Source organism: Argentina anserina, chromosome 6, assembly GCF_933775445.1.
Source record: "Argentina anserina chromosome 6, drPotAnse1.1, whole genome shotgun sequence".
Classification (NCBI taxonomy): Eukaryota; Viridiplantae; Streptophyta; class Magnoliopsida; order Rosales; family Rosaceae; genus Argentina; species Argentina anserina.
Window position 1 is genome coordinate 16337663 of NC_065877.1, and position 143151 is coordinate 16480813.

Here is a 143151-nt window from a genome sequence, read left to right on the forward strand (position 1 = left end):
ATTTAAAAGGTCTAATATTCAAGTTTTATAATGATAATCGTTTAAATATTTATATAAATAATATAAAATTATATATTTAACGGGCAAGCCCATAAATTTATCGTGTTTCGGCTGTGCCGGGCTCAAAATGGGCTTGAACCGGGCTCAGTCCATGAGCTAATAAATCTCGACCCGACCATTACAATAATGGGCTCAGACCAGGTTGGGCCACTAACAGGCTCGGACTGTGCTGAATTAATTTTTAACAGGCCGGGCCCATGACGGGCTCGAGTTTTTCGGCCCATTTGCCACCTCTATTTGTATGTAATCATTTTTCAGTACACTTATTACTACTCAGAGTAACAAAAAGTAAGGTGAATCCCACTTTTAGTGTTTAGTAGTAAAAAAAACGGTAAATCCGAAAACTAACTGGAAAAATGAGAAGAGTTAACTGGTTTATATTGATCAATCATCCATTATGTTCATCAAAGTTTCAATTGGATTCAAGCCTCGAATGACAGAAAGTTTTAAATCTGTGAACTAAACTCAAGATGCACTAGACAAAGAATTAAAGAGTAACAAGTACCGTATGCTCAGATTAATTTACCTTTAATCCTTATTTCATTTGGTTTAGGGAATGAATATTACTATCTAATTCATACGAACTTGTCTATTTTTAAAATCAGCCCAACCTAGTTATTTAGCATAAGACATTTCCTTCATATATTCTCTTTATAATGTTGCGAGTTTAATTCAACAAGAGTAAATTGTTGATATTACATTAGTGGATACTTTGGTGATTGATCAGTTCGATTACTCGACATCAATATTTAACCATGTAAGCATCGTAAGTAGTATAAAGCAAGAGAGTATCGTTCAGAAACCGGGGATCCAACCAGGGCATAGAATCACAAATATTTAACAACGAATTCATAAAGATATAAAAAGATTTTGATATAGGTTCAGATTGAAAGTTAAAAACAGAAAATAAAACCTTAACTAATATATACATGTGATCAACCAACCAACACACAATACACAACCAAAACAATTCATACAAAACTAACGTAATTCAGATTCTAGTCCTCCATTAAGAGTCATGCCGAGACACTATCATGAATGACTAAGGTTGGATCATGCAATTAGGGTCCTAAGCAGTAACCTAAATACATAGATATTTAACACATTCGATTCTTGCCAAGCGGTTCTAATCGAAATTTAACATGCTTATCGTACCATGCAACTTCAAAGCCACGCATATTGAATTCATTAAGCATGTCACCTACTTAACCAACAATCATGCAATTCCGAAAATCACATAGAAAAGATAACATGTTCATAGCATAAGTCTTTAATCCAACAACCTAAATATCATGCTACAAGCGTATACATGACACATAGATACTTTCGACATCATTCAAGAATAGATCACGGCATAAACTAAAATCATAGAACTAAAAACCTAAAATCGCAACTTTATATAAATTGAATCAAGTAACTATCTCATAGACAAAATCGAAACAAGTTTACAATGACCAAAACACATACACAACCAAGAACAAGAAAAACCAAAAACTGAAATAAACATAGAGATAATCATGGTTACACTTTATCAATCAAGCAATCTCACAAAGTATAGCCGTGGCTTTCTAAGGGGATGGAATTTCTTCACAAGCGTACTTCGAAGCTAAAGATTGGTGGAGAATGGTGGAATCGGTTTTAGGATTTCTTGGAAGGGTGGGTATGAAATTTGGTAGAGCTTTGGCTTGTATGTGCACAAGGTTGATGATGATGGAATGGTGAGGCCGTGCCTCTATATATAGGAGTCACAAACATAGCTTTGTCGTCCCTTGTAGGAGATATAATTGGATTGGGAAACTGAAATCTTCTTTGATATGGACTTTGATTCATGTACTCCAAATCCAACTTGATGTAGGAAACCAAATCCAATAGGGAAATATATAGGGGTTGCATGGCATCTCTCCTTCTTCAACTAGGAATGGCTAGGTTGGCCTCTTCTTCTTCTTCTTCAACGCGGACATGATTTCCTTGTCTCACTAGGAATGCATCACGGCATCACTACTCCTTGGCCAAATAGGATTTGTCTTTGCTGAAAAGAATTCGACGATTAAGGAATATGAAAGAATGTAAATAGGAAAGTAGAGTCCTAGTCGAGTAAGGATTCCTAGCTCAATAAGGATTTCTAACACTTAGCACAATTTCATCATCAAATAACTAAAAATCTGCATAGCTATACTAAACCATACAATTGACAAATACGAACCTAAAACGACTAAATAAGAAGTAACAAAGAATAAGAATAGGACATATATACATCAAGAACGTCAAACTTAGTGCTCCTATCAGTGATCATGTGCCTCAGTTCTACAAATGTTCAATCGAGACCAATTGATTTGATCGGTATATATAACTATACATATAGTAAAAGTTTCATCGAATTTCAGACTCATTTGACCATCAGTTTTTCAGGTCAACTGAAAACATGCATAATTAAAAAACGATAACCCTTTGACCAAAGTTGTCCAAAGTTATTTTTATTGATTCGACCGTACACACTCGCTCATGAATATTATCTGGTTATGTACATGTTTACCTCATTCGGCTATCGTCCCCCAATGATGGGTCTAGTAGGTCTACCCATAGGGAGTGTTAATAGGGTTTTTGGTTGACTCGAGTTACGAACGGTTAAATGAGGTCGAAATTCCACAAATTTTTCTACCACGTGCGTTAAAAAATGTACAAATCATATCGTATGGTATCGATTGAGCACAAGCCATTTTCTTCATATAGTCTCTTAGTAATGTTGCAAGATTAATTCAACAAGAATAAAATGTTATACATTAATGGACACTTTGGTGATCGCGTACCTAAACTCTATGAATGTTCAATCGAGACTGGCCGATATGATCGGTATATATAACTATGGTTCATCTAATTTCGAGCTCGTTTGACCATCCATTTCTCGGGTCAATCGAAAATCACATGTATTTACAAAACAGTGACTCTTTGAATGGAGCCATCTGAATTTTTTTTATTCGACCGCACACACTCACTCGTGAATATTATACAGTCAAGGACATGTAAACCTCATTCGTCCATCACCTCCCGGATAAGGGTCTACTCATAAGGAATATTAATAGCATTTTCGGTTGACTTGAATTACGAATGATCAAATGAGATTGAAATTTCACAAAAATTCTACAAGGTGCGTAAATAAATGTCCTGATCATATCGTATGGTGTCAATTGAGAAGAAGATATTTCCTTCATATAGTTTCTTATTAATGTTGCAAGTTAAATTCAACTAAAGTAAAATGTTATACTACATTAGTGAACACTTTGGTAATCCCATACCTGAGCTCTACAAATGTTCAATCGAAACTAGCCGATATAATCAATATATATAACTATGCACGTAATAAAAATTTAATCTAATTTCGAGCTCGTTTGACCATCTGTTTCTCGGGTCAACCGAAAACACATATATTTACAAAACGGTTACCTTTTGACCGGAGCCTTCTGAAATTCCTTTTTTGGATTTGACCGCACACCCTTGTCCAGTAATATTACGTGGTTGTGAACATGTAAACCCCATTCGACCATCGGCCCCCGGTGACAAGTCTACCCATAGGGAATATTATTAGCATTATAAGTTGATTGGACAAACCGACGGTTAAACAAGCTCGAAATTTGATAGTTTTTTTACCATATGCATAATTATATGTAACGATCACATCATGTGGTGTCGATTGAGCACAAGGCGTGTTCTCCATGTAATCGCTTCATAATGTTACAAGTGTAACTCAAGTGTAGTATAAAGGTTGTGTTATATTAGTGTCAACTTCGGCGATCAACAACCTATGTAGTGAATATAACCGATCGACGCTGGGCGATGTGATCTCTATATTTATTAGGTTACCCAATCAAAATTTTGTTAATTTTGGACATTGTTTGACTGTAAGTTTCACAAGTAAACAAAAGAAATGCGTGTTTTTACTAAACGCAAACCCTTTGACCAGAGTTGTTTAAGGTGCAACTCATATTTCAATTATGGGATGAATTTCATGATCGAACATGAATGAAATTAGAATGGAGAACATATATACACAAAACTAAAATTTATTTTTTATTACATATTGTTATAGTAAATATTAGAATAAGTGATCTCACTATGTAATTATTGTAATAAATACTTCAAATGAGCTCCGGAATTTAGAGTCACTAGGTGAGTTCCTAGAAAGTATGTATATATTCAGTTTATGGTTAACCTTCACAAGTTTGAGTGAAGGAAATTGAAATAAAAGAAAATATAACAGTAACATCGTAGCAAATGCACCCTTGATGATGCACACACTTTGAGTTCAAAAATCATAACTCAATCCCAAAAAATCCTTTTCAAATGATTCCAACTCCAAGATGATATATGGAACATCTACACACTTGAGTTTTTTTTAAACCCTATACGCTAAACCTTTTTATGTGATTTCAAGACTAGAATGGTACATTGGTACTAGTTAGCTTGGTCGTGCTCCACTGCGGCTTTGTAATCGCACTAAACATTCTCTCTATATATATCTAATACTAAAATGAAAACTACATCAAAAACTCTTATAAGTAAATTTTATAGAGGTCAGTCATTTATAAGTAGGTCAATATATATTAATAAACATATTTGCATCACATGAAGAGCTTGTTCACTGTTCTATAGCCCTTATTAAAAACAGTGATCTTCTATGGCTTCCAGTTATTATCACATCACCTAAGATGTATACATCTAAACCGTCAAGACCAATTAACTGATATACAACAACCTAAAATACAGCCCTTAACCACAGAAAGAATTGTTTCCATTACAAATCTCATCCACCAATCCTCTCTAAAAAATTCCAAGAAATGCTGCAAAACAACAGACAAAACCAGCTTAGAAATTATTGACAAAGTACAAAAAATAAATGAAAAAGTCATCCAGCAGTAGCATTTACATAAACGCCTACTGAATGATCATTGTGCGAACCACAAGGCTCTAACTTGAACATTTCCTTTTTCCATATCAAACTAAAAGTACAACCAAGCAGAATAGTCAAGGGACCGTTGCAAATCAGTTGAAATATTTTACCTCAGGAATACACAAGTTAATGACAGATTTCACATGAATCTTTCCTTGTAGTCCATGAACGTTGGCCACATGATTAACAGTAACGAATCCTGACTCCGCTCAGCAGTCTCGACAATCTCATCAGTGGCTGAAGTGGCAACACAGAAAATCAAATTAGCCTACTGGCAATTTACACAAACAATTAATCATTCATATATCAATATACTTGTTCACCTAAAGTAATTCCACCAATACAGTTTATTAGGAAACAATATTTACACAATCGATATCATTGAAACTAAAGTAGTGAGCTTCCACACAACATCAAGGATCATGACTTTTCTTACATGCTCTTCTAACATCTAAGGTATATAAGATATGTTTTAGTAAATAATAAACTTGCATTCTCGAAACAATTCAAATTAGGTACAATAAGTTATAAAATATTTGCTACCAACTCATTTAAAATCATGGTGCTTTAACCAAATAGACAAAAAACGATGGAAGTCATCCTCTCCACAATTTTGATCATAAACACAGAAAATGAAGATATCTCCCACCCATAAGCACTCAAAATCATACTGCTTTACCAAGAAACTGCACTGGAAAGCTAAGTAACAAAAGCGAGGAATATAAACAGCTAGTTCATGAAGATACCATACCTCATCAACAAATCAATACTTGTTTGTAGTCCGAATAGAAAATTTGGCATCCTTCTCGGAAAGTATGATACCATCCCAGAGAGAGATCTGTTAAAAAAAACATTAAATTTAAGCTACTCTAAAATAAATTAGGATATATTATAAAGGAAACAGAACCAATAAAGGCGAAAGGATAGAGGTAGGTATACACATCTTCTTCCATAAGTCAAAAGCACATGTGGATCACCATCCACAGCTTACCTGATTCACTGCGTTCTTTGGGGTCACATATTCAGCAGCTAGAAAAACAAAAACCTACCACAGATTGCAAGAGAACAAGAAAGGGATCAGCTTCAGATTTATTGACACAACTACATGACTTCAACGGAGTGTAAAATCAGAACAGAGAGTGCATTGACCTATTAGTGATTTCAACACTCAGTGACAGTAGATACTTCAATTTCATTGCAACAACACACAAGATAACAGCGACAGCTTCATGAAATTAAATGAAACTAATTACTGTAGTCTTGTTTTCCTAGTCGTGTGTATGATAGTATCTATTACTTTTCATGATTATCATGGATTCAATAAAAACATTGTACCACCTATTTCTACTTGGAGCATATGCATCGAACCATGAAAAGAAGAACAAAATCGAACTAACATTGAGAACCACTTCTGTACCCAAGACGATTTGAAGCACACACATTAATCATATGATTTTCTGTTTACATCGATATTGTGGTAAAGGAATGTTCAAAACATGAATAGTACTTTAGATACTGTTATTATGAAAATCACATATGGAAGTCCAACATCCCTGAAACAATGATCAGAGTGTGGTTAGAACTTATCTCTCAACCCTGTGATTAGAAGTTCAGCTTCCTAAAAACATTAAGTCACAAAGTCCTGCTCATAAAACACTGGAACCTTCCCACCCAATTATAAAATCTTCAATGTTATAAAACTATTGGGATACTGGGTCTGTGATTGATAATATATGAGATTAAAAGGCCACAAAATGGAACCATTTATTTGCTATTGGATTTATGTTTGAACCAAAATCATTTATGTAGTCTGCTCAAAGGCAAAAGAACTGACCATGATCAGCTATGCTTATATACATGTATAATAGATAAGTTAGAAACTGTAATATATATATATATATATATATATATATCTTCATGATGAGGGTTTGTGTATGGATGCCTACAGACTAAAGCTGCATTTCCTTGGTTCATCTGTATCTTGATTTAAAACATTACCGAACTGATCTAGCATACATTAACAGTTGCTACTTGACAAATTTGGGTTCTAGTCATTCAGTGCCAAGTGGGATAGCAGAAGTAGCTAGTAGCTACCACACTCTATCATGCTTCTCATAAATTCTAGTGTCAGGATCTTGGTTATTACACCAAGTAAATGTACATCCAGAAGCAGGTAAAGAAATTAGACGGTTACAGTTCAGAAACCATTGGAAATTAAGCATAAATTAAGAAGTCATTCTAACACCTCCAAACATTAATTGATAATACAGTTAAAATCGCCGATAATAAGCATTAGCAGGCTTAAATCTAGATAACTATTGCCAGAGATGTAGCTGTTGGTTTTTATGTGCATGCATGTAAAGAAAAGTAGCATAAAACGATTATCTGTTATGAAACAGTGAAAGAAGCTATCATGCTTAAAGATAATATTCACAGTCAATTTGCTACTATTCCAAAAAAGCAACAAGCCTGGAATTAGAATCTCCCGGTGAAATCACAGATTCTGAGGAGTGCAAGGATCGATTAGGTTATCTGGGTTTGGACGAAATGATTCGTACAATCTGGTAATCTTCGATTCTGATGTTGCACGAGCAACTAACTCTTCAAAATCAACTTCGACAAAACGATCAGGATGTAAGAATGGGGTGGGATTTACGTTCTCGATTCCAGTAATACAGCACAAGGTTAAGAATGGGCTAAGAAACAAGATTTGGTGTCCGATTATGAAGGATTGAACTGCAAAATTCGATCAGGGAAAGGTAGGGGGAGAGCTGAGACGGTCGAGTCGGTGGTGGTGTACGTTAATTTTACTCCATTTGTTACCGGCTCCATTCGGCTCAGTGCAGCTTAAGTGAGCCGAGAGATTGGGTTCCAAATAAGCTGGGCCAATACGACAGAAAAGGAAGTTAATTGTCTTGATTTTAAGTTCATTACCGAGTGTGAAACAATTGAACTGCTCGTTGCCCTGCTTCACATGCAGAATATACGTTCTATCTAGCTAATAGCTCTTCATAAGATGGTTATCATATGAAGCATACTTGGTTAATTGTTGCGCTAGATATGAGATAGATGAGTTTTGCTTGGTCTTCTCTGGGTTCTCTCCATAAATTTTATAACTCCTTGGATTCTATTCATATAAAGACCTAATGGATTCACGAGAAATATATTTTAAACAACTGTTTAAACCTCTCCTCGCTCTTGGCTTCCACGCTAGGCCAAATAACTCGGGAGGAAATAAAAGAGAATTTGACCAGAAAACTTTCCTTCCCATTCAGTTGCTGAAAGGATAGAGATAAGCTTTCGAGGTGATATATAATAATCTACATGGGGTGTGACATAAGCGATTAGAAAGACGACCTACGACCCCTAAGTTTAAGTCAGACGTGATGGCTCTCCTTACCAGTGAAGGGAACTGGAAAGCGATGCTATAGTGCTATGGACACTGGACCAATGGAAGTGAACTTCTCTCATTCAGTGTAGATTACCTTAGTTTAGAGGTAGGAGATAACATTGTTTATGAGAGCACAATGATTTGAGATAATAGAAACCCAGGAGGTCTGAAACTGGGATTAATAGTTGGCTTTTTACTGCATTTTGTTCTAGTCATTCCTAGGCCTCTTTTCAACCAAAAAAAAAGGTAAAAAACAAACATTGTCAAATTGACCAATAGATAAAAACCCACAAGTTTTTCAGTTTAAGCAACTCATCAAGTCATCAGGCATAAAGCTGCTCTCTCTGTCAACAACTACAACTACAACTACAACTAACCATCAAGTACATATCTGCCAGCTGTCAGATGAGGAACTGACGACTGACTATGCAAAAACAGCGCTCCAGCCTAGTCTGAATGAAACATTCTCAAATGCAAGCTCCCATGAATTGGTCATTCAATGACAACAAGCCATTATCAGTACTTGAAATTTGGATATACAGAACTGCCTTGTGGCTAATGAGAAGCACTTGACATGAAGGTTAAAACGTGTTGGCTTTACGTTGCTAACTGAGGGATAGTTTTATGCTTTGACGACGTCGTGTATTAGCCTCTATCCTCTTCATGGCCAAAAGAAAATTGTCACTATCTTGTTGCTGGATCATTTAACTCGGTACATAATAAACTCAACTTCAAATGTCAATCTAGGACAGGAAGTTCCACCTTGTCAAAGGAAAAGAAACTCACCCGTCCCTGTTCCACATTACAGAACTTTAAAGGAATACCCCCACATTGTCCCTCAAGGGCGTGAATCTCTGCTCTGGATGGAGGATTTCCCCTAAAGAAGTCAAGCATGTAATTAGATACTATTACAAGAGAGGGAGATACCAAGTCAATTGAGAAAAGATGTTTCCCGTTTATAATCTTTTTTTTCTCATTCTGAACAATTAAACTCTGGTTCTAGAAGTGTATGAGAGTGATCTAAGCTCAAATTAAAACGTCATTTTCCCAAATTTTATCAGGTAATCATTAATTTTCAACCACAATTACTATTGAAAGACCATCAATCCAGCCTCACTGAATTACAATCTCAATTCAAATAGGTTCTCCAAATAACTATGTGTCAGGTGTACATCACATGAAATATCTCCATGAAAACATTCATTACTGAATTGGTGCCAACCCATTCCCAAATGAAGTTTTCTTCAGCAATGACAATAACAGTAGACCTTAGCTCTCTTACAAATGTTAAGAAGGGAAAACAATGTTCTTGGAAGGCCCAGAAAGGGACCTCGAAGCAAATAGCTAAGAAATAAAAGGCAAACAAAAGGGATGATTATCGTATGGAAGTGAAAATGTAAATAATGAACCACCTATTGGACCAAATTATAAATTCCAAATCCATAATTTAAAAATAAAACACTCATGAAATGATCACACATGAGCAAACTTTAGTGTTGGCTACTATTCTACAAAACTTTGCAAAAGAATTGGCTTCATAGGTTTGCATGAAGCTGTGCAGGAGTTAAATTAATTCTCATACTAAAATCAAATAAGAAATTGCAAGAGTGGCTAAAAAAAATGATGTGGATGTTGTTTTCCTGCATAAAAAGACTTAACAATGACTCTACAACTACTACTCTGTATATTGTATAATGCATACAATATTTAAACGACAGGCAGATCCAACATGTGCTATGATGATGATGATGCTTAGTTTCTAATACCAACAAGCGCACACAAAAACAAGTAATTACAAAATGAAATAAATTGAGTTACATTATATCAAGTAACCAGAACACATACCTGGTAAAACAGAGCACAAAGCTTGGATCACCGGGACAAGTCTTCCGGAATTTGCTGTTAGGGAGATACACATTAAAAGCCGGCCAAGCTTCATTAATCTGCATCTCCTTAAACAGGCCAACGACATGCCAGATCTCTTTCGATTCCAGCTTCACCACCTCTTCACTTTCAGGACCACCTTGGGAAGAAATAGAATCACATTGAGTCTTAGCCTTCTTCACAGACCAGGGAATCCCATAGCGCCCAACAATGTAACCAAGAGACTTGAGTTGCCTATAAGCTCGAAACTCCTCCCAACAGCATCCAAACTTGCCACTTGACATCTTGACATACAAATGTTCCAAAGAAAGGTCGGTACGAGTCTCATCTGACACAACCAAAGCCCCAATTTCAACCAAAAACCTTGATACAATTGTGACATGTCAACAACATGAGCAAGAGGAAAAACAAGAGAAAGAATTAAGGAAGTGGGGCGGAGGCTTATTTGACTTACAGAAGTTCAGGAATGGAGTAATAGAGCTTGCCACTGCGAACAATACCGGTAGACTTGGAAAATGTGCCCTTTTGAACTACGACTTGAGCCATGCCCACCTCATCGTTCCAGCATGCCTTGGATACAACTGCCCTGAAACAACCCGCAGCATCAGACTGGGGACCCTTTAATAGTTTCTAGATATGAAGCAAAAATACCAACCTGGGTTGCAATTTGGATGCAGACCCAGAAACATAGTGAGCTTGTTGTTCTTCTTCTTCTTCATCGTCGAAACAATCCGGCGGCTCCATTAAGGGGTAGGAAGGGGCTTCGGATTTCATTGAAAAAGAAGAATGGAATCTGTTTAAGCCAGCGGCAGATCTAATGTCCGAAATATAGGTGAGCGGAAAACAAATTAATCCAGAATTGTTAAAACTCTTGGTAACCGAAAATACAATTTTTCAAAGTGTTTTTTGAGAATTTAAAAGATCTTCTATCTATCTATTAATAAAGCAAGAAATGGGTGGGGAAGTTTCTAGCGCAGAAATCTTCGACAAGGTCGGTATGTATCATACACTGTCTAAAATCACAGGTTGGATCAAGAGGAGGAGGGGATGTTTACGGAGGTATAGAGAGAGAGAGAGAGAGAGAGTTGAGGGAGGAAGAGGAAATGATGAAATCAGTATCAGGAGTGTGCAAATTATAAAAGGTACTTATATTCATACTTAGAGCCTTAAGTACGCTCGAGTCGTTCGTGTTTGGCTCGCTTTTAGCCCGTTCGGTTCGAATTTGTAAAATTAAATGAGCCGAGTTTGAACTTAATATTAAGTCCGACCTTAAAAATGAGCCGAGCTTAAATAATAAATATTTGGTTCGTTTGACTCGTTGAGCTCATGAGTTAGCTCAGACTTGTTAAAAACTCGGCTCGTTAATAAATTTTCACTCATTAACTTTTATAGTATATATAAAGTATGATTTTTATATAAGAAATAATATTAAAAATATAATATTAGTTCGAAAGAACTGAAAACTTCTTTCTAGAATAATTAGTTAAAAACTTTAAGTTTAATAACGAGTTTGATTTGTTATTTTTAGTTTATTACAAATATAATGGGATTTTGTGTGATGCTATGACATTAGATTTTAAATTTTTCTTTTTAATATCTAAATTTTAAAATTTTAATTTTATATGATTCAAGGCCGCTCGATCCGAGTTTGACCTCATCTAATAAAATGAGCCGGCCCAAACTCAGCTCGAGTTTTTTCAAGCCGAGCCGAGGTTGAACATGAAGCACAAAAATCAAATTTTGACCCGACTTGAGCTCGATCGAATGAAAATGAGTCAAACATGAACAACCTAGTATTTAGCTCGGCTCATTTACACACATATTCATACCTCCTAAAATGACACATACACCTCTTTCTTTTTTCATACCAATCTTAACAAAGTCAACACATGAAATGACCCAAAAAAACATTCAACATACATACGACATAGATCTTACAACGAAATTTATTCTCTATGTACCGAGATAGCCTTGATCATTTCAACAAAATTTGTCCAAAAATAATATATCCAGATTCATTCACATTCAATGATTAAGTAAAATTTTATGTCAAATTTAAAGATTATGTAATATGTAGGTATCGACTCTAATGTATTTTTCAAAAGATGATGTGCACACTGTATTGATATTAATTTTTTGGTTTTTAGCTACTGTATACATTGACTTCATTTTTCTGTTCCACTGTAATTATCATTATCAATGATGATTTTGAAACACTTGTAGATAAATATATATTTACTTTAAACAAACAAGTTAGTTATGAATCTAAACAAAACTAAGTACTCATTGAACGAACAAAAACAGTGTGATGGATGTCTAATTAAATGAGGTATAATTAACAATTGTAGAGGTATGGATAGCTTTTTATTGATTTAAATGGACAATGGGCATTTTGGAAACAATTAAGAGGTCTAAATAGTATTTTACTATTTTGTAAAAGCAAATTGGAGGTTCATTGACTAAAGAGGTGTATGTGCCAATTTGTGAGGTATGAATAGAAGCTCTCCAAAATAAATTACAATAATAAAATGATTAAAAAAATATATCGAGGGGACTTGATTGGAGTGTTTGCACCTTAATTGAAAATGAGAGAATTTTAGATTAACAAGAACACAATAGAGCCAGGAGCGCGCAGTACACTAGACTGACTAGAGACTAATTGAGTTGACAAAAGGAGCCCCACCTAAATCACAAATTGAAAATGAGAACAGACAAACATCACGTTAGACTTCCTTCACAAATAACACTCATAAGTCTCCTAACAAAGTATGGTTGAGATTGGTTAATTTTTCTGCCCAGCGGGAAACAAAAATTAGCCGTCCCTAATTATTTTTTGCCCAACGGCTGTTAGGTGCGCTGTGCCTTAGGTCCGCTTCTGGTTTAAGCACAGCAAACACAAACACAAGCACAAACACACTCGTCTTGAATTATTGGAGACAGAAGAACATAGCACAACCCAACTAAATGTCTCGTTTGCCCCCGCCTGTCCTTGTTAATTATAGAATCACGTATCAGCTATCTAGCTTCATTTGCTCCTCCGGTTACCATTTCACATTCTAAAAAGAAACAAATTAATTTTTTGTCAAAGGAAAAGCAAATAGACACCAGAGATAATTTCTTGATCCACTCTAGCTTGATAATAAACTTTTTGATACTTAATAATGCACACACTAACATTCAGTTCAGAAGCGAGAGTCGATTAGGCAACTAGTTACTTGGCCAAAATAAAACAAATAGGAGAGAGCTAGTCTTCTGGAAGTCCTGACTTCACAAGCTTCGGGCGAGTTTTTCATACAGCTCACGTGGCCAATTTCTATTGGAATTATTTGCAATGAAGCTGGCAATCTGCAAAAACCAATTCACTCATCAAAAAGGCAGAACCAAAGACAAACAAGAAAAGCTACAGGTGCTACCCACGCTTATTTAATGGCGCAACGCATCTCCAAACAAAAGGCGTATTCAATAGGAGAGAGTGGAATTAAGGAATGAGAAACCATGGCAACTCAATCAACATTCGGGTCAAGTAATTAAGATGAATAAAACATTGATGGCCAAATGACCAAGCATACACCAGAACTAGAATGACATCATAATCACCCTCAATTTTCACATAGGAACAGCCCAGAATTAGGACCGAAGTTGCTTGATATCTATGGAATATCCCCACTAAATATAATAATATGCTTTAGAGAAGATAAATAAATATTAAAAACAATAAGGGCCAAATACACATAGGATAAGCCAAAAGGCATATGATACAATACAATTTTTAAAGCATACCTTAGCCCTCAAGGCTCGGAGTGATCCATCAGAATCCACCATGTTGTCCAGACAAGTCAGTGCAACTTTCAAAAGGTCCGGAACACAAGCTTGGACATGGGGACTTAAGTTCTTGTACACATCAGTGGTAGTATCTGGTGTTCGGGGATCTAAAGGAAGAAATTGAAGTCTGGCAACCTCCCTCAAAGCATCAACATAATGACCTAGTCTTGCCAACTTATGTATCGAGAGTATGGCCTCGAGTTGTCTTAAAACAGTCTCCTGGGCTAAAACATTCTCCCTCTCCTGAGGACTGCAGGGAACAATCAGACGACTTCATCAGCTAAACTGAGTGTGCATAAAAGAGTGAAAATCTAATACCCAAATTATTTATGAAAGGTAGTGAGAGTCAAGAACACCCAAAAAAGGGAATGTGGATCCTGTGCGAAAATAAGCATGACCATGTAAACATTGCAACATTCTGCAAGGTTATTGACAACATATTGCTAACTCTATTAATATGTCATGGGAAGGTCTACAGCTAACTCAATTATTGACAGGTTTTACTTTTAATCAGAAATAGTCAAATACCGACGTAAACAGAAACATTATTTAAACTTCAAACTGACATCAAGACAAAAGTATGGCCGCGTCAACATACCTTACTTCAGATGAATATTTGTCCATAGCCAATATCTCATTTCCTGAATGAATCAGACCAGCAGTTCGACTCTCACCATCCGCTCTACCACGTGACAAGGCACAAATCGCTTCTGAGAGGCACTTGTTAATGGTATCCAATGCCATTGAAAAAGCCCCTACTCGTTTCTGTATTTCTATTGACTGGATAAAGAGAGGGAACTAGGTTAGAGCAACTATGAGAATAGTTATTTATGACATATACATGAAACATCAGAAGAAAACCAAGTATCAGGTGTTTACAATATCCACTAACTAAGCTTTTCACCAGAAATCTAATTGTGGTTCTTGAAATAATTATAGACATCCCAAGAAAATTTACACTTTTATTGTAATCCTCCCCGAGAAGAAAAACAGGTTTTTATCAATGGGTCCACTTGTTTGCTCAAACAAGAAGTCCAAGTTGGAATCATGGTTAAACTTAAACTCCAAAAGGTCCAAACATAACCATAACACAACCCCAGTATCACTTGCACCTTTAAAGGTACCACAGCCACACTTAATTAGAGTACAGATTCCTTTTCAGACCACTAAACTGCATCTAAGATGGAAAGACTCGATACACTTTCTGAAAAATTTAAAAGCATGGAGGTCAGGGAAAGAAGCATTACTTTTTCATACAACCCAGTTTCCTGACAATGGTGAGCAGCTTCAAGCAGAAATTGCTGTCTTGCTTTTACATCAGTCAAAAATCGTCTCAATTCACCTTCTTCACCAGCACCTCTTGAACCAAGTAAAAGATATACCCCACTATCTCTCAACAACAGCTCTGTAAGTAGTTGCTTAAGCATCAAATTTCTTTGCCTTTGCTGATCCACATTACCTCTTCCAGACCATGACATATGACCACCACCAACTGCAGCAGCAGCCTGTGCATAATATTCTAATGCTATTGATAGATTATCAATTCGTAAATATGCAGATCCATACTGCCTGATGATGCTGGATGCCTCTGCATAAGAGTCCATGACTCCCATCTTTTGTCCAGCTCCAGCTGCTTCGGAGAGGACCCCATGGTCTGCTAATACAATTGATATGTGTGCAGCATCAATGTTATATCCGTCGTCTCCAGATTCTTGGGATAAGTATACAACAGCTGGTATCAACTGGATGCTTAAAAGAAGAATGTATGGATATACCAGCGGGTCCTTTCCATTTTTCGTATAATATGATGGTTCAAATTTATTTAAGTAAGCCTGCAGATCTTCCAATGTGTATGGTACAAAGCTCTCATTCATAACAATGGATGCAGCTCCAACTGGGCAGTCTCTTACAGCTGACAATTTGAACCATAAGAAATCCTCTATAGTGTTAAAAAGAGTTGGCAGATCACGTAACAGGTGGTCGATTTGCCTACGAGAACCAGATATGAGAGCATAAAGTAATAACTTTTTCTTGTCATATGCAGGTCGACCGGCACGATCACCTATTCTAAGAATTTTTTCGCATTCCTCAGATGCTGCAGTTGCAATCTCTGCAGGCACCATACCTCCAGTATTAATCCACTCGGTGAGCTGTCCAAAACTGAAGTAATGACTAAGTCTATTCCATATAAACAACAGTTTAGCATATGGATAACTGGAAGGGAGGGGGGGGGATATTTACCAGAGGAGCAAAGTGGCTTGAGGCACGAGATGTCAACGCAACAGATCTTGCTTCATCATAGTAGCCAGTTCTCATGCAGAAGTAGATCTGCCACACATAGAAGACAGGACTCAGTGAAGATTCCCAGTTCCATGATAATGTACTACTAAAGCAGTCCTTAAGAAGTTTGGGGAGAGACGAGTTATCCAAATACCCAAAACAGAAACATATACGTTTTCCATCTAATAAATGGTGGTATAAAATAACAATATTATCTGATCCAGCATAAATACAAAAAACAATTATAAAATGTAAACGAAATTCAAATATATTAAGAAAGAAATAAAGGAAAAAAAACAAGAAATAACACAGCTATGAATTAAATGAATCGCCCCATTAAGATAGTCTGGCAGCCCAGAAGAACAAAATTTTCTAACAGGTCGTCCATCCCATACAACATTTGCTTTGAAACTTGTAAGATGATTATACATGTAGCTTTATAAATGTAAAGCACTGACCTGCTGCCAAGTGGTATCAACAGGAGGCTGCCTACGTGCATCAATTGCATCAAAGTCTAGAACTCCATAATCTCTTAACCGAATCTGCAAAGAAACAAATTAGATACTAAGGTACAAGATGAAAGATATGCGGATAGCATAACATGTAGCAACAAGCAAGTTCTCAACATTTAAACATGATTACAAACCCGAAGGAAGGCGCGAACTCTTTGTAAATTTCCAACAACCCCTCCTAGGGCAGCCTGCACGGAGATGGAGAGATGACTATTACATTGTGACAAAGAGTAGAACAAAAGTAAAGTAATTTTTGCATATAAATAAACAATTTTAAAAAAAAATCAAAATTAAAAATCTAAGAAAGAGAAACATCTTGATAAGCCAATGAGATAGCATATAGCCATTCTGAAGGTTACTCATTTTAGCAAATTTGATTACGAAAAGGCAATTAACATACAAAACAAACTCTCTACCTGTGCAGGGTGACTTTGAATTGTATCCATGATGTACTTTTCATGCCCCCATTCTAGGTGGCGCCTTGCACCAATAACTAATGACATCCTTTTTGAAACATTTCGTTGAATGTTCATATCTTCATTCAGCAATGTCTGTCAATAGAGTGATAAAGTCAACAGTCGCTCGTCTTATAGATGACAGTCGCCACCTTTTTAATTCATACATTTCATAGATAGAGAGGAGGATTAAAATTACCTGAAGAAGGTGCCATATCTTCTGCATGTTCACTGATTTTCCTCCAGATGAATGAAGGCCTAAACTTTCATATGCACCCTTGAAAGCTGTAGCGGGCTAGGGAAAGTAAAATAAACAGCAATGATTTCATAAGTATATCTTCAATCAGTCTTTAAAGGCACACATTTTCTAAAAGATGCTATTCCCAAAGAAAATACCGCAAAATTGGCCACCAAACAAAAGTTGATGTCATTAGAAACCAGCACATATCTCTACAGTCCTGTGCTGGCAATTAGATACAGAACAATTGTTGAGCGCAGCATATTCTCTTAGAACTTTTTCATTTTTTTTCTTTTTATCATACCCAGAAAAGCTCACAAATAAGGGATCAAAACTGTTCAAATGATGTCAGAACTCTCTCACAACTTTCAAAAGAAAAAAAATTATCTCACCTTAAATGGTAAACCACGCTGCCTCGCATTGTTCAAATTCTTTACAACATCGGCATAGGCAGAGGCTTTTCTTTCAAGGAGGGGCTTGCTGGCTAGGGGTACAAGCTCCATGCTAGATGCACCAGGTGAAACTTGACCAGGGCGACTACCACGGGTGACAGTATGAGTCATATTAGCCCTTGGTAATGTTGAAATCTGACTCAAGCTTTGAAGAAAATCACGCTTTTCCATTTGCCAGTCCTCCTGCCACCAACAATGAAAGTTGAAAATAAAATAAAATCGTAAGCTCAAACTATGAATCTTAACACCCTCATCTCTGAATAATTCTTCCGTGTCTTTTTTTTTTTTACAATAATAAAGGTCACAGACTCACAGGATTAACCATTTGACAACAAAATATAAAATACAAATAAAAAACATGATGAGGGAAGTTGGAAATGCCAATCCAAGGATAGCATTTGATCTTATATAGAAAATGAGAATGGTAGTAAATATATATAGTGAAATTCAGTGATAATTCACAACTGAATACACTAACCTCCAAAACTTTAAACATGTGATCATTGAAGCTTCTGACGTTATCCTTCTGAGCTTCTTGGACAGCTGAGACCATTGCCATTTCATGGACCTACGGAGAGTCAAAAAAAATTATATACAATAAGGTCAATTTACATTACCATCCACAATGAAAAGATACAAGCATGCATCTGAAAATGATGACATCGGTCAAAATGAAGTACATGTACCTGCTGCAAATAGTCTTCAATGCTTGTCGTTTCGGCAGGAAAAACGTCCTCAAATGTTGTCTTTAAACAAAAGGAACAGGGCACAAAAAAAACAAATTAGTGCCAAAGATGAAGAAAGAGTAATGCATCGCAGACTCCAAACAAATATCCCATAAAGATATAGACCCACAAAATAGGGGAAGAGAAAGAAGATGTAAAAGTAAAGCAATTTCTGTTCGAATTTGAACTTGATTGAGTTAATCTAAAAATCAAGAGAAGCGTGATTTACAAGTTACAAGTAAGCTGATATTTTGGAAATATAGTATTAGCGACTTTCTCTGTCGTTATTTCAATTCAGATGATTATACTATATATTTAATTCAATCACACTATTTTTTAAGCAGAACATGACTCAATTAATAAGTTCTTCTATCATAACGTATTTGCTCCTCACAATCATGCGTGAAAGTCACTAATTAACCGTTCCAAGGCTGCACATCAATACAAAAAAAAAAAGATTATAAGCAAAATTACCTTCAGTTCAAAAGACTTTAGGTCCCGAGCAAGCTGCTCCGCGTTCAGACCCTCACGAGCAAGAAGCCTGCAAACGTATTGACATAGAAAAGTGAACTCATATACTTCCTATAGTCAACAGAAACAGTAGTTACAATGTTTAAAACACCTCCAAACCTCAAAGCAATATCAACTTCTAATTCACTACTATGTTAAGTAAAGCAAAATTATCGATTCGACAGTAAAAACTCTGGTACCTGGTGGCAGCAATGGATTGCTGAGGAGCCTCATTTCGAAGAGTCTTGGCTTTGAGCTTCTTCGATAACGTCTCCAACTGATCCAAGTTTCTCTGAGAACAAAAAAAACACCGAAACAAATCACATTGTGAGAATACAAAACGGCCTAATGAAGCAACCGAAGCTACACCAAAGCTAACATAGCCAAAATCCAAACAAACAAACACGAGTTTTCTCATTAGTTTCTGGAAATTTAAAGGCGCGCGGCTCTAAACCGAAACCTAGATAGATTCAATTAAAGAATACCTAAGCTGAACATTCAATTTCCAGAGAGAGAGAGAGAACCTGGAGAGGGGGGAACTGAGCGGAGGGAGCGGCTTGTTCGAGAAGCTTGGTGGAGGAGTGGAGGAGATCGGTCCAGCTACTCATGTTCTGATCCGACGCCATGGCATTTAGCTCTATCCACCGCTCTGAGTCAGAGAGAGAGAACAAGAGAGGTTTAAGAGCTCAAAAGCCCTAATAATACAGACTCAGGCGCCTTTCAATTTTTTAGCTAATTACTTAAATGTCCGCCCGCACTTTTTTAATTACATTTTACCCCTTTAATATTTTGAAGCGTATTATATATGGATTTGTGTAAATTTATTTTAATTGTCGATTTTTTAGAAAATTTATAAAACTCTTTGAAAAATTCACGTATTGTTACAGAATAATGTAATATGCATTGAAATATGGAGAAATATCTTTTTTGATAAATAGATCTTTATATAGGCATTACATCAAATATCTCATAGAATCATGGATTATATAGGTTGTATTTGGTATAACTGGGCTTATTAGAAAAGTTAGCTTATACTTATTTCTGACAATAAGTGGCTAATAAGTAAAGTAGTTGAATGTTTAGTAAACTTACTTTTATAAGCAGCTGTTTATGGCATAAGTCGTGACAATATGTTTGGTAAATCATACTGACTTTTGTTTTTGTTTGTACATTGACCAATCTAGACATGAATAATTTATGACTTTTTTATTTTATTTTTTAAGAAAAGATTTCATGTCTTGTGCTAATACAACATAAAATTCTTTTATCAATAATTTAACATAAAAAATGGTATCAACTAACATTAATAAATAATTTTTGTTCTCCTATAGTAACTTTAATAACAACATACATTTTTCATTGACATCAAGTAACTATTAAAATTATCAATATTTTAAATTCACGAATCTAGTCCAATCAACTGAACTAATTTGTATACATAAGATATTTTCCTATGACAATACAAAAGAAATACAAAAAATTTGTACATTGATCATTAGGTCGATCAATTACATGAACATCCACATCAAGATGATCTCCTTCAGAGTTTTCTTCTTATACTGTTGTTCAACTTTAGTTCAAGCAGCCTACAAAATATAAAACTAATAAAAGTGAATTCAAGCTACACATAAATAATCTTCGAATCTAATAATAAACTGGTTCAGTTTGAACATTATATTCATTTGATTTAAAGTTACCTGTCTTCACACTAGTTTTATCAAGTTCTCTATCAAATTCTCTACAACACATCATAAGATTTTCAAAAACAGGGTTCACCCCATCACTTTTGGCAGTAAGAATGCCAACCTCATGAACTAATTGCACAAGAGTGTCTTTCTGAAACCTTTCTCCATTTTCCTTGAACAAATTCAACCACGCTGTCTTTGAGAATGCCTGCAGATCAACGGGATTCGTTTTGCAATGCAGGAGATAGCAACTGAATAGTTACCTTCCTCCAGTTTTTTGCGAAACCTTTCCTTGATGATAGCAGGGGGTGGAATTCAGTCTACCTTGGTCAAGTGCAGCCAAGTTATGTCCAGTAGCTCACCCTGAAAAGCAAACATGGGTTCACTAGTGAAAACTAATCTAAACAACAACACACAGAACTAATCTAAACTACAAAATATAAAGCTAATAAAATGAAAGTAGTACTACAAAAGATACAAATTTACGGAACCTTGCAAATCTGTAAAATCAATTTACCTTGGCAGAACACAATTCAGGAAAGTCATTGGTAGGACGTCAGGAGATATTGCTAATTAAGTCAAATATGGGCATACAACCCATCCAGATGAGTACTTTGAAAAAAATATTGTGAGTCTGTGTGATCTCATAATACATATATCTACTGTAATATCTGGGCTCATGCTCTCCCACAAGATTCACCTATTCTTCTGCTCATTATGATTTTGTTCTACTCTCAATTTAAATATGGAGATCATGAAAATATCCAGACCAATCCTCATACAACAGTGAAGTAAAAGATTACCAATGAACTCATTATCAAAATATAAACTAGATGAATTATATGGATTGACAGTCCAGTAGGGAGTACACTACCTAAAACTTTGTCATCTGGAATTTACTTCTTTACAGTGATCAGGTTTCTATAAAGAAGTAAAGAACTAATCCAAGTGAATTCAAACTAAAGGAAGAACACAATGAGCGCCTTGATTTTGGTCATAAGTTCAATCTATAATTGGTACAGGTCCTAAAATGACCACATACCACATCGAAATTGATTAGCAAACTGAGAGAGGCTAATCAATGTTTTCAATCTTATATCTGACTAGACAAAAGAGAGCAACAAAAGCATGTGGTTAAAAAGTAGAGTGGTACAAAAAAGACCACAAGAATTCAATTTCATTTTGGCAGAGCTGATTAGTTTGTAGGGAAAGATAAGCAATACCTTGCAACTGATTCTCCCTATAGAATCTAAGGGAGAGGGTCTCGTAAAATGAAGTGCTGATGATCCTTCTGGACTAAGATATCCCTATGAGGAATCACCAAGAACTACGGTTTCAGGTTTAGTCTCAACAGTAAACTTACTGCGAGTTTCCTTCATTTAAAATTAATACATGACACCTGATAAATGCTGAAGAGAGCCAAGTACAGTAGCAAAATACCAGAGTCTAGTACACTAAATTTTAATCAGTAAGCTTGTATGGTTTGAATCAGGAGAGGGAAAATGACCTTTGAAAAATGATACTCTTTAGGTAATGATATTTTAATAAAAAGGTTGCCCTCATTGGATGAACCGCCATCAACTGTAATAGTCAGTGTGTCAGTTGATGAGCGCCTTCCAAGACCAAAGACTTGGATTTTGCTGTGGGAGGCTGAATCCCTTCTAGTTCCAAAGTAAGAAGTTCAAGTTCTTTCTTGCTCAAATCAATATATCAGATTAGACAGTTGTTTGTATCGGCTATGAAGAGTCCTACAGAGGAAAAGAATAGATTAAATTCTTATTGCAAAAAGTACATTGATATCTCAAGTTACCATTTTCCCATGAATGAAAGAGAGAATAGAACATCTACAAAGTTTATAAAATTAGAATTTAATCAGAGTATCCAACAGATGAAGTCAAAAATGACACGAGCAGAATTTCAAGTGGCACACACACACATATATAGACATATATACGTGTGTTTTATATAAGAGAAAAAAAAACTCACCATTCTTTGCTTCAATGATTCCTAATGGTTCTAAAAGCTCAAAGATATAATGTGAAAAATGAAGAGTTGGATTGGGTATGAAGAGTTTAGGCAAGACTCACCCAAAGAAGTAAGGAAAGCATCGTCGAAACCCGCCGGACGAGATGAGCTCGCTGAAAAATCAATGAAGGCATCTCACTACCTCTGATTCAATCTATCTGAAAACAAAGGTGTTTGTATGATCGAAAGGTATGAAAAGGAAGAGGAAGGAGAGACGAGTTCAATGGTGAGGTTGCATGTCGGAGCTCTTGCCGAATCAGCGGCGGTAGAATGAAGAAAATGGTGACAGTGGAGGAGAAGAGAGAGACCGAATGGTTCTCTGTCTCAACGAAGAAGAGAAAAGAAAACGAGGGAGAGAGAGAGAAGGAACGTGAGGAAGAAAAGAAAAAGGACTTGGGCCCGGGTCTTGGGCTCGGGTCAAGTTGAAAAAGGCTGGGCTCCAAAAACAAATACCCAAACAAAAAATTACTTAAAAACAAAATACAACTTTAGAAAATCGTAAAAATAAAACCGAGCGTTGGAAAAATATTCCGAAGACATTTCTGAGCTCATGGCGACGTGTAGTTTAATAACAACGTATTAAATAACTTATTAAACAACGTATTAAACTACATACTCATAATTTAAGCTAAATGTCAATTAATTAATCTTAATGTGTCAGTAATCAAATTAGAAATCTCAGGTCTTACAAAAGCATTCGAAATTGCTCATCCAGCATATTCACGCAAGCAACGTGAACTTAACAGACAAAGTCTTCGCTCAAGAGTAGATACTCCCGTGTTCTCCACACATTCAAAGGTAATTTTTCATTAACGTTCCCGTTTTTGAACGTATAGATATCTTATATCGGGCGCTATTAGTCTTCTTCATGTCTCATTTCTGATCTTTCTTATAACGCCGATGAGAGCAAAGAGGGATATGATTACCTTATTGGTTGATGTTTTTCGTGTTACGGACCTGGGGGAGTCACAATTGTTTTGAAAAGCAAATTAATCGATTTTCGTATGGTCGACTTAGTGCACCGCTATTTTGGGTGCGATCATGAGTATCGTCGTTTGTATCGATTTTTCTTGTGACCATATACGTCACCCCTTCTAATTCCTATTATACTTGAATCTAATTGATTTCGTATTTATTTTTGCAGATGTCATCGCCATCTTGACCGGAATTTGGCCTTCTTGATCTAGAATGCAAGGAATATCACCGCTGGGTTTCCGACATGGAGCTCGCTTTCGAGAGCCGAGGGATCGAAGACATGTTTGCTGACCCTCCTGCTAATTTCCCACCTATGGCCAAGACTCAAGCTCTCATCTTCATGAGACGTCACATCCATGCCACTCTCAAGAGGCAATACTTGAACGTAAAAGATCCTAGAGAATTATGGGACAAACTACGCTTGCGGTACAACAACGTTCATGATAAGCTTCTCCCTGAATTGACCGTTAGATGAGATAACATATGTCTATTGGATTATAAGAGAGTGAATGACTTCAATCAGGATATGTTATGTCTGCAATCCGATCTTGGCACTGTTGGTTTCATCAAGACCGACCTAGATTTTCTCAATAAGACATTAGATATGTTTCCAATCAATTATGAGGTTTAAGCTCATATGTACCGCACTCATATAGAAGAAGGGAAGATCCGTTTTTTTTGCCGACTTAATGTCGCTCTTAGAAAAGAATGAGAGGCATTCTGAGATCCTCCTCAACAATAACAATAGACATGTTGGCACTAAAAAGATTTATACGCCACAGTCTAACTATGGGAAGACTCATAAGCAAAATAATCAATCAAGGAACGCTCCATACCAGCACCAAAACAACAACTCTCGTGGTGGGAGGCAATAAGGCCGTTCTCGGCTCAAGTCCAATACTTGGACTCGAGCTGTCCCTGTCCCAAACCTCAAGGAGGCCGTGTGCCACCTCATGCCTCGACTTCTAGTTATGGCAAGTCTCTATGCTTCAAATGTGGCTCATTCAAGCATTTTAATCGCAATTGACGCGATAGCAAAGAGATGATCAAGGCATACTCCGCCTACAATAAGTTTATACAACCTGAATCGAATCATTGAATGAGGACCCTGATATCGAGACTCACCACATCTCCATGAAGCCTGAGCCCCTTGCTTGCAAATGCTAAGCCTCCGGCCACTACCATGGATACCCCTGACTTTGATTAGTCGCCTTTAGCTTATCCTAGCTTTATGATTTCAGTATTGTTATGACCGACCGTCATTGTTATTTTCATTGACTTTGTAATAGTCTTTTGCCATGTTCAAAATATCGGTATCGTGGGATATATATTGTTTTTTTTAAATGGAGATATCAGATATATCGGGGATTTTGGAAAAAAATATCGTTCCTCTTTCGAAATTATTTATTTATTTATTATTGAATTACATACAAACAAATACAATTATTATTGTTATGCACGTTGGTTAACAAAACTACAATACTCTACCCAAGACATGCGAGCCATATAGTACGAATTGTAATGGTTAACATGATAGTCATATATCTCATTTGAGCTACCAACAGTTTCTCCGAGAAGAGGATAGTAAGGATGAACCCAACTCGATAATTGATCATAAACGTCTCCAAACTGATCATAATTGTAAATATGATGACCAGATTGATAGTTGACTTCATGTGATTCGTTTGACATCCCACTGTGTTCTGTGCCTAAACTGATAGAATCAAAACTTAAGGCAACTGAACTAACATCAGATGAAATACTTTGATCATCAATGGCTCCTCTTGTCCTCCTCCTGCACCTATTTTGCTATTGCGCACCATGACCGCATGGTCTAGATCCATGATTCTCATCTTGGGTAGCATGATCAAAATTACTTTCACAAGTAAACTGCTCAAATCCTCCACCTATATAAGATTTTCCATATTCAAATCTTGTATCTCCACCACCTTGTCGACTTCCACCTCTACCATCACCATTACCACCACCACCACCACCACCATCATCATCACTATCTGAACTATCTGGAGTTGCTACACCGCCCCACACACTAGGATTATCAGAATCATTTCTCATGTCTCTAACTTCATCAGATAATACCTTGTTCACATCAATTCCAAAATTAGTTGCCTTTTCTACGACATGTGGAGGAGGGTTGCCATTTTCATCATCGAGGTATGCAGGCATAATCCAATCATGAAGAGGATCAATGTCATTCTGAAGTGGTTCACTAGCAACATGAAGTAGATAGATATAGTTGTTTTCATTGATCACATTATCCTTTGCTCGTTTATCACATAGTCGTAACTTCATGTTGTAGTAGCAGTATACGAGTTTTTCCAACTTCTGATATGCAAGACGGTTCCTTTGCTTTGTATGAACAAGAGAAAAAGTGCTCCAATTTCTTTTACAAGTAGAAGAGGAAGTCGTTTGTGCTAAAATACGCATGACAATTCTTGATACGTTTGGTGCAGAATACCCCCATTGTGTCCACCAATCAGCTATAAATGAACTATAGTTGGTTACCACGAACTACATCAACTTTCATAAATGATGAAAATTCATATAAACTACAAACCTGAACTTCTGGTCCCTCTTGAATCAACCTATTACAAAACATATTTAGTTGATCTATAAATTTATAGAATATTTACCACATTCGGCTCAATCTGACATCATCATCTTAAAATGTGGATCTTCAACTTTCTTTGCTGCAACACCAACAAATATGAAAAACCAGATGTTGACTTTTTCACTCTATCTCTCATACCATTCACAAATGATTTAACCATGCTTTGTTTTGGCCCAGTATCCTTGGGTGACATTCGATTTGGAGGATCTGGAAACTGATACTGATAGGATTTTGATCGATCATCTTGTTGCCAATGATGAATGCTACTACCACCTTTTGATTCTGATTTTGGCGGGAATCGAGAACTTGCACTCCTCATAAATTGAGAGTTATGACGATCTACAGTTGATCGTCTAATTGCCTCTCTATAACCTTCCAATTCAGAAGGATGCATGTCTTCTGGATATTGATGTCCATCATCATTATCATCATTGTACGGAATTTCTTGACTCCCAAGATAATCATTCCGGAGTTCTTCTCTAATATCTTCTTCAACAACTGCTTTTTCTTGCTTGGCTATTTGTTTTTTCTTTATCCATGTTGTCACCTCATGCTTCACTTCTGGTGGTACCTTGTCACATTTTTTACACTTTTGTGTGGATCGTATCCTGCTAAATGACCCTTCAATCTTGTAATTCCACCACTTTAAAAAGTTCTACAAAAAATACACATATTGTGCCATTTCGATTTCCTTCAATAAGATATGCATACTTCCATGCTGGATCATTTTCCCGTCCACTACTACTTGCCATTATTGATCTAGAACATAACAATATAAGCCATCAGTTCAATATCAATAATTAGCATATAATTTATTACTTATATTCTAAAACAAACATTATCTCTAAGATAAAACTATTTAGACAAAGAGATTTATACAAAACATTTACCTGAATTTTACAAACATATTTTCGTAAGAATACAAGAATGCAAATAAGCTGATGTTCTATATGTGTTGCATGCTGCTCTTATATAGACATCAGCAACAATGAGGCAAATTTCAGTTGCTAGTGTCATCCTTCCATGATGGGTTCACGGGTTGCTAGTAACCTATAAAGGTATGAGTTTTGTTTATTGTTTTCATATCACTAGTTCACTACTTTTGCCTAACATCCAACTACATTTTGTTTCATTTCTTGGTCTATATATTAGCTGAGTATTCCTAGCTAGTTCCTACTTCTTATTATACTATATTGGATTCACATCATTCTTGATTCACATCCATAACTTTTGACATGACAAATTTCAGTATTATCATAATTCCATGATGGGTTCACGGGTTGCTAGCAATCTATGAAGGTATGAGGAAACTTCTAGGAGACAAAGACTACAATGTGACTCATCTTTTCTTACTTTCCCTAATAGTGCTCGAGGAGAACACTCCTTATCTAGATATCATTTGAGAGAACGTCAAGGCGATAAAGATTACTACTCTTTCTATATTCCTCGAGGAGAACACTTGTTACTGAAATTACTCGAAAACTCACTCTTCATCTGGAATTCTAGATCCTTCATGTCATTTTATTTTGGATTCCCTCAAGGTCAAGAAGAGCACTGGTCACTAATATGACTTGACTTTTAAGAGTTCATATTTGAACCTTCACTCCTCATCTCGATATCTTTTACGAAAAATTAAAAATTAGCCGATTGAAGGATTACTCTTCTAGTCTTATTTTTTATATCCCTTGAGGCTCGAGGTGATTAATTAATCAAAAACTGCAGGACAAGGAGAGTCTGAGACATCCTCAAGTTGAGTTAATTTTTTTTAAGTGAAAATTTTCAAATATTTATCTAAAATATTGAAGATATATCGTAAATATTGGAGATATTTTATGTTATCGGAGAAATATAGCAGATACGGGAAAAAATAAGATATTTACCCCTAAGATATATCTTTAAAAAAATATCGGAGGATATATCAGAAATATCAGGGAGATTTTGTTCCTTGCTACTAACGTCTTAGGGCCCCCATTTAAAATTTATTTATGCATTACCTGGATGAGAGTGTTGTGCTTCTATGCTCGTGCTTTTACGTAGAAATTATGGGCTTAATGTTTCAAGAGGTATGCTTTTTGTTATGGTACACTACTTATTTTACAATACATGAATCTTAGGTATGGTATATTTCTAATTTCTCTTCTACATTTTATTATGGCATAAATGTTGATTTGCACCCCAAATTTGGTCTTAATTGTCAATTTGCACCTCGAACTTGCATTTGAGTCAATTTACCTCCTAAACTTGGTAAAAATTGCCGTTTACACCCCGAACTTGCATTTGAGTCAATTTACCTCCTAAACTTGGTAAAAATTGCCGATTTGCACCATATTCATTAAATTTAATGTTTTCAATCTAATTTTAAGTCACATGTCATGCATTTAAGGGGTAGTATTGTCATTATATATTTATTCATATTGAATAATGAAATAAATTAATAAAATTACTTAAGAGGAACACTTGCTACAATGTTTGTTTTTTCGAAACATGTTATTGATTTATATATTTATTATTTTATGTGATATGGTATGTTAAAAGATATTAGAAAAAATATAAATAAATAAATACATTGAAAATTAAAAATAAATGTGTGTTCTGAGAGAATTATTATTCTACCATTGTGTGTGTCTTAGCCTTATTAGGTTTCCTGTTAGAGATAGATTCGCATCTTTGTAATAGATTAAGACTCCAAATCTTACATGATTGTGGTTATTTAATGCCTATATATTGGCCTCATTATCAATCAATAAACGGTTACATTCTGTTCTATTACGTCGTTATTATTCTCGTTTTGTTCATTCTCCAACAATGTGTAGATATAAAAATATATTTATACACAACACACTATATTTGAATGAGTGGGTATATTGAATATATAATTCAAAGTAGGGTTAAGTAGGTAGAAAAAAGATGTAAATAAATAATTTGATTAACAAAATAATCCTCATTTTAAAGAATATTTTTATTTATTTTTAAGAAAAATATAAATAGAAAATGACAACATTACCCCTCATTTGCATGACATGTGACGCAAAATTGGATAGAAACAGTTAAATTTAACGGATGGGGTGCAAATCGGCAATTTTTACCAAGTTTAGGAGATAAATTGACTCAAATGCAAGTTCGGGGTGCAAATTGACAATTTCAGCCAAGTTTGAGGTGCAAATCGGCATTTATGTCTTTTATTATAGATTAATACTTTTTGGTGGACATCAGATATACTAATAGGCTTGGTTTTTTAGCACCGGATCGAGGAACTAGATACAACTTAAATGAATGTATGGGAAACCGACCTGATAATCCTAAAGAATTGTATTATCTTCATCATTCTATTGTGAGGAATGTAGTTGAACGATCATTTGGGTTGTTAAAAAAATTGATGGAGTATAATGCTTATTGCATCTTTTTTCAACATCAAAACATAAATTAGGATTATAAATGCTTTGTTGTGTTTTGCACAATTTTATTCGAATTCAACAAGCTAGTGATCCAATTTTAGAGGATCAAGATTCAAGGTTTATTGTAGCACTGGATTTGGAGTTATTAAATTGTCCAACTTAAGAGAGTGATACAAATAATTTAAATGACAGAATTACATGTGTTCAAACTACTGAGTAATGGACAAATTTTCATGATAACTTGCATTTAAGATTTTTGAGGATTATGAAGTATATATTTTGCGGTTCCGTGATACCATTTAAATTAGATTCTTTTTGTTTTGTTTTTACACATTTAAATTCCATTAACTAAAGTTGTCCATACACTTGAATTCTCAATTCTTGTTATTCTTGAAGTTCCATATCATGTAATCCAAATAATAGAATTCTCAATTTATGGAATTTAAAATCATTGAATTCTAACTCTCAAACTTTTATAATTCTTATGGAAACATAAATTACACCTTCCAAACACACTAAATCCATATTCAATACACCTCCCCGGTTTGTGTCGAGGGAGAGAGAAAAGGGGAAAATGCAGAAGGTGAGGGGTCTAGTACAGAAAGGTGCCAAAGCTGTTGAGGATCTCAACTTGCTCAAGCTCCTCCAGTCTGAGATTCAACACGAGCTCTCCTCTGACCCTTTTCCGGTCTCTCTCTCTCTCTCTCTCTCTCTCTCTCTCTCTCTCAGTTGCTGCTTTATAATGTAAGAACAATAACCAAATGGGTATTGAAAATATTGATGCAGAAGAGCAGAAGCATTTCATTGGGAGATTTTGTGTTGGAGTGGGATTCACCGCAGACCCAAGATGTGTTTTTGAGGAGGAAAATGGAGTGTGGTGAAGAGGTTGCTGTTTCAGCTAAGTTGGCGCCCTTAAGCGATACCCCTGGAAGAGAGAAGTTAATGTATCCGAGGGATGTTATGATGAAGATATGTGTCAAGAAGCCTGGGTTGAGCTCTATATTGCAGTTTGACTGTGAAGTCTGGGAGAATGATGGTCTTGGTTCTGGGTTTGAAATCTCTGAAATCTATTTGTTTCCTTCACCAGCTCGTATCGGCCCTAACGTCTATAGAGGTCGCCCAAGCTAGTAAGTTACCACTGTTATTGTTTCTATTATGTTTCGCATATTATGTCTCTGAGGATCTAAACTTATCCTGCTGTTATTTGTTGTTGGCTCTACATGGAAATGGATGTTCTTAAGTTAATTTTAAAGTCTCATTGTTTGTGAGTGGATCATTTTGTGGAGAGACATTATAAGGATAACAAGAGAGTTTCAGCATTGCATTTAGGCACAACATCGTTTCTGATTGGATCCTGTTGCATGGATGAGGCATACTTTGATGGATGCTCAATCCAAACACTTCTTGTAGGAGACACTAAAACCCCTTGCGGGTGTAAGGCAGATATCATCTTTAAAAGCCTAAGACCGATGTTGAAGCCCATGTTTGTTGCACAAAACACTGTAAATACCTCTTGTGGTTGCTATTAGAACCTTGCAGTTCTGTACGAGCTATGACGTTAATATTAAGTGAAGAGTCTTGCAGAATTATAGAGATATATTCCTTGTAATCCTATATAAAATCAAATATATTCCTTGAATGAATATAATGTATAAAATGTTACCAATAGGAAGACATCTGTTCAATAGAGGGAATGTACAGACTACAAAATACGGAATCAGAAATCTATTAACCAAAGAGACAAGCTAAAACATACTAAACCAAAGACACAAGACAGCAATTACACAGTTGGACAAAATAGTAAAAGAAGACCAATCCTATCCCATATAGAAGTGATATAATCACTATCACTGAAATAAGCTAATGAAAAGTAACCCATGAAGACCCTGGATATACTGCTACTATTACCCACCTACTTGCTAGCAGTCTTTGGAATTTATTTTTCATTCTTTTGTCATATCTTAGATGTTAGTATATCAGGGCCCGGCACTAAGGCAGCACCGCTGATGTAGCTGCACCAGGCCTCTGATTCCAGGTGGCTTCCGATCAGTAAAGCATGGATTTGTTTATACATTATACACAAACATGTTAGTTCTACTAGATGCATTGTAGTTCAATTGATTAAGGCTCCTTGTTTCCACACTTTGGTCTCTGGTTCAATCTCTGGCAATTCCTCACTGCATTTCCTTTTCCTTTTTTCAGTTTTTTGCTCTTTTGAGAGAAAAGAAGTTGATATATATTTTTTTCATATTTATCAATCAGATCATAATACTTTTAGTTTTCTTAATATATATTCAGTCTGACATTAGTGAGACATCAACTGAAAAGTCTGTTCTAGTTTTTCAGTACTTGCTTCTTTTGGAGATCAGAGAACTTTTTTTGTAACACGTAAACCCTTAATACCCTCTTTTTCCCTAATACAGTTTCAATTAATTCCAAAATAAGTAAGGCCTCATTTGACATTCTGCACCAGGCCTCTCATATCTTAATAGCGACTGTGAGTATGATTGATGGTTTATTATTAGCAACAGTCCATTCTAGAGACCCATTGCAAACTAAATTCTTGTGGAGGTACATGCTGATGATTTTAGTATGACATTTTGGGGAAACATTAAACTCGGACAAGTGGTGGCTGATAGGTTTGTGTTTACTATGTCCAGTTGCATAAGTACTAGGGGAAAGGGTTTTTGGTGAGTCTAGTACAAGTTGTTGGGAACTGATAACAGATGCTGTATTTGCTATATTCTGGGTTATTTGCTATAAGAGAATTTGCGAATGAATCTGAAAGAGTGGAACTGAATTTTTTATGTAAATATGCACAAGATTCTTCCTCATAATTTGCTTACAAGAGCCAAGACAAGTGCAGATCAAAGGGCTAATAGGAGAGGTGCTGGAATAATAGGAGAGGATCTTCAACATTATTAAGGTAGCAGGGGAGGAAGTTTTCTGTGATAGGAATATAATTTTATCATCTTGCTGTCATTATTGAGGTGAAAGGGCTAATCTAATGCTACTGTCTTGTGATATCCCTGTAGCTGCTTCTTCACATATTTATTTGGTCTTCCTGTTCTTTTATCCGCTGTTATTGGTCTTCCAATTTTCCAGTCTAATTATCTGGGGTTATTATTGCATGAATAAAGGATTTTTTGGTGGCTGAACCAAAAGACTTGCATGCTTAAATTGTTTGATTGGACTTTTCTATGCCCATCTGTCATGTTGTCGTATCACATAAATTGGTATTTGTCTACCAAACAATGTGTTTGTTTTCCTTTATATATTGCGACTTCATTTTATTATCTTTCTAACGAAAGTCTTATATTCTGTCTATATGATCTGTAGTAGCTATCTGGGTATTGATACACATCCTGAGCTCGATAAGTATCTTGCCGCCAAGGGTATTGGAGAAGAGCTTACTAACTTCCTCTTGCACCACCTACACAAAAAAGAGCAAGACCAATATGTGAATTGGCTACAGAAGCTTGAATCCTTTGTTGCAAAAGAAGCAAAACCAGAGTGGTAAACAGGAATCATCAAATCGATCTTTGTCATTTGATGTAACTAAAGAATTAATCTAGGTAATGTACTTGGAGCATGAAGGTGCCATCCCTTTTTGATTACTTTGGATGGACCGAACATTACTTATTCCACCATTAACTCATGCCACTTGCCACTTGGGCAGGGCCTATATAATGTAATATCCCTGAAACTTCAATTTTCTTTTTCTTTCTGGGGGTACCATGGGATTTTGAGTAGGAGGTGATCCTCTATTCGGCTATTCCAAGAAGAGTGAAACTCAGACCAAACTATTTGTAGGTTAAAGGAAGGCTCATCAAAAGCAGCAGTAATTTCAGTGACAATCTATTCGAGTATTGAGGGAGTTCTCAAACACTGCTGTATATTAGTAAATTAGTATCCTCAAGTGTTCCTCAGCATGGAGTATCTGGAGAAGACTGAAGCCCTAGCCCTCGTGTAATCAGAAATTCGGGATGTAATTACAAATATTTTTAGCACCAGCAAGGAGGGGTGTTGGCTCTGCTCTGGTTTGCTACCAAACCACTGAAACTTAATTGTTAACAAAATGGGGTTGTGAGAACATCTTTGCACTTGATCGAGTAATGAATTCAGCCATTCGGGCGTAACGTTGGACATGACACCAAGACGCTTTACCGCATAATTAAGTTCGTTCTTGAATCTTATAGATCTAACCCAATCACCAATGTAAAAGCACAGATCATTAGTCATCATGGTAACCACAAAATAACACGTTCAAATGTTCAATAATGATTCGTAGTTGATCTACCCATGTTCCTATCTAGGGGTGTATTCAATCCAGATTTTAAAAGATTCTGACTTTTTTATTATCCATGGAATTAACAAATTTCATGAAAATGTTTTAATTTTATATAGAGTTAAAGCAGATTCTATTAAATTTATTTCGGTGGACTTGTAAAGTCCATAGATTATTATAATAACAATAGATAAATAAATTAACACTATCAAACACAAACAATATACAAACAATAAATTTATGGGTCAAAACAAAATGCTTTATATAAAGTCATATGCAACTATTTTTAAAATCAATATAGTTATCCAACTTTATATAAGAATTCATTAAACCGATTAATTAAAGGTACGTAATTGAAGAAATTAATTAGAATACAGCATACTCTCCCATTTCATTATCATCATTAACCTTGTGATTCTCACCATCCATGTGTTCCTCATTATTCTCATTTTCTTGATCGTCTTCATTTCATCATCATCATTTCTTGGCCTATCATCCCACATAGCATCGATAATAATAGTTCTCCAAGCATTAGCTTCTGTTCCTTGTTGTCGTTGGCTTTGAGAAAGCAATTCAAGATTTTCATCTTCCATGTCAACATATGGTGAACATTTATCATCTTCTTGTTCAATTGGAAATTCATCGGAGCGACATTCTTTTCTAAGAAAGTTGTGTAGTCCGGTACAAGCTAACACTAACTCCGCTTGTGTCACAAATTGGAAAACAGGTGCGGTTTTGAAAATTGTAAACTGCGATTTAAAGATACCAAATATTCTTTCAATCACATTCCTCAATGATGCATGTCGGAGATTGAATAACTCACTAGCATTTCTCGGGTGACGATCTTGACCACCAAAATCTTTTAAATGGTATCGTACACCGCGTAATGGAGCCAAAAAATGGTGTCGATTAGCAAATCCACAATCCAAAAGAAAAAATTTACCTAAAAATATAATAATTTATTATTAGCATGACAACATAATGAAAAAAGAAAAACCAAGCATGCCTTTGTTTTTATATTTAACAGACCAAATGTTACATAGGAGAATATTATGATACCATGATCAAACACCAAACAAAAAGAGACCATGATCAAACATCAAACAGAGATTATACAGACCAAAAACAATAGCATGCAAAAGCCAAACACCAAAAACTATTTAACATGATAATTCAAAGATTATATAGACCATGTGGTAGAGAGATCTTGATGTGTTTTTTCTCTCTCTTAAATATAGAGAGGTCTTGATGCATGTGATGTTGTGTGTAATGTATAAATAAGATAGAGCTTGTGAATATTTATTAAGGACTGAAACAATACCCTTACAGGCCATGTGTAGCTAAAAAAATCATAGCTTGAGACAATAACAAACATTGATACACGTAGGTATATATATATATATATATATATATATATATATATATGTCAAACCTAATTGAAAACCCTCATAGCTTGTGTTCCTTTATATACACAAGCTATATTGGAGTATGCTCTTTTTGTCTGAGCACGTCGATCTAATATATGTCAAAACTAATTGAAAAGCCTTTGGAAAAATTACATGAGAAGCAAAAAGGGAATGAAATTCTTGTTTATCAAGATTGACTTCATGCAGGTTAGGGTAAATAAGCAAGGCATATGTCAGAGAACTAGGGTAAGTAAATTGGTCACCAAAATATGGGTCTCTTTGTACCCCACGACACCTCCAAATTCATGAAAAAAAAAATACATTTGATTACAAAGATAAGACTTTTCAGGTTGCCCCAGAAAACTTGAATCATAATCATTACCAAGTCAAAGTAAATGACTTAACATGATGATCACCCTCTTCTACCTTATATATATATATATATATATATATATATAACCATTTTAATCACTATGAGCTATATTACTTTCTGGCTTTTCAATCTGGAAGAAGCTGAAAGAGAGTAGAATGCAATTATATATATATATATATATATATATATATATTTGATCATGTAATAGTTCTCTCACAATCAAAAGATTAAAATTTTGTCATATTACAAACACATATCATCTATTCCAACATAAGAAATAAAGTAAAAGATCTAGTTTGCAATTCTCATAATCAATGAATCTGAAACAAGCTAGATAATAAAAAGGAAGATATAATGAGAAAGAGCAAGTACCAATTGGTTATCAGAGAAAGGAGAAATGTTAAGGTCACAGTCTGTCAAGGTCAGTTCATCTTCTCCTCTTGCTGTTGACGTTTCATCTTCGAAGTAAAGAAATAAAATACGTCAAAATCTCTTGTGGTGTGGCAAGATTTCTTTAGGGTTTTGATATTTATAATAATCACTAAACAATCCTAAAAAATCGATGAGATAATAGAGTCCTTGAAAGTCTACTAACTTTTGAATACCATGGGAATTTGATGGATATTTTTAAATCCTAATTGAATACCAACATATATTTAAGGACTTTTTAAAATTTGAATTGAATACCTGTAGACTTTTGAAATACAAAAAAATCTTATAGAATCTTAATTGAATACACCCCCTAAAACTAGGAAAGCAGGAAGTTGCACATTTGCATGCTTAACATACCAATAATCTAAACTTTTTGCAGTCTATTTTTGCATTTGGTAATTGATATCAATGAAAAACAAGAAGAATATAATGAAAAGACCGTTATCATTCTCAACCAAGTGAGAATGATTTATATATAATACGGGAGCATTCAATAAGAACTACTAAAGTTAAGAACTAGTTGAGAATGAAAATAGGATTTCATTGCAATGCTGAAAAAGACTTAAATTGAGAATGATAACATCTTTCTTGCTTGATAGTTTAGTCAAAATTTGATGACTTGATTTGTTTTTCTTATAGATGCTTATTGTAATCATGGTTTTATTCCCTTTTGTATTATTCGACAGTTTCACTAGTGAAAACTAGAGGACAACAATACTAGTACTTTATTATCCAAAAATAAAAATTTGTGTTAGTGTCCATCAATATGTCGACTCATAAACAACCCTTATTGATGGTAACAATCCTTATTGCGATCATAACTCATATCTTTTGCACACATTTGTAGTGTCCATCGAGCTAGCCAAGCTGGCCTTTCGTTCCCTGAAAAAAAAACAAAGACATTCCAATCAATTCTCCTCCCAGTTATCTGGACCGGCTTGATTCGGATTTTGTCAAGCTAATTGGGGTCGGTTTTGGATCTTCCTATGGTAGCAGCCGGAGGCATATCTTCCGCGAGTATATTATGAAGGAAGAACCTTGACCCCTTCCCTTGAGTAAAAGGAGGACCTTTTTTAAGTGATAAAAGGGATAGAAGCCTTTTGTTCACTGATTCCTGATTAGCACAAGAAAGATTTGACCCCGGCAAGGGTAAAAAGATTGACCGGGAAAAGTAAACCAAAGACTTGAGGAGAACGTGATCACTCACGACCCTCCTCTATTTACTCTCTCTCTCTCTCTCTCTCTCTCTCTCTCTCTCCATCCATTATAAGAACGGAAGCGTCTCCACAACTTCGTGTTTGGCTTTCTCCTCCTCCCAAAAGACGTTAAAAATGGAGAGCTACCTGCAGCAGGATTTCGACGTCAAAACCAAGCACTTCTCGCCGGAGGCTTCCAGCAAATGGAGGAGGGCCGTCGGCCTCGTCGTCAAGAACCGCGCCAGAAGGTTCCGCCATGTCGCCGATCTCGCCAAGCGCCAGGAGGCCGAGAGGAAGAAGAAGCAAATCCAGGTCCCTCTCCAACCTTGTGCTTCTCATTTTCACTTATCTGCATTTTATGTTCTTCGTCGTAGTCGATCAAACGCAGCGTTTTAGTAGATCTACAAGGTGTTGTTACAGTATCACCAGTGTTCGGTAACGGAAATAATTACGAGCACTTAGATGGGGAGAAAAATTGAGGATTGTTAGGCGGAGATTTAGATGAGCATTTGAACGAATGTAGGAGGACTAATGAGAATTTGAGAAGAGATTTTTTTTGAATTTTGTGCTTGAATTTAGGGAGCGTTTGCCGTCTTAGGCATTGAAATTCTAACCATTGAAACCATCGTAGTGATGGTCCTACACCTCTATATGTGAATACATATTTGTCAATAATGAACAAAACAAACATTGAATTTAGTACAAAACAAACGTTGAATTTAGTTTTTCTCTTCTAACTAAAAAAAAAAGGTTGTCTCGATAAATCTAATTTTACTTTTATAGAGCTATTTTCTTGGGTCAAGCATACACAGCGGTTCAGTTCTATGAAGAGCAGAAAAAGCCCCATAGATTTTGATCATCCGGCGTAGCTGGGACCCACTCTGACTGTGATTTCACAATCTTTCCCCAGTTTTTTTAATTTTAAATTTTATAAATTAAAATTCAAGTATGTCATATAATATAGGGATTCGTCTATGGTACAACACTGCATACGATACATATTGAATAAGACAGTTGATTAGGGGCGCTGCACGCATAACGCTGTACCATATAATTTTCCTATAATATAGAAGGTAATCTGGATTCTGGAGAACCCACGTGGTTTCTTGAACAAGAATTGATAAGAAAACATTGAAAGAGGGTAACCGAATTTTTTGAAATTGGTAGGTTGCGCGTGGTGTGTTGGGTCACCATGTTAGCTTATCGGAGTTGAGCCACGGTGATTGATGGGTGGCAATTTAATACTAAGCACATTACGCAGATACGAAATTGCCAGGAAATTTCGAAAATAATAATAATGACTTTGTATAGGGCTAGATCTTAGAAAAAGACTCTTGATAGCAATGAGATTGATATTGGGTGTGTGGGTGGCTATTGATAAGATGGCTTTATTCTCTCTCTTTTTTGATCCCTCATATCTTGAAATGGTGAAATGAATGGAAGGCTACGCAACTTGTTTTGTTTTCTACCTCACAAAGTGATAAACCTACTTTGAATCTTCTTTCTTTTCACTATTTTACCCTTACTTGGCCACTTGGCCCCCCTTGCCTGTATTAAGATCAGCTTATATGGGGATTCTTTTACAATTCCCATCAGCAATGTTGATACTGCTATTCGATTCCTACCCACTCAGGCACTCACATTATAGCAATTTTTATTCATACTTTTTCATCACATACGTTTATTGTATTGACTTTCAATCATAATGTACTACACTCTCTTCCAAAGTACATATTATCCGCTAAAAATTATCAGAAATTTTCTTGCATATTTGTGGTGGACCACTTGTTGATTTGTCTTGATGCCATTGATTTTATGATGTTGACTCTCACAATATCAATGCCTTGTTTAGATTATAAGCAAAAAAAAGCTGGTTAGAGTATTTGGCTTATCAAAACATTACATCAGTTTAACACGTCTATGATTACTGAACTCCAGTTGAAAATCCGGTGGTACTGAATGGTATACGATTGTTGGCTGGAAGGACTTTGCCATGTTCCCAAAATTGCATCTCTTTTGGTCTGAGTTTCCAGAATTTCTTGGACAGTTAGATTATTTTCTCCGTTTGAATGCAGCAGCTTCAGAGTTCTGAAAAATATGATCTGTTAAATGATAGGGTGCAATGGAACGATTTGGGAAACGTTTTGGCTGACCATTGTGATAAATTCTTAGGAGTGACAATTGTAACACCGTATCTGAAATCCAACTGGACGTTACCGAATTCAGGGTGACTATTACATGACATGGAGCTGTCTGTTACTCTGTTCTCATCTTATATCACTCTTAAAACCTGTTACAAGACCTAGGTAGTCTGAGAGTTGTTTACTATCCAAGAAATAATCAATTTTTACAAAGAGTGCAGGACCATTGGAGAATTAGGTTTACATCATTTGTTTTGTGTCAATATTCAATCAGTGAATCTGTTAATAGAGACACAATTTTTATTTTATTTTCCATATTCATCTACTGACACCCTATTACATTGCAAACAAAAATTGTATCCTAGTGACATTCCTCCAATATAGACTTTATACAATGTAAATGACTATCGGGTATAAAACTAAAGTAGGACGCTGATTTGAAGATCATATACATGAACCTTAGACCAGAAACAACAGTATACGTGTGGCCACTAGCCATCTACACACAAATGGTTCTAAGCCATCTATTTACAGACATGTAAAATGTAAGTAAGTATGTAGCTGGTTGTTACTATAATTCTCAGTTTTATTTGTAGCTCATGAACTCTTACTGGAAGTTCACACCTGCAACACAGACCTTAGTATTATTCTTGTTTGCAGGAAAAAATTCGAGTTGCTCTCTATGTTCAAAAAGCAGCCATGCATTTCATTGAGGGTATCAATTTTCAACTATCAAGTCAAATACTGTCTATACCGTCTCAGAACTTTGATATTTTTTTTTAAAAATAATTTTCCTTTGTATGAAGCTGGAGATAGCCATTCAGCTACAGGAAAGCCTGATCAAGTTGAATACAAGCTGTCTGAAGAGGCCGCAAAAGAAGGTTTGAGCATTCACCCGGATGAACTTGCATCTATCATACGTAGCCATGATACCAAGGTCTTGGAAATCCACGGTGGAGTTGATGGAATTTTAAGAAAAGTAGCTGTCACGCTAGAAGAAGGTGTCAGGGGTAGTAGTATACCGTCAAGGCAAAATTTTTATGGTTTAAATCGTTTTACAGAGAAACCTCCCCGATCATTCTTGGTGTTTGTATGGGAAGCACTACAGGATTTGACTCTAATTATCCTTATGGTTTGTGCCATAGCTTCAATTGGAGTGGGACTTGCTACTGAAGGGTGGCCAGCAGGCATGTATGATGGGGTGGGGATTTTACTCAGTATTGTTTTGGTTGTTTTAGTTACTGCCATCAGTGACTACAGGCAGTCCATGCAATTCAAGGATTTGGACAGGGAGAAGAAAAAGATTTTTATTCAGGTCACTAGGGATGGAAAAAGACAAAAAGTTTCCATTTATGACTTGTTGGTTGGAGATATTGTGCATTTGGCAGTTGGAGACCAAGTTCCAGCGGATGGACTTTTCATATCAGGATACAGCTTGTTGATCGACGAATCGAGCTTAACAGGTGAAAGTGAACCGATGAATGTAAACGAAGGAAAACCTTTTCTTCTTTCGGGAACCAAAGTGCAAGATGGGTCAGGTAAAATGCTGGTAACAACAGTTGGTATGAGGACCGAATGGGGAAAGTTGATGGAAACTCTAAGTGAGGGAGGAGATGATGAAACTCCACTACAGGTGAAGCTGAATGGTGTTGCCACAATTATTGGTAAAATTGGTTTGGCTTTTGCCGTGGTGACATTTTTGGTTTTAACTATAAGATTTTTGGTGGAAAAAGCACTTAGCAATGAGATCACGGATTGGTCTTCCACTGATGCACTGACACTTTTGAACTACTTTGCCATTGCAGTAACTATAATTGTTGTTGCAGTTCCTGAAGGATTGCCATTGGCAGTTACTCTGAGTCTTGCATTTGCAATGAAGAAATTAATGAATGATAAGGCACTAGTGAGGCATCTCTCAGCCTGCGAGACAATGGGTTCTGCTAGTTGCATCTGCACGGATAAAACGGGAACATTGACTACGAACCATATGGTAGTTACCAAACTATGGATAGGTGAGAAATCTATAGACGTAAATGGTAATAACAGTAAAGATGCAGTAAAATCAGAAATTTCAGGAGCACTGGACATCCTTTTGCAGGTTATATTTCAAAACACAAGCTCTGAGGTTATCAAGAATGAGGGAAAGACCTCAATTTTGGGAACACCAACAGAGTCCGCATTATTAGAATTCGGTTTACTTTTGGGTGGTGATTTTGATGCCCAGCGCAGAGAGTTTAAGATTCTTAAGATGGAACCTTTTAGCTCTGTCAGGAAAAAGATGTCTGTGCTCATTGCTCATCCTCATGGTGGCATAAGAGCTTTTTGCAAAGGTGCATCTGAAATTGTATTGGGAATGTGCAACAAAGTTATTGACTGTAATGGAGAAACTGTTAATCTCTCCCGAGAAGAAGCGAATAATGTCACCAATGTCATAAATTCTTTTGCTTCTGAAGCATTAAGGACTCTCTGCTTGGCTGTCAAAGATATAGATGGTTCTTCCATCAACAATGACATCCCCGATGATGGCTATACATTGATAGCAGTTGTTGGAATCAAGGACCCCGTGCGTCCTGGGGTGAAGGAAGCAGTCCAAACTTGCTTGGCTGCTGGGATAACAGTACGAATGGTCACTGGTGACAATATAAATACTGCTAAAGCCATAGCTAGAGAATGTGGCATACTCACAGATGATGGTCTGGCAATAGAAGGACCTGAATTCCGTAACATGTCTCCTGCTGAGATGAAAGTTGTTATACCGAGGATTCAGGTTGGTAGAAAAATTTATTTCAGATCTTTGGCCATCAGCTCAACCATATGCATATTTGAAGCTTGTTCCATTTTCGTATATGTTCTTGTATACAGGTGATGGCCCGATCCTTACCATTGGATAAGCACACCTTGGTGAAGAATTTGAGGGATACATTCCGGGAGGTAGTTGCAGTGACAGGTGATGGGACCAATGATGCTCCTGCTTTGCATGAGGCGGACATTGGACTTGCTATGGGCATAGCAGGCACAGAGGTTTGTGTCTTAGCTACTTGTCTTGCTGCAAACAGTTCGTGACTACCTATCTATGACCATGTTATGGGATCCTTTTTCTTTGCCCGTTCTTTTTTCTTTTCTTTTGTTTCTGTTAGTTTTTCTTGTTAAGTTTCAACATCTATTGCATATGATGTGTTTGCATCGTTGACTTTTTTCTTCATACTTCCTAGAGGGCATAAGTTTGAAGCTTTAATTTTTCCCAATGTCAGTAAAAGAAATCGGGTTTCATCATTTTCCAATTTTGGTGGCAAATTATAAAAATTTATCTTGTACCAGTTAATAAAAATTACAAGTCGTGTATGTTTTGTATGAACGGTATCTAATCCAACTTAACCTTTTTAGACGAGTCCTCACTTTTGTCAATTTTTACTTCTGCTCTTTGGGTGCACGATGTGCTAAATGATCTCAAAACTATCATCTTCTATTAACACCTCTCAATGCAAGAGCCGCAGAAGAGAATTTCTCTCAGTTTTCTTCTGAAAATTATCAGTGGAATGTTTACTTGACATGCACTGTCCATTTTGTGTCGTTTGGTATGCTTGAGGAGGTTATTTTATCCACTCTGTTCTTACATTTTTATTTTGAATTCTAAATAGCCAATTGATCTATAATTTAAACAGGTTGCCAAAGAAAGTGCTGATGTGATCATATTGGATGACAATTTTAGTACCATAGTAAATGTGGCCAGATGGGGACGTTCAGTGTACATAAACATTCAAAAGTTTGTGCAGTTCCAGTTAACGGTTAACGTTGTTGCTCTGATGATCAACTTTGTATCTGCATGTGTATCAGGTATCTGGGTTCTGGCTGCCTTTCTTTAATGCATGAGATAAATTTAAAAAGACACAACTGATGATAAATTTTGCTCAACTTTCAGGAGATGCGCCCCTCACTGCTGTACAATTACTTTGGGTCAACATGATTATGGACACTCTTGGTGCTTTGGCATTGGCTACAGAACCTCCAAATGATGGATTAATGAAAAGACCCCCTGTTTCAAGGGGTACAAGCTTCATCACCAGGGCCATGTGGAGGAATATCATTGGTCAAAGCATTTATCAGCTTGCTGTTCTTGGAGTTCTCAATTTCCGTGGGACGCAGCTGCTAGGACTTACTGGTTCAGATGCAACTGATATTCTTAACACTGTGATATTCAATGCGTTTGTGTTCTGCCAGGTACATTCAAGCAACTCGTTTCTTTTGTGCTTTTGGTATCAATGCATCTTCCTTCAATTATGCTGTTTAGGTTATGGTTAGAACTTAGAAACTTTAGCTAAGATCATTGAGCATTTATACGTGGTCTCCTGTCATTTATCTTCTGAGATTGGACTGCTGTATGTGTTTGTCGGATTACAATCTTGTTTGTCAAAACCATTATTTTCTTACAAGAGTTGTATCTGATGTTGCTTTGGTTTTTTTAATCAGGTGTTTAATGAGATAAACAGCCGTGATATAGAGAAGATAAACATATTCCGTGGCATGTTTGACAGCTGGGTATTCGTAGGGGTCATGGTTTGCACGGTGGCCTTCCAAGCTGTCTTAGTAGAGTTCTTGGGCGCATTTGCTAGCACTGTTCCTCTGAGTTGGCAACTGTGGTTACTCTGCATTATAATTGGATCGCTTAGCATGCCTGTTGCAGTTGTCTTGAAATGCATACCCGTTGAGGGCAAAGTTAAACCCCCTGAAGGCTATGAAGCGATCCCTGATGGTCCTCCAGCCGGCCTTGTTTGAATAGGGTTGTGTAATAACATATTTTCTTTCTTCGATTTGCTAAGGTAGAAGCCAATTTTATACAGACCAAAGTACTGACAGCGAGTTTTCAGCTAATCTCTCAGAGTAACTGTTCTGAGATGGTCAGACAGCAGAAGTGTTTGAAATCAAGTTTTGTTTGTTCATAGAAAAGGTTCCATAAACATTTACATTGAGTTATTTCCGATTACGATTCAAGATTGAATGTAGGTTTTCGTATTATGTCTCCTCAAACAATATGATCCAGTTTCCTTAATAAAGCCACCTGGCACTTGATGTAGAATACTCCACTTTACTGAGGAACTTTAAAGTTCAAACCCTTCTTTACCCTTGCATTGGAATAATTACTGATTTCACTGAAACACATCTGGGTGAACACACTCTTCTTAAATACGCATTGTATCGGCAGGAAGCCGGAGGGTCTTGTGTTTGAATCGAGGATGAATCATTCTTATGTAAGCAAGAATTTGTTGCCAAATGCCTGGACTAGCTGATGATTGCTGCATTTGATAATTAGCTCAATGATGGTACTCCATTTGTGCTCCTTGAAGTCTGGTGACACAAAGACGTTAAGGGCGTCCCTAGTATATTAGCAACAGCTATCTGATTCTTTCTATAAAAGAGTAGAAACTCTTTGCAAGTCTATGAAAACTCGTTGGGGCAGATTGGTGATGGTGAACATTCTCCATAGATCTAAATATTGAGTTTCTAGCTTACGATTTTCTCCGACCCTAATAGCTGATTAAGTTCCACCAAATGAGTGGCCCTTCCTTAAGAAGTGTTCTAGACTTCTTGCAGTCCATCAGACAAGTCGCCCGTTTTCCATTTTGGTTTGGCAGCTTCAGGGTCCTTCATTCATCTCCGTTCCAATACTAAGTAGAACTTTAAAGTTTAATCCCTACTTCATGGCAAAAGCCACTCTTATTCTCCTTATATTTGTCAGAATATGCCACTTTACACTGACCAGTGGATGATTCAAAGGCAAAACCCCTTTTGCCGGCAAAATTATAAATTATGAGCATAGATCAAGAACGGTGTCAGATTCAATGGAACATATGTTGATAGGTAAGTTGCAGAAGCTTGGCTTGAATGGAACATATTTATGTTTTGCCAAGAACATCAGACCATACGTAATCGATAGCCAATTAAGCAAGGAACGTATGTTGCACACACGCTTAAACCTGAGCAAAGTTCACGGTTCCGTGATAATTTGCTTCATTCCCGGGTGTCCTGGTGCGTCCTAAGTATCTAGATTGTCCCTATGGGTTCTCTGACGCCTCGTGGATGCTATTGGACGAAGATTAATTCATCCTAAAAAAATTAAATTTTTTTTTTCATAGCAAATTTATTGGTTGTGTCTATTACAAAAATATAAAAGTCATTAGAGAATCTCAATTATTTAAGAAAATTTAAAAGAAACCTTTGAACATTAATCTATCGAGAAATATGTACTAAAGAAATGGAAATTGTTCATAAAGTTTCAAGCTAAAAAAGTCGGTGTTCATGACACATTGATATGATTATTATTCTTTTTTCTTATGTATTTTTTTTATCGTCATTGTTTTTATTGTTAACATTGAACATATGAGAATAAAGTTTTAATAAGTGTAAAGATACAAGGTAAGAGAACATAACATAAAGAAGAAGAAAAAAACAATCATGAGATCATAAGAATAAAAATGGGCATAAACATGTTAGGTTGTAGGAAAAAGAAATGGTAAAGAAAAGACAAAAATAAATTAAAGAAAAATGGTGGAGAATGAACGTCATTAAATACAATATTGATAAAATCCATAAGAAAGTCCATAACATGTTTTGGTCTAGAGGCTAGATAATTTTTGGATTGTGGTGTGTATAATTAACACTACAAAATCCATGAGATTCCATGAGCTTATAATTTAATAAGTATGAATGATATTTTGAATACCTATAAAATTCTATTCATTTTTAAAAGTCCAGATTGAATACCCCCAGACTTTCATGGATTTCATAATTACTTTTAAAATTCCTAATTAAATACACCTAAACTTGGATTGATAATTAAAACACCTAGACCTTTGAATTTCATAGATTTCTTTAAAACTCTCACTAATTCTATGTACAATACACCCCTTAGAGGAACTTTATTAGTCATATATGCCTTCTTAGTCATATATAGCATTCATAAGTACAAGAATGTACTAGTATGAAGATACAATTTTATCAAGTATTCTGTTTTTTCTGAAAGAGAAAGAGGAACTTTAACTTAATGCAATGGTGATATGTGCATTTTTCAGCTTGTTATGGATTCCATTACACACTAGCATGAGATGAATCTGTGGTCTGATCCAAGTGGATGCACTTAACACTATAAACATCACGCTCCAGTTGATCGCAAGAGCTATACATTGGCGAAAACAACATTGCGAGAGAGAGAAGAATGAAAATAGCATCAAAATAATTCCTTATGCTATTCGAAATAGACCTGCATATAGTACTCTTCTGTTCAGCCTCAGCACGCCTACATCTAATTACATCCATCTTGTTTGGAGAAGTGCGAAACAAACAATTGCTGCAAATTCTAAAATGCAGGCTGAATTCATATGTATGAAGGAACTTGTGAGGGATTGTGCATGGTTGAAAATATTTCCTGCTCCTGACCAATATATAGACATGGTAGTTTCAAGAATTATGAAGTATGAAGCTTTATCCTGACAATTATAAGTGTGCTTCACCAAGAAGAAGAGGTCAACCAACTCGAAACACACAAGTCTCACTTGTATTAGTGTCAAATTATATACGAACGAGAGTCAGACGTAGGGAACTTGAAGTGTTGTCGATGATCACGTAACTTATTCAGCTATCACATCCTTCTACCATGGCTACGGTTGGATGCCTAGGATCAGTTGGAGTGCATTTCCAATAAAGGCTAAGAAGCTTGTCACAGTTTATGAAGTTTTGGGTTTTTACATTGTAATGACTCTTACATGCGGTTGAGATCTTGATGTTTATTATTCAATGTTAGATTTTTTCTGCGGCTTCATCGATTGTATCACGAGTTCAATACTTTGTGAACTTCTGATATATGAGATAGCTATTTCGAATTTTGATTGATAAACTTTGTGCTTTGGATTCTAAAGCATTGTGTAGAACGAGAATCTGAAAACAAATGAGAATGCAGACACGTGTACAAATAAAAATGTGATTTATTTATAATCAAGCGCGGGGTTACAATCTCTGTGAACTCCTCTGATTATATCTCCGTAAACGATTTGGTTCAAGGGTGACGTGCAGTTGATCTTGAGAATTTGAGTTTGATTTGGATTTGGATTTGATAAAGAACGAGCGATTTGACAGCTTGATGATTCTTCGTGGACTTGAGTTTGGATTTGGATTTGAATTTGATGAAGAACGAGCGATTTGGTAGCTTGAAGATTCTTCGTGGACTTGAGTTTGAATTTGGATTTGATGAAGAACGAGCGATTTGACAGCTTGACAATTCTTCGTGTACTTGAGTTTGGATTTGGACTTGATGAAGAACGATCGATTTGACAACTGGATGATTCTTCATGGACTTGAGTTTGGATTTGGATTTGATGAAGAACGATCAATTTAGCAGCTTGATGATTCTTCGTGGACTTGAGTTTGGATTTAGATTTGATGAAGAACGATCGATTTGGCAGCTTGATGATTCTTCGTGGACTTGAGTTTGGATTTGGATTTGATGAAGAACGATCGATTTGGTAGCTTGATGATTCTTCGTGGACTTGAGTTTGAATTTGGATTTGATGAAGAATGAGTGATTTGGTAGCTTGATGATTCTTCGTGGACTTGAGAGACTTCGGGATTTCTCGAGAGTGATTTTGCTCAAGTGATTTTCTCTATTCTTCTCAAGTCTCCTCTCTTCATGTTGAAGAGAGTATTTATAGTGTCAAGGTTTCTATTTTGTATAATATTTAAATGACACTAAAATAATAAATTTCTTTAATTGTATAATTAAATCAATATGTATTTTCTGATTAATTTAAAATTAGTTATTCTCATAACTAAATTAAATAGAAAATAATTGATTTAATTATAGCCGTTAAAGAATTTATTAATTTAATCAAATGTCTGATTACCATTTCGAATCGTCAACGACATTCAATTTTCGATTTAAGTCGGAATCACGTAGCTTCGATCACGATCATCCATTTATGTGCTGACATGAGTTTTATTCGGATCCACACAAACTTTGTTGACTTTTGGGCCATGTGTGCAATTTTGTCGGGCTCTTAGTCGATTTAATTATTTAATGAAGATTGTTTACTCCATTAAATTTCATGTGTCTACAAATGCCCGCACTTCAAGTCATGCTGCAGACATGTCGTCGTCACGTGTCGAAAGCGCAATTTGAAGTATGCACTTTAATTTGGAGAATTTGTGGAGCTGGCTTCCGAGGCTTCGCAAATTTTGTAGTAATATTTCCATCATATATTTTAATCATATGAATTTAATTTTTGAAAATCTTTCCATTACCACTGAAAGCTTATCATTTGTTTTGTCTGTTTTTTTAACAGCCTTAGACTTGCCATGCTTCCTAGTGTCCTCTGCAATATCCAGGCCATGAGACCTGCCTTTAGCACAAACTTTGGACGTTCTATCTCCACCATTCGACATCACTCCATCAAGATAAAAAAAAAAGCTACCATGTTATTTCTCATCATTGTGCTTTCTCTTTACTTCCACATTCCACCACGATAAGCATGTTTGTCTTCATGACCATTGCTATTATTATCATCACAGCCATCACAGCTTGAACCAACTCATCTTCGATGGACAAATCAGAATCTCAGATTACAACCTGGTGGGAGTAAAAGGTATATCAACTTCCAGCTCATCATGATGAGAGATGCATAATTTTTTGGGATATATATTCTCAGGCTCAAGCAACAAATCTTATGCGGTAGTAGAAAAATACTTGCCCATAGTGCGCATATCCATCACTGTGAGCATACCCTTAATTTTTCTATCTCAAATTTTGCAACGTCGAATTTCTCCTGTTGACACAGCGCGCGAATAAAGATCCCAAGTGCAGAGCCATCTCCACTCCCCTCCTCTTCACGGCAAAGTTTGTTTTTGCTTTTCTGGTGGACATATATTCAGTAAATATCTTTACTTTTCTAAGACCTATTTTAAGAGAAGAAAGCTCATCCTTTACTGCAGATACAGTTTCTCTTGATTGGGCTGGTGATGGAGCAGGCATAATTGATCCTTGCACTGGCTCTATCGTTTCTTGAGCTGTTCTCCATTCCAATAAGCCAAGCGATATACAAAGAGAGAGACAGGGCTCAGCAGCACCATCAGACATGGTGAGGGGAATGTTTACCTGAAGCTCGTTTTCTTCGGCAGTAGAAATATATTCAGCAAGGTTCATTGACGCCGTTCTGACAACTGAGGCTTTGATCTTTGGCCCTTGATTCAGACCATCAAAGACAGTGAAGGCAACCTCTTCCAAGATCTTCTTGTTGGTGTGGAAGTCCAAGGTCATCCTGGAGTAGTACCTCTCAATTACCTGGCGTGAAGACTCCTTCACTGTCTTAGTGCGAACCATCTTGAATCCTTAAACCTCTCCAGTTGGTGAAGAAGCAGAGAGAAGGAGGCGTAGAGAGGAAAAAGAATGAATGAATAAACATGTCGTGTGGTAATTATTGAATCATTGATTGATTGAATGCGGTTGTGCTCTTGTGCAACCGTTTTTTTTAAGGCTGACATTTGACTTTTTTTTAATTATGACTTTTGACCTTTTTTTTAATTTTGACTTTTGACTTTTTTTTACTCTGACTTTGAATTTTGATTTTGTTTTTCATAAACGACTTTGACCCTCCCTTTGTAGAATTTTGACAACAATGCGCTGCGGTCAATCAAACCATTCAACTCCTTTCGAAACGCGTTGATTTCTAACGGATTTGAAGAACGTAAACGACCTAATCGCTTGACTGCTCTCAATTCATAGACTTTACAACACTCAATAAAAGCGTTTTAGGCTTTACGCATCATATTCAACATGGTGGCTTTCAGAAGTTTCAAGGACGGGACGATCACTATCCTCGAGGATGTTGAAGATGAGCAACATGATGGCACCACCTTAACTGTATATCCCTCTCTTACTGGGCCATTCAGTTTTAAAACTCCATTCTATGGCAGCTCCACTCCCGTCTCGCAGTGGACTCACGTAGTGAACCGTCAAGTAGCCAGCTTTCGACCGTCTAAGTCAGGCAATGAGGAGCTAAGTTCAGACGTTTTGATGCTGAAGTCTGCACATTGTGACGAAGATGCTCCCACGGTGTCATTCAAGCTTCTCAATGACTCTATATCCAACAACTCTGCGCGATGGAGTGCCTTTTGAACTACTGGCGGTTTTACCTACACAGAGTTCTACTGGGAGTGGGTAGAAGATGTTTTAAGCCGAAACAAAGACCACATCAAGAATACGGGCCTCTATCGAGCAGTGTTTGCGTCATTATTCAGCTATGATCATTTTGCTCCCATTGTGCGAGCTTTTTATGAGTATTGGTGCCCTGCTACAAACACTCTGCACACATCGCAAGGGGAGATGTCTATATCTCTTTTGGACCTTGAGCATATTGGAGACTTGCCTATCCTTGGAAGGTTTTATGACGAAGTTGTTCCACCCATTGCCGAGTTTTCTGCAAAGAGTAAAGAAGATCAAGACACCCATGAAAGCTGTGCCGGCATCCAGTGCTGCAGATAGAACATAGTTATATTTTTGCCACCAACGTCTGTGGTATTTAAAGATGAAATAGTTGAAGAAAGGTCCAGTGATGAGCCAACTTGCTATGTTGGTGGGAGTTGCTGGTGGCATCCCAACAAAACCGTAAAGAATGACCGGCATGTTGATCAGTGGAATCCATTTCTTATCAGGGAAGACTTTGCTCAACAACCAGATAGGAACTGGCAGGACAGCTCAGACGATAAATAGCCATACCAAGTTCCTGTAAAGTCATCTAGGTCCAAACAGTCACCTTGGTCCAATCAGGACCCATATAACCGAAGCATCAAAGGTGACTATGTATTTAGGACAAGTCCATGGACTGTCAGTGGGGACTACATCAGTGTCACATATGTTCTGGATGCCCTCCAACATCCACCATGCAACTGCCAGGTTCACAACACCAGAAACCAGAGTTCCCACCAGCTGAGCTGTGTACATACACCGAGGTGGAATCTTCATATAGGTTTATGTGCTGGACTGTGCTGATTCTTCCATATATTTTGAAAAGTAGGTTTGCTATAGGTTTTCCCGGGAGCACATAACCAATCATGAACTGTGCTATAATGTCAAATCCAGGTTGTTGGTTGGTGGTTGCTTGAATGACCCCAATTGGGAGGGTGATAATGAAAGACAAGACAAATGCGAAGATCATTCCCCACCATGGCAGCTGCACACTTTCTTTTCACACAAAACACATGAGCAGGGAGAGGGCGACGCTGACAAATAGTATGATGAGAAACCACCATTCAGGCACGTTCTTGTAGGTTTGCATCAGTTTTTCATGGATATCCATTTTGGCATTCTTCACTGCTGATTTGCTTTGCTTCAAAATAGCACCTCCATGGAAATTCCAGGACATTATGTCAAATAAAACTTAGCCAATCGCTTGAAAAAGAACTGAGAATATGAGATAGTCGGTGTACAGCAGCCTTCCAGCAATTTTCCGGTCTTCTTCTATAATCTAGTGGCGACGGCACCATTTACTTTCTCTGCCCTTCCTTCGGGAAGCGGCGGAGATCCTGTTTTACTTTCTTATCAAAGAAAATGTTCCAAAGTTGGAGGAGATGTATTTTCAGATTTGGAAGCCTTGAGGATGGAGGAGGTTGATTCTTCGGTTCACCAGCACCCTTTCCAGCCTCAATTAACTTATGCAAGCACTCTCAAGAACCCAGTGGACCGATTTCACCAAACGATGGTGGATGACTTTGAGATGACTGCCGATGACTGTGTTTATAGTTCTGGTAAACATGGTCAGAATATTTCCTTCTCACAGAAAATTCACAACAAACTGGACTTCAATTGGCGCTGTGCTGTCATTGTAAAGCTCATGGGTAAGCCAAATTCCACCAATTCTTATGATTTTATGCTTCGTGGTCTACGTAGGAAATGGAAAGTGAAAAGTGGGTGGCAATTGATTGATCTGCCGAACGCTTTTTACATTGTCAAATTTAATCTAGAAGAGGATATGAACTATGCTTTGTGTGAAGGGCCATGGATTTTGGCTGGGCAAACCTTGAGTGTGCAAAAATGGAGGTCTGATTTTAATCCTTTGAGTGAGGTTATTGGCAAAATGGCTTTGTGGATTCGTATATGTGGTCTTCCAATCAAGTACTTTAAAGATTATGCTATTCCTAAAATTGGTAGAATTCTGGGAGAGGTAGTGAGAATTGATCATGTCACTCTAGGTCAGGCCAGGGGTAAATTTGCTCGTATTTGCATAGAGGTTGATCTTAACAAGCCTTTGAAACTTTTTGTGGAAGTTGAATCTGTTGCTTACAATGTTGTTTATGAGGGCATTTCGTTAATTTGTTTTGAATGTGGGTGTTATGGTCATGCGAAAGACAAATGCCCTTCTATTATTGTTCCTGTTAATGTTGATGCTGCAGATGTTATTGCCCCTGAGTCCAAATTGTCATCTGCTGAGTTGAGAAATTTGAGTGATGGAGATCATGTCATGGCTGGTATGCCTAATGAGATTATCAAGGAGGATATGGGCCCTTGGATGCTCATTAGCTATAAGAACAAGAAGAAGGGTAATGATGACTCCACTAATAAGAAGAATGGACAGTTTGGTTCCAGATTCTCTGTGCTCCAAAGTGAACATGCTGATGACTCTAATGATATCTCTAATACCATTTCTGACAATACTACCAGCTCAAATCCTCCAATTGTAAAACTGTGGAAAAGCTTCCAGGACAAACAAAAAAATATGCAGTCTTCTCCTAAGGGAAAAGGTACTATGACTCCTAGTCCTTGTAAGAACAAAGCTTATTCTGGAATTTTCTCTACTAAAGATACTCATTTTGCTGCTGGTAATAGTTCTGTTTTTGAGAAGGATGAAGCTAGAGCCCCTATGAAAGATGCTATTAACTTTAGCAGATCTAGTGGTTTCAAAGTGGACAAAAAGTCTAAAAAAAAAGTCTGATGCAGGTGCCACTACCTCCAAGCAACATCATCACGTTTTTAAGAAGTTGTCTTTGGATAGTGTTGGTGCAGGGATTTCCGGGGATGGTATTTCTGGATTTTTTGGGCATAAACCTCCTGATGAGATTAATGTTATTGTTAAGCCTACTGCATGCGAAACCGATACCTTCGTTGACATGGCCTTTACTGAAAATAGTACGATGCCTGGTGATTCCTCTCTACCTTCTATTCAAGAAGGTATGAAAGCTGATAATTAGGGTCTTTTCCCTCTCTCTCTATTATTTTATAATGTTTAAAATAATGTTTTAGAATGCCAGAGGAGCTGGCAGTGAAAAGTTCAGAGATGCTATTACTGATTTAGTTGAATTACATAATGTTGATATGTTAGCTGTGTGTGAACCTAGAGTGCAATTTCACAGAGCTTCTAAAACCTTGATTAATCTTGGTTTTACTGATTCTAAAATTGTGGAAGCTAATGGCTTTTCTAGTGGAATTTGGCTTTTATGGAATAATCTTAGAATTCAGGTTCAGTTCCTTGACAAGTGCTCTCAGTCTATCTCAGTTAAAGTCTCCAGTCCTGGTAAGCCTTCTTGGATGCTTTCTGTGATTTATGCTAGTCCTACAAATACAGTTAGATCTTCTTTGTGGCCTTTCCTTGAGAATATTGCTGCTAAGTATGGGTTGCCTTCCATGTATATTGGTGACTTTAATGAACTTGTCTCCGAAGCTGATAAAAATTTTGGGACACTTAGAGGTAGATCTGGTGGTCTTAGAGCCTGGATAAACAGAAATGCTTTAATTGATATGGGATTTCTTGGCTCATGTTATACTTGGAGCAACAACAGAATCAAAGAGAGACTTGACAGGAGCTTTTGTGATTGTTCATGGAGAACCTCGTTTCCTGATGCTTTCATTCAACATCTTCCCAAAACCAGGTCTGATCATTGCCCTATTGTAATGCAGCTTGTTTCTAATATTTCCATCAATAGAAAAGCTATTCCCTTTAGATTTCAAGCTATGTGGTTTTCTCATTGCGAATATTCTGAATTTGTTTCCTCAACTTGGAATTCTCTTGAGGGTGATTTCTTGTCCAAGGTGAACTCTCTTTCTATTGCTTTATCTTCCTGGAATAAAAATGTCTTTGGTCATCTGTTCCTTAAGAAAAAAAGACTTCTTGCTCGCATTGGGGGTATTCAAAAGGCCAGGGACAGATATGACAACCCTTTCTTAGTTAATCTAGAAGCAGACTTGATTCAGCAATATGAGATGATCAGAGATCAAGAGAGTCTGTTCTGGAAACAGAAATCTAGAGATAATTGGTTACAAGGAGGAGACAGAAACACTAGGTACTTCCACCTTACTACCCTTGTTAGACGGAGACAAAACAAGATTGAAGGCCTTTTTGATTCTAATGGCATTTGGTCCTCCAATTCTGATTCTCTAAAGAATATTGTTGTTAACTTCTTCAAGGATATTTTCTCTATGCCAGTTTGGGAAGATACCAGATTTGTTATACCTTGGCTATTTCCGGCCATTGAAAAAGTGGACCTTGAGAATATTTGTATGCCTGTTTCTCTTCTGGAGGTGAAGAATTCTCTTTTTTCCATTGGAGGGTTAAAGGCGCCAGGGCATGATGGCTTTTCTGCCATTTTTTATCAGAATCATTGGAAGCTTTGTTCTGGTGAAATTTTCAGAATTGTGCAGGAAGCTTTTATTTCTTGTAAAATTCCGGATGGTTTGAATCACACTCTCATTGCTCTCATTCCCAAGATTGATGGGCCACAACATATGACTAATTTCAGACCTATTAGTTTATGCACTACCATTTACAAAGTGATTTCTAAAATTATTGTGGCTCGGATTAGACCTTTGATGCAGCAACTTGTCAGCCCTAACCAAGTGAGCTATGTGCCTGGAAGACATATTTCGGATAATGTTATGATTGCTCAGGAGCTTCTCTTTAAATTTAAGAAATCCGCTGGAAAGCTTGGATTCTTTGCTTGGAAGGTAGACTTGTCAAAAGCTTATGACAGGTTGAGTTGGAGCTTCATCGAACTGGTCCTCTATGAAGCTAAGATTCCCCCTTCTCTTATGAAGTTAATCATGCACTGTATTACTTCTACAAGCTTTCAAATATGTATTAATGGTGAGCTAACTGATTCTTTCTATGCTCAAAGAGGGATTAGACAGGGGGATCCTCTTTCTCCTTACATTTTTGTCTTGTGCATGGAAAAGTTGTCGCATCTCATCCAGTCTAATGTGGAACTTGGTTTTTGGAAGGCTGTTAGTGCTTCACAATCAGGGCCAAAGGTATCACATATTTTCTTTGCAGATGATCTAATGTTGTTTGCTGAAGCATCTTGTTCTCAAGCTTCTATCTTAAAGACCTGTCTGGATCAGTTTTGTTCCCTATCTGGACAAGCCATAAGCTATGAAAAATCCCTCATTTTTTGCTCTCCTAATACTAGCAAACATCTTGCTTCTGAAATTAGTAGCATTTGTTGTTCTCCCTTAACTAGTGATCTTGGCAAGTACCTTGGTATGCCTCTTATTCACTCAAGGGTCGACAAACATACTTATGCTGGCATCTTTGACAAAATTCAGAATAGACTTGCGAGTTGGATGAGTAAAAATCTTAGCATGGCTGGAAGACTCACGCTTGTGAAATCTGTAACTTCTTCCATACCAATTTATGCTATGCAAACAACTAAATTGCCTTTGAGTCTATGTGATAAGATTGACAAACTGAACATAGATTTTATTTGGGGTGATACCATAGAAAAAAAGAAGGTCCACTTGGTCAATTGGGATACTTTGTGTCAACCTAAACAGATTGGTGGCTTAGGGATTAAGATGACCTCTGATATGAATCAAGCTATGTTAGCTAAGGCTGGTTGGAGGATGTTTCAAAATGATGGTGGTCTTTGGAATTCCATTTATACTCAAAAATATCTCAAAGGTTCTAATATTATCGATGATGATTATAAAATGCCTATTGATTGTTCTCACACTTGGAGAAGCATTATGTTTGGGGCTACTATTCTTAAAAGAGGGACTAAGTGGCGCATTGGTGATGGTAAATCTATTCACTTTTGGACTGATGCTTGGCTTTATTCTAACGCTTTATATCATCATGCCATTCCTCATGCTATTATCGATATTACTGCTCCGATTTGTACTTTCTGGAATGACACTGGATGGAATGAAAATCTCTTGGCAACTCTTTTCCCTGAATCTGTTCTTTCTGATATTATTAATATCCCTATTAGCTATGAGGAGTGCGGCAAAGATACCAGAATATGGAGTGCTTCATCTAATGGAAAATTTTCTGTAAAATCTGCCTATAATATTGGTTTTGATTTCTCTAATGTGCAGAATTCTTTATGGAGCTCTATGTGGAATTTATGCATTCCTCCTAAAATCAAAACTTTTTGTTGGTCAATGTTGCATAAAAAATTGCTTACCAATGTCCAAAGAGCCAGAAGAGGATTCACTACTCTCAAAACATGCCCAATTTGCAATTTGAAGGATGAAACTCTGCTTCATCTCTTTCGGGACTGCCCCAGATCTGCAGCCATTTGGAGTGAGTTTACTAAACCTGGTACTATTACGAACTCCTTTCATTTAGACTGGGATGGTTGGATTTTGGCTCAACTTAAGTGTCATAGCTTAGTCCAAAGAAATGTCCAATGGTGTAGCTTATTCATGTTTATCTGTTGGTTTATTTGGAAATGGCGAAACAAGCATGTTTTTGACCCTGATTTTCACATTCCCCTTGTTCCCAAAAGTGTTATTTGGAGTTATGTTGATGAATGGTATAATGCTGCTGCAAAGAATCATGTGGATATTGTCTACAATTACAAATTTGTTGCTTGGACAATGCCTGCTGAAAATTTCTACAAGCTTAACATTGATGGTTCCAGAATCTCTCCTGCTCGTAGGATTGGTGCAGGGGGTGTCATCAGAGATCATCATGGTATTTGGATCAATGGTTTTCAAGTAAATGTTGGCACTGGTGAGATTATTGAAGCTGAAACTTAGGGTTTATTCTTTGGTCTGAAACTTGCGAATAGTCTTCATATCCACAATCTTGAGGTGGAATCTGACTCGGCTATCCTTGTTCAACTGCTCTTAAAGGATGATTTCTCTTTACACCCTCTTGGGTCGTTGTTGCAGGGGTGCAAAGCTCTCATGAAGTCCATGGATGCTACCTCTATTGTCCACATATTCAGGGAAGCAAATATGACGGCTGATTCTCTAGCTAAAATGAGCCTTAATCATGCTAAAGGTTTTGTTACTTTTGACAACCCTCCGGTTCATGCTGCCCAGTTCTACATAGATGATCTTGCTGCTGTTACTAGGGCTAGGAGAGTTTCGTGCTCTAACTAGTTTTTAGTTTTTCTTTCCACTTTGTTTAGGCTCTTTGAGCCTCGTTTGTAACCAAAAAAAAATAGCACCTCCATGAAAGAGTGCCACGTGAATGAGGATTACCGAAAATCTTGCAAATCCTGATCCAATAGACAACGCGAACAGAGGGTTGAGATACAGCTTCCCATAATTATCATAAGCTTTAATGTCAAGCTCTAAATGTGGGGTTGTGATCTTGGTAGTGTCATACTTAAGGCCTTTATTGGTGAATAGCTGGTTGGAAAATATAGGGAACTTTCCAGCATCAAAAGTGTCATACTTCCAGTAGCACAGAGGAAGAAATATGTAGATGAAGATGACAAAACCAACTCCAACATTGAGAATGGAAACCCAAGGTGTGACGAGGGGGCTGCCGTGATAAGCTGAAATGCCAGCCCAATCGAGAGTGAAGGCACCAATCCCAAGTTCCTTGTAACCTGAGCTAATATGCTGAGCTGTGATACTGTGCGGCCAAGCCCAGCAGACCCATGAGAAGAAGGTCAAGATTGGGAAAAGATAGCCAGGAGGAAATAATAGAAGAAGCTTGCTGCAAAAGCAATCAAGAAAAATTTCATTCGTGTCATGCCTTTTGCTTTATGCTCCTTCTCATGGAGTGCCCTAAACAGGGAAACCTGAGCAAGGTTTGCAGGCCACCACATTTCAACGGGGTCAACCAGGTACCTCCTAAGCAATCCAGCCCATCCATACCCAATCATCTGAGATGTCAGGACGATGAAGAGGCCGCAAATAAAACTCAAGCTCTGGTGGTAGTAAGCCTTCATAACGGTGATGGCACCGGTGGAATAGGCATCACCGCCGCCAGTAGAGACCCCACAATTGGCAAAGATGGTGATGACGACATGCTCTTTTTTTTTCTTGTAATCAATAGATTTTGAAATTCAACTTACTATCAGTGAAATAAGAATTTTCTTTATGATTGGCAGACAAACCCTTATTTTTATTTTGATGTGCATACTCCATACAATCCTTGACCATGGCGGGCCAATACTACCCTAGTCGTCTTACTTGAAAATGTAACTTTGGTCCCGACTGATGTGCTCCACACACTCCAGAATGAACCTCTTCCATGGCTTTGACTGCTTCATATTTTCCCAAGCATCGAAGGAGTACTTTGTCAAATGACCTCCGATATAAAGTTTCTTTGTAGTAAAGGACGCGCGGTGCTCGCCGCTTGATGCTCCACCTTTTCTTTGAATCTTCGGGAAGCTTGTGGTGCTCAAGGTAATCGATAAAAGGATGCCTCCAATCTTCAACATCAATGGTGTATACTAACATTACATGAGAACTGAGACACTAGAGTGAAGGATTTGTTGTCATGACCCACCTTTGACAAATTGGGATGTCCAAAATTTCGTCTCCAGACAATGCCAAAGTCGCCGCCAAGTTTGCCAATGCGTCTGCCATTTGATTTTCTCTCCGTGGCACATGTACGAGTGTAACTTTATCAAAGCCCTTTAAGAGTTGTGTGGCGAGTTGGAAATAAGGTACCAAATCTTCCTTCTTGACCTCGTAATTAGTGAGCAGTTGATCAATCACCAACTTCGAGTCCCCATACACTTCGAGACTTTGGATTTCGATTTCTAGCGCTGTTTGCAATCCCATGATCAATGCCTGGTACTCTGCGACATTGTTGGAGCACAGTTCCACAAGAGTGAAAGAATATGACAATATATATTTTTGTGGAGAAACAAAGATAACACCAGCCCTTGCTCCGTCTGCCCTAGATGAACCATCGAAAAACATCTTCCAAGTAGGGAGGACCTCTGCAAGAAAGACTTTCTCGTCCGAGAATTCATCTGAGATTTACCAATCCGCTGGAATAGGGTGGTCTGCCAGGAAGTCGGCCAGAACTTGTCCTTTCACTGCTTTAGCAGGCACATATACGATGTCGTATTGGTTCAATAATAATGCCCACTTAGCCATGCGCCCGGTTTTAACTGGTTTAGATAATATGAACTTAACTAGATCGGCTCGTGCCACCAAGTGTATTGTGTAAGCTTGCATGTAATACTTCAAATTTTGAATGGCGAAGACGAGTGCAAGACACATATTCTCTATCGGCGGATAATTTAGCTCAGGTCCAGTGAGAGTCCGACTTAAGTAGTACAAGGCTTTCTCTTTTTTGGCTTCATTTTCTTGGGCAAGAAGGGCGCCAAGTGATCTCTCTTGAGCCCCGATGTAAATGATAAGAGGTTCCCGACGATAGGTGCACCCAACACCAGAGGATTCGCGAGGTATTTCTTTATGATCTCAAAGGCATTGCGACAAGCTTCATCCCATACAAATGGAACATCTTTCTTCATGAGTCAACTGAATGGTTGGCAACGGCCCGTCAGATTTGATATGAACCGTCTGATAAAGGAAAGTCGTCCTTAGAGGCTTTTCAACTCGCGTAAATTTCTTGGCTCTGGCATTTCCTGGATGGCTTTAATTTTGGATTGGTCTACCTCGATGCCTCGGTGCTTCACGATGAATCCAAGAAATTTTCCAGAATTGGCGCCGAAGGCACACTTCAAGGGATTCATTTTTAACTGGTATTTGCGTAACCTGTCGAATACTCTTCGTAGATCTTGCAAGTGATCACTTCTTTTCTTTGTATTGACAACCAAATCATGAACATAGCATTCTACATACTTGTGCAGCATGTCACCGAAAATTTTCTGCATAGCGCGTTGGTACGTTCCACCGGCATTTTTTTAACCCGAATGACATGACCTTATAGCAATAAATTCTGTTGGGAGTTCGAAATGCAGTGAGTTCCTCATCCTCTAAGGCCATGCTTATCTAGTTGTAACCTGATGATCCGTCCATGAATGACAAAGCCTCATGCCCGGTTGTCGCATCCACCATGAGCTCTATGATTGGCAGAGGGAAATCATCTTTTGGACACGCCTCATTTAAGTTACGAAAATCTACACAAACACGGATTTGTCCGTTCTTCTTCTTGACATGAACAATGTTTGCGATCCACTTGGGATATTGAACCTCTCTAATGAAGCCTGCGGCAATCGTTTTTTCAACTTATCAACTTCTGCTTCAATTTGAGGAATAGGTTCTGTTCGAAAGCGTCTTTGTGTTTGCTTGGTTGACCGAGCCTCCGGTTTGACAGCAAGCCGATGAACTGCTACATTTGGATCCATGCCAGGCATTTCTTTGTACGTCCAAGCAAATACATCTTTGTACTCGAGCAACAGATCGAGATATTCTTTTTCTTCTTCGGAACTTAAAGACGCACTCACAAAAATAGGACCTGGGACTTCTTCTGTTCCCAAGTTAATCTCCTTAAGTTCGTCCATAGTGGCTTGCCCCCCGTATTCAAGTTCTGGAGGAGCTTCGTCTACTTCAATTTCAAAATCTTCATGATCGTCTTCCTCTATGACATCTGCTTCTGTCACCGTGACATATAAGAGGTTTGGACAATGTCATCCTCACCGCCATTATTGAGGTTGCTATCTTCTTTTTGGCCAGTGAATATGATGGTATGTTGCTTCACTTTGAGTTGATCCGTGGAATCTACTTCCAACACACAATGCCTCTTCATGCGTGACAGGATAAGACTTCGGATTTATTTGCTCTCCGTTCGACTACAAGTCGTTTTCCTCTTGCATATCTATCGTTCCTTAGGTGCTTGGATCTTTTCCAATGCGGGCTTTCGCGAAATGAGGTTTGACTTTTTTTTATCTTTGTCTGAACTTGACATCCTTTTGAATGTGGGAGTCCGAGTGGTTGTACTACCGATGCGATTGAAGACTGAACCTCTACTTGCTGTCATGTTCACACGGTTAAAAACTAACACCCTTGTGATTGATCCTTCAATGCGTTCAGATGTTGCTCTTCGGGAACCTGGACGAATGCGATCGAACGATGAAATGTGAGGGGTTGACTGAACCTCTGTTCTCTGCAACTACCTCGACACTGATATGTTGCACATTGGCTCGCTCCGCCCTCCTCCTTCCTGAAATTCTGATTGGCTTGCTTGAAGTGAAACCGAGACCAGCTTTAGAAGAATCAATTGTTGCCCCTTGCTCTCTTAACTTCTTTTGTGACTCATCGAGCTCATGCGCCATCTTTGCTACAGCCTGGTCGTCTTTTTTTCTTGATGAACCAAAGTCATATCCCTTCTTTTCTAACAGCTTGTATGTGTTAGGATCGAACCCTTAACTTGTTCTTTTCTTGGGCATCGATCCATGTTCCGTCTTACCTTAAATTGGTTTAACAAACCCCTTTAATGGCTGCTTTGTGGGATTTCGGTTACTCACCTTTATTAATGGCAATGTTGACTCCTCTTTCAACAATTTCACATCATCCTCTTCAAATTTTCGTGGGCACTCTTGTGATTTTGTCCCCACAAATGGAGATTCCCCCTCCCTTCGTCTAGACTTCGGGACATAGCGAAGGACCGTAAAGACATGGCTGGCTTTTCTTTCCGCAGACGATGTTGCCACTTCAGATGAGACATTTGCGACACTTCACCATGAAGCTCAATGTATTTTGATTTGGCATCATTCTCCCTAACTTTAGCGGCTTTCCCCGTGGAGAGTACTCCGACCGGAAGGACTTCTTTCATTGACTCCTCAACTGTGTAGAATTTAGAATCCGCGAAGTATGATTCAGCTTCTGTGAATGGTTTGGTATCTCCTACCACGGTTTTCACACCTCCGCGATAGAACTTGAAGCATTGATGTAAAGTGGATGGCACGATGCCATTTTCATGTACCCATGGTCGTCCCAACAACAAGTTGTATGAGGTATTCGCATCAATGACATAAAACAAGGTGTTTGATTTTAGTTCTCCGATGTCCATGTCTAGTTTGATCATTCGTATCGCTCTTTGTCTTCCTTGATTGAAACCTTGGATCATGAGACGACTCCTTGATAACTCATCAACGTTGATGCCGAGTTGAGACATGGTTGACTTGGGTATGATATTTACTGCTGACCCTCCGTCTATGAGCATGCGATTCAACTTCCGCTCTCGTATGTACCATGTCACAAAAAGAGGCCGATTATGTGGCTTAGAGCCCGATTGGAGGTCATCATCTATGAAGTGAATGGTATCAAAATATGCATCACACGCGCCACATTCCTTCATGTTTGTGGAGTGTTTTCCTACATCAATGAGCAACTCCACAAGCGCACATCTCGTTGATTTTGGCAATTGCATCAAGTCAGAGAGGCTAAGTTGGAAAGGTAGACTCTCCAATTATTTCAACACCTCATTCTTCTTTAACACTTGACTTGCACCTATTTGTCTTGCTTCAGGCTTTTCATCTTCTTTGGAGTTGACTTCACAACTTGTGGCCATTGAAGTGACATTCGGTTGTTTTGTAGGCAATTGCTCTATTGACAAGTTCCGGCGAAGAGGCTTCCACAAATATGGAACAACTTTCGTTTCAAAACGTCCTCGTCATTATCCTCCATTCGGGAAGGTGATTTCTTATAACTTGGTTGGGCAATCGGTGAATTTAACATCATACCTTTGCGAGTTCTTCTCTGGGTGACCAATATCCATCCTTCATCATCGGCATTAAAGGCAACTTGGAGGATAGGCGTTGAAGCAGGACATTCTTTAACCTCTTTGATCTTCTTACGTTCGTGCGCCTCCTTTGTGAAACAGAACGGTGCTTTCATTGGGTGAAAATGGAGTGGAACTGGCTCGAATGACCCGAATGTTACGGTAGTGCAATTGATTTCAGCAACGTCGTCGACGTCCAACTCAATCTTCCCTTGCTTGGCGAGGTTAATTATCAAATTCTTGAGAACAAATCACTTCTCTATAGGGTGACTAACGAGGCGATGATATTTGCAATACTTCAGATCGTTGACACGATGCATTTCTTTTGGACGCTTGCACTCCGAAAAATCTATTATCTTGTTTTCGAGCAGATCCTCTAACATGCCCGCCACATCAGAGTTTGGGAACGGGTACGTCTTTCGCTCCATCTCCTTCAACGTGCGTTTACTTCTATCGTAGGTTCGAGGAGGTTCCACCTTATTGAACGCTTTCTTATCCCGCGTAGAGATCGTAGGTTCAAGGAGGTTCCACCTTTGGAAGGCTTCTTCACAACTTTGTCAAATCTACTTCTGAAGACTTTGTCGTTTCATTGGTCAACCAGGGACTCATTATTTCCCTTATGACTTGCCAAGCTTACCTCCATGTCGTGGGCTCGAGTAGCCAACTCTTCGAAAGAATGAGGGTTGATTCCTTGCAAGATGTATAGCAAATCAAAGTGCATGCCTTGGATGCACATTTCAACAGCTGACACCTCTAACAGTCGGTCCTTGCAATCAAGGCTAAGTGAACACCATCTATTGATGTAGCCAATCGCGGGTTCATCCTTCCATTGCTTCGTGTTAGTTAGCTCTATCATGCTCACCGTCCGCGTTGTACTTTAGAATCGATTAAGGAACTCGTGCTCCATTTGGTCCCAACTGTCAACATACTCCGGCTCCAAGTCTGTATACCACTCGAAGGCATTTCCCTTCAACGACCGAACAAACTGCTTGATAAGGTGATCACCTTATGTCCCGGCGTTACTACAAGTCTCCACAAAGTGGGCAACATGTTGCTTTGGGTTCCCTTTACCTTCAAATTGTTGGAAATTTTGTGGCTGATATCCCAGCGGCAGCCTTAAGTTGTCAATCCTCTTAGTGTAAGGTTTGGAGTAAGTGAGGGAGTCACGAGAAAGACCTCCATATTGAGCCCGAATTGAGTTGGTGATGATGTCCTGTAATTGCTGGAGTGATAAGGAAGCAAGCGAGTCGCCATCGTTCTTGGACGTTTCTCCTTTTTCGTTTACTTTGCTCCTGCCAGGCGACCCTTTGGTGGAGTTCTCATTATCGTGATCTCCCAACTTGGTATAAAGCTCAGCGATTTGCACGTCCTTTTCTTCAACCGTTCGGGTGAGCTTATCGACCATCTCCAATAGATTGGAGAGTTGCTCCTCGATTGTGGATGCCCCCGTCACCAAGACCTGCGCATTTTCAGAAGAAGATTCATGCGGCATAGGATGAAAGTTATCGCCATCTTCTTTGGGACTTCCATGGTATGATGCCGTGCTTGATTCGTCATCAAAGAAAACGTCTTCCAGGATAGGACCATCACCATGAACGGATAGAGGATATTGCTCCTTTGGCTCCTTCTCCTTTGACACTTACTTCTTCCCACTTTGAGAGACATGCTTTATTGCTCCCAAACTCACCAAGGTGATGACTGGTTGACGAGGCTTACTAGCAAGTGTCATAAACGTCGTGGGTTGAGCTCTAGCATTTGGTAGCTTAACGATTCTTCGTGGACTTGAGTTTGGATTTGGATTTGATGAAGAACGAGCGATTTGGCAGCTTGACGATTCTTCGTGGACTTGAGTTTGGATTTGGACTTGATGAATAACGATCGATTTGACAGATAGATGATTCTTCGTGAACTTGAGTTTGGATTTAGATTTGATGAAGAAAGATCGATTTGGCAGCTTGATGATTCTTCGTGGACTTGAGTTTGGATTTGGATTTGATGAAAAACGATCGATTTGGGAGCTTGATGATTCTTTGTGGACTTGAGTTTGAATCTGGATTTGATGAAGAATGAGTGATTTGGTAGCTTGATGATTCTTCATGGACTTGATGATCTTCGTGGACTTGAGAGACTTCGGGATTTCTCGAGAGTAATTTTGCTCAAGTGATTTTCTCTATTCTTCTCAAGTTTCCTCTCTTCATGTTGAAGAGAGTATTTATAGTGTCAAGGTTTCTATTTTGTATAATATTTTAATGACACTAAAATAATAAATTTCTTTAATTTTATAATTAAATCAATATGTATTTTCTGATTAATTTAAAATTAGTTATTCTCATAACTAAATTAAATAGAAAATAATTATTAATTATAGCCGTCAAATGTTTGATTACCATTTCGAATCGTCAACGACATTCAATTTTCGATTTAAGTCAGAATCACGTAGCTTCGATCACGATCATCCATTTATGTGCTGACACGAGTTTTATTCAGATCCACACTAACTTTGTTAACTTTTGGGCAACGTGTGCAATTTTGTCGAGCTCTTGGTCGATTTACTTATTTAATGAAGATGGTTTACTCCATTAAATTTCATGCACAACATATTGTTTTCAGCTGATTCGTGCACAACATAGCTGTACATATATGCAGTAAGCTTTTGTTCAAGATAGCCTGAATTTTAAGTTCCTGCATACAGAATCAGAGAAGACCAAATTGGATATATGATTTAAGAGTTCAAATGACGTCATGCAACTTCGGTTCCGTACCCTTATTTTTTGTCAGTAGTTGCAACTAGGGAATTTGCTAGTATGTAATGTACCTTAGGAGATAAGCAACAATGATCAAATATACTTCTGTTAATATATAATCGTCTATAAATAACAGAGGTAGAATCAGGCACAAAACGAGTTGCTTGTATACATAATAATACAACACCACAATCAAATAACTCATTCTCTCTCTCTCACCATCCCCAAACAACACTCAGCTAAGAATCTAGTCGAATATAATCTCACTAACCTCTTCGAATGAAATCTTGAGTCATCAAAATATATAATGGTAACTGGATCACTTATCTAAACCTTCGCTTTGCTTCTCCATAAGCAACAACCCCCATAACAGTTATCATGTAACCACCAATTCCGATGACAGTTACAGGGTTCTTGAATAAAAGAATTGAGATAACAACAGCCACAGCACCTTTTGCATTACCTAATACCTGATTAAAACATAATATCAGTAGAGGAAATAGACTAGAGTTCAAGAAAAGTCAAAAGAGAGAATGAAGATGATATCAGCTAGAACAGTTTGATTCAATTGCATTTGGAGGTTTTTGCATAACATTTTAGCCTAATTTGTTCTGAGAGAGTAAATGTGAAATCATTGAGTGGTGGATTATTTTAAGTTGGTAACAATGTCCCTAAACTAAAAAACATGCTTGTCTAAACTCCATTTTATTTGTTTCAGGTCATCTGTAACACAAGCAGAAGAAAATCAGTGGTCGTAACTGGGAGCTTTCAGTTTGTGCCTAAACCACGACTTGCACAAATACACATTTGACATATACTGCTTAGACCCTCTGAAACTCGTTTGGAAGAATAAGGTGATGAACGTATTGATATGGAAAAAAAGAAGAAGGAAAAAGGTGTCAGAACCTGAAGTGTTAGTGCGCTTGTGTGCTTCGTCACCAAGAAATTTGACAAATTGGCAGAATAGGCCATTACTGAGTTAACCAAAAGAAGTAACCACATGAATTTATGCTCCCTTCCGAGTTTCAGAGTGACATCTACAACATTGGGCTCCATTATAAGTGCAGCAGGCAAGAGTACTAGAATAGCAATTGGTGACATATAAAGCAGCAAATTCATAGAGTTCAACTTTTCCCTGGCAAAACAAGACATCAAAGTAGCCAAGAGGTAAGGAAACATCAGAGCCAAGTAAAGAGTGCTTGGCTGGAGAATAAGATAGAGGAAACTTAAAAAAGACAAACATTTCCAAATCAAACAAAGAATATCAGGATTCTGAAAAGTCTAACTAATTAGAAGTTATGTCTTTGTTGTTCATTCCTCATCAACCCAATCAAGCAAGAAGGAAGTAAAAGTAGAAAATTATTGCCTCGATCTTAGAGAGAATGTTGGCCAAGTGTGAGCGCAAAGAGATAAGTTAGATTGATACATGCAATTCTTATCTCTGTGTTGGCAAACGATCAAGCTTTCTGATAAGGGAAGGATATATGTGAGCATCTGTTTGTTTTGGAACTGGCATTTTTTTTTTCAAGGACAGCTCTTTCTGGTCATGAACCCATGATTGAATAGTCTAAGTTGGTCCATTTAACGAAACGCTATTACAAATAAAAAGATGTCATTAGATAATTGGAACAGTAGTGACTAATGCATAATCATTCCCGATCCACATTCTAAGCAAAAAATAGGAATTCTAAGTGAAGTAATCATAGCCTCAATGGGCTGCCATAGTTCTTTATCTTATAGAACAGTGGCTCATATCTTGCTTGATTCTCCTATGACGAACTAATATGTTGTAATCCAATCCTCAAAAATTCAGAAAGCATTCTTCATACATTACTCCAGCTATTTACCTATCCACTGATATACACATACCCCCCTACAATAGGGCATAGATAGGAAAACTGAAAGTATAAATAAATATGTGCGATAAATTTTTTCAGTTGTGTATCCAAGCCCATATCAACCATTCAGATTCTTCATATCAATACAATGTTCCAAGTGGATTGAATAATGATGAAAAGAGTAAGTGTAAATGTCAATCAGCAGAATATATTCAAGGTGCTCAAATGACAGATTATACCGTAAAAGGTTTCAATTTTACCCGTCAGAAGAAAGTAGAATACCCTGAAGAACAGATTTAAATGCCCTTGCAGCGGTTGCAATAATGCATATAACAAAGCCAAATAAGTGAAAACTCGGCTCACCCTGCCATGAACCAAGAAGTTTATGTAATTCCACTGAAATTGAAAAAGAAAAACACAATCTGTTTGCAAAAATTGAAAGATAAAAAAGAAAAGGAAGATCAAACACAATGCTGTACGAAAGCTAAAAGTCTGTACTGTGTAGCAGAGAATCATTGGAATAGTTCATTTTCTTTCTTATCTTTTGTTATAAAAAATTCTGCATATATGATTGACAAAAAAGAAACGCATCAGTAGAAAACCCTATGCAGCAGGCTATTAAGTTTAATCAGATGGTGTCCCATGACAATATATATACATTAAACACAAACCTTGCCTAACTACCTTCCCCAAACACGGTTTTGTTTCAATCATTTCCTCTGTTAATAATCCTATATTAGTTTGGGTTACACAGACGACAGTAAAGAGAAACAATAAGCAGAATGCTATTTTTTCAATCAAATTAGGATTAAGTCGCATGCTAGCACAACTATCAAACACCAACCTTGCATCACTACAACTACATTAGCCAAACATAGAGTTTGTTCTGGGGGCTCTCCTGGTTTCTCAAATTGCTTAAATCAACCACGGAAATCCCATTCTAACATTTTCAATTACATATGATCCAGTTGAAGCTCACTAACACAGCAATATTATACAACACTGACAATTAATGTATCAAATCTACAGCAAGTTTTAGTTATAGAGTATAGCCAAATAACCCCATTTTTATACAAGCTCAGATCTGCATTATTAACAACCTTAGCAACTCTCCATAACAGGAAACGGATCAAAAGAAGCATAATACCAAATTAAGCATATCCCAAATTGTATTATGATCCAATGCGGGAAAAGGAAAGAAAGGGCATACCCCACTAGCAATGACAACTCCAGTAACAACAGGGACAAGGGCAGCATAGGTAACCCAAGCCTCCCTCTTAAGAGTGGCCAGATACGCAAAAAGGGCAGTGAAAAACGGCGTGGTAGCACCAACAGCCTGGTTAAACGAGACAGCGAGGTATCTGAGAGAAATGTTGCCGCCGACAACAGACCCACAAAAGACAATACTCAAAGTGGCAATCTTGAGGAACTGGGACCTCGATTTGAGGGTCTGCAGAGGAACAACCTTGAGGAAGACGATGGAAATGTAGCTGAGAATGGCGCAGGCGGACATGTGGCACATTGTGAGGAAGATTGGGAATCTGAAGCCATAGTTGGAGAGGAGGAACTTGTTGAGGAGGAGGACACCGATGTTTGATGAGTACCAGAGGACTATGAGGGAGCAGATGAAAATGGCTTGTTTCTGTGTCGACGACATTGTAACAGGTGCTTGGATTTGTTTGGGGGGAAGCTCTAATCTGAGAGCTCCAATGGGAAATGCCGAAATGGTGATGCTGTGGGTTAATGACTTGATGTGATTGAGATACGTGTGTCTTGTGCAACTGTAGGCGACAGTAGTGTGTCTCCGATCTCTCTCTTATTATATTCAACCATACATATAAACTTTACAGTGGTAGACATGCTAGTGTAGTTTGTTTTGGGCAGCGAATTAGGTGTTTGACATGGATACAGATACGATCGGACACATGAATTGACTTTAAATATGCTCTGGACACGCGAGTATCTGAATCGGACACGCACCAACTCATAATAAAAGTGAAAGTGCTTATAGTGAGATTCGAACTTTAGTCATCCAAGGCACTCAACAACTCCTCAACCATTTCAACAGATTGAGTTTTTGTTATATTTATGCGCACTTTAATATATATAAAGAGAGAAACTCGTGATAAAAATAAGAATACTTGTGGTTGAATTCGAATTTTGGTTATCCAAGGTACTTATCAAGTCCTTAGTCATTCTAACAAGTTATGTTTTCATCATTTTAATGCACACTTTGACATATATATACATGTAAAATTCTATATATTTTCAAATTTATAAATTAATTTTTTAAATATATATATATATATATATACAGTCACTATCCAGAGTGAAGGTTCACTCTGAATTTTCAGAGTGAAGTTCTAATTTTGGCACACTTTTCGGTCACATTTTTTCACCATAAGTGATTCAATATTTAGATATGCTATTCAAGATCATCTCTATAAAGTTTCATCCAATTTGACAATGATTTGAGCTTTCAAAATTGAGATTTAACACGAACGGTTCACGTTGAACAGTTTTAATTCATTCATTGATTTAATCTAATTTCAATATCTTAACGATGTCCGAATTAGATGAAATTTTGTAGAGATGATCTTGAATAGCATACCTAAATATTGAATCGCTTATACTGAAAAATTTTGACCGAAAAGTGTGCCAAAATTGGAACTTCACTCTGAAACTACTCTGAAACTTCAGAGTGAACTTTCACTCTGGATAGGGACTGTATATATATATATATTAAAAATAATATTTAATTAACGTGTCCACCACGTATCCGTGTTCAAAAAAATTTCTATATACTGTGTCTTCGTATTGAATCGTATTCAATACGGACACTCGTGTTTGTGTCTGTGCTACTTAGGTAGTTTGGCATAACTGTTTTCCCATTTTCGTATAGCTAGAGGTTTTTCTGAGATCCGTTTCTCTTTCTAGTTTGTTTCATTAGTTTGAATATGCTTTCTCACGAAAAAAAAAGGAGTTTTATGACCTTGGGTGTATCTTGGAACTCTCTCGTACTCACATTCCAAACTTTTGAGTCACTAAGAATACCGTTTAAGCTATTTTGCTTAATGAAGTGTGATTGTCCCGACATAAGTACCTTTTAAGATGTTAGGTTTTAAATTTTAATAAAAAAATGCATTAGTATTATTGAGAATGATTCAATCACTTATTAATTATATTTTATTTGTCACTCTTCTAATGTGTGTTATATTATTTTTAACATTAAGAGCCAGTTAGGTTCGAAGTTGTAGAAAATTATGGGCTTAAATTAATAACTATGTTAAACTACGTGTTTGCTTTTTTTTTGTTTTTAAGAAAATAGTTTCCATTAACCACGGCCCAAATGGCTACATACATCATGAATTGTATTGCCCTACGACATTAAACAATGATCTAAGATCATCCGTTAAAATGCAATCTACGATAAGTAACCCTCATTATAAAATGATTACAAAATAAACGTACAACTACATGAGAATAAAACAAGCATTCTAAGAAACCCATATAGCAAATGTTACGCATCTCCTAGAGATCGCAATTGGTGTATGACACATAATACCCAGAATAAAATGTAGGCATCTACCAATCAGAATAATTTAGGTGACGCGTCAAAAGTCTACGCGATCCTCCTCCCACATTAGGCACTAGGAAGCTTCACATGTGGAGCCCAAGGACCTGGTTTCTTGCTTGGCTTGGGGGCAAAATTCTTGTTGTCCAAGAGTCTCCCACCCTTCTTCCTAAACAAAGCAATAGCAGTTTCAAATCTTCATCGGTAAGTCCCAAAGCTTCTAGCCGCAGTTCTGGAACATGACCTCCCAAAATGGTCTTAATCTTTTTCGGTGAAGGGGAGTCTATTGCTAGTCGGCCCCTCTTCTTGGAGTTCTTCTCTGGTGAAAGCACTTTGTCCGTCTCCTAAACCAACACAGGTACTAGATATAACATTATCATTATTACCTGAAGTAGGGGTATCTCCATGCATGATGGAATGATCATATGGCTCCCATGTACCTTTAACAACATAATCTCTCTATCTAGTTTACGAGCCACCCGACATGTTCGGCACCTTGACGGCGTTGGTGGTGCACTCCGAGAGGACGTTGGTTCAACATATGCAGCCCAGAACTCAAAACCTCACTGTGGTCCAACCGATGGGGATGTCGAAACCCTAGAGGCTCTAGGCGGGGTTGAGCAAGGCATACCGACATGTGTGACCAATTCACACTGTGCACAACGACCTTTCAGGCGATCAAACTGTTTTTAGTTCTTTTTTTTTATTTAAATGAAGAAAGATGATCAAAGATGCTCCGAGAATGCAAGGATTGCATTATAATGCAAATTTGAATGAGCAGGGACAACAACCTGGGGAGGTGGAGCACATGACCCAAACATGGTTTCGATCCCGATTATAAGGATGAGATGTCTAGAAGTAGCACCGACATGCCAAGGTAGCCACTTTCATCCACCTCGAGTCTCTTTATCTTTTTGGTCTAGTTCTCATGCTTGTTGTTTTTGTGTATCATCCCTGACTTGCATTTGATCGCTATGAAAATTTAACCAAAATAGTTTCAATGTCAATGTATTATTAGCTTACTGTACATTGCTGACCTCATAGTTTTATGGCTAAGCTTTTGAGTTTGGGATTGTCTGACATATACAATTCTCTGTTCTAATTTTGTGGTCATGCTTTTACTTAGGATATGAGATGTCTAATGTCTTCTAGAGCATATAATCATCTTTTTTTTGCATAGCTACTATTCAATTGAAGAGTACTTACTGCTAGTGTCTGAATATGGTAAAGAGATGCAATTCCTATATAGTTCCATATCAGTTTTATTATTCAAATTTGAATAACTTTTGTCCATGACCATCTGTGGTTTGAATCTAGGACTTTGTTTAGTAAATCAGGTTTTTACATTAAAGAATCCTAACGAACTTAGTTGCTGCTTTTGTGCTGCTATGAGTGTATATGGTTTTTATTTTGAGTAGTATTTGTGCAGGTGGGAGCTGGAACACCAAAGAAGGATCAGTCGGCATTATATTTGTTCATGTTAAGTTCTTCTTGCAATAAAAACATAGTGGATATAGGAGCAGTAACAGCTCCAAATTGATTACGTTTGTGTTATTTGGTTACATATATGATTAATTCTGCATGTTTAGTAGGTTTGGGTGTCTGTTGGTACAGTGGTACCATTAATTATTTGCATTGAGGCTTTTGTTCTCATTGAGGCTTAAAGCATTATATGACATTTTAAATCCTTCATTACTAATTAATGCTATTATTTTGCAAGGTCATGGGGAGCAAGAGTGTGGAGCTACTAAGCCTTTTATGTTCTGTAGGTGCCCAAGCTACATCAGATTATCAGACTTGGAAGTGATAATGCAAGCTTGTAATCATAGTTTTTAATGTTGTTGCTAAACTCATGTAATTTATTGCCTCAGAAGTGTAGGAAGGATCTTAATTACTATACATAAAGCTTTAATGCTATTGTAACATTCTTGAGTTAAAAAAATGTAACAATTTCTTTTCGATATCTTTGTTTCAATTTTGTATATCTTTTAACTAAAAAAATAAGATAAAATCTGGCATTTAAAATGTGTTGGCATAGGCTTATGCCCGCCAGAATCAGCACAACTATAAGCGCACTAAGACTAACAAATAGCCCAGTCTCGCACTACTAACAGTGAGCCAGCCGTACTAGCTGTGCAATGGGCTGCCCCGTGATAGGAGCACAAAGTGTGACGTTCTTAATGTGATTATGCCCTATTCTTACTCTTTGTTACCTCTTATTTAGTATGTTTTAGTTTCTTTTGTAAGAATAAGTGTCTAGGTAGAGCTTATATCAATTATGAGTGAATTGATGATGAAATCGTGCTAAGTGTTAATAATCCTTGTTGAGATATGATTCCTTGTTCGAGTAGGATTCATCCTTTCGTATTTCTTTGTTTCTAACATACTTATTCTTATTAGGAAATACAAATCCATGTTGGAGAAGGAAAGCAATCCTAGTTCCACAAGGAAAGAGAAGAAAATACACTTAAAAGCCCAATCCATTCAAGAATCAAAATGCTGTCAATATTCATAGTCCAACTTCGACGGGCTCCCCTGGATAGCTCCGATCGAGTTAGAAGACCTACTTTATATGGAAATAAAGGTATTTGAGTCTAGTTTCTGTAGGATTTGGAATCAAATCAATATCTTATTCCTACAGGGAGATATGACCAAATCATTACTCGGAGGTCCAGTGAACTCGGCGGAATTATCTCAGCCATTGATTTGCTTTTGATCCAAGGGCTATGAGGGAAACTTGGGACTTTGTTCCTCCTGCATATAGAGCACAAATATGATCAGAATCTCCATAAATCCCTACACCAAAGAATGTCAAAGAAGGCATGCAGCAAATTAAATGAGAAGAGGCAAGAAAGTCAAAGAAGGCATGCAGCAAATTTAATGAGGAGAGCTAAGAAAAATCAAACATGGCTGCAACAATTAAGACTTTTGCTACCTCCCTAATTTAAAGGAAGAAATTTGTGCAAAAGAAATCAGCATTAAAGGAGGAAGAAGATATGCAATTAATGCAAAAGATATGCAATCCTTATAGAAATCAGAATTCTGGCACTGCAGGTCATCCAACTTTGACGAGCTCCCCTGGACAGCTCAGAATGATTGAGAAAGTGCATGATATATGGATGAAAAGCCACGGAAGTCTAGTTGAAATTACCAATTGGAATCATCTCAATATCTATTTTCTAGAGAAAGTTATGGCCACAACAAGGGACAAAGGTCAGATCTGCCGAATCTAGGAAACCTCAACCAATTTGGTTTCAACTTTGTGGACTTTGTGGCCATCCTCCCTTGGGTTTCTTCCTCTATATATAGCACCTCATTTCCACAGAAAAACATCATCAACCTTACTCACAAGACTTGCCAAAGCTCTGCCCAAACACTTTCATTCACCAAGCATCATAGAATCCGAATTCACCACCCTTCATCATATTTTCTGTCCAAAGCTTGGGAGCCTAGGATACCATACTCTTGAAGATCTCGTGCTACCTCTGTAAGGAACCTTGGGAGGAGAATTATAAAGTGTAACTCTTTGATCTTCATGTTAAGTTTTCGGGTTTTTATGTTCTTGTTCTTGGATGATTTATGTTTAGGTTTTGTTAAAGATATTTTTATTCTTGTCTATGAGATATTTGTAACTTTTGAATGACATCATGAATTAAGGTTTTCGATTTTTAATTCAATGATTTTAGGTGTTATGCCATGAGTTTATGTTTATTTATTTAAATGATTTTCGGTGTGTTCTTACTTACGTGTGTGATTGATACCCGGAAGTTGACGTCGCATGTGTAATAATCCAAAGTTATAAACGATTTTGATACTTGGGAGTTGATTAATTGTTTGTTTTTTGTCACCTTCATCGATTATTGCCTAGGTTCGGTTAGACTTGTGCATTTGAATATGTTTATCTTTTCTATGTGATTTTTGGAATTGCATGATTGTTGGTTAAGTAGGTGACATGCTTAATGAATTCAATATGCGTGGCTTTGAAGTTGCATGGTAGGATAAGTATGTTAGATTTCGAATGAGGTTGGGACTGAGTTCGAATGTGTTAAAGTGTCATTGAGTTAGGAACCTTGGGAGGAACTTAACTGCATAACCGATTCTAGGATGTATAATGAACCTTACGGCATGAACTTAATTGAGATTAGATTTCGTTACCTTTGTTCTTATGTTATTTGTTTGGTAATTGCTTATGTGTTGGTTGGTTGATCACATGCATATATTAGCTTAGGTTTATTTTATGTTTGATCCGAAATATATCTCAAATCTTTTAAACTCTTATGAATTCGTTGTTAAATGTTTGTGATTCTTTACCCTGGTTGGATCCCCGGTTTGTGAACGATACCCTCTTGCTTTATACTACTAACGATGCTTACAGGGTTAATATTGATCTCGAGTAATCGAACCGATCACCCCGCGGCCCAAACCGGCTATGGACGCGCCCTCACGCGCATCTCAAAGAAGACTCTAGAGAACACCTTATTCGGACCTCATCCCACACCGGAAGATAAGTAAATGATCTACCTCAACTCAACAATAAAAGGTCAAACCCTTGACCTCGTAAGGTAAGTACACTAGACCCTCTACTGTTACTCGGCATAAATTACCATCAGCCTAACTTGAGCGTCGGAGAGTTGTAGACCACGCCACCGTGGTCTATACTTTGATGACGTGTGCCATTTGTGACAGAAAAGAGACAAGGAGTACGGCCTACTTCACTTGCAAAGAATATAGCGTATCACATTAGTATAATCACTACGTTAACATTAGTGCCGTCTATAGGAATCCGCGACAAAAAGTTACCAAAAATCACATGCAACACTTAGTAAAGCAACTACACTTCGACATGAGTACTGTCAATCATTCCCCCTCCACTCCGGCAGCCAGTCATATCGAAGACATCACAGACCTTAGCCTCAACCATCCCCTACCTTCTGCCAACGACCCTATCATCTTCACCCCTACACCCGGAACGGTCGTCAGCACTAACGCGACTCCGGATCCAGCGACCGCCGCAAGAATGGAAAACATGGTCAAACACCTAGCCGAGTGCCAGCAGCGCGAAGCACTTGAGCGCGAGAAGGCGGCAGCTCTGCAAGCCGAGCTCGACAGGATGCAAGTGCAGCTCGAGCGGGCTGAACGCAGTCATCAACATGGCGAATCACAACGTGAAGGTAGTGCGCAAATGAGAGGACGGGAATAAGTTCACTTGAGCATCAGCTTGACTCCTTCCGAACTCGCCAAGAAGCGGCCACCATCACCACGGCGTATTCGCAACCGTGAGGAGGGACGCGTCACCTCCCGCTCTAGACCGCACACAACTGGTCACAGTACGGATCCCACACTAGCTCTGATATTGCAGCGGCTAACCGCAATAGAGCAACGAGACATTAATCTGCGGTACCAACCAATGTTCACTGCCAGGCCAGGCCCATTCACCACGCGAATAATGAACACCGTGCGCCCTTCTCAATCAAAGAGCCCAAAAATTACGCCATATACAGGCGAAGGCAATCCATTCCGGCATATCGATAACTTCAAAAAGGTTACTGCCAGTAGAGAATTCGACGACGCCACACTTTGCCACCTGTTTAGCGAGATGCTAGACGGGGATGCTATGAATTGGTTCTTCGAACAACCGGCGAACTCCATGGATTCTTTCGCACAGTTGACAATGACATTTCTCAATCGGTTCATCCTCATGGCCGAGGCCGCACACACAACTGACGTTCTATTTCAAGTAAAGCAAGAAAGCAAGGAGACGTTGGGCGCCTTTATCATGCGATGGCAGATGACAGCATCCAAATGTCGAAACCTGAACAAAATGCTTGCCTTGGCTGCATTCAAGGAAGGACTGCGGTCAGAGAACTTCCTGTTCCATATCAACGTGGATCCTCGGATGCGCGACGCCACATATGATGACATCATAACTGAGGCAGTACTGTATGCTCAGGCAGAATACGTCACATACGGGGAAAAGTGAACCCCGGTACCATCAGACAAAAGTATTGCGCCACAGACAGCCGTACACACAAACACCATCCCCCTCCAACGCGAGCTCTTCCCTAGCACAGAAGACAACAACAAAGGAAGGAAAAGAGAGTGGCATCAGTCAAATCACCGCGACGCACGCAACCACGATCGACACAGAGGACGGGATAAGAACATGAGACTCGGCGGCGAGCGTCGCAACAACAGAGATCCTCGCCAAGTTAACGCGATAGGATGCCGAAGTGACCATACACCACTGAGGGGAGAAACCCTAGAGGACTTTTTTCACAAACATCAGGGGACATTGAGGAAACCAACAATGCCACTACGCCCTCAAACCGAAGCAGAGACAGGTAAGTGGTGCAGCTTTCATGAAAATGGAAGCAACAACACGAACGATTTTCGAACCCTCCGCACACTAATAGCTAACAGGGACACAAGGGTTCGAGCGACGCAGCCAAGGGCACAATAGAACGTGGCGGCCGTAGTAGAAAACCGGCGCCGCATCAACGTAATAGAGGGAGGAGCCCCAACGACAAACATGTCCAACCGGGCAAAAAAACGGTTTAGCCGCAGTAACCACCCAAGGCAGAATACGTCACATACGGGGAAACACCAAGAGACAAAATGAAGGATGGAAGCATATCACCTTCACCGAGTGATAGGAGCACAAAGTGTGACGTTCTTAATATGTTTATGCCCTATTCTTACTCTTTGTTACCTCTTATTTAATAGGTTTTAGTTTCTTTTGTATGAATAAGTGTTTAGGTAGCGCTTATATCGATTATGAGTGAATTGATGATGAAATCGTGCAAGTGTTAAGAATCCTTGTTGAAATATGATTCCTTGTTCGAGTAGGATTCATCCTTTCGTATTTCTTTGTTTCTAACATACTTATTCTTATTAGGAAATACAAATCCATGTTGGAGAAGGAAAGCAATCCTAGTTCCACAAGGAAAGAGAAGAAAATGCACTTAAAAGCCCAATTCATGCAAGAATCAAAATGCTGTCAAGATTCGTAGTTCAACTTCGACGGGCTCCCATGGATAGCTCCGATCGAGTTAGATAACGTACCTTATATGGATAAAAAGGATTTTGAGTCTAGTTTCTGTAGGATTTGGAATCAAATCAATATCTTATTCCTACAGGGAGATATGACCAAATCATTACTCGGAGGTCAGGTGAGCTCGTCGGAATTATCTCAGCCATTGATTTGCTTTTGATCCAAGGGTTATGAGGGAAACTTGGGACCTTGTTTGTCCTGCATATAGAGCACAAATATGATCAGAATATCCATAAATCCATGCACCAAAGAATGTCAAAGAAGGCATGCAGCAAATTAAATGAGAAGAGGCAAGAAAGTCAAAGAAGGCATGCAGCAAATTTAATGAGGAGAGGTAAGAAAAATCAAACATGGCTGCAACAATTAAGACTTTTGCTGCCTCCCTAATTCAAAGGAAGAAATTTGTGCAAAAGAAATCAGCATTAAAGGAGGAAGAAGATATGCAATTAATGCAAAAGATATGCAATCCTTATAGAAATCAGAATTCTGGCACTGCAGATCATCCAACTTTGACGAGCTCCCCTGGACAGCTCACAATGATTGAGAAAATTCATGATTTATGGATGAAAAGCCACGGAAGTCTAGTTGAAATTGCCAGTTGGAATCATCTCAATATCTATTTTCTAGAGAAAGTTATGGCCACAACAAGGGACAAAGGTCAGATCTGCCGAATCTAGGAAGCCTCAACCAATTTGGTTTCAACTTTGTGGACTTTGTGGCCATCCTCCCTTGGGTTTCTTCCTCTATATATAGCACCTCAATTCCACAGAAACATATCATCAACCTTGCTCACAAGACTTGCCAAAGCTCTGCCCAAACACTTTCATTCACCAAGCATCATAGAATCCGAATTCACCACCCTTCACCATATTTTATGTCCAAAGCTTGGGAGCCTAGGATACCATTCTCTTGAAGATCTTGTGCTACCACTGTAAGGAACCTTGGAGGAGAATTATAAAGTGTAACTCTATGATCTTCATGTTTAGTTTTCGGGTTTTTATGTTCTTGTTCTTGGATGATTTATGTTTAGGTTTTGTTAAAGTTATTTTTATTCTTGTCTATGAGATATTTGTAATTTTCGAATGACATGATGAATTAAGGTTTTCGATTTTTATTCAATGATTTTAGGTTTTATGCCATGAATTTCTGTTTATTTATTTAAATGATTTTCGGTGTGTTTGTACTTACGTGTGTGTTTGATACCCGGAAGTTGACGTCGCATGTGTAATAATCCAAAGTTATAAACGATTTTGATACTTGGGAGTTGATTAATTGTTTGTTCTTTGTCACCTTCACCGATTATTGCCTAGGTTCGGTTAGACTTGTGCATTTGAATATGTTTATCTTTTCTATGTGATTTTTGGAATTGCATGATTGTTGGTTAAGTAGGTGACATGCTTAATGAATTCAATATGCGTGGCTTTGAAGTTGCATGGTAGGATAAGTATGTTAGATTTCGAATGAGGTTGGGACTGAGTTCGAATGTGTTAAAGTGTCATTGAGTTAGGAACCTTGGGAGGAACTTAACTGCATAACCGATTCTAGGATGTATAATGAACCTTACGGCATGAACTTAATTGAGATTAGATTTCGTTACCTTTGTTCTTATGTTATTTGTTTGGTAATTTCTTATGTGTTGGTTAGTTGATCACATGTATATATTAGTTTAGGTTTATTTTATGTTTGATCCGAAATATATCTCAAATCTTTTAAACTCTTATGAATTCGTTGTTAAATGTTTGTGATTCTTTACCCTGGTTGGATCCCCGGTTTGTGAACGATACCCTCTTGCTTTATACTACTAACGATGCTTACAGGGTTAATATTGATCTCGAGTAATCGAACCGATCACCGAGGAGGAGGAAATTGGCATTTCCTTACCCAATGACGACGCCTTCCTCATTGACGCAGTCTTGGGCGGACAGTGGGACGTAGGGAAGATGATGATCGATACGGGATCCACGGTCAACGTCTTATTCAAAGGATGCTATGAGAAGATGGAGCGTAGTGGAAAGAAGTTAGTACAGGACCACGAACCGTTGATCAGCTTCTCTGGCGATGTAACCCAACCTAGGCTCGGACTATATGACGGTACGCATTGGGACCGCAGCATGCACAGTTTGCGTCGAATCTGAGTTAATCGTAGTTGACGCCTACAGTTCCTACAACGGGATCATCGGTCGGCCTACACTCAACCGGATGCGAACTTTCATTGCTGGATACATGATGCTTATCAAATTCCCAACTCCGCACGGGACAGGACAGGTCCGAGGATCACAGTCCGTAGCAAAGGATTGCCAAACACGCGCGATTAGACGCACGTGCAACCGACACGAAATCTTGGCCACGCCGCAACAAATTTGACCGACAAGGTTGTCGACGCACGGGACAGCGAAATGCCAAAAAGTAAGAACAAGCAAAACGCTACGCCTTACGAAGCCAAAACTCCGGCGAATCCTGAATCCTCCTTGGAAAGCATCACACCGTTCCCGCACCACCCGGAGCGAAAGATCAAGGTTGGCACAACTCTTAGCCCCACAGTTGAGAGGGACTTGACAAGCTTGTATGGTCCTACGAGGATATGCCCGACATTTCGCCTGACATCATCATGCATGAGCTGCACATCAAACTTTCCGCACACCCAGTTAAACAAAAGCGCTCGAGCTTCAACGATGAAAAAACCGTGGCAATATGCCAGGAGGTTGACAAATTGAAAGGCATGAAGTTTGCTAGGGAAGTCCACTACCCTGAGTGGATTTCAAACTGTGTCATGGTCCGTAAAGCCAATGGCTAATGGCGAATGTGTGTGGATTACAAAAACGTAAATAAGGCTTGCCCTAAAGACAGCTTCCCTCTACCTTGAATCTACCAACTAATCGATGCAATAGCAGGTCATGAGTTACTAAGCATGATGGATGCCTACTCCGGGTACAATCAGATACGCATGAACCCAGCGGATCAGGAAGCTACAACCTTCGTTACCGACAGAGGCGTTTACTGTTATAACGTCATGCCCTTCGGGCTAAAGAACGCAGGGGCCATGTACGTGCGTTGCATCACCCAAATGATTGACAAACACATCGGTCGAGAGATTGAGGTATACGTAGATGACATGTTGGCAAAGAGCATCAAGACCGAAGACCACGTAGCCAATCTCCGAACCATCTTCAATGTGCTCAAAAATACAAGATGCGGTTGAATCCGAAAAATGTTTTTTCGGCCTAACAACAAGTAAGTTCCTGGGCTACATCGTTAGTCAATGTGGCATAGAAGCAAACCCGGAAAAGATACAAGCTATCCTAGTTATGGCGTAGCCGGTACTTAAGAAGGATGTAGAAGCCCTTCAAGGCAGACTTGTGGCATTATTTTGATTCATCTCGAGACTGACCGACAAATGTGAGTCATTCTTTAAAATGTTAAGGCGTTCCAAAAGCAAACTGATCGAATGGAAACATGACTGCTAAGAAGCCTTTCAGGGATTAAAAGACTACCTCACTGCAGTACTATTATTGTCGACCCTGCAGCCAAGAGAACCTTTGTACCTTTACCTTGCAGTATCTACAACCGCGGTCAGCAATGCCTTAGTTCGCCGCGATGGAACTAAAGAATTACCAGTCTTCTACGCAGGCAGGGTCATGAACGGCCCAGAAACAAGATACCCAACATTGGAACAGTTAGCCTTTGCGCTTATCGTGGCAGCTGGACGACTGCGCCACTATTTCCAAGCTCACAGTATCCACGTACTTACAAACCAGCCTCTCAAACAAGTACTACAGAATCCAGAACATTCCGGGCGGCTCAGCAAGTGGGCTATTGAGATGACGGAATTCGACATCGAATACAAGCCATGACCCGCCATAAAGGGCCAAGTCGTAGCTGATTTTATTGCAGAAATGATCCCTTGACATACAGCTGAAATGACACCAGACGATGTCATAAACCCTACCACAATTTCGCCATGGAACTTGCACGTGGATGGCTCCAGCTGCACCAAATCTAGCGGAGCAGGGATCATCTTGAGCGGACGGGGGGACTTGAGCTCGAATATGCTGTCAAATTTAACTTCGCTGCCTCCAACAATGTGGCGGAGTACGAAGCATTGATTGCAAGACTACAATTGGCTCTCAGCACTGGTGTAACTAGTATCAACGTATTTAGCGACTATCAGCTAGTAGTCAATCAAATAACCGGATCTTTCACTACCAAAGATGAGCAATTAGCAGCCTATCTAGCATACGCCACCACGCTGTTAAAACGATTCGAATTCTACCACATCACTCAAATCCCGAGGGCCAGTAACGCAAGGGCGGACTCCTTAGCAAGACTCACCACATCGTAACCACATCAATGCCATAAGGATACCAGGGTTGAAATCCTCCACCATCCCTCCATCTCCCAGACTTTACAACAGATATGCCAGATAGAGCGAGACCAAGTCTCATGGATTGATGAGATCATATCACTTAAGCGTGACGGCAAGCTACCTGAGGACAAGGATGCCGCATGGCAATTAGAGAGGTACGCAGTGAGATACCATTTGCAGAATGGCACACTCTACCACCAAGGTCTGCTAAACGCCAGCCTAAAGTGCGTCACAACCAAAGAAGGCAGGCAGATCTTGTACGAAATCCACAGCGGGGATGGCGGCAACCACTGCGGCAGCCGCGCATTAGATAGTAAAACACTGCGAATGAGATACTATTGGTCCACACTAGCCGCTGACACACAAGAGCTAGCCAGATATTGTCATAAATATCAAATTCACGGGCCCATACCACGCCAACCCTCAGAATCGCTATCCTACATAGTTAGCCCGTGGATCAACTGCCTTTGGGGAATGGATCTGATAGGCCCGCTTCTCGTCGGAAAGTGCCAATTTAAGTGGGTCATTATGTGCATCGATTATCACTCAAATGGATCGAGGTTGCGCCCCTAACCGCCATAACAATCGAGAAGGTCTAAAACTTTCTGCAACGCAACATCTTCTACCGCCATGGTACGCCGGAGTCTATCATCACAGATAACGGCACACAATTCAATAACGACCACCTCAACACATGGTGTAGAGCAAGAGGGACTACACTCAAATTCGCATCCGTGGCACACCCCAAAACTAACGGGCAAGTGGAAGCCGCCAACAAGTTGATCAAAGGCCTCCTTAGAAAAAAACTGGATGAAGCCAAAGGACTTTGGCCCGAGAAACTCGACGAGGTACTATGGGCACTCCGTACCACACCAACAGAAGCTACGGGCGAGACTCCTTTCTGCCTAATGTACGGCACAGAAGCAGTTCTTCCCATCGAAGTAATCCAGCCAACACAACGGGTTTCACTGTTTGACCCCGAGACCAATTCAGAAAATATGCAACTTGATAAAGATCTCTTGAAAGAGAAACAGCGTGTGGCATGCTTCTATAACACTAAAGTAAAGAGCAGGACATTTCAGCTAGGCGACTGGGTCCTAAAGAAGGTCTAAACAAATGTCACTGGGTTACGCCTGAGATAGGACAGATCATACAAAGTCGTCGAAGTTGTGGCACCAAACACGTACTGCCTAGAGGACAGTACGGAGAGAGACTAGCCCACTCTTGGAACATGGAACATCTTAAGTACTACTACAAGTAGGGGTCCGCGCGTAGCGCAACACATAGGGACTTGGACTGTTTTAAGTACTTATGGAACATTGCCAGGCTATCAATGAAATGAGGAATTTTTCAAACCATCGATCCTTACTACACCAGTACACTAGGGTACTACGGCAATTAAATTCCTTCGACAGACTATTTCATTGTGCGCACAACAAAGATAGTATTAAGCATGTAGCCACAAGTATACAATAACAATCACATAACGTTGCTATGGCAATAACATAGAAGAAATCACTTGAAGGACCCAAAATAGCTTTTATTCATTAAAGATAGCATGTTCGGCCATTACAAAAGGGAAAATTCAAAAAATACAAGGAAATGAAAAGCAGATGATAAAGCACTGCGGGGACGAGGGATGCTCTTCAGTTACGCTAAGTCTTTATAAACCCCATCTTACTCTTCCCTCGCAGCTTATTATGCTGGCGGTCTTCAGGCCGCATCACTGGGTCCCCCAGCATCTAGTTCCGCCGCTTACCCCGGTTCGCCTTGCGGCGGTTGTGCATCCGAATACTCTGTGAAGGAGGAGTAGGAGAAGGGATCTCCGGATAAGAATCAGAATTGTCATTATCACAAGATAAACCAGAAGCAGAAGAGTCAGAAATTTTCTTACCATCATCCATCTGCACTTCGGCCTCCGCAGCAGAAGAAGGCTGTGAGAAGGGCGGGATCACTTCATGCGGCATCAGCGGCGCTTCCAAGCCCCTCTCCGCTAGCCGAACCTTGTAGTCCGCGGGATCCAGCATTTCCAATTCCTGGAATTGTGCAACCATATCACCCACGGCCGTGACGTAGTACCCTTCCAGGTACTCAGTCATTTCCGCGACAACTTTGAAGGCAGCCACTGCATTGGCTGCAGCCTCCACCACTGCGCGCGCCTTCTCAACCTCCGCCTCTTCTTTTGCTTGCCGCACAAGCTCTTCGGCCTCAACTAGGGCTGATTGTGCCGCATCCCTCTCCATGGCCATTTGCTTCGCCAACGACTCAGCCACCTCCTGAGGGGCAACCTCCTGCCGAAGATCTTTTTGCAGGTTCGCCGTGTTCTCTAACTTCGCTCTGGCGTTGGCCAAGTCGTTTTCCAGACACAAGACCGTTGCTTCGCGGTTGCTATCCCGCTCAGTCAATTCGGTGAGAAGACGCTCAGCTTCGAGGGCATCCCGCTCCGCGTCGAGCAGGTTGAAAACCATCTTCGCTGCCCTCGTCGCAGCAAGGCCAAGCGGGCTACGCAGTTCAAGGCCGGACCTTTCAGGCCGTCGCAGTCCTCCGAGCCTGGCACGCTGGCTGAGCAAGACCAGCTGCTCCAATTCCGGGGCTCTCAGTTGGCTCAATGGACTACGGTCCAGCGCCGATAGATCCTCGTAGACCCGGGAGTCTGTAAAAGTGATGGGCCCCTTCTGCGTAGTCTTCTGCCTTTTAGACGGCGGAGCTTCTACCATAACATCCTCCGCGCCTTTTAGACGGCCCGTCTTCTGCACCTTCCTCCTCTTCCCGGCCTCTTAGGACTCCGCCGGATTAGCCAACCGTGGATCAGCATCGATATGGCCTACTGCTTATGCATCACTCCAGCGCGGCAAACCTTGCTCATTCGGCAGGCTCGTATGGGAGGGAACAAGCATATCCACGACATGCAGAGAATCCTCGACCCGCTTCGCAGGTGCATTTACTTTCTCAGTGGACACCGCCACTTTCTTCGACATCACACGACGCAGCATGGTTACAGCTAACTCTTCGGTGTCTGGAGTGACGTCGAGATCTTCTGCTGTAGGAACCTCGCGTAGCTGCTACGCTTCGACTTCTCGAAGTTTCTGTTCACTGAGTGTGTCGTAGTTGTACACGCAATAACAGATCAGTACGCTATAAAACAAAGAGAAGACAGAAACTACAAGCGTAGCGCTTTTACTTACGATGGCGGCGGAGTAGTCCTTGCTCGAACAAAAGGTACGGGTTCGTCACCACCTTCAAGTTGTGGACTAAATCCTCGCCTTGAAACCTCCAAAAGTATGTCACACGATTCACAGGATCAACCTCCCGCTCCGACAGCACCAACCTCCTCACCACTGCGCAACAAAAAAAAAGTCAGCAAACAGTTATTTCGTCGCAAAAAAAAAATTTTAGTAAGACATTAAGACCTACAGTTAATGGCTTGAAATCGCGAGGAAATACACTTCTCCGGGAGATACTCTACCCGGTTGATACACCCGTATTCCCATCCCCCCTCTACTATGAAGCTATTCTTCCTCCAGTTAGCTTCTGAGGAGGGCCAATTCTCCAAGATTTGGAACTCACTACGCTCATCTCGCCTAACAAATCGCGCAGTTCCTCCATTACCATTCCGCTGGTTATAGTCTATCTTAAAGAAGTGGAGTACCTCTGCCGCAGTGGGAAACCAACACCCCGACAGGTGAAAGAGCGAGCAGAGGCCAAGAATAACTCGCCACATGTTATAGCTAACTTGACCAAAGACCAAGCCGAACTGCGCCACTAGACACTGCAGGCACGGATCTAACGGCAACTCCATCCCAAGCCGCAATATTGAGGGACTGACCAATGCGTGCCCATCAGGTAATATCGAACCATACTCATCCGGCCCGATCGACTGCGCAACAATCGTAGCAGGCAACTTGAATTCTTTCACATAAGCAAGCACTGTGGCGGTGTCAGCTCCATGCGGTTCCTCCACCTCCGACCTTTGCACTCCGCTGTCTAGCCAACGCCTTACAGGCGCTGGACTCAGTGTTGGGCCCGAAGTACTAGTCCTCTAGGCGCTCGCAATACGCTCATGTACGCCTTGGTCTTGGCTCGGAGCGAGACGCACTTCACTTACTCCAACCTCCTCATGCCTTGACTCCAAGGTGCCTGACGATTCACTAGTTTTCCAATTCGCTAGCACCCTCGCAGAAACAGAAGCGCGATCTTCACAATGCAACTCGTTTCCACCGCTTCGCCGAACTAAGTTCAAATAGTTGGCCTTCAATTCACTCGTCCACGACTCAGAGGATGACGACGCGAACCAACTTCCCTCTGCAGGCGTGGAATCGCTATCAGTTAGTATATTTATCCTAGGCATTACGCCGCAGCAAGCAACACCGAAGTCAAAGACGAACAACCTAAAACTTGAAGTTAGAAAGTTAATTAGATCTATCCTACGAATCTCGCAAGAAAGAGTATGAAGAACACGAAGAACACAAAGAACACCAAACCCAGTTACCAGCCAAAAATCATCAACACCGCCCACACAAACACCCCACCTAGCCGGAAAACACCCATCCAAATATCAAACAGGCCCAAAAACTACCAATTTGACGGAAAAACCCAAACCCAAAACCACGGTTTTACCCTATAACCATAAAGCCACCAGCAAACAACCAAACCCACAAGACGTATATAGGAGATTCCGATCAGAAACATACCTCAAAAGCCGATTTACACAAAGATCCCGATAAGCTTCCGTCCAAGCTTGAAGAACAGGAGAAGAGAGCAAAGGAGGGAACGAGAGAGATTTCACGATTCAAAAACTTGGAACTGTCGATAATGACAGCCCTCCTATCCCTTTCACCCTTTTATAGTAAACCTCAAACCACATCTCGCCCGTTGATTTCTCAAAAGCGCTCCTTAACCGTCGGATACAGAAAACCGTTACTCATATCTTAGTCGTTGACCCAAAAGACATCACTCCAGATCCCGCCACGTGGCATGAGTTACCGAGGCAATGCTTCGGCTACACACGGATTAACTACACGCAATAACTGTCTCCTCGGATAACGTCACCACCGACGAAATTGAATCATCCACGGCACGTCTGCCCAATGCATGCACGACATGTGCTGCCCATAGCGCGAATTGCGCTGCTGCTAGCCCACGACACCACGCTCAAAGACAGTGATCAAAGACGTCCTACGCGTACAAAATTTTCTACGCTCAGACGGACACACTACACTCAAAGACAGTGATCAAAGACGTCCTACGCGTAAAAAATTTACTACGCTATGACGGACGAACTACGTTCAAAGACAGCGATCAAAGACGTCCTACGCGTAAAAAAATTTCTACGCTATGACGGACGCACTACGCTCAAAGACGTCATACGCGTAAAAGTTTACTACGCTATGACGGACGCACTACGCTCAAAGACAGCGATCGAAGACGTCCAACGCATAACGATTTTCTACGCTGTGACGAACACACTACGCTCAAAGATAGCGTTCAGACGTTCTACGCGTAAAGATTTACTACGCTATGACGGACGCATTAGGCTCAAAGACAGCGATCAAAGACGTCCTATGCGTAACGATTTTCTACGCTACGACGGACGCACCATGCTCAAAGATAGCGATCAGGCATCCCACGCGTAAACATTTACTACGCTACGACGGACATCAATCAACACCCAAAGAGACTCGACACAATCCATTACACCATCAACAACTCGGCATTCCTTAACCGGGGAGTGGGGGGACTCCGAGAGGGTCTGTGGGACCCACAGCTGATTATGGCGAAATGCTTAAATATTAACTCCCCAGTCAAGAAATTACCTCCCTAGACTGGGAACTTGGGGGGACTTGTTGGCATAGGCTTATGCCAGCATAATCAGCACAACTATCAGCGCAGTAAGACTAATAAATAGCCCAGTCTCGCACTACTAACAGTGAGCCAGCCGCACTAGCTGTGCAATGGGCTACCCCGCGGCCTAAACTGGCTACAAACACGCCCTCACATGCATCTCAAAGAAGACTCTAAAGAACACCTTAATCGGATCTCGTCCCACAGCAGAAGATAAGTAAATGATCTACCTCAACTCAACAATAAAAGGTCAAACCCATGACCTCATAAGGTAAGTACACTAGACCCTCTACTGTTACTGCATAAATTACCATCAGCCTAACTTGAGCGTCGGAGAGTTGAAGACCACGCCACCGTGGTCTCTACTTTGACGACGTGTGCCATTTGTGACAGGAAAGAGACAAGGAGTACGACGTACTTCACCGGCAAAGAATACAGTGTATCACATCAGTATAATCACTACGTTAACAAATTGTTTGCCAAGTTTTTTTATTTTTTTTATTTCAGAAATAAAACTTTGCGACATCAATTTTTAGTCAATAATTTTTGAGACGGAAAAAAATTCTGTCGCAAAGTTATATTTTTTGTGACGACTCTGTCCGTACCTTTACGTCGTCGCCAATGCTGTGATGGTGGGGTTGCGATGCCTTGTACCATCGCAAACTCATCTGGCGACGACCATTTTCCATTGCAAAAAACTTTAGCGACTGCGGCAACGGCGACGGAGCGATTACCGCGCTACACCGTTACCGTTGGTGTTTTGCGATAGCAAATACACTTTTGGCGATAGAAAGTCGCCGTGGCAAGCAAAATTATTTTTTGTATTGCTTGGAGAAATTAGACTTTTAGAGAGAAAAGGGAGGATGGTGGTTTCTGCGCAATGAGTTGTTGTTGTGAGTCAAAGAGGTGCTTCAAAACGTACATAGGGGCTCTCTATATATAGGAGCACGATAAGAGCAGTAGGGTGATGTCTAAGGAATCTTCAACCAATTAGAAAAGAGGAAAAAAAACCCAAAGAAATCAAAATTGTAATCTTCCTTGCACATTCTCATGCAATAAGGACTTCTTAATCTGAATATTATCTCTTAAAATATCATCCTTATGCATATAGATCTCAAAATACTCTCCCAAAATAATCTCCAAAGCATATCTTCTTCACAAAGTTGTTTCCTATTAGGATATGAAATCGCAGGATTCTGTCCTCCGTGCAAAGATTATGTCCTAACTTCCTCTAGACATTGTAGATTGACTTGATTCCAAATCCTATAGAAAATAGACTCATAGGGCTTTCTATCTATATATGGCACATTTTTTGGTTCACAGTGAGCTATCCGTGAAAATTTATCGAAGTTGGATGACGTGCTCTGACAAAAATCTTGATTCTTCTAGGATTTGGCTTCTAGGCTTTCCTACTTCTTTTCCATCATAATTCATCGTCTTGATTGAAATCCTAGCCCAAATAAGATTCATCATATGACATTAATGCTCAGCTGGTTCGATCAATACTTCTCATGTAGTAAGGATTCTTAGCAACATAAGGAAACAAATCCTTAATCAACTCGAATTCATTACTTGTGTTAATTAATGCTCTTTCTCCATCATTGTGCATTCATGACACCTATAATAAAAAACTAAGTAAAAACAAAGATAATAAGAGAAAAACATTGCAAAAGTAGGATATGTTAACTTCTATTTTCATAGACAAATTTACGTTGATCAGTGCTCCAAGCTTTCCTGGATCTGTAGGAGGACCATCGCTCTTCTCTGATGCAAGAGCGAGTGTTCAAGCAAAAATTGCAGCAATTGCACCAATGGATGCCATGACGAGGAAACAAAATGAAGGCAAAACGAAGGAGATTCTAACTGAGATGGAATTAGGAGGGAGGCAGTGAAGCCATGATGGAATCGACACTAGAATTTTGTAGAGAAAGATGACTGATAAGATGCAAGCCAATCTCTTAACTTCTTGGAGAGAGAGTCAGAGAGTGATTGTTGATTTATTTAAGTAAGTCTACAGAATTGCGAGTTGATCACCATATTGGGTTTTGCCTTAGGCCTAGTTACATTTCTAAGCAAAGGTTAATGCTCATGGTCCTAAACTAAGTGTTTGGTGAAACAAGTTGCTAGTAGATTATAATCACTTCTCACACTTTCTAATGCATAATCCATATGCTCTTAAAATGGTGCTTTCAAGATTATGGAATCCATAAGTTGAGAAAATTTATTTACTTTACTTGTATTTCTTGCAATTCCATCAAAACTATTTTTTACTTTCATATCATTTTTAGTCATTACTTAAACTCATTATACGTTTATATCAAAATTCACCAAACACTTCAACACAACTTTTTTAATTATTCTCATAGCATGCCTATGATTACTTGTGAACGATACCCCTAGTTGCTTATCGCCATAATCATTGGGTTAAGTGATAAGTAGTAAAGTTGATTTAATGATGAGTTAGGTAAGATATGTATCATCATAAATTTGAGGATAAGTCTTATCGGCTTTGATAAACACTTTTATGTTCTTAATGATTTAACGTGTATTAGGATAGTAATTAGCTACCACTAGGCTTTTTTTGCATGTTAAAAAGATTTATAACCGAAAGAGGATCAATCAGTGATGAGAATGAAGTTATAAAAATAAATAATTATAAGTCTTTGAGCACTCAAGGTAGTGATATGCGTGACACATAAATAATTTCATATAGGTTTATGAGACAACTCTTGTTTCAAGACATAGAGATTATCAAATTATAAAGGCAATCTCTATATGAGATAATAGGGTAGCATTAGTTTATACTCCCTCTGATTTTTAATATAAGTCGTTTTAGGTTTTGTTTTTTGATTTTTAATATAAGTTGTTTTAGCTTAAAATCCTTAGTATTTCCTAATTTATCCTTGAACCACAATAATGATATGGATAAAATTATAAAAGTGATGAAGAGCACTGAAGCCTTAAATAAGGGTTAAATTGTCATTATAATTGTTTCTTAATCTGTGTGCAAACTCTTAAAACGACCTATATTAAAAATCGGAGGGAGTATATGAGATATGTTTACTATGTTCTCAACTAGGAATTATGAGATAAACTATGTTCTATTCTAGGGTATAATAGGTATTAACTAAAGACCAAAATTCACTTTTTGTGCTCACACATTGTCCATTATATCTTCATCCTCCATCAAATTTTATGTCCACCATTCATTCCAACCCTTAGCCCTTAATATTGTTGGTGTCACTGACTAATTGATGTCATCTTGTATTCATTATACAACTTTACTCTTTTTAACTTAATTAATAACATCATGTCCAAATATGTGCTTCTCAAACTTTAATGTGATGACTTGAAATATGTAAGAAATGCAATTATAAAACTATACTACAACAATGGCTAAAAACAATCTTTTGTGAGTCTGGATCTATTGAAACTGAAAAACTTATCATATCTTAGCTTAATCATCAAATGATCACATTGGAGATGCTTGACTTATCAAACTCTTATTGGCATATCTAATGTAATATTGAGAAAACTCTAAAGGTCGAGTTAACTGATGTTGAACATGTGCTTTCAACTCTTCACATGAATGAAAACCAGTCATGGAAACATTATACCGAAGGAAGTATCACTTGGTATAGCAAGAAATCATTTTCCTCCCCTAGCCATTAGATTTTAGCAATATCATGTCAAATCTATAAAAATAATTATGTTATTGCATATCTTACACAAAAGCATAAAGAAAAGTAGATACAAAAACAACAATATTAGTACATACTGATGTAGCTACTAGTATTGAGGAGGCAAGATTTACCAACATTGTTTTTATATCATAAACAATACTTACATACTTGGGGTAAATCAAAGCATCCAAAATTTTTCATCCATCTTACATATTAGATTCGATATCATCATTCTCAAAACATAAATCATGCCAAAAAATAAAAGCAGAAAGAAAGATAATCGATATTTATTCATTTTAACGTGTGTGTGAGAGATTCATAAACTATTTGGTTAATGATTTACTTAGAACAAAAATACTGATCACTCCTCTAGTTTTTAGTAACTCGACAGTTTACTCTGTCACGTTTCAATTTCAACTATTCACTTCTTATACTTTCAAATTTTAAACAATTTGGTCATTCCGTTAAGTCTCTGTCCAATTGCATTGTTAAGTTGATAACTTGACAAACATCACATAAGAGGGAAAAAAAACTACTTAACGGTGTAATTTGATGGAGACTTAGTGAAATGACCAAATTGTTTAAAATTTGAAAGTATAATGAGAAATCAATTGAAATTGAAACATGAATGACTAAACTATCGAGTTATTAAAAATTGGAAGAGTGACCAATATTTTGTCCATTTACTTATGTTTATACATTTTTTAGCTAATGTCCCTAATAACTCGAGGTTTTTTGAGGTTATGGTTGGGGAGATAGAAAACAAATTTGATGAAGTTATCCCAGGAGTAAGGGTGGGCTCAGGCCAGAACATGCCACTTTTTGCCAGAACCTGGGACCGGACCGGTGACCATTTTTCCGAGCCGGGTTTTTGTGATAGTTTGGAGGAACCGGTTGGGACCGGGCTGAGCCGGGCTAACAGTCCGAAATGGGGCTAAAATAGTATTATGGATAAGGGCCCAAATCATAATATCATATGAACAAATCGACGAACACTTGAACAATAGAAGTGCAGAAGAATAATCAAGTTATCAAACTAAAGAAATCACCAAATATCAATAATCAAGTAATCAACATTCAACAAATCGACATTCACAAATGATAGAACAAATCGACAAATATCAGAGAATAGAAGCAATGAACTAGTTGGGCACTTGGAATCACTGAATCGCTCAATGAGCTTACCTTAATTTCTCGGCTTCTCGTAATTTCGTTCTGAGATGCTGGGCAAGTCAACGAAAAAATGAGACTTAAGGATGTTGGAAAAATCGATAAAAATCGATGTGGCGATGGCGCTGCCTGGGTTTACTTGGCCGGAAAAGCCTTTTTAATCTTGGCGGTGGCAATCTCTTGGCTCTGTTGCCGTTGAGATCAAGGGCCTCATCATTTGTTCTCCTCGTCTCACTCTTGGCACTAGGGAGATGGTAGCTATGGTGGATAACGGGGGCGCGGGCCTGGTGATTTCTCGCCTATTCACTCATGCAGGGATGAAAAGTAAGATCTAGTAGTTCCAACAAAGTACAGAAATCAAAGAATGAAAGAGAGTAAGACTGTAAGAGACTAAGTGAGGTAAGAGAGAAGTAGAGCTAGACGAGCTCTTCGAGCTTTTTGACATGTAATAGTAAAAGCCCAAGCCTGGCCCGACGAAAACAAGAGCCCGGTGCGGACCGCAAAAACCCTATAAATTACACTAAAAGCCCAGATTGACCGGACCGGTTTCACCGTTTTTTTTTTTACACTATCGGGTTTGATGCCCACCCTTACCTAGGAGTGTATGTGACTTTGGGTGGAGATAGACGAAGGACCATGGACATGATGAAGTATATTAGGGGAGAACTGCATAAGTACAAACATGAAACACAGGTGGAACCTGAATTTGATATTATTGGCCTAGCATCTCAACCGTATTTTTCTTTCATCCTAGAGATCCTAGAAAGTATCATCATCTCAAGCGTATTCAACTTTTTTTAACTTGTGTAGAGATACTTCATTTTGGAAGTGAGAGATTTGCATGACAATAACCTTATAAAAGAAGGGGCATATCTTGGAGTTGGAAGTGATTTCGATATGGCATTACCATTGTCGGATGGGGCAACATATGATGCTACGGATGAAACAACAGGCGTGGAATTTGCCAAGAATCTTTTGATAAGATCAACACTAATTGATCCTCATACCAGTGGTACTCTTAGAGGTATTATGATATTATCTAAAACCACAAGTCTTATTATCTCTATTAAAATGATACAATTGTTGAAGGAAAAACACCATTAGTGTGCCTTCGTTTAAGCAAATAAAGGAATAAGTTAATGACGTTTATGGTCAACGGATGTAATGGATCAATCACCATTATGTAGCCTTAATTGCCATTGTAATTACCATTTATTTCTATTGTAATCTTGACCCCTATATAAAGGGGATTATCAATGAGATGAGTAGATTCATTCCATTTTCTCTACAACACGTTATCAGCACGTGGCTTTAACCACTGAGTTTTTCAAAGAAAATGAGAGAGAGATCAAAACCCTAGCAAAATTCTGTCGCAGCCCTTCAACCTGCACAACCTTTATTCTGACACATTATATTCATCCAAGCTAGAGTGGGGGCAACGAGATTGATACCTAAGCAACAAGACTTGGGAGCTCAAACCGTAGCCGCATGAGCGAATGTGGGCATCACAAATTTCCAAACGATAAGAAAATTCTTATGCTCTTTTACATCTTGAAATTCTTATATATAATTGAATATTGACGACTTGTTAAATATTAATCCCAAGTATATAGCTAGGGCACAACGTGATCAAGCTATTAAACCATAATTCACCTGATGACGAGATCCATCGGCGCCGCATGCCACCCTCCTTCTCACTGCGTTGATCCCACCCACGCACTCGACCTGGATCTGTCAATCCCACCCACGCACTCGACCCGGATCTGTCGATCCCACCCATGTGCTCGACCCGGATCTACTCAATCCAATCCACACAAAAAAAAAGGAATTTTTTTTGGGAAATCAGAATTTACTAGTGGTAAACTAAAATGTAATTAAAAATTTATCACATAGTGATTTTTAATTCACTATTTCATTATTTATGTTTTACCAAAATATTATACGGTAATTATGTAATTTACCATTAATTATTTCCTGTTTTGTTGTCAACTTACCACTTATTGTTATAGTAATTTAAATATATATATATATGATTAAATGTGACCTAATCATATAATTCTAATTGTTTTGTATGTAACGTATCACTTACACTACGACGATTAATGCGAGAAATGCGATGATCCAATCGACAATGAAGCAACATGGAATTATGAGATCAAGAATCGCTTAATATGCGGTTTATATGGCAAACTCACATGCAAGTAAGATCTCAATTATATTTCTTGCTTATAGCATTTCATTCATATAAATGAAATTATATATGTTATATAAGCAGAGTACTCTCTAAATATTATTCATGTTATATGCTATGCTTTTTATCAAAATTTTATTACTTAGCATGTCATTAAATCGTGATGCTATGATTTAAATTTTTAAGCATTATATATTTATACATGGTTATTGGCATGTATCATGAATACGATAAATGCCTAAATCTTGCTAAATTACTTAACCATGTTAAATGATATGCTCTATTTGTTGCATATGCTATGTTTATATAATTTATATAATTATGTTATTTAGCATATGATATGAGCATTGTCATGATAATGAAATTTCATGATAATTTAATAATTCCAAAACAAAGAGAGGACAAACATATTCTTGTGATAAAGTATTTTCATGAATCATCGAAAAATACGACCATTTCAATTCTTGGTCTTGCAATCCGATTTGAATTTCTTGGAAATTAATTAAATTGTATATCTTTACTGTGATAAAGCAACTTCATAAAGCTCCAAAGTGACCATAATATATTTTGGTATGTTTAATTTTCGTGTAAGTCTATTTAGACTTTTAGATTGTGAAACTAATAAGTCTCGTACTCTATTTACAGTTGGTTAAACCAACACAACATATATTAGACTCTAAAGAATTTGAGTATCAACCTTCCCTACAAGCCAACTAAGGCTCAACCATGATCGAATTATGCAAACATGTTTCCCTGCACGTAACTTGGAAGCATATTTAAAATCTTGAATGACAAAAAAATGTCTCTCAAGACAAAGAAATGTATTTTAGAAAAAAAAAAAGAATAATTCTCATAACGAACTATGGATAATAATAAAGAAATAACCCTAAACAAATGGCAAATATTATGAACATGTAGGTTCATACAAAGTGATTCGTGGCAATTATAACAATGTACCGTTTGAAAAATGCATAGGGGATTTGATATGAGTAATGGAATACCCTCTTACAAAAAGAGTATAGAATAATGAGAGTACGACAATTTGAAAACGTATATTCAATATCAAACTACGAGGAGAAAACCCCTCAATTTTAAGAGCGACATAAATCTATGTCAATTCAAAATGTTTCAGACTTCGATTACAGTCTGTCACTAATTTTCCAAGATATAATTGTAGGCTATTATATATGCCTAAACTTTCGGTATTGAAGTGCTTTTGGATTGGACAAGACCTTAATACAATCGTTGACATACAACCAAGGTTATGGATTTTTTCAATGAATTGAGAATATTTGAATATTAATATACATTGTTCGATTTTTAATATTTGATTTTGCGAAGTACCGCATAAAGTAAAGCAACTTCACAAAATATTAGTATGACATAAATAACTGAATGCAAAGAACTGCATCATGCGATCCCCACAGTAATAGTACTGAAGAATAATCGTACTATATCCGTGGATATAAATAATAAATATTAATAATGATCGCTAATATATAATCCTTCATAATTCAAAATATACATGCATTATGATATGGAGATATCGTTTTACGATTCTATCAAATTACTCTAAAGAATTTGGGTTTATATTCCATTTTCATGTCTGACCTATATACTTCATTAGCACTTTATGTAACTAGGGTCAACATGAGATAATCGAACCCTCATACGTTTTAAATATTTCTGTCAACGACTTTTTCATGTAAAATGAATAAGTGAGATTACAGTTTACTTCTTTTGCACTATCTCTAATGAATGTGGATTTAACCGAGTATTAGAGAAAATCATATGTCTATATATGAAACTGCTTAATAAATCCAACAACGTCAAAAGAAATTGACCTTCAGGATTTTGGCATATTTAGGTTTTGAAACGATTTACTGGGATACCCAGGTCGTGCTATATGTGTCCGTATATGAAAGGAGTTACATCAGAACACTCATATTTTTTGGATAGAATAGAAGTAAGAACTAAGGAAACAAAGTACTGTCAAAATCCTTAAATTTATTTTTATGGAGAAATTGAAGATGTAATTTCATCCCCAGATTTCGTCACTCCCGTAAGACGGAACAATGATATTTTTGATGCATAAGTATATGCACTAACACCATATTATGCTTATTATATCCATTGTGATTAGGTATGTAAAGCTAATCATTCAAATCTTATCAATTTTTTAAAAGAAATTTGGATTGAGATCATCCTATGCAAAAGGCATGTATTCTCACTGTGTTCAAGGATTGAATCCACCGACAATTATGTGGATTAGTTCAACCAACTTGCGGACACTTTAAATAATTTATGGTGTTGGTTGATATGTCGATACGCTGGTCATGTGTCATCACACCATTCACTACTAAATCTAATGTTACTTATGCTATTTACAAACCCACTTGGTCTTACAGAAAATGACTAAAGTACTAGTCTTAATATTGGTAAATGGTAATACGCACCAACCTTTCCGTTTAGGGTAATGTAATTTTTGCATAAACAACTTATTACTCACTAGTTTTTTGGCTATCACCTTAATCATTGTAAAAGGAATTGTAATCGATAACATCCAAGGATCGAAATACTTGAGCTCGCCAGGATTGACACGGATCTACAATCCTTGAGCTCAACTAGATTAACCTACGTGCCAAATTGCGACGCCACATCGCATAATGGTGAATCCAACTAACGTGAGTAAATGTTCTTATTGGAGACGAGTATCCAGATAGTCTGCTATATAGCAACTTTGACAAGCGATCTCTTTTTCTGCTAGATGTGTATCACTTTGATGTGACAGTCCTCCCGTCGTTAGGGGGAGATATGAACAAATAATGTTCAAGTTGAACGACAGGAATTGTCGTGGTTTGTCCCCACTGTGTCTCATCTTGATCCCCACTATTGCACAAGTGATGAGATCACAGATATTAGATGCAAATAGACTTTCAAGGTTCAAGGTCCAAGGTCCTAAGAAAAGGACATGACGCCACCCAAAATGAATTGGGCATTGCGTTGCCACCATAGATGGTGGCATGTTGGCATCATAAAGTGGCATAAATGGTGTCATAGGCCGTGGCTCTCCAAGGAAGAGGGGGAGACCACCTTATATTCGATATATACTCGATTAAAGGAAGAAAGCGAGTTTGGCACAATTGGATCCATTGATCCATAATCTCAAATCCGCCTCATAAGAATTCCTGGATTTTGGTTATCACTGGGGGACGCCTCAGATGTTAGAACAAATCCTTGAATATATAGAGATCTCTACCAAATATAAACCACATGAGGATGTAGGATATTGAGTCTTCATATCGAACCATACTTCGTTGAGAAATAACAACGTAGTAATTTTGGCCTAATGGAAAGAAGCGATCCAGCATGAACTAAAGTTCACTAACAAAGAGATAGGTATTTGGGCAGGTGAAGCCGACACCGCAAGTGTAAACCCTATCATATGTCTTTGTTAGGATGCGTATAAGAATTAAAAATATATACTCACCTTATGGCGCAAGGTCTCTCACAAACGCACTGGAATCGACTACGAGGGAATATTCTTTTGTAATGGACCACAAAGAGATATTCTCGTAATGGAAGTCATTGCACTCCACTACCTTATCAGTTTGGTAGTTTCCGAAAAACTGACAAATGCAGCTTATGAATGGTGAAATAAGGTATCTCTATGGGGATCAAAATTAATAGATATACATGAAAGTCATAGAACCGACTTTATCCACCCAAGAAATGGTTCTAGATCACGTAGCGTTACAAAAGGAATTGAAACGTTCACGAAGTAAAATACTTGATTATGAATAGGGATCAGATGTGTTATGTCATTGCGTATTTAGTATGGATTTGCAGAGTCTTTTGATGAACTAAAAAGATGTCGCCATTACAAATCCTAAGTCGAGAATAAAAAAGATCATTGGGAAGACACAGTCTCAAAATGGATCTTGAGGACTGTAATATTGATGATTAACCATCAATTGGCTTTTAAGCACTCTAAATGTAAAAAGTGAGGCTTCCATAGCTCCCATGATCAGTCGAAGTCTTTAAAGATAGATCTGTTTTCGTCTAAATGAAAGATGATAAATAAGTGTCAGAAAATGAGATTCCCTATACAAGTGCAAAGACGCATTATTGCACTTAACACAATATACTTGACTCGACCTCTTATTCGATGTATAGCTTAGCGCCCACGCAACAACAAATACCTAAAGGTTTAGGTTTATAGTCCCTATAAAGAAAAGATAAAACGACATGATGAGAATAAATTATATTCATGTCGTTACACATTTGACGTAAAGAAATACGTACCAAATAAGATGCATCATTAAATATGTAAAAGTTATCAAAACTCCCATGATTAATATAAAGATCAGGAGGAGGTGCAAACATCAGGGGGAGTCTAGCACATATATGTTAATCTTAAATGTAATAGGTGTGTTGTGCTCTTTTCTCCTTCGACCAAGGTTTTATTTTCTCCCATTGGGTTTTGTTACTTGGCAAGGTTTTTAATGAGGCAACATCTTATGCACCATTATATCTTTAGACTCGGCACAAGGGGGAGTGTTGAAGGAAAAACACCATTAGTGTGCCTTCGTTAAAACAAATAAAGGAATAAGTTAATGACGTTTATGGTCAACGGATGTAACGGATCAATCACCATTATATAGCCTTAATTACCATTGTAATTACTATTTATTTCTATTGTAATCTTGACTCCTACATAAAGGGGATTATCAAGGAGATGAGTAGATTCATTCCATTTTCTCTACAACAACAATATTGATTATCTTCTTTTCTGTGGTTTTTTTTCTTTTCTTTTGTTTGCATAGTTTATATTTTGAGAGGGATGAACTATGCGATCAAATATGAAGGGAACATGTTGTATGCTCTAACTGACCCTAAGTATAGAAACATTTTCAATGATGGTAAAACAATGTTGGCCGTCTGTGATAAGGATAAATGGGATGTTTTGTCTCCTCACGACTTGCAACTATTACTACAAAGGTATCTAGTGATGTGGATTTTTTGTATTTACTTTCCTTTATGCTTCTCATATCTTTCATATGAGATATTCTATAACATAATTTTTTTTTTTTACAAATTTGACCAAGAACCCACTAAAATCTTCTGGTTAGGAGAGGTCAATGATTTTCTGTTATATCGAGTGGTACTCTCTTCTACAGTGTTACCATGATTGATTCAATTCATTCATGCGAGGAGCTTAGAGCATCTGTTCGGCGTCAGATACACACCATTCTCCAGGGTTCTTCTCAGTACCACCTTGGATATGCAACTGAGATTTTGATAGGACAAGCACGTTAGATGCGATCCTTCAATGATTTGGCAGAGATATCTTCTCATCCCACAACATGTGGCCAATGAAATCGCAATTCGGATAACAACATATTCATATGTACATAGAGCTGACTACACTACTAGCAAAAAATACTCCCACACTGATTTAATTCGCACAGACCATTTAAAAGCCAAAGATATCAGTTTACAAAACTAATACAAATAGAAAACTGTAGGAGATATGCATGTTGGGGCCCACACTTTTTTTTATACGAAAACAAAAGCTTACAAGGAAGACCCTGTAGAGCAACCTGCTCCAAAGAGGTCAAAATTGACAGTAGAGCAAACACTACTGGGATACGAGGAATCCCAACATATGGGAGAATACACATTCTGGCCAAAGCAGGCTAAGGCATTAGCAAGGAAATTAGATTCGTGGAAGACATGAGTGAACTTGATGTGTTCAAATTCCTTGGCAAGATGCTTAATATCTTCAAGGATTGGAATAAGCCTCCAAGGAGGGGATCTTGAACTAGTAACACAATAGATAATGAGTTGCGAGTCTCCTTCAACGAGGATTTTACGAATATTGAGCTCGCGAGCCTTAAGCAGACCATCTCTAAGAGCAGTAGCTTCATCAATGGGAATATTAGCTTTACCAATACTCCTAACACTAGCAAGAATATGACATACAATGTTATCCCGAAGCACGAAACCTGTTGGAGCACTAGAGCTTTGTTGAATGACTGAACCATCAAAATTCAACTTGACAAAGCCAACAGGAGGGGGGGGGTTCCATTTGATCGACTCAGAGATACTAGACCTTCTACCAGAATTGTGTTGTGATGCATTAGCTAAGGAGATATTGGTGTAGTGGCCCACAAGAATTTACACATAACAATAACCACCAAAATCTGTGTATAAAAACAATACACATAATTTTTAGTGTAATAGGTTAAATAGTTTGCACAATCATCCATGAGATCCAGTGGCGGATCCAGAAATTTTTTCCAGCCAATTGATAGGAGCACATAATGTGACATTCTTAGTGTATATATGTCATAATTTTATGCTTTGTTACTTTGTATTTAGTTGTTTAAGGTTCATATTTGATATTTGTGTGTTTTAGTAGAGCTATGCCGAATTTGGATGATTTGATGATAAAATTGTGCTAAGTGTTAGAAATCCTTATTGGGTTAGGATTCCTTATTCGACTAGGACTCTACTTTCCTATTTTCATTCTTTCCTATTCCTTAATCGTCGATTTCTTTTCAGGAAAGACAAATCCTATTTGGACAAAGAGTAGTGATGTCGTGATGCATTCCTAGTGAGACAAGGAAGTCATGTCCGAGTTGGAGAAGGAAAGAAGAGGCCGGCCTAGCTATTCCTAGTTGAAAGAGGAGAGATACCGTGCAGCCCATATGTGTTTTCCCCATTGGATTTGGTTTCCTACATCAAGTTGGATTTGAAGTACATGAATCAAAGTGTATATCAAAGAAGATTTCAACTTCCCAATCCAATTCTATCTCCTACAAGGGACGGCAAAGCTATGTTTGTGACTCCTATATATAGAGGCACGACCTCACCATTCAAGCATCATGAACCTTGCGCATATACTAGCCAAAGCTCTACCGAATTTCATACTCACCATTCCAAGAAATCCTAAAACTGATTCCACCATTCTCCACCATCATCCTTAGCCTTCAAGAACACTTGTGAAGAGGTTCCATTCCCTTAGAAAGCCATGGCTACACCTTGTAGGATCGCTTGATTGATAAAGTGTAACCATGATTCTCTCTATGTTTAAATCGGTTTTGGTTTTTTTGTTCTTGGTTGTGTATGCAATTTGTGTATTGTAACTTTGTTTCGATTTTGTCTATGAAATAGCTACTTGATTCAATTTATATAAAGAAGCGATTTCATGTTTTGGTTTTATGAATTTTTTGTTTTGGTTTGTGCCGTGTACTATCAATGAATGATTACGATTTCTAAGTGTTATGATTATGCTTGTAGCATGATATTTAGGTTGTTGGATTAAAGACTTATGCTAAGAACACGTTTATTCTATTATATGTAAGTTTCGATTTGCATGGTTGTTGGTTAAGTAGGTGACATGCTTAATAAATTCAATCTGCATGGCGTTGGAATTACATAATAAGATGAACATGTTAGATTTCGATTAGGACTGCTTGGAATTAATCAAATGTGTTAAGTGTCTATGTGCTTAGGTTACTGCTTAGAACCCTAATTACATGATTCAACCCTAAGTGTTCATAAGTAAGTCTCGGCATGATTCTAAAAGGAGAGCTAGAACTTGTTTTCATTTTTTTTGTATGAATTATTTTAGTGATGGTTTGTGTGTTGGTTGGTTGATCATATGTACATATTAGTTTAGGTTTTATTTTCTGTTTTTTATCTTTGATACCGAACCTATATCTCAAATCTTTATATCTCTATGTGAATTCGTGTTAAATGTTTGTGATTCTATGCCCTGTATGGATTCCCGGTTTATGAACGATACCCTCTTGCATTATACTACTTACGATGCTTACATGGTTAAATATTGATGTCGAGTAATTGAACCGATCACCAAGACAAGAAAAATTATTCATCACCTGAAGTTATAATCCAATTCTTAACAACAATTTGTATGAGAGAGCTAGAGGAGTTGTCAATTTCGGGGAAGACGCCAAGATCGAGATATAGTGGATAAGAAAGAGACCATTCAGTTGAGCTTTGGTGGCCGGACATCAGAGACAACATGTGGTAGTCTAGTTTCAGGTTTCGGACTGGTTGTCGAGCTCCTCCGCCACCGTCGACATATGTGTTGTCGAGTTGTTCCTTCATTCTCAATTACTTAATGCCATACCACAAACCCAACCATTCTCTGATATCTCCACCACCACCGGTTCACCGCCACCTCCAAGCATATGTTAAAGTCAAATCTCAAAAGCACCATGATTAACCAAACAAAACAAAGAGATAGAAAGTATACATGACAGTGTCGATTTGACATGGTAGAGAGAGTGGAAGAGTAAAAGAGACATTCCATTTGTGGGTTTTTCCGGACAGGAGGTTGTAAAGTGGTGGCGGTTGGTTTTGCGTTGCTGCAGCAAAGAAGGAGAGTCAGATGAACTATGTGTTTTTTTTATTCATGAAGTTCTTACCTCTTACTAGAAAAGGTGTTGAGGTCTCAGGTTGAGAGCAAATAAAAGAGATGAGTTAACAGGTGCCTAAGGATAAAAAGTAGAGCTGAGATCATAATCAATGGTTGACATTAAAACATAAACATGGTAATAAGTTTTAACGGATCACGTGCACATCTCATGTTTTTTTTCTCTAACAGATGACCATCCATTTCAACAGCCATTTTTTACTCTGCATGTCATTTCTTCCTCCAGCCTTTGCCGGAAAACTGCCATTATTATATGACATTTTTTCGGGAAAACTTCATCCTCGACGCCCAACAGCAAAAACCCGGCCTAGGCAGCTGTCTAGGCTTGCCCACATGTGGATCCGCCCAATGACTTTTCTCACTAATTTCAGTAGCAATTATATGTCAGTTTATTTAAAGTTATTATTTTTGGGTGTTTTACTTCCCTGATTAGTGATATTTTACACAGATTTTGGTACGAATAGAGTATGCACACAATTTACTTGACACAGATATCTATTAGAGTTGGAAATGTCACACTGATTAGAGTAACAATACATAGAGATCACACATATCTTCCAATTAAACCCTAATATATATCAAGTTGGGTTCATCTTCCTTTGATAGCCGCTGCTAACTCTGTTTGGCAAATTCTCTATCTCTCATTCTCTCTCCCTCACAATATCCTTCCCGTCTCTATTGGCAATCAATGAGTTCATATCAAACCCATTATCTTAGCAATGGCTTCTTGTTTCCAATCAACGTTCATGGACTACGACTCTTGCCTCCGTCTAAGTTTTAGTTTCTGCCTGAGATTGGATTCAACATCTCTAGCCATGAGAATCAAAACTTGTGGTTTTTTGTCCGTAAGTTCTTCATCTTCTTCTTTTCTTCAAAGGTAACATTTTGATCCATTGATTTGGTTAAGTGTGTGGTGTATTTGTTCAAACTCCTAGAAATGTGAATTTATGGATTTTGATGATTTGCTCTGAGTTTTATTTGGTCTTTCGTCTGATATTGTAGATTGCAGCAAAGGGATGGAGATCTAAACATGTTGGGTTGGATAGATCTACTTTTTGTTATACGATGGTGCATGGTACATGGTGGTGCATGATGAGGAGCCACAGATCCATGATGTATGATGGCGTACAAGATGATAGAGTGTATGATGGCAGCTATCACGGGCCTTAAGTACGCAGCGGAATTTTTCGTTACTTTGGTCTTGACAGCGACGGTGTCAAGTGGCTCCGTGATGGCGCTAGGACGTCCACAAACTCCTAGTTCAGCCTAATCTCCTTAACCCTACTGTAAGCGAGGTCGCGCTCTTCTATCCTACTCGATAGGTTTGTGAGATCCCCCAAATCCCAACTCACTAAGTACGTTTGTTCGTACTTCTCTCGATCACTCAAGTGTTTCCCTTTCACCTAATGATCTATATGTGTAGGATAAGTCTAGTATATGAACATGCACAGTATGTTGGGGAAATAGCTTTCCTTTTCATTAAACAAAGCAAACATACAATAGAATAGCAAGGATCTTGACAATGTTCACTAGAACTTCTCCAAGTCTCATGCTAGGTTTTCTGTTTTCTTAAATTCCTACAAACATGAAAGATGTAACTTCCCTTCAACTGCCAATGACACTTGTCATGCATTCCATTATTCTAGTATGTAGTGGACAACCCCCACTACTTAGGTAACTGCCTAAGATAACCACCAAGGCTGTAACTTCCCTTGCCAACTCATCCAAAACTGCCCTGCAACTGCCTCTCTGTAACTGCCTGTAACCGCCTGTAACTGCCTGCATTCTGTCCCGCATGCTGGCGAGGCTAATCTGCCTGCATTCTGTCCCGCTGGCGAGGCTAATATCCCTGCAACTGACTTGCTGGTGAGGCTAATCTCCCTGCACAGTCCTGCATCTGGGCTAGCGAGGCTAACTGGGCTAGCGAGGCTAATATCCCTGCAACTGTCCTGCTGGTGAGGCTAATCTCCCTGCACAATCTTGCATCTGGGCTGGCGAGGCTAATATCCCTGCAACTGTCCTGCATTTGCCTACGTCGTGCTTTGCTTGCAGCTTGGTCTCTAAGTTTGGCTTGGTCTGTCTATACTTGGCTCCTTGCTTGATTGCCGTGCGTGCTTGGCTTGGTGCAAGGGTGAACCTCGCCCACGCACATAGTGCATGTAGCACTTAGGGGTGTAACAGCAGCCATGGTATGACGACATGCTAGGTGTCACAGGCATCACGCGCAATATATGCTAATCGTGCGGCAGTGAATTTTTCTCGCCTTGCCTTCTACCTGTGATGGCGCTAGGGTATCAATCCTAGCCAGCCTCCTTGCACTACACCTTGTATTTGATGGTGTGTGCTTGAATCCTTGTGCGGATTCTTTGTACTACGCAGTGGATATCTATAATCTACCCTTATGAGTGTTTATCCCAACTCACAAGACTCTCTATGCACAAGTATTTCCCGAATTCCAATTGCGTGTGGGGGAGTTAACAAGTAATCACATGCATACTCGGTTTTGTGGAACTAGCGTCCCTTTTCTCATTGATGAATTCAAAGTACAAACTGAAAACCTAGCATGGATCTTTACAATGGTTTGTCTCAACCTTTCCCCAAAGTCTCATGCGCATAACTACTAGCTATTTATACCTACATCTAACATGGAAGTTGACATCCCCAACTTCCTTAGGACACTTGGCATACATGCCATTATTCTAGCTGTAGTGGACAGCGCCCACTACTAGGTTTGTTAACTGCTAAGATAAGGTGGCACTGCATGCTTTGCCAAGGCATGCAACTGCCCAGTAACTTCCCCTCCTCCTGGCGCCAACTGCCCTTGGATAACTTCTCCTCAGTGTACGCCAACTGCCCATGAATAACCGCCCACTAAGCAGCCCAGTAACCTCCCATAAAGCCCCTGTAACTGCCTAGGTAACTGCCATCATCCATGTTCTGTAACTGCCTATGCTGACGAGGCTAATCTCCCCGCAACTGCTCGCTGATGAGGCTAAAATGCTGAACTGCTCGGCACCTGACTCCGTGCTTGGTTGGCTATTGTAGCGAGGCTAATACCCCTGCTACTGCTTCCTCTGTCTGACTGCCCAGCGAGGCTAACTTCCCCGCAAGTTGTCCCCTTGGTTAGATCAATCACCCTGCCTCTGTTTCTGCCTAGCGAGGCTAACCTCCCCGCTAGCGAGGCTAATATGCCTATGGCACGTTCAAGGGTGTAACAAACCTCCCCCACTTGCTTTTGACAACGTCCTCGTTGGCAAGTGATCGTGGGTGGCTGATTCTGCGTCGCTGGTGTTGCCTTCTCACTGATCTGCATGTCTAGCAAACTCCTCCCGCATGTCGTTGACATAAGCTTGCTCCGCGTCGTGTGCTTCTCCTAGTTGTACAACCTGGTCCTTTGCAGCCATTGTACCTTTTCCTTTGAGTACTCCTTGTTCTTTGAGCCTCGATTCGTTGCACACTTTTTTAACAAGATTGTCCAACCTTGCTTGCCTTTGCTTGGCATCAAGATTAGAACAACCAGGTTCTTTTCCTTGCTTGATGTCACATCCTTGGGCCTTGATCAGCATCTTGCTTTCCTGCATTGCCGCCAACCTCCTAGTGAACTCCCTCCAAGCTGCTTGCATGTCATCCCCGTAGCATTCGCCCATTGATTCGGGTTCTTCCATGGCTTGATCTTCCACGATTTGCTCTTCTCCATTAAGCATAACTTGGTCCGATTGTGATTGCTGCCTTCCTCTATTTACAAGACTATGATATGGTGCCCATTTAATCCAAGTAAAGTTGTACAAGTCCAAGAGCTTCTCGTACCTGCCATACCTTGAACTCCATTGCTTGAATTCTCCATGTGAGCAACCCTTGCTTCGATAAATGGCTGATCGTAGATTGAAAGTTTGATCTATGAGTTTCTCCGCCCATAAACTGATGCATCTATACACAACAGCAATTTCAATCTCTTCGAGCGACATCTTCTCTACTTCAAAGTCTACATCATGTCTTCTAAAACTGTTCGTGGCTACTCCTTTCCGATGCAGTGATGCTAACATAGTTATATGTCCACCCACATGAATGTGGATGTTCACAAACACTTCCAGTTCTATAGGGTGTATGGTCCAGTCCTCCCATGAGTCATGATCCGACTCTACACTCATGGCGTTCAAGTAAACTGTTTTGGGTGTCTCGGAGTCTGATTTCTCCTTCGAGGCAATCACAGTGGCTGCTATGTGTCTATACTCACAATGTCTTGTGAAATGACCTTCTTTTCCACATATAAAACAGCCATTAAACCGTCCCCTGTTTATAGGAGCAGTTAAGGTGTTGGAGTTAATTCCATTGAATTTTTGACTTTCTCCAACTGCCTTCATCCTTTTCCGACTGACCCTATCTTCATGCACCACGTTCTCCTTGGTTTCTGCATGCTTCCTAGTGCTTGAACTTCTCCCAATGTCAACTGAACTATCCCCATGCAAGCTACTGCGGTCTTGCACTTCTATAGGCGTCTTAGCATTCCCCAACTGCTCGGCAAAGTCCAACGAATGTTTCTGAACTAAGCTTGTCTTTCTGAGGTTTCTTAAGGCCGTACTCGCCACTCCCTCCTCTCGGACTGAGGTCTGTTTTGGACTCTTGACAACGGGAACATCTCTTTCCATTGTTCCTTCCCTATCATTGTTGCCTACGCGCGCTAGCACTCCAATGTTGGTGTCAAGTCCTTCTTCTTCTGCCTTTGCCTTGTACGCAAGGTCTTTCAATTCCTTGATGGACATCTCCATTCTGCCCATTGATTGGGTATTGCGGTTGAATGCTTCATGCAGAGCCGCCATTTCCCATCTTAATTTTCTGATTTGTTCCACTACCGCCTTGAGTATATCTCCATCCATCATTGCTTGATCCTTGAAGAGCTCCTATCGGACTTCGGAACTTGTTTACTGAGTCTTAGTGTATCCAAGTTGACACTAAGCCCTGCCGCACGCCATCGTCCGCTCCGTGCGCTGCTTAATCTGAGTTAGTGTATCCAAGTTGACACTAACGGTTTCTGAATGTTGGTGACTGCCTGCACCAAAGAATGGGGTCTTAGTGTGTCCTAGTTGCACTAAGCAGTCCCCTCCGCATGCCATCGTCAGTTCCATGCGCTGATTGTGCAATCTTAGTGTATCTTAGTTGACACTAAGTGCTTTAAATGTTGGTGTTTCCTAGTTTACACCGATGCAATAGTCTTTGTTTGCTGCCGTTTTCACCTTACTATGCTGAGTCTAGTGTTGTTGGTTGCCACTAGCTCCAAACAAAGGAACCTTAGTGTGTCCTTAGTTGCCACTAAGCCCGCTCATTCTCCTCCTCCGGTTCGGTGATCAGTCCGTCCCGCTTGTGGTGTGTCTTGGTTTCCACCACTGTGTTCGTTGTGGTGTCCTTGTTTCCCTCCAACGTCATTGTGGTCTCCTAGTTTATCGCAACTAGCAGCTTCGCAACTTTGTGCACGAGTTATCGAAAACTGCTCTGATACCAAATTGTCACAGGCATCACGCGCAATATATGCTAATCGTGCGGCAGTGAATTTTTCTCGCCTTGCCTTCTACCTGTAATGGCGCTAGGGTATCAATCCTAGCCAGCCTCCTTGCACTACACCTTGTATTTGATGGTGTGTGCTTGAATCCTTGTGCGGATTCTTTGTACTACGCAGCGGATATCTATAATCTACCCTTATGAGTGTTTATCCCAACTCACAAGACTCTCTATGCACAAGTGTTTCCCGAATTCCAATTGCGTGTGGGGGAGTTAACAAGTAATCACATGCATACTCGGTTTTGTGGAACTAGCGTCCCTTTTCTCATTGATGAATTCAAAGTACAAACTGAAAACCTAGCATGGATCTTTACAATGGTTTGTCTCAACCTTTCCCCAAAGTCTCATGCGCATAACTACTAGCTATTTATACCTACATCTAACATGGAAGTTGACATCCCCAACTTCCTTAGGACACTTGGCATACATGCCATTATTCTAGCTGTAGTGGACAGCGCCCACTACTAGGTTTGTTAACTGCTAAGATAAGGTGGCACTGCATGCTTTGCCAAGGCATGCAACTGCCCAGTAACTTCCCCTCCTCCTGGCGCCAACTGCCCTTGGATAACTTCTCCTCAGTGTACGCCAACTGCCTATGAATAACCGCCCACTAAGCAGCCCAGTAACCTCCCATAAAGCCCATGTAACTGCCTAGGTAACTGCCATCATCCATGTTCTGTAACTGCCTATGCTGACGAGGCTAATCTCCCCGCAACTGCTCGCTGACGAGGCTAAACTGCCTGCACAGTCTGCAACTGCCTGGTGAGGCTAATTCCTCCGCATCTGATCTGCCTGCTTCATGCTAGTGAGGCTAATATCCGGCCAACTGCCTGCCTAGTGCTTGCCGAGGTCTGCTGGCGACGTCCCTGTCTCTGCCTAGTCAGATCTGCCCACTTCCTTGCTGGCGAGGCTAATATCCAGCCCACTGATTATGCTAGCGAGGCTAATGTCTAGCCTAGCCTCAACACTTGTCTCCGCGGTCTGCCTTGCATGCTGAACTGCTCGGCACCTGACTCCGTGCTTGCTTGGCTATTGTAGCGAGGCTAATACCCCTGCTACTGCTTCCTCTGTCTGACTGCCCAGCGAGGCTAACTTCCCCGCAACTTGTCCCCTTGGTTAGATCAATCACCCTGCCTCTGTTTCTGCCTAGCGAGGCTAACCTCCCCGCAAGCGAGGCTAATATGCCTATGGCACGTTCAAGGGTGTAACACTAGGCCATAGCTGTACCATACCTAATGGCTTTTCCACACTAAGATCTATGTGAAATACCCTCATTCAACACGGATTAAAATCTGTGTAAAACATATTTTGGCTAGTAGTACTAGCAAAGTAGAAGTCGTTGATGTCATTTGTTTTGTGTTAAGCAGAACATCTCAATGGTTTTTTTTAGGTAAAAATGTCAATTTACACCCTAAATTAAGTCATAATTCATTTTACACTCCGAACTTATAGTTGAGTTAATTTACCTCTTAAACTTGATAAAAATTGTCAATTTTTTCCTAATTTGTTAAATTTAATGTTTTACTCTAATTTTAGGTCACATGTCATGCATTTGAGGGATAATATTATCATTATATATTTATTTATATTTAATAATAAAAATAAATTAATAAAATTACTTAAGAGGAACACTTGCGATTATGTTTATTTTTATTTTTTTGAAACATGTTATTGATTTATATATTTATTATTTTACGTGATATATTATGTTAAAAGATATTTGAAAATTAAAAATAAATGTGTACATATAAAAATATATATACACAACACACTATTTGAATGAATGAATATGTTGAATATATAATTCGAAGTATGGTTAAGTATGTAGAAAAAAGATGTAAATAAATAATTTAATTAAAAAACTAATCCTCCTTTAAAAGAATTTTTTTATTTGTTTTTAAGAAAATTATAAATAGAAAATGACAACATTATCATTCATGTGCATGATATGTGACGCAAAATTGGATATAAATAGTTAAAATTAACGGATGGGGTGCAAATCAGCAATTTTTACGAAATTTAGGAGGTAAATTGATTCAAATGCAAGTTCAGGGTATAATTTGACAATTTCAGCTAAATTTAGAGTGTATTTTGACTATTTTGCCCTTTTTTATAGTGGAGTTACTGTATGGTGTGATGAAGGGAGAAGCAAAGGCTACAACAATCTCCAGCAGGACAAAGAAACGTTCTCTGAGATATTAAGATACTATTCAGATTCCTTAGTGTGTGACGAATCCATACCTCTTGTACTTATTTCTGTGAGAAGAGTGTCACACAATGAGGTAATACGGACTCCGGAAAATCACGTGTACAACTTATGAGACAGGGGTTACCACAACATGTTGCAAGGAAAATACTGTTCTGAATAGAGGTATATCTAAATGTCAGCATGAACTAGAACTGACCAAATACTGTTGTTGTTGGCATAGGTTATGCCCAGTCATAATCAGCGCTATTAGTAGCCTAAGAATCAATATGTCTCGACTTAGTGCAGACTGTGCAGCATGTTTACTCCACTTCCTGGTATTGAGTTTGAGAACTTTTGTTTGAGAGGTTTATGGATTTGGCATCAGTCTTCACAGATGTATCCAGTCATAGAGAGAAACTATTGGAGCGTACTACTGTTTCTCAAATGGCTTCTCAACATTCTAACTGCAGATCATCACCACCACTTCAGTGATAATATGGATGATCTTAATTAATTTAGGTCATCTCACTGACGAAATTAATGAGTTTATGAATGAAGTTTCTTCTCACGCAAAAAAAGACTATCTAAAACAGAATTTTTTGAAATACGTACAACAGCAACTTAAATTAAACCTGAAATTTATGTGCACGCTTTGAATTAAGATGGACTTAACAGCAACTTAGATACAGACAACATTGATAATCATCCCCTACAACAGGGTCACAATACAGACATAGAAGTAGCTATGATCAGCACTAATAGGAAACGCAGGGGTAAGAAGGCAGAGTTATGGTTGTAAAACAAAACTTCCTACAGAACTACCTAAAGAAATATACAGTCCTGCTGATTACGAATTACGAATCAGTTCAGCATAAGCATCCTTTCTCATCAAACTGTTTCATCACAACTCCTTCAAGGATTCCGTCAGTGCCAAAATTACCTGAAAAGTGCTGGGGATTAACTGGACCAGGCAGCTGGAATGAGATAGAAAAATGCCCTGTAGGGCAAAGATTTTGGGTTTGCATTTCAAACATCTGAGAGTACCTATAGACTGTCTTCTCACCCGTTATTGTAACCCCTCTTATCAATACTTGTCCTTCATTTTCAACTTCACAGCTGAATTCCCCTGTAGTGAAAAAATTTATCATTTTAAAACAGTTGATGGAGTATACAAGTGCCAGCATAGCATGGAAGAGAGCCTCTTGAATATTGCATACCAGTTATGATATGTTAATACCAAGTGGTTGCACATGAGTATGTGACTGATTACATGGGGAGAAAGAGGGAGAGGTAAGTCTACACCATTTAGCATTTTAGCAATGAATTATTGTTAATGGAAATATGAGTCTTGAATGATACAATAAAGGTATTGTGTCTTCAAATGAGGCTGTATAGTGGTATGCATGTGATGCATGCATGCGTAGATTCTGTCCTAAAGGAAATTCAGAGCAGAAAAACTTACTTTCATCTCTTCTCACTCCTGGAAGAGATACACGAAATAGGTAGGAGTCCTCTGACTCTCCAATGTCAATGAGTCCTATAGTTGGTCCTATCTGCCCTGTTGCTGCACTCCCAGTCAGTGTAAATCCCTTTATGGTCGCAGCTACAATATTTGACCACTCTCTTTCAGTTGGAGGAGAAGGAAGAAAAATCGTAGCAGGATCAACTTTCTGTGTATCAGCGGAGCCATTTCCAGTTGGCAAAGGAGCCATATAACTGTACATGACAGGCATACCATTATATTCCACACCACCCTTCGGTGCAACCACAAGCATCCGTTTCAGATGATCCTTATATTTAAGGGGATCATCCACATAATTTGTCATCGCAGAGCTTCGAGAAGATCTAATACGAGGTGATTCTCCATTGGACTTCGGCTCATGGACACTTCGATCAGAATTGGCATGCAACCTCTCAGAATCTCTTTTTAGAACAAAACCCTCCAGCCCAGTTAGCCTCTTAAACCTTTCCAAGTCTTCTGGCTTAATGTACGATATTTCTGGATTTCTGATAAAGACAATGTTCTCGAAGAAGTTAAATTTGGTTTTTGACTGCGAATTGTAGTGAAGTAGGGGAGGAAAGAGATCAGGAAATTGAGGGTAATTGGCTATCTCATCTTGTCCTTGGATGAGGAGATTACCATGGAAGAACTGGTGCAACATTGGTGATTCAACAATGGCAGATTGATCAGCCTTCCTAAGAACAGAATAATACACGTACTGTACCTCAGCTGTATTGATTTGGGACCCAGCTAGTTGCTCATAAGTATATGGTGGAAGTCCCTCAGCTATTCTCCGCAACACTGACTTATGAGGCCTCTCTCCTTTAACATCAGGGCCAAAGTAGGTACCCATTATGAAGTACAAGAGAAACATCTGATCATCATTTATCATCCTGCTTTGCTCATTCCTAGAACCTAAACATGTGGCTGGATTAGAGTCTGAAGCCTGAGATGAGTCATCCATATCTGCGCAATTAAAAATGTAGCAAGTACAAGAATTTAGGCTAGATCAGAAATGTTAGTCAATGTTTAAAAAGGCTAAAGCTAGCCGAGGTCTTATGGTATAAACTACAAATATAAGCCTCCCACTCTCACTTGCAGTTGTATGGTCCATTTCAAGCAGGGTTTTTTTTTTTTTTTGGTTATAGACTTTTAATTGAACTAGGACTCATTGTTGCCTGCAAATCTACGTTCCAATGACTCAACTATCCTATTATAAATATCAGTTACAAGTTCTTCACCTATCAGCAAAGAGAAAGGAAAAGATAATTCAACTTCAATTAAGTATAAATATTCACTTGAAAAAGAATGATTAATGTATTGGTATATTAAAATTTGCAAAGCTGTCTGATGTACAGTATTCCAACACAACTTCAATAAAAAGCTGTATATTCTTATATTAGTGTCTTACAACCAAGGAAATAGAAGAACTTATGGAACAATGCTCATTTGATCACTGAAAGAAGAAAATTTTGCATAATTATTAGAAAAACCAGACAAACGCACAATGTCACCATAAATTATAATCTTCAATATCTTAAGCAAAGTAGTACTACGAGCTCTCCTCCTCCCCTCACCACAATAATAAGAAAGCACAGCACAACACAATCAACAGAAACGTAACACACAAATCACCATATATCTCACACCCCTCATCATTGTATCTACACAGCACACCCTACCAACATGGCAGCCGCCTTTGTGATTAATGGGTTCCTCCGCATCGATGCTATCTCACGATTACTATCATGAAGCTAATTTATAGAAAGCCCCCAGATAAAAAAAACAAAACAAACAAAAACCCAGAAACAAATGAAGTAAAAGATTGAATTGTGCGACGGTTAAACCAAGTGATTGAACGCAGAAAGGAGAGGATGATTAACCAGAATGAGAGTATAAGGAAATTACAGAAATTCAAAGCAAGAGAGTGGATAGATAGAGTTTATAATGTTACATACCTGAAAGCCACAGAGGGATAAAGGGTAAAATTGATGGATTCTGAACAGGAAGAACCGAAGAAAGAGTGTGCGAGAAAGGAACAAAGAGCTTGGGGAGTCGCATAGAGTTAGAAACGGCCGAGTGGCAGAGACCACCTAGAACTTATAAATAAACATAATTTTATTTTTAATAAAAAAAGAGCAAGAGTGCTATATATTTTAGCGACACCACATTGTGTCTTAAACTCCGGTAGGAACTAGCATGGTCACTGACGAAACACTGCCTCAAATTACGTTGTATGTATTGTATTGTATCCAATTTCTTTTATATTACCTGAACAACCATAACTCATTTCTATTGATCATTCAAAGTTAGATAACAACATAAACGAATCACGCTTACTGACTACGGAAACAATCAAAGAGACCCTAAATCATCTCAATATTGAAAACCATATAATGAGTTTTGGTTGCATCAAGCTATTGTTCAAAAGCTTTGAACTTTGAATTGAAGAGTTCAGCAAATGTCAGTAATGTGTATAGGCTACTTAATTGGTACACTCTTATTGAAATAGATCCAAAAGTAGAACTGATCACTGATGTCAAATCTTATGAATTATGATGGTCTTGTGTTGATGCATTACATGCATAACTTCTCTGCTGGTTCCAGGACCGGTTTCAGTCTTTCAGTTCATGTATGCAGATCATAGGAGAGTTGGATATATAGCAACTGGGCAAGCTTAGCGACGTGTATGCTTGATACATTAAAGATTCCGGAAATGATGGTTACCTCAGAGATATGTCCTTTTTGCCTCAATAATTTCTGTCGAAAAGCCTTCATTCTTCACAATGTTCAGAAAATAAAACTAGCTGGTATCCTCACATGCCTTATTCTATGATGTGCTCAAGGCCTCAAGTGCTTGGATATTAGTAAAACTTTGCAATTGACGAACTCCGGCGAACCTTGTTTCAGCAGAACTTACATTACATCAACTCATATATATACACATTATACCTATCATAGGAGGTAAAAGCCAAAAATATCCAATTCATGTATATATTGTTATATAAAGAAATATAAACTTCAAGAGCAGCGTGAGAGCTTATTGGATTTTTGCCAATGCAGGCCAAGCAGATGCTTCCAGAGTCTTGTGACCACTATCTCTTACAATTTCAGTTATTCAGGGGTTGCCCGAGAAGTGAAGGCCTATAGAAGACATGGCTCTGTGCAATCTCAATGCGTTCCCTTGGATCATTTAAATTCTCGTCCCTCAATGCTTGAAGAATAGCTTGTGATGATTGCTCCCTGGACATCAAACAATATACATATAAAGCAAGGTATAAATTTCAGACTTTTGGTGATAAGAACATGGAAATGAAGTAGCCCGAAAGAAATCAGAATTCCTCCACTAAATTTTCGAGCTGCAGATACCTTGTAATTAATATTTTGTATAGTGTCTTCAAGATGGGGCAAAGCTCTACTGGTGCAACAGGCTTGTTTTCTTCAGGATGCAACACATTCAGGCTTGATTGACTGAGAAGCTCATAAAATGCTTGGACTGCAGAAACACCCTAGAAGAAGAGGATACACCCACTCGGGGCAGTGTTGGTCAGTAACTAAAAGTTAAGGAACATGACCATTGCCAAATAAGTGAAAAGACATTTAGCTTTTCAGGCACACCATAAATTGGCATTTGAGCAAAATTTCAGGAATCTTGGATCTTCCTGAATGCTCATATAGTGTAATTACATGCTTTAACAATCCTCCTATAGTTCAGAATAATGCATAGATGTGCAATCTTCATAAAAGATATGCCTCACCCCAATTCAGGTACCCTCTTCTACAATCGTCAACAATATTCATTGGGCTTATTTATTAAATACAAATTGCATCAATATATAGATTACTTCAAAGCAAGGTTCAACTTGAAAATAATATATCGTTTTAAGGGTAATGTAAATTACTATCAATATATACCTGAATCATTCCTTTTCCACTGATGTTCTCACCCATATCCCGGTTGATTTCACCTTTGGCTAACATTTGCCCATACCATGCATTTCTTCCTTTCAATAAGGTAACATATGTGTCGGCCAGCAATGGCCCCGCAAGCTTCTCAGGCTCCTCAGCCAACAAATGAGTGATAAATATCATCTCTGAAGTACAGTGTGCAAAGTATACAGATTTGCTGGTAGCACTCTCCTTTGTGAGGGCTGCTACCATCCCTGTGAAATTCAATAGAAAAACAATTGTAAGTTGCAACTGGGAGATCCATTTAGCTGCAATAACTTATTGGGATACCACAATGCCTAGAAGCCTCTACATGGACAGGGACCAAATGTTAAATTGATATTGAAAAAATAAAAAAACAGATATTGTTATTTTCTTATAGTATCAGTTCCTGCTATATATGTTGGCAAGCTACCCAAAGATCCCACAGTTCTGAACTTTCTCACTCTAACTGACTCTCTATAAACTATCTCACAGTTCTCAACTTTCTCACTATAAACCAACTCTCTACTTATGGCTATTTTTAGGGCAATCACCTAATATTTTAACTATTAGTGAACTTAGAAACCAAATGCATGTCAGAAGGGTGAACTTGTTGAACCAATTTTGGTCATCAATAATATCCAAGGAGTGCCATGATTATTTGTGTAAGAAGAGGACTTGTATTTTAACAGTATAGTCGGTTCTAACTTCTAATTCAGGATAACCTCTTACAAAAATGTATTGATCCTGTTAGTAGTCTGTCATCTGAGTACGACTACAACATATGAAGTCTAAAAGGAAGTTATTGGTTTATGTTCAAGTTGCCTCATTGTTACCATTGACATGATTAATACCATAAATTGCTTGGAGGTCATAAAATCCTAAGACACCTGAAAGTCATTTATTTTTATGAGGTTTCAGATGTAAGATCAATCTGTTCAGTGTGTATATCCTATAATGATACTGAGAATTACCTGCTCCAATGGCATATACATTTTTTAAACCGCCCATGACTTCATGCGTAACAAGGTCGCTATTGTCCCAAACAATGAAATATGGTTGCCTTAAAAACTTGGCCAGAGGTTTTCTCCACTTCTCAGCTCCACATATTCGAGCATTTGCATATTCCTTGTTGTAAATTTCTGAGGCAATATTTGGTCCACCCAGATAAAGTATGTTCTCCATAGGGATTCCAGCTGTGTCAGACATATAAGTTTAAGTTTTAGTGAATGAAGGGGAATAGTAAGTGGAAGTAGAAATACTAACAAAAAAGAGCAAATAGCAGTACTGCAACCCCAACGTTGAAACAATGTCAAATTGAAATTCGCAATCATTGGAACTGGGGAAGTTTAATCAAATCCCAATGCAACCAAAATTATATTGCATATGAATGAAGTAATGCATGATTCAGTCTATGTCATTTGGAAGTCAAAGGACTATGATAATAATGCATCACTTCCTCTCACTACATTAGTTATGTCAAAGCAATATGTACATTATCATTCAAAATGTTGGGCTTTGAGAAGCCATTCACTTCATCATGCAAAAGTTACAAACAGGAGCCTGGGACATCATCTATGCAAACCTCATCGCCGGTAGGGTGAGGTGGGATTCAAAGAAAAAAGAAAGGAAAATGAATTTTTTTTTTTAAATAGCAATCAACTTCATCATGCAAAAGTGACATATAAGAACCTGGGAGGTCATGTGTTCAAGCCCCACCGCCATAGGAAGGGTGGGTTTAAAGAAAGAGAGAAAAAAAAACAATTCACTTCTCATGCAAAAGTGACAAGAAGAACTTGAGTTTATGTTACTGACTTTCTAGCAAACTCATCTTATTCGTGAAGGCAATTATGAAGCGGCAAAAAAAAAATTCTCAGAATATTTTCCTGCTGTATTGTAGACATTGTGGAAACTTTTCCTATAGATTCGATTTTATTGACTATGATCTGACCAAGACTTCAACAATTTACCAATCTTTCTTTTAGGGCATTTCAGATTGGAGATCACTACCCTACAAATTTCAACAGGAATAAGAGTAACATTGCCAACAAACATGGAAGGATCATGTTCTGTATGACTACCTTAGTAAATTGAAATAATAAAACATAACATATGTTACATATCTACAAAGCCTAAGCTAAGAATTGTGCAGTCTTCTTCCACTCCCAGAACCATTATGCTTGTCATCAACCAATTGTAATAAATGGAAGATAAGTGGTTCAAGTTGTATATTGTAAGCTTTAAGCAAGGAAATTTTAAAGTATACTTTTACCAAATATTCCCATCAGTCCTTCCTATTGATCCAGGTTACTTTAAAAGATCTGTTAACATCTATCTAAGAATGAAGTTAATACCAAACAGGCTAGAACTAAAAATTATATTTGAAGAGGATAGAAACTTACTTGCGCGGTTAATCATCTGCGTGGGAGTTATAATATGTGGGATAGGCTTGAGTGCAGCCTCAATACCTTTGGCCAAAGAGATGATTATGGGATCTGTGATTCTTTCCTTCCAATATTTACTCATCTCTTCAAACACCTCTTGTGTTTCAGTTGAAGGCAGGCCATTTACCACGATATCTGCATCCCAAACAGCCTCCTGCAAATTGGTAACCACCTTCATTTGACAAAGTGGTGTATCAATCATGTTCAAACAAAATCCATCCTTCAAAATCTCATCTGCATAAAGTGTCCGGTCTCCTAGCCTTGCCTCCACATATTTCAAATACGCGCATCGCCTGATCAGCCTTCTCAACACATCCTCCCTTGAATTGATCACTTCAAAAAGATGTTCAGCTGTGGCTCTATCCACAGCCCTTCCTGCTCTTCTCCATATCCTTATTTGAATCTTGTCCCGAAACTGACCATAGCTATCTTGCAAAACAGCTGCAAAAACACTGCCCCAAGCGCCAGCTCCAACACCAACAATTCTCAATGGATCACCATCAGCCTTGCCTACAATGCGCCGCAGCTCATCAAGCTTCTCTTCCAAACCATTGAAATTCTGAACAGACCCATTCGAGTGCAAAATTCCATTCGTAGCCTCAATGCTCCCCACCATCTTTACTATTCGAGTAAAAATCACTACCAACAACAACGAACAAAGAAAACTGAAACTGCTCTAAGCAATGTTCTTCAATCCCAATTGGACCTCAATTGAAACTGAAATATTTCACAACCAATCAAGATTTCAACAACCCACCTCCCCCAATGCAGAGTTCTGCTTTAAGTTTGTATCCTTCTTCCAACTCAAACAGCACCTTAATCACTCCGATCTTTCAAACCCAGCAATCAAGATTTCCTCTTTTTCCTACCCAAATGCAGCAGAAACTAAAAGAAACACGAAACTGATCTTGTCCCAACTTGTAAGTGAACTCTGTCTCTCTCTCTCTCTCTCTCTACTTTATGAGTTCCAAACCGAAAATCCCAAAACAAGTAAAAAACCCAAGTATGAATCTTTGTTATCTCCGTCTTAGGTTGTTCATCCAATCTACCCAACTAAACAACTTCCAACACTTGTAAAAGCAAGACACTGAATAAAGAAAACAGAGAAGTCAAAAGTTCACCAACCTTGAGCGGAAGCTACAAGGGAAGAGCCGGCCGGCATTGTAATCATGGTGGCTGCAAAGTTGAAGACTCTCCTCTCACAAAAATAAAGCTATGTTTTTTTGGGTTTTGGTTAAAAATAATAAAAGGGGCTGTGTTTAAAATCTGAAGATGATGATGGGGGCATTGATGGAGTATAGTTGAGGTACAGTTGGGGTGACAGAAGGATTAATATTGCTGTCACTTTTGGACTGTGCCAACTTCTCCAACGGTCATTAATATTGGGTGACCATCCTTGCTTGCTCCATTATATGCTACATAGCACGGAAATTTGGTTGGACAACCGATTCCCGCTTCGGAAGCGGGAGCGGAAGCGCGACGGAAGTGCGATTCCGGAAAAGGTGGGTTTGGGAGCGCGGCGGAAGCGTTGGCTTCCGAAATAGAAGCGCGACAGAAGCGTTGGCTTCCGAATTGGAATATTCGGAAGCGCGGCAGAAGTGTTGACTTCCAAATTGGAAGCGCGGCGGAAGCGTTGACTTCCAAATTGAAAGCGTGATTCCTTCCCTACCTTTATTTCATCAATTAATGTCTTGAGTTTCTTCTTGTCGTCTCATCTTCTTTCAATTTTGTTAAGCGGTTAAAGATGAATAACATCAATCAATCTAATATGTGTCAGAACGAAGCGGGAGAGATATCAAGAAAATCTAGATATGAGAAAAGACGGAGAGTTGGGGAGAGATATGAAAAAAAATCCAGATGAAAGAGAGAGATAGAGAGAAGACGATTTTTTTTATCAATTTCATCTAGTAATGTCTCTTTAACTTGCACGTGCCCAACACCTTCACATTATGCTGGACATTTTTTTGTTTGAATTTTGAAATGAAGTTTTAATATTGCTATAATCAAAGATAATCATGGTTTAGAAAATAAGTTATTAATAGTTATACAGTTATTTTAATACTAAATAAAATAATTAAAAAATAAAATATAAAAATAGTATATTATATATATATATATATTCAAACGCTTCCAAAACGCACCCGCTTCCTTAATTTTTGAAAAAAAAAAACGCTTCCGCGTTTTCAAACGCTTCGCTTCCACGTACCCGCACCCGATTCTATGCAGCCTAGATTATAGGATAGCACATGTACTCCCAGTTCACTTCTCCATTCTGGCTGATGTATTTACAGCCAATGTTGTAGGCAGGTGTCGATATCCAAAGTCTATATCGACAGAGAGAACAGGATAAGAGGTGTTCAGCTTCAAGCTTTCTCAATCAGCAAAGAAAAAGAACAAGTTATTATCTTAAACAAAGATCGTTATGCCATTACTTGTAACAGTCAATGGATACTTACTTGATGGTATCGTGGGAACGAGAATGGGGGGAGTTCCAAATATGGCAGATGCCAGAAGCCTACGTAAAGGAAGGACTCGAACAATCTGAGTATGGGTGGAGTTAAATGTTCACAAGGTACTACTCCATGTGATGGTGATTGAAAATGAAGGGCAACAAACATGCATGGCATGGGCGAAATGTGAGAGACAACCACAGAAGAGGAATGGACTAATGTGACAGCTAAGGTGACTACAAATTGCCACCAAAAAGTTCGAGAATGAGGGATAGGTTGAAGAAGTAGAATCCGATAATGAACGGCCGGGCAGTTAGTCGCTTTTTGGAAGACAATTGGGGAAAATCAGAACAGAAAATGCAATTCATCAAGTGTGGAAAGGCAACGTACAATGAAACTATTATTTTGGCCTATTGAATCCACTCATAGACTTAGACCAACACCACTACATTTTTTGTTTGTTCCGACTACATGTTGGTTATACCATCGAAATACAAAAAATTGACTCACCACTGTGGACAACATTCAAGTCTACCGCAACTCCGCAAGGCTGCAAAGCCACTAACCAGGTGATACAAATTATAGTTCTAAATTCATATAACATACATTCAGGAGTTATTGTAGAAAACCAATGGCATGCCAGTAACTTCAACTTCTGAACGGTGATTTAACTGGGAAGAAGTTTGAACCTAAGGAAAAGATCTAAACACAACTAGGACTCAGACTGATTTCACCATCTCAGCTGCTGTAGTATTTGCATATATAGGGTGAAGCACATGACCATCTTTAGGCTCGATATGCACCCACTTGCGTCCACTAAGCTTGTGCTTTTCAAACTTTACGGTGCCTTCTTTCAGAGCAAAAAGAGTGTGATCTTTTCCTAACCCAACATAATTTCCAGGATGGAATCGAGTACCCCTCTGGCGAACAATGATGTTTCCAGGTATCACTCTCTGCAGCATAAACAGAAAATCCCCAAACAAATTCTTAATATCCACTCTCCTTTTGTACTATTATTCATACCAAAACAGCTAAACATCAGCCTCTTACCTCTCCACCAAATTTCTTCACTCCAAGATTCTTAGGTTGAGAGTCTCGCCCATTCTTTGTGGATCCAGCTGCTTTTTTAGTAGCCCAGCGCCTGAACATCAAAGTCAACCCTTCTCCTGTGACATCTGCAATCAGTCGATCAAGTCAAACAGTAGAGCTTAGATGCACCAGTATAATGAGTTCACAATATACTTAAAATAGTTAACTCATCGAGTTGTATGAAATATTTTTTTTGTACCAGAAGCACTGCTGTAAACAGAAGTATTGGTAACCATATGCTTTATATTCAATCTTTGGCATAGTGATGTTCCAAAATTCATTATGTCTTTCTGGATGATGAAACCTGAAAGAAAATCACCACATTTAGTGGTCAAAACGTCACAGTTAAGTACAACAGAATAGTAGTGAATCACAATAAGGCAGTGTGCCTGCAGGTATCAAACATATGAATATGAACAAGTTATCACTATGTCAAACTGTAAACTAAAATGCCAAGTAATTAACACATGAATATTATTCTTTTCTTGACTATAGTTACTTCTCACAACCTAGTGTAATTTAGTTGAACTAGGCCTTTGATTCATTTCTCAGTCAAACAAGAAACAACTGATTCTCCTGGCTTTTGGTGGAAACGAAACACTAGGTGAACTTGCTCAAAGTAGAAAGCAATGTGTAGAAGATGAAGACACTTTACAGACTTCAAACTCCCAAAAACCTGGTGCACAGAAACTAGAATTGCAAAATAAATAAACCAGTGAATCCCAACCAAGAAAAGCCCCAAAATTCCTGATTGAAGCTTGGTTTGGTTTTGAAAATGAATCGAAGCTCCAACATAAATGAACCATAATGAAAATTCAGTGTATACTGCAGTATAGAGCTAAGCACAGTCCTATATAAGGCAATTTCTCCTAATGCCACATACTGAAGACGACTCAAGATGTAGATTATAGTGTATCCAACCAAACACATATAGTGCATCTCATGCACTAAATGAAACCCATGATAAAAACCAACCAGCCATACAATCCGGGTGAGATCCCAATTCAATTCAACACCCAAACACTCTAAGTCAAGCTTCTAAAATCAAACCCAGCAAGCTTTACACACACCCATTTCCCAATTTCCAATCAAACCCATAATAACTCCATTCATCTCACAAGTACAACAATCATTAAGATTAACCTATGAAGCATCTTAACTCAAATCAACAGAGAAGAGCAAGAGTAGAGAGACAGTCAGACAACTTTACCCGTAGTCTCCAAGCCCCTTCCGATGCTGCGGTCTAGAGAAATACGCAACGAGGAGTCTCAAACCAAACCAAAGACAGGAGGGCCTTTAAACTGGAGTCCGCACGTGCACGGCACGTGACCCTGAGTGAATGCACAAGGTCACATCTTTATTTGAAGTTGAAGGCTTATTTTTTGACTGCCGTCGCAGAATGGCGGAACCTCAGAGCTCCGGCGTGCTTGACGAAGACACGTTGAAGCCCTTTTACCAGAGAGCCTCCGAAGCCGAGGTGCGTCTCCCACTCTTTTCTGTGTCTTCATAATAATCACATACAACTATTAACTACATCGGTCATAGTGGAGTAACATATTGTGAATCACACTGAATGTAAAACTGGGTTCTTGTTGTTGGTCTTTTGGGTTTGATTGGGTTGTTGACATTAGTGGATAATACTTGTTTCCAATGCTTTGTCTTTGTTTTGGTTCCTGATAGTTGAGCAAGGAGAGAACTTTTTCTGATGTTAAACTCTGGAATGGTCTTGGGTTATCAATTACTCTCAAGACTGGAAAGCCTATGCCTAAAAAATATAGCATCAACTAACATTGCCCTCCATCTTTAGACTGTTCTATAATAAACCCCAGTGACAGGACATGTGATTCTCCCCCAACAAGGTCAGGCCTTATGACCCAAAAATAGGTCTTGCTGCTTCCTGCAAGTCCCCAAAATTGACAGTGCTGCTTCCAAAATTGACGTAAATTGCATAAATATATTAACGTTAGAATTGAGCCATTCAAAACAATCTGGTGCTCCATTCAACTTAGAGTTGTCATCTTCAACTGGTATTTGGTTAAGTTGTATATATTAGTGGTGGGATATTGCCTGTAGATCCATGCTGCAAGGCATCAAACATTTTTAAAATGATAGCAGAAGCTCTTTGAACTTGTTTTATATCATGCATAATCAAGTGCAGAACGGGCTCATTAGGGTCGGTGGTTCTAATGAAGATTGGGATGTCCTTTTGTTCCTGGACTGTGTCCAAGTACCCGTTTCTCAAATAAATGTCGTCTGCAAGTCAGCAAAGAAGTAGTATTAGTGAAGTGTCCCAACATATCTAATTCTAAAATTTTTGAACAAGTTTAAATACAGGTTAATCATTAAATCATTAGCTGCATCATATCCACTTCTTTCCATAATGCCAAAAGACTTCACCAAGTAGTGAATTAGTGATGTCCTGCTCTTTCATAATTAGTAATCATTACCTGAAACGGGAACCAAACCATTTATGAGATTTTGATACTGGATGTACCCAATGAAACCACAAGCACTTGTTGTCCAGTAAATAACTTCGGGAAGGCCTAGCTCTTGAGCTGCATCAAGAGTGAAGTTCATGATACCATCAGCAACAATGCATTTGCTGTGTGTGCCGTAAAATTTGGCAGATAATAAACGAACTGATTCCTTCTCAAGTGATACATGTAATCAGTACCATATGGTTTTTCCTACAACAACCTAAATTCTTCCTTATTATTCTATGCTTTTGCAAATGCTCAGTCCTTGGATATCGAGTTTAAGATGCTAGTATGGACATGTTTACATTGTCGATTAAAATCTACAAGAATGTTTCATTGAATGCCTAAACTTTGTAATCAACAAGAATCTCTTTATACCAACCCCATAATTACGAAACAAAAATTTATAAATCTTCATACCAAGTTTGGTTGAAAAGCATTCAATAGGTTCCTTGCACTTTCATATGATAGGTGTCTGGTCATAGTTAGAGTTACAGTAAAGATGCCAAGCTAACTTTGAAGAGTTAAGAGTTTACAACCACATCATCCCTGCTGCTCCAACCAGTCTGTAGAGGTTCATGAAACCAACTTAAGTGAAAACCTGCATTAGGTAGTTTCCTTTCACTTCCATATTATAGGTTTCTGGTCGTAGTTAGATTTACAGTAAAGATGCCAAGCTAACTTTGAATAGCTAAGAGTTTACAACCACATCCATCATCTCTGCTGCTCCAACTAATCTGAAGAGGTTCATGAAACCAACGTAAGTGAAAGCCTGGTGCTAACTGAATAATAATGTACTGTGGCTGATTTGGGTTTGATTACATCAGGTGCAAATGATGCTGATGGAGAATTCCGTTTTTCTTTTCGGTTGAAATTAGTGTAGTAGCTGAATAATAACTGCTTCCTTCATACTTCTTATTAATTGTGTATGTGTTATGTGTGCCATTTATATCTAATTCCATTATAGGAGCATTGTTAAACACAATCGTATATCCTTGTATTGCTTCCAATATAGTTGAAACAATTTTGATAGATGTGGTTTCCTACCAGAAAGTTCTGAATTGAAAATTATATATGCTTAGTGTGAAGTGTATCTAATCTCAGTATTTCACTGATGACTGAAACGGTTGGGTTTTCACCCACTGTGATTATGCTAATGTTATTGTTCTTTTTTATATAAGGACCGCTTAACAAGACTTGAAGCTGCTCTTATCAGTAAGGATGAGTCAAAATTGATCAGTGAACTTCAAGAAGAGGTATTCCGTCCCGTATCTTCTTTTGCAAGTTAGGAAGCAGAAGCTAAGACATGTTTTTTCTTCTCCTGTTTCTTGCAGAACAAGAAGCTTGCTACAGAGAATGCAAAGCTCCAATACCGCATCCGCCATCTTGTTCGGGCAATAAGAGATTAAGAGATGCTGATATAAAGTTAGAGAAAAAGTGATCGAGTTGATTGACTGTGGAATGTATTCAGTAAACATGTGATGACTGTAGTTTTGAACTCGGCATCTGTAATATTCTTCTCTTGGGACACACAATTGTTTAATGAAGATATTTAGATACTGTGTTTGCTTCCATTTATGTATGTTCTATTAGCATCATTTTTAATGGTGTGATTTTTTTTAATTATCCGTATTTCGTGTGCATCTGTTATCTGTATGCAAAGGAATGCTAAGAGGTTTTAACGTAATTTTTTTTTGTAAATAGGATTAACATGTTTTACACATGTCTCTTGTCGTGTCTTGAATCTAGCACTTAATAACCTTGAGCTATCTCATTTTGTCAAATTCAAGGGTGCTTAAGAGGGGATTATAATTGCGATTATACCGTAATGATGTTCTGCATAGAAGCAGAACTCTTGACATAAAATGAGTTTATTGGCAGGGTTTGACACTGAATAGTTTGGACGCTGATTTTATTTGATCTGGTTATCAAGTTGATCTGTGATCTTGCAAGTAACAATTTTTTTTACTTCATGTCGGTGTTGATAAGTAGGAGTGAAATCATAGAACTTGTAGTTAGACTACCATTCCCCTTTGTACGTGTAGCTAAGATCCCTTTTGTGTAGCTAATATTCTCTTAAGCTGCTAGAATTGAAATTTTTTTCGTCCTTGATTTAGTTGTGGATTTTAGCTAAGATCCTTAGACCTCAATTAACAATCCTCTCTTTTTCTTTTCTTTTTTTTGGTAATGAACAATCCTCTCTTCAATCTGAGCAACATTCACAACATAGCATAGATAGAGAAAAACAATTGTTTGTGTGAATTCGCGGGTGTGATGTTTGAGACGGTTGGCCAGATACTTTCGCGCTCTTGCCTAAAGGATTAGATCTTTCAGGTTGGATTCGTGCACGGTTGTAAGAATGGAACAAACCCGTTAGAAAGATGCCCGGATGTTCATCGATCCTTCGACACTCGAGTTCCATTTAGCGGACATAGATGAGGAGAGGAGCAAAGTGTGAAACAAAGGTTAGATAACTAATAATCATGGATGACTCCTTTTTTTTTTTAATATAGAAGTCTTGGAGCTTGATCATGACCTACATGTGACAGTCGTTCTGCATATACGGAGCCCGCTCGTATCCATGTGATGTATGCTAGAAAAATTTAAATAAATAAAAAATTGTGAAGCACCTACATAATAGTGGGATGATCAACTATAATGACATAGTTCCTTAAGAAGATAAACATTGGATGTGAAAAACAGTAGGGAGAGCTCCAAATAAGTTAAGAAAATTATCTCCTCAACTTCTAACAGAGTAGATTTCTCTGTTGGAGAGTCTCCAGGCCTATTGTCTTAGTGAAAGATCACATTCTTGGCAAACTCAAGAACCCCGGAGTAGTTGTCTTCATAAAGAACTAGTTGAATAACAGTATGGATAGCTCTAGAGAAGTTAAGGAGATTATCTCCTCAACTTCTAACACACTAGATATCTCTGTTGGAGAGTCTGCAGGCCTATGGTTTTAGTGAAAAATCACATTCTTAGCAAACTCAAGAACCCCGGAGTAGTTGTCTTCATAGATTTCCATTGAGCTTGTGATTCCGTATCTATTTTGATACACCCTCAAGAGCATCTTTCTAGTCTTTTCAGGCGTTCACTAATCCTCTCATAAATCGTCAACGTATAACTTATCCTGAAATTGTGATGCTAGTTGTAATCTTTATGGTGATCTACCTATGAGTGATAGACACATAGTATTTTCTTCTTTGTAAATTGGTTAAACAGGTGCAACACCAATTTTCCATACCTCTTCCTGTGAAAAAAAGAGAGTATGATCTTGACATTGAGAAATGAATGCATCGCATGTGGGTAAACTGTGCATTGACGACGCCCCAAACACACTAGGCATATAAGACTTCTCAATTTAGAAAACCCTATCAATGTAGTAATTAGTAAGCACGGGTTTTATCGTTCACAACCAAAGCTTGAGGATGCTCCAACAACTAATCAACGAATCATTCATCATACACAATATACAATATACAAGATAAATGAGATGTACAATTTGGTTTTGATCGACAACTAACTTTCACACGGCTCATAATAAAGATGAATGGATAAGAAAGATGCAACTTCAACCTATATGTTTATGCCGGTTCTACTCTACTCATAACATGTTTGGAATACATATGAAAAACATCATATTCAGTCAAGACGGAGGTGCACACCCAATTAAGGGACACTCAACTCTTTTAAGTCACTCCCTTATATGAAGAAACCTATCCTCGATGACCATAATCTATCTCTTATCAATTATGCATAGACTAGATGAATCGCGACCTAACTAACCTAAACATAAACAACGCATAAAGAACTTTGAAGTTGCACCGAATAACACATAACTCAACCTCTGACTTCTGAAACAATGTCTGATATCAAAACTCACTCTCGTGTTATCCCAATACTAGCTACAATACGAATCTAATAACCCTAGCATGCATTCTAGAATTAATCAAGACGTAAAGATAAATCCTCCACGGAAACTTTTAGTCATGCATGCATATGCCATGTTATAAATCAAGAATCCTAATAACCTAAATATGTAGAAATTGTAAAAAAGCATAATTCTACTTCAACCTAACATGAAATCGAAATAACCAAAGAACAAACTCTAAAAAGAAATCAATTCCATAAAACCTAAAAAGAATTCGACATAAACAAAGGACAGGGGTTTCAACTTTGTAATTGATCACTAGAACAAAGAGGTGAAATCGATGTTGATGATAATGATAGCTTCTTGACGAAAGACTTCTAGATCTCCAAGGGTTGAAAAACACAGTTAGACTAAAGGGAAGGAAGGTGTGTGAGCTTGTGTTTCTGAAAGTTGTGATTGCATAACTCGTCTCTCTTGCCTACTATATATAGGAGATGACAAGCATAGGCTGCCCTTTCTCCAAATAATCTTCAACCAATCATAAGAGAGTAGAATCCAAATCCTAAAGGGAAACAATATCTTTGTTGCGTCATAACCTTGTCTTACTCCTAGGATTTGATTCATTCCTTATGCAATTAGATCTCCTTATATGACTTGAATTCAACTTCCTTTTCCTTCTTTTGCCGTGCCCTTATTCAAATCCTAAATGATTTGGGCTTTATCCACCAATTATAGTTCTCGTGATCTTCTAAAATCATCTCATTCAATCTGTAGCAAATCCACGCAAGAAAGCTTTTCCTAGTCGACTTAGGATTCCTTCTTGGACTTGGACTTTTCTTTTTCTAATCCATTTTGGATTCCTCATTCGAGATGGCTTCTCTATCTCGGTCTCATATGCATTCCTTATCCAACTAGGAAAAGGTTTTCTAGTTAAATTTGGATTCTTGTCTCCTACACAGCCTCATCTCTCCTATTATCTTCGTTATCGATTTTTTCACTCTTAAAAACTTAAAACACAAAAGTATGTCAAATTGATATAGATAAGAGAATTAACATGCCAAAATGTAGAGAGTAATGCCTTAAAAACATAGACAAATTTATGTTGATCATGCGTCGCTTCGATAATCTTCTTTAAAATGAATGTTGTACGTGTGTAGCACGTGGCACTGCATGAAATAAAGATGTTATTTTTGGGTGTTTCTAGCACCAAATGTATAACAGCAACTCCACCGAGGAGAGGCAATCAGTTCATATTCATTATTTAGATCATTTTCTTACAATTTTCTTTGCTATAATCTTTGACCCCTAGGGTCTGCAAGTACACCTTTCACCATATTCATCATTTAGATAATCTTCTTACATTTTTCTTTGCTACAAACTTTGAACACTCTAGGGTCTACAAGTACACTATTCACAATTTTTAGGACTTAAAGTAGTCCAGTAAATGGCAGAATAGTCTTTATTTGAATTTCATTATTGAAAAAAAATAGTTGAATAAGAGTAGAGATAGCTCGAGACAAATTAAAAATGATTATCCTCAACTTCTAACATAGTTTAATTCTCTGTTCGAGAGTCTTCAAGCCCACTATTTTCGTGAAAAATCACGTTCTTAGCAAACTCAAGAACCAAGGAGTAGTTGTCTTCATAGATTTCCATTGACTCCATTGAGCTTGTGATTTCGTATCTATTTTGTACTACCTGCATAAGCATATTTGTAGTCTTTTCAGGCGTTCACTAGTCCTTCCATAAATCTTCATCGTATATTTTATTATGAAATTGTCATGCCACTTCTGATCTTTATTGTAATAACCCGATTTTTCGTAACGATATTTGGTTTGATTTAAGTTTTATAAAGTTGTGAAATTCATTTAAAATGAAATTTAGTTGTTTGCGACATTACGAAATGAAAACGGAAACATTATCGTAACGTTTATTTAGAAAAACAATACGTTTCCGTGACCTGAATATCGACTTTTATTTCGTCGCTCGTTTGCGAAAACTTCCTTCACAAAAGTTGTACAGCTCGTCAATACGAGTTCGTGGACGCGTCGTGCGTTCGAATCGGACGTCGGACGTGAAAGTTATGAACGTCCGAAGCTAGTTTCTGATTTTGGAAACTAGTATAAATAGGACTTTTTCTGATTAGGGTTTGCATTTGTGGAAATCTCTCTCTCTCTCTCCTCTCTCTGCCTCCCTCTCTTCTCTCTCCCCGAAACCTCTCTCCCTCCCTCTCGGCTTCACCGCCGATCTCCCTCCTCCGAGGGACGTGTCTCTCACCGCCGGTCCAGAGAGCTTCGCATGGACGTCCGCAGCAACCCTCGAGCTCACCGCACCGTCCTGCACCGGCGTGAGTGTCTGCACTCCAACCCGAGGTCTGAAAATCCCTCCGCCGCTGTCGTGTTTCACTCCGACGATCTCCGGTGACTTCAAGGCGTGAAATACGTAAGGGTGAGTTGCATTGATCGATTGTGTTGTTGTTTGGTGTGATTTTGTTGGAATTGGATTGATTTGGTGCAGATCGGGGGAGGAGAGGGTGAGGGGGGATACCGCCGTCTTAAGCGGCGTGTGAGGGGCAGTGAGGTAGCCTAGAGGCGGTCTGAGACTGTGGGAGGGTAGAGGAGGAAGAGAGGAGGAGAAATAGGGCGGCGGTGGCGTGCTACGCGCTAGCCTTAGGCTCAGCGCGTGGGCCCCATGTGCTGCCACAGTGAGTGGCGCGGTCGTCGGAGGGTGGTGCGTGTACCCCACGCGCCGCCACGTAAATTATTATTTACTGAAGCAGTATTTACTTTTGAATAGTATTCATACGTACAGAAATACGTAATTAATATGTATTTGTACAGAAATATGTAATTAATATGAATTTGTACAATAATACACGAATAGTAACTCCGTGAATAGTAAATTCGTAAAACCAGAAATTGCTGAACAGTAAGATATTATTACTGTTTCGGCATTTAAGGTTTACGTAACGATTCTAAATTCTTTTCTTATCTTTTCAAGGTGATCGATAATTCAAGAAAATGAATTTCATTCGGAATTGTGGAATTACGCTTGAGATTATAAGGTGAGTAAAATCTCACATATTTACGAATCTACCCTTGCGGAGATTCAAGATTTTGCAGAATTTTAAAGAATGAAGTATGACATGTATATGATAGAGTGGAATATATATATATATATATATATATATATATTTGTATAAATGTTAAATAGGTACATATATATAGTTTGCTATATTATATACTGTCATGATTTCGTTGTGAATATGTTCACGTGGGTGATGAGATTTATATATCGAGCATGTGATTTGATTTGTACAATATGACATGATGATTATTATACGTGGTTTTTAACATTGAGTTTTGTTAAAACGTGTTTTGTCTTCGGACGTGATTGATGTCTTCGGACGAGTTTTTGTCTTCGGACGTGATTGATGTCTTCAGACGAGTTTTGTCTTCAGACGAGTTTTATGTCTTCGGACGTGTTTATGTCTTCGCACCAGTCTTCAGACGTGTTTGGCATGTCGGAACCTAGCCTTTGGCTGGGCGAAAGTTACGATACAGTTAGAGCTCTAGTCTGTCTGCCGGGGTACTGCATATGAGGTAACATATGAGTTATCGGCTTATGAGTACCCACATATATTTTTGATATTGGATGACAAATGGTTGTCCAATGTCGGCGGTGTACTAAATGTGGGGTAACAGAGGTGTACCAGCGCTCATGAGTACTCGTATTATAAATGCATTTGGGTAAACAGAGGGGTTGCCCAATTCTCATGAGTTCATATATTTTCACATTATTAGACAACCAGATGGGCCGTCTAATTTGACATGAGTGCATTTATATTTGTTGATTGTGGATTTTCGTATATATCGATATGCGAGTGGTATTTGTTATTTTACTCATACGAGCTGTAAAGCTTACCGTGTTTGTGTTTACAATCCCGGTACACCTATTCGATGGTGTAGGGGATAATTCTGCAGGTGTCGATTAGTGAAAATCGAAGGACAACTCTGAAGATTCGATGTCTTTCATCTTCCATCTTGTGGTGAGGATTGTGTGGATTTGTGTGAGAATTTTTTAGGATTATTACATTTCCATTTGATGTAATGTTGATTTATAAATTTTGGTTTGTAATAATTGGTTTTCTGAGTTGTATTGTGAACTCAGTAATGATCCACTGAAACATTTAAACGATTTCGATTTATATGAGATTGTTTGAGAGTTTTTTATGACGTCAAATTTCGAGTTTCATACTTGAAATTTTGGGGTCGTGACATTTATGGAGTTATACCTATGTGTAAAACGGATAGTTTTTATTCATAGCATTTTCTATTTTGTAAATTGGTAGAACGGGTACAACACCAATTCTTTGTACCTCTTCTTACAACACCAATGTTGAGTGTACAATATCAGCACGAGCAATAGTCACAGCTACAAGTACACAACAAAAGATTCCAAGACTCTAGAGCAAAAGACGTCATCTTGACTTGGGCATGACAGAGACAACAACTGCAATAGTTGAAAGTGACATAGCTTAATCGACATGTGCTAATGAAGATTGAGAGAGCATATTAGAGGACCTAATAGCATATAGGCCAAGGTTGTACCAAACCCTTTTGTTAGAACAATGGAGCTAGTTATTACATTGTAGACTTAATGCTTTTTTTATTTTGAGGCAGGCAAGAATAAAAACGTATATTGTTTTTGTACAAAATGTATAGTTAGTATTGGAATACGACCCAATATCATAAATTGTATGTCAGTTTTTTATTTTGATTATTGTTATTTTAACAACCTATAGACTTCTGAAATCCAAAAAAAAAAAACTAACAAATCAATCTAGTAAAGTCTGCTAAACTCTATATGGAATTGAAATAATGCATAAATTCACAAACCACATAGATTATTTAAAGAATTAATTTCAGATTATTCCCATAAACTTTACACTCTAAATCAGTTCACCCCTTAAACTTTTATTTTAATCAATTCACCCATTAAACTTTTATTTTAATCAGTTCACCCCCTATACTTTCAATGACATCAAAGAATGACAAAATTTAAATTTGTACATGGATTATATCGATAATTATGCTACGAGACCTAATGTTAAACCTTCAGTGTTGTTGTAAAATTATTGGGATTTTTTTGAAGTCTTGCATATATGATTTGAAGCATTCTTTTAAAAGATTTTAACCAAGAAAATCTGAATTTTGTCCTTTTTGATCTCATTTGAAAATATAGGGGGTGAACTGATTAAAATAAATGTTCTAGGGGTGAACTGATTAAAATAATTGTTTTAGGGGTGAACTGATTTTAGGTATAAAGTTTAATTCTTATTTAAACTTAGCTAAAATGTATTAAAATCTAGATTGGATACAGCTCCCCCCCCCCCTAGTGATTTTCATGACCAAGGATTGGAGTTAAGTTTTCAAACCCCATAATATGATATTTTTGAGTTTAAGTTTTTCACACTTCTTTGATGACCATATTCTTATTGTGCGTAAGTTGCGTTTTTAGGATCAAATCACATTCGTACATTAATTTTATTTATGCACGCAAGAAAATGTATCATGGCTAAGATAGGGAAGAATTATGCTTAAAATTATTGTGTGACATAGATGTTAAACTATTATAGTCGAGAAAATTTCATCAGACATGATCTCGAGAGTCTTAGAGGTAAAAAAAAAGTGTGTAAATATCTGTATTAACAAATATTGATTTTCATCCAAATGAATACAAGTTTTTAAAAGTATGTGCTTTTTTCTTAGAGATGTCTCCGCAATTTAACATTCAGTTGAACATGTAATAACCCGAATTTTGTCATTCATTTCTTGTAATTTCATTGAGATTAATGAAATGATATTTTGGTTATATCCATATTCTACGTCTTTTAAATAGCCTTCATTCGAAGTAGAAATCGGTTCGAGAACCATTAAGTCGTTTTTTCGATTTAATGCAATTGACTTAAGAGTTGCCTTTTAATTCGTCGCTCGTTTCAGGACACTTCCTTCACAAAAGTTTTAGAGCTCGTCCATACGAGTTTCTAGACACGTGACACGCTTTATTTAGAAATCGTTGATAGATCATTTTGTTAGAACGTCTATAAGTTGTAGGTGACGCCATTTGGAGTTGTACACCTCCAAATTTGTGCCACTTTGACAATCAAAACTCAATGCATGTTCACTCCACTCTTACATTGTATTGCATCACGAAAAAGAACGTTAGAAGAGTGAAGATGGGAACTCAAAGAATAAGTTAGGATAATGTTAATGATTAAGTAAAAGTTAGTATGAGTTAAATTAATTGCAAATCATGAATCAAAAGTTAGAGTGTGGTGGAACTCTTTTTCTTGCAACACTTGTCGTCCTTCCCAAGTCATTGAGAGCTTTAATCAACTGCTAACAATAGAATTCTCCAACTCGTTCTTAAAATCCATATCTGGCAACTAAGGTATACAAAGACACACAAAATGTTAGTGATAAAGTATAAAATGAAATAAAAGAAATGTTAGCAATTGAATACAAATATAGTTAAACTTAAAGACAATTTTGTTTCTTTTTTATTCGAAATCTACAAGTGTAGGAGTAATACTAAGTCTAATTGATTTGATTCACACACAATCCTAAAATTTAAGGTACGTGGAGCAGAGGAGCTAACTGTGCAATGGACTGAAACAGCCCCCGGTAAAGGTCTTGCTTTATCCAATATACCTTAAAAATTAGAATATCATTTTTATTTTGAAACTATATACATCTATTTATACAAAGTTATTTTCTAAGTTATAAAGCGAGGTGGACGTGCGGCCTAAGTACGTCGTCTAGACACAAACTCATTCCTTTATTTCAGAAGGCTGGATAGCTAGAATCAGAGATAGTCACAAGACAGGACTCATTTGTTGGACACCACGGGGGCCACAACCTTGAACGGATGTTTTCCCAATCGACTCCATCACCGAGATGTATGTCAGTCTATGGGCATCTGAGATCCAATTTTGTAAACCTTGAACCAGGGTAATGAAAATAGCAAGCCCCTTACTCAGCTCGGAATAACTTTGTGTGTTAGACTGCTCGCAAAGTGTTAATAAAAGCCGCCCTCAACCCCAAGTGACATTTGCAAGGTACAAATGGAGGGTTAAGGCTAATATTAACAAAATGGACTTTACCTATTTCGTTCACCTTATAACTTATAATAAACTAAGCATAAATAAACATTTAGCTTCCTTAAAAATAAAAATAAAAAAATAAAAAATTTAACTATGTGTAACAAGTTTCCTATAGGCATACTACTACAACAATATAATAAATAACAACACAACTTTATCACAACTAAAATTTACGATTTGTACTCTTTTTTTTTTTACTTTCGAGTTACTGTTCACAGAAGCACTATTTACGATAACTGTTCACATAAACATATTAACCAAAATACAATTATACAATTCACAATATAACACAAAATTAACACTTCAAAGCATTGAGAATTAATTGATTCCCCGACAATGGCGCCAAAATGATAGATCGTTTTGTTAGAACGTCTATAAAATACCCTGAAAACATCATCGTTAGTATAGAATAAGCAGGAATCGTTCAGTCCGGGGAATCAAAAGGGCCTCAACACTTATCATGTTATTGGGGGATTTGATTTGGATTCTAAAACTACAACTTAAAATAAATCCTAAATTACTTATATACAATTGATCAACCATTCATCACATAACCAAAACACGAATTCTACTCAAGAAACATGTATGACACGCATAGAACAACATATAGGAAACAAGTATTTTCGATTCTTCTTAAGTCCATTTCAATTCCAATTCTAATTAGAGCCCGAAGCGGTTCATCTAATCGTTAAGACTTCTTAGTTATTTAGAATCAACGAAGCGTTCAATCCTAAACATATGCTAAAAAGAGTTCAACACAATGAAGCGTACTAGTTAAACAACAAAGTAGCACATAAGCACAATAAGTCAAATTGGAAACATGTTACACAAGCATGGCGTCACTCATCTTGATTAAGCATGCAAATTCCTAGAACTATCACAACCCTAAACAAGTATCAATAATTGAAACACGAAACGCATATTCAATCAATGAACACTTTGGTGAATGAAATCACAACCCTAGGAGAACCATGGCCTTGGCTTCCTCAAGCATTGATTTAGATGTACGAATTCAAGGAATTAATTGAAATAAAACCTAAATTAATTTCGAAACCCTACTGCCCATAGCTATTATACACGGATTCATACATCTTTCATGAGTTTATACAATCAAAACATAAAACCAAATAAGTCTGAATTTATGTTCTTCATATATAAAACCGAAAATAACATTCAAGGATTCATACAATAAATTCGAAAATTGCAGAAAACCTAAATAAAAATTACAAGCCATGGATGAATCACACATTAGAAACTTTGAAGGATGAAGGAAGAAACCTTGAAGGATGAAGGAAGATGAATTCAGTGGTGGAAGAAGCAAGAGGATGGCACGGCAAAGGTGGTGATGGATGGAGTTTTTGGCTTGAATTTTCTGGATATTTTTGGGCAGCAATTCGGCTATGTTTGTGAGAGAATGGTGATCCTTTTTTATGAGGGGGGGCCATGTCTTATATAGAGGAAGGAGGAGAGGAGGGGCTGCTAGGGTTTTTGATGGGCTGATCCATGTATGCACGGCTAGGATCTTTTCTCTTTAATTAGATCTAATGGCTGCCCTTCTTTTCCCTGTAGAACAAGCTCTTATCTCCTTGTTTCTCTAGGGTTAGCATGGGCTGGACTCTCCTTCTCATGGGCTGATTTGATAAGCACGGCAAGAACTTCTTCTCCAAGGCAGAAAGGGTAAGGCACGGCATCTCCTCTTCCTTGATGAATTTGGACGGCAACAAAGCTTCCTTGTTGTACACAACTTCCTTCTTTTCCTCAACCTTTGTATTATCTCATCAAAATCCGAAATTAATCCCTTTAAAATCCTGAATGGTATTCACGGCATTGGTCTTCTTTATTTCTTGAATTATCTCTTCAAATCTGAGAATAAGAAAAGAAAAACATAAGTAAGAGATAATTCATTCGAAAATCATGTCTTAATCTAGACAATAGTTGTCTTAAAAAGACACATGTAATAGATGAGCTCGACTAGATTAGGAAATTTTCTAATTTGCAAAAAGGAAACTTACTAGAATAAGTAAGTTACTAGAACAAGAAAGTTCATTTAGGAAAGTTTCGTAATAAGAGTTTGAATTCAAGTAGGACTTTCCAGAATGGTACGTTTCCTAGTCTAACAAGGATTCCTAATGCAAACATGACTCTCAAGATATCGCCAATGCGACCAATACGTAGAAAGATGAAGACTCCTAATTCAACTAGGTTTCCTAGTCCTATAAGGATTCCTACTCAAACTAGGACTCTAGACTAATTCTTCGTTTTTAGCTCGTTTAAGCACAAATACACATCCATTACCGTCCTAGACTCCTATTGTGACTCAATGACTCGATATTACAACAATAAGGGTTAAGTAAAGTACAAATGGAGGTAAAAACATATTAAGAACGTAGCACAAAGTGCTCCTATCAATCGTATGAGCAAGATTTTGTTAATGGAAGGTGTGTTTGGAAAATGGGTATAATGGGAAGAGAAAGAATTGAAAATCAGATATTTTCAGTCCCATCTCTTCTTATCCAACCCGAGCCATTCTTCTTTCATTTACTTCTTCATTGTCTGTTCTCTTCTTCTCCTCCCAAACCGACTCGTTCTCTTCCTCGTTTTAGATTTTCTTCTTCTCCCTCAGTCTTCCACTTCCATCCTTGCAGCAACTATCACTGGGCCTGTGGACATCACAAGATAGAGCAGTACCAAGCTGAGGTGGAGACAAGTCGTCTGAAGATCTGTGCCACTGTCTTGGAGTTTCAGCAGATCATACAGCCACCTGGGTGGTGTTCCCGGTGAGCCTAAGGCTCGGGTTCACTTGGAATCAGCCTTGGTAGTCCCTGGAGCTGTGCCACTAGCTGAAACTTAAGCTTGTTGTTACTCTTTCAAGGGGGAAAGATACCAGCTGCAACTCCAACAGCTCCTTGCCCTTTTTGGGTAGTCACTGAGGTAAATACCTCCTTAATTTCTTTGATCAATGATTTAAATGTAGTGGTGATGTGGGACTGTGCTGGTTTTGTGTTTAGATAGTGAGAGTTAGAGTCATGTGGTGTTCTTAGTGGTAATTGTGAATTATTTGAAGGTCAAGAGGTATTGTAAGTTTTGGGGTCTTGATTGTGAGAAGTGGAAGGGTTTAAGGGAATGCACAAAAGGTGTTTGATGGAATTCCTGTGAGAGATTTTGATACAGTGGAAGTAGTTAGGCCACTCTTTTGGTGTTTTGGGTAGTGAAGGGGTTCTTTTGGAAAGCAAGGGAGGCTTGAGGGAGTAGGGGATGTTTGGGAGTGCCATGGTATTGTTGGGGAAGTTGTTTAGTTAAGTTGTGACATTTTGGAAAGTTTGGTTTTGGGAAGTAAGAGAAGAAAGGGTGAAGAAGTTGGAGTAGATGCCACTAGTGAGTGGCATGGGTGACCTTAGTAATTTCAGCATTCTTGGCGAAATTTATGAAGTGTTTATTATTTGGTTTGTTTTGGTTCTTTTTTATTAAGTGGAGTTTTGTTCAACTTAGGTGCTTGAGTTGGAAACAAGTGTTCGATTTGTTGAGTTAGAAGTGGAAGCAAGCATTAAGGTGAGTAAACCTCACGTTTGGTCTAGTTACCTTGGCGGTAACTAGACGTGTGAACTTACATTTTATATATTTTCTTGTTGTTGTGTGATTGAATATAAATGTGTATATATTTGGTGATTTATATACGTATATCTAAATGGTAATATGATATGTATATATTTATCACTAAGTATATAAAACTACTATATTTGTGAAATATATTGTGTATTTTTAGTTGGTTTTCATTGAACTATGGAGGATGGGACCGAGGGGGAATAAAATGTACCTCTCGCTAAATTAGAGGTTTTTGGATGGAATATTTGTATAGTTGAAGTGCTTATATGTTGTGTGACCGGAAGGGAAGAAAATATACATTCTGGCGTTATTGTGTTGTGATTATTTTGTTATTACTAGAAGGGAAGAAAATGTACCTTCCGTTATGATTATTGCGTGTTTACTTTGTGGGTTATGGTGTTGACTTTGTGGTGGCCTTTTTAGGCAAAAGACTTGTGTGAGTTGTTCTGCCTTAGTGGCGGCCAGTTTGGCGAAAGAAAATGAATACATATTATTTAGCCTTAGCGGCGGCCCAAGTGGCAAAATGTATTTCAATGTTCTGCCTGTGTGGTGGCCTTAGTGGCGTAGGTATATGTCAGAACCACTCCTTGGCCGGTTGTGGGGATGATAATCTAGAGCTCTAGTATTACTGCCAATCTTCTGGGTGCGACTTGAGGGTCGCATTAACCCATAATGTTCTGCATGTGTTGCGATGTGATTGTGAGTTGTGATTATGCTTGTGTGGCAATATGTGGCGTTTGTTGTGGCATTGGTTGCGAGTTGACGTTGTTAGTGTTGTGATGATAATGTTGTTTTATATATATTTCTGAGTTTAGAAATATGTTACATTATCCTTGAGTATTTCTTTTTGAACTCATACCAGCTTGTAGCTGACCAGGTTTGTGTTTACAATCCTGGTGTACCATTATTGGTGCAGGAGGTAGTACTGCAGGTATTTTGCAGTAGTAGAGGCGGAAGGAGTGAGTAGTGTAACAACAGGGTGCTGTTTTTGCTTCTGTTCATTTTCCTATTTTGGTGAGGATTTGTGAGAGTTGACTACTGTACAACTTACACGTGTAATTACGTTTTGTTACAGTTTGAAATCTCTAATTGTTTTGTTAAACTTGGACAAGATATTCAGCTGCTGTAATATAATTTCATTTATTGAAGTTATATCACAGTGTTAGCATCCACAAATTTGAAATTTTACTGTTCTGAATTTAGGGACCAACAAACATAGTCTAGTACAACCGTTATGCCTAATCGGTATAAAATGAAAGTTAGGTCTCATTCACAAAGTCTCGAAAACATAGAACGATCCCACAATCCACTTTATTCACCCCATAGTCTATTGTTTTATTAAAAGACTGTAATCATGATGTAAAATTATTGTAATAGACAATAAGTTGTTTAAATTTACAATTCATTTTTGTTTATATCAAAATATACACACACACATACATATACAAGCTGTTTCAGGTGCGGACGTCCGCTGACACGATCCACCCCAAAATATAACATAATGTCAAGGATAAGTCCTGCATGGACCACTATCAAATGAGGTATACCAAAATTTTGGCAGATTCTCCCATGAAAGTAACTAACACTTCCTGCACAAAAACGACACTTATATTTTTAACGCATCCAACCTCAACATCTGAAGACTACGTGCTCCCTAAGAAATAAACCAAACTCCACCACACATTCAATTTAATCAGAGCAAGACTAAACCTTATAACTAAACTGACAAAAGCTGGAAGGATGACTATGCCTCACCTCAGGTACCCTTGACCTCTTCAACCTTTTCCTGCAAACTAGGCGGTTGAAAACAAAGGGCCCTGGGGAGAGTAATTTTAAAAATAAAAAATCATTAGAGTGAGTAGACAAAAAATCAATATTGAAATAAAATAATTGATTATAATTAATTCCCTAATTCTCTATACTAAAATATACTGATGCATGCGATTTAAGGTTATAAATAACATAAAATTTGAATACGAGTTCTAACGAGAGCTATCCATTCCACTTTCCATTTCAAAATAAGCAACAATCAACACTATAATAAAGTAACACCAATACTTCACACACAACCCCATTACATCACTCACAAGCAAGTACAAGACCACAACAAATACCGATGAATCACACGTGCATCCTCTCACTCTCTAAATGTATATATATGGTCCACTAGTACATCTCATCTCTTCTAGTGACCCAGTAACATTTGTAACACTGTCAGTTCAT

The 143151-nt window shown here is 38.2% G+C and overlaps 9 protein-coding genes, 1 long non-coding RNA gene and 1 pseudogene across 13 annotated transcripts; 3 read left to right on the forward strand and 8 right to left on the reverse strand.

The window, feature by feature from the left end:
* Positions 1 to 4733: 4733 nt before the first annotated feature.
* Positions 4734 to 7803, reverse strand: LOC126799391 (uncharacterized). The gene is made up of 4 exons (XR_007672616.1): positions 5997 to 7803; positions 5757 to 5843; positions 5116 to 5242; positions 4734 to 4895 (listed from the first exon to the last, which is right to left on the reverse strand). It is a non-coding gene; the product is annotated as an uncharacterized LOC126799391 (long non-coding RNA).
* An 855-nt stretch (positions 7804 to 8658) lies between these two features.
* Positions 8659 to 11359, reverse strand: LOC126799389 (uncharacterized). 2 transcript variants are annotated; one of them, XM_050526589.1, is made up of 5 exons: positions 10936 to 11359; positions 10735 to 10861; positions 10242 to 10643; positions 9183 to 9273; positions 8659 to 9055 (listed from the first exon to the last, which is right to left on the reverse strand). In XM_050526589.1, the coding sequence occupies exons 1-5, from the start codon at positions 10997 to 10999 to the stop codon at positions 9002 to 9004; spliced, it is 738 nt and encodes a 245-aa protein (XP_050382546.1). In that variant the 5' UTR covers positions 11000 to 11359; the 3' UTR covers positions 8659 to 9001. The 2 variants fall into 2 exon arrangements, with proteins under 2 accessions (XP_050382546.1, XP_050382545.1); XM_050526588.1 differs by having other exon boundaries at positions 10735 to 10866.
* A 2032-nt stretch (positions 11360 to 13391) lies between these two features.
* LOC126799384 (nuclear pore complex protein NUP93A-like) lies at positions 13392 to 19972 on the reverse strand. The gene is made up of 15 exons (XM_050526582.1): positions 19799 to 19972; positions 19475 to 19566; positions 19239 to 19305; positions 18726 to 18785; positions 18518 to 18607; positions 17980 to 18222; positions 17549 to 17644; positions 17311 to 17445; positions 17029 to 17082; positions 16841 to 16924; positions 16344 to 16430; positions 15350 to 16252; positions 14701 to 14882; positions 14061 to 14352; positions 13392 to 13625 (listed from the first exon to the last, which is right to left on the reverse strand). The coding sequence occupies exons 1-15, from the start codon at positions 19898 to 19900 to the stop codon at positions 13548 to 13550; spliced, it is 2565 nt and encodes an 854-aa protein (XP_050382539.1). The 5' UTR covers positions 19901 to 19972; the 3' UTR covers positions 13392 to 13547.
* Positions 19973 to 30530: 10558 nt separating this feature from the next.
* On the forward strand, positions 30531 to 33698 carry LOC126799390 (mitochondrial acidic protein MAM33). Of its 2 annotated transcripts, none has more exons than XM_050526590.1 (3): positions 30531 to 30674; positions 30773 to 31113; positions 33326 to 33698. In XM_050526590.1, exons 1-3 carry the CDS (start codon positions 30561 to 30563, stop codon positions 33504 to 33506), a joined length of 636 nt encoding a protein of 211 aa, XP_050382547.1. In that variant the 5' UTR covers positions 30531 to 30560; the 3' UTR covers positions 33507 to 33698. The 2 variants fall into 2 exon arrangements, with proteins under 2 accessions (XP_050382547.1, XP_050382548.1); XM_050526591.1 differs by having other exon boundaries at positions 33329 to 33698.
* A 4079-nt stretch (positions 33699 to 37777) lies between these two features.
* LOC126799383 (putative calcium-transporting ATPase 11, plasma membrane-type) lies at positions 37778 to 44835 on the forward strand. Its single transcript, XM_050526581.1, has 7 exons — positions 37778 to 37993; positions 40483 to 40537; positions 40629 to 42589; positions 42685 to 42843; positions 43485 to 43656; positions 43742 to 44040; positions 44290 to 44835. The coding sequence occupies exons 1-7, from the start codon at positions 37817 to 37819 to the stop codon at positions 44593 to 44595; spliced, it is 3129 nt and encodes a 1042-aa protein (XP_050382538.1). The 5' UTR covers positions 37778 to 37816; the 3' UTR covers positions 44596 to 44835.
* Positions 44836 to 51094: 6259 nt separating this feature from the next.
* Positions 51095 to 59494, reverse strand: LOC126796961 (oligopeptide transporter 3-like; annotated as a pseudogene).
* Positions 59495 to 66574: 7080 nt separating this feature from the next.
* LOC126798714 (UDP-URONIC ACID TRANSPORTER 1) lies at positions 66575 to 70116 on the reverse strand. 2 transcript variants are annotated; one of them, XM_050525755.1, is made up of 4 exons: positions 69527 to 70116; positions 68599 to 68680; positions 67385 to 67515; positions 66575 to 66948 (listed from the first exon to the last, which is right to left on the reverse strand). In XM_050525755.1, exons 1-4 carry the CDS (start codon positions 69971 to 69973, stop codon positions 66802 to 66804), a joined length of 807 nt encoding a protein of 268 aa, XP_050381712.1. In that variant the 5' UTR covers positions 69974 to 70116; the 3' UTR covers positions 66575 to 66801. The 2 variants fall into 2 exon arrangements, with proteins under 2 accessions (XP_050381712.1, XP_050381711.1); XM_050525754.1 differs by having other exon boundaries at positions 67385 to 67613; positions 68577 to 68680; positions 69527 to 70112.
* A 42909-nt stretch (positions 70117 to 113025) lies between these two features.
* On the reverse strand, positions 113026 to 115968 carry LOC126799346 (increased DNA methylation 2-like). The gene is made up of 3 exons (XM_050526531.1): positions 115857 to 115968; positions 113860 to 114864; positions 113026 to 113523 (listed from the first exon to the last, which is right to left on the reverse strand). The coding sequence occupies exons 1-3, from the start codon at positions 115957 to 115959 to the stop codon at positions 113264 to 113266; spliced, it is 1368 nt and encodes a 455-aa protein (XP_050382488.1). The 5' UTR covers positions 115960 to 115968; the 3' UTR covers positions 113026 to 113263.
* A 782-nt stretch (positions 115969 to 116750) lies between these two features.
* On the reverse strand, positions 116751 to 121519 carry LOC126798234 (glycerol-3-phosphate dehydrogenase [NAD(+)] GPDHC1, cytosolic). Its single transcript, XM_050525129.1, has 5 exons — positions 120231 to 121519; positions 118803 to 119024; positions 117814 to 118061; positions 117268 to 117407; positions 116751 to 117141 (listed from the first exon to the last, which is right to left on the reverse strand). The coding sequence occupies exons 1-5, from the start codon at positions 120886 to 120888 to the stop codon at positions 117009 to 117011; spliced, it is 1401 nt and encodes a 466-aa protein (XP_050381086.1). The 5' UTR covers positions 120889 to 121519; the 3' UTR covers positions 116751 to 117008.
* Positions 121520 to 123070: 1551 nt separating this feature from the next.
* On the reverse strand, positions 123071 to 125144 carry LOC126798810 (uncharacterized). Its single transcript, XM_050525872.1, has 4 exons — positions 125022 to 125144; positions 124011 to 124115; positions 123773 to 123897; positions 123071 to 123675 (listed from the first exon to the last, which is right to left on the reverse strand). The coding sequence occupies exons 2-4, from the start codon at positions 124090 to 124092 to the stop codon at positions 123442 to 123444; spliced, it is 441 nt and encodes a 146-aa protein (XP_050381829.1). The 5' UTR covers positions 124093 to 124115; positions 125022 to 125144; the 3' UTR covers positions 123071 to 123441.
* A 6-nt stretch (positions 125145 to 125150) lies between these two features.
* Positions 125151 to 127859, forward strand: LOC126798811 (uncharacterized). The gene is made up of 3 exons (XM_050525873.1): positions 125151 to 125288; positions 127470 to 127544; positions 127623 to 127859. The coding sequence occupies exons 1-3, from the start codon at positions 125151 to 125153 to the stop codon at positions 127695 to 127697; spliced, it is 288 nt and encodes a 95-aa protein (XP_050381830.1). The 3' UTR covers positions 127698 to 127859.
* The last annotated feature ends 15292 nt before the right edge of the window (positions 127860 to 143151 follow it).

Coding starts and splice junctions, on each gene's coding strand:
- LOC126799389 (XM_050526588.1), bottom strand. CDS start 11,054: ATGAAATCCGAAGCCCCTTCCTACCCCTTAATGGAGCCGCCGGATTGT. Junction 10,644..10,734: donor TACTCCATTCCTGAACTTCT/GTAAGTCAAATA, acceptor AATTGTATCAAG/GTTTTTGGTTGAAATTGGGG. Junction 9,274..10,241: donor TTTGTGCTCTGTTTTACCAG/GTATGTGTTCTG, acceptor TGACTTCTTTAG/GGGAAATCCTCCATCCAGAG.
- LOC126799384 (XM_050526582.1), bottom strand. CDS start 19,900: ATGGCGTCGGATCAGAACATGAGTAGCTGGACCGATCTCCTCCACTCC. Junction 19,567..19,798: donor CTCAGTTCCCCCCTCTCCAG/GTTCTCTCTCTC, acceptor TTTTGTTCTCAG/AGAAACTTGGATCAGTTGGA. Junction 18,786..19,238: donor TAAAGTCTTTTGAACTGAAG/GTAATTTTGCTT, acceptor TTTTGTTTAAAG/ACAACATTTGAGGACGTTTT.
- LOC126799390 (XM_050526590.1), top strand. CDS start 30,561: ATGCAGAAGGTGAGGGGTCTAGTACAGAAAGGTGCCAAAGCTGTTGAG. Junction 30,675..30,772: donor TCTCCTCTGACCCTTTTCCG/GTCTCTCTCTCT, acceptor ATATTGATGCAG/AAGAGCAGAAGCATTTCATT. Junction 31,114..33,325: donor TATAGAGGTCGCCCAAGCTA/GTAAGTTACCAC, acceptor TATGATCTGTAG/TAGCTATCTGGGTATTGATA.
- LOC126799383 (XM_050526581.1), top strand. CDS start 37,817: ATGGAGAGCTACCTGCAGCAGGATTTCGACGTCAAAACCAAGCACTTC. Junction 42,590..42,684: donor TTGTTATACCGAGGATTCAG/GTTGGTAGAAAA, acceptor TCTTGTATACAG/GTGATGGCCCGATCCTTACC. Junction 42,844..43,484: donor TGGGCATAGCAGGCACAGAG/GTTTGTGTCTTA, acceptor TAATTTAAACAG/GTTGCCAAAGAAAGTGCTGA.
- LOC126798714 (XM_050525754.1), bottom strand. CDS start 69,973: ATGTCGTCGACACAGAAACAAGCCATTTTCATCTGCTCCCTCATAGTC. Junction 67,614..68,576: donor ATTCTACTTTCTTCTGACGG/GTAAAATTGAAA, acceptor TTGTTTTGCCAG/GGAAAAGTTGAACTCTATGA. Junction 66,949..67,384: donor CAAGCGCACTAACACTTCAG/GTTCTGACACCT, acceptor TGTTTTAATCAG/GTATTAGGTAATGCAAAAGG.
- LOC126799346 (XM_050526531.1), bottom strand. CDS start 115,959: ATGCGACTCCCCAAGCTCTTTGTTCCTTTCTCGCACACTCTTTCTTCG. Junction 114,865..115,856: donor TATCCCTCTGTGGCTTTCAG/GTATGTAACATT, acceptor TTAATTGCGCAG/ATATGGATGACTCATCTCAG. Junction 113,524..113,859: donor AGGAGTGAGAAGAGATGAAA/GTAAGTTTTTCT, acceptor TTTTCACTACAG/GGGAATTCAGCTGTGAAGTT.
- LOC126798234 (XM_050525129.1), bottom strand. CDS start 120,888: ATGGTGGGGAGCATTGAGGCTACGAATGGAATTTTGCACTCGAATGGG. Junction 119,025..120,230: donor GCAGATGATTAACCGCGCAA/GTAAGTTTCTAT, acceptor TGTCTGACACAG/CTGGAATCCCTATGGAGAAC. Junction 118,062..118,802: donor TGTATATGCCATTGGAGCAG/GTAATTCTCAGT, acceptor TGAATTTCACAG/GGATGGTAGCAGCCCTCACA.
- LOC126798810 (XM_050525872.1), bottom strand. CDS start 124,092: ATGAATTTTGGAACATCACTATGCCAAAGATTGAATATAAAGCATATG. Junction 123,898..124,010: donor TGTTTACAGCAGTGCTTCTG/GTACAAAAAAAA, acceptor GACTGATTGCAG/ATGTCACAGGAGAAGGGTTG. Junction 123,676..123,772: donor TGAAGAAATTTGGTGGAGAG/GTAAGAGGCTGA, acceptor TTTATGCTGCAG/AGAGTGATACCTGGAAACAT.
- LOC126798811 (XM_050525873.1), top strand. CDS start 125,151: ATGCACAAGGTCACATCTTTATTTGAAGTTGAAGGCTTATTTTTTGAC. Junction 125,289..127,469: donor AGAGAGCCTCCGAAGCCGAG/GTGCGTCTCCCA, acceptor TTTTTATATAAG/GACCGCTTAACAAGACTTGA. Junction 127,545..127,622: donor TCAGTGAACTTCAAGAAGAG/GTATTCCGTCCC, acceptor TGTTTCTTGCAG/AACAAGAAGCTTGCTACAGA.